Raw genomic sequence first — 114,778 nt, 5'->3', positions numbered from 1 at the left:
TAATATGATGTTAAATGATGGGTACGAAACCTACAAAACTTTAGGGTACTAGATTGTTCACCAAACAAGTAAAACTTGTAGTAAGTTCCAAATTAGTCTCCAACACAAAATATTAGGTTTAGGTCTTTTTTTTTTTTGTTACATATTAGGTCTAGGTCTCTAACAAAGTAAAAATACCAATTTGATTCTGAGAATTTCAAATGTAATTAAAAAATCAATTATATTTTGAGTATATAATACATCAATTTTAAATATAATCAATGGCGAAAATTCAAATATAATACATCAATTTTAAATATAATCAATTTTTTTTGACCGAAAAAATTTGAATTCAAATTTGATATTGAATCAATTAAATAATTTTAAATTTATAAATATCTAAATGAGTAATTAAAATATCAGAAAATAGGAATATTGCAATATCTATTAGATATTTGCATAATAATTCTACAAGTGAAGATACTTTTTCAGAGATAACTTCTATGTCAAAGAAAATGAAAATACAAAGACGCTAAAATATAAATATTCGTGTAAGGAAAACATATATGTCATGTACTTTGAGACAAATATATATATGGATGTCTTCTTAAAAAAAAAAAAAAAACATGGATGTCAATTTGTCCATATAAATGGTCATATATATATGTGGCTATTACTCGATTTGGGATCACACATGTGAAAACTTTATCTTTGGGTGTACGAGGAATTGGAGATAAATCTCCCTTGATGAGGTTTGAGAAAGTATAGAGATCAAGTCCCCTCCCTCGTAGACTACCCTCTTAGCCGGTCCACATATTTTTTTGTGTGTCATGGGCTAGCTAAAATAATAATAATTTTTTAAAAATAAATTCTACAAAAACCTTTAATAACAATAAGAGTAAGTATAATAAAAAAACAATAAGAGAATCATTTTAAAAATCATGCATGACATACATATTTATTATTTAAAAATAAAAGAGAATCATTTTAGATGGTTATCAAACCTTGGTGAATGCATTTTTGTTAATCAAATAAAAACTAAAATTGATATATCATGAACTTTAAATTAAAAAAAATTGAATATTAGATAAACCATGCAAACTTGATTTTGTCACGAAGTCATCAAATAAACACGACTTTGGAGTAATGTATTTCAATCATAAACTACATGCATGAACAACTAATACATCTTACAAAAAAAAAATTCATGTGTCTCATTTCTTCATGTATTAAATATGACTTTTGAGTCATGTATTTCAATTACAAATAACATCACCAACTTCTTGCATGAACCACAAATATATCTTTCAAAGAATCCATATTTTCATCAATCTTCATATATAAAATAAGTCTCTTTGAGTCATGTATGTCATGTGAGAATAAACATTATATATGTTAGAAATACAAAGAGATTCTTAATTTTCACCCTTATTACATTCATGTATTATGTTTCTATTTTTGTCAAATAACTTAATTAATTTTTTTATAAATAGTCGCAAAAGATTTAGTAACGTTTTATTATTTTTTGGAAAAATTATAAATTACATCATTTACACCACTTTGAAACTACACGGAGAAATATCAACAAAGTTAATTATTTATTTGTTTCTTATTTGTTTTCATCTACTCTATTATATTTTTTCTTTTACACAAATGTATAAAATAAAAGAAACTTTTGCAAACGCACGAGCACAAAAAATTGTTACCCTCTAATTATTTGACACATGTAATATTAAAACGAATTAGCCTACATGTAAATATGTAAACTCTATGTATGTATTATTAAATAAAATTGATGCGCTTAGTGTCTTATTGTCTTGATAAGGCTTTCTTGGTGTCTTGCTGTTTTTCTTCCTCTCTAATTTTTGTACCCTTTCGGGTTTTTTGTTTGGGTGGGGCTAACACATATTTCCGGTGCCGTTGTATGGTGTTCTCCTTTAGCCCTCTTGTACATCTTGTGTGAGTCAGTGGCATGTGATAATTAATACTCCATCCGTCCCTATATTTAAGCACTTATTTGACTTTATTTTTGTCCCAAAATGTAAACTCCTTTTCAAATTACTAGATGCATTTATTATTATTTTTCCTAAACATACCCCTAATTAAAACTACTAACTTGTCTTGAAATATGAAAAGTCAAATTTAATACACATACAAACAAAAGACAATTTGGTAATAATAACGTACAAAATAGACACATTAATTGCATTAACAATTTTTCTTAAAAAATGTGCAAAATGTAAAAGGTGCTTAAATATAGAGACAGATGGAGTATGTTGTTTAAAAAAAAATCAAGGATTGGCTAACATTGTTTTTTACTAATAATAATTTTACAAACAAATATATACAAAAACCTTTAAAGAAAATAAATAATAATCTTGTCAAAAAAAAAGGAATAACCAGAATGTAATTGTTTATTACTAATCATAATTTTACAAACAAATATATACATAAACCTTTAAAGAAAAGAAATAATAATCATAATGTATACGAATGTACGCATTAAGCAAAGAAGTAACTTAAATGGTAAAAAAGAATTGAAAGACCATATATAAAAAAGATTGGAGCGAATAACTACCAGTTTGAAGTTTCCTTAAAAAAAAAACTACTAGTTTGAGGTTTTTAATAACATTTTCTCGTTTGAGTTGTTGTTCTTGCAACAGAACAAATGCTTTATCAACCATAAATTGCACACCACACACACAGATTAGTGAGATATTGAAACAAAAAAATAAAGAAAAAAAGAGTGGAGAAGAGTACCGAGAGCAATGACATGGACCTTTGTGTATCCATTGCATCCATTGTGAAAAGTGGTGGCATGGACGGGAATGAAAAATATGGAGGAGGAGAATGCGACTCTTGGTTGACCGTTGTGAAGAAGGGTGGAGGGTAATGAAACGGTGGCAGTGGCGGGAGCGGACACAAAAAATAGGGAGGAGGAGGAGGAGTAGTAGTAGCATGTGAAATGTAGTAGAATCTAGGTTGAAGATAATGGAACGGTTGCGGTAACAGTGGCGGTAGCGGGGGTGGACAAAGAAAATAGGGAGGAGGAGGAGGAGGGTTATTATCCATCAGAGAAGAATAGTGAAGGGTGATGGATGGAAAAAATTGTTAGAAGGAGGAAGAGGAGAATGTTTGTGAAGTTCTTGAGGGTGATGGATGGAAGAAGTTGTTAGGAGGAGGTAGAGGAGAATGTAAAATGTGTTCAAAATGGGCAACATTTGTTTTCTGTTATACTATAGAGCTAAAGTTCTTTTATTTTTTTATTTTTTACAAAATAGTGCTAATTTTAAATATTATATCTCTCCATTTCGCCAACTAAAATAACTGCCACAAAGTTACATTTCTTTTTATTATTTAATTTGAACATTAATGGTTCCTATAAAATTTGAACAATCAAAACCAAGAAATAAACGAAAAAAAAGTAATCACCTGTCACGACGACGAACTCCGCACACATTATTCGACCAGTTGAGAATGAATGAAAACGATGACGATGAACTCCACACGCATTTTTTGACCGGTGGCATCACCGATCCGGCAACCCTTTTGTCCCCTCTTGGCGCTCATAACTTCCCTAGTATGGATTCTTATCCTCTTTCACCTCTTACTCATACTACTCAATCTTCTAATTGTCTTAACCTTGGTCGCTCTTCTTCTCCTTCTTTTCCTTATTACCATAATTGGAAACTTGATTTTGGTGATTCTCTTACTCCAAATGTTTGTTTTTTTGCTTCTTTGATTTGATTTGAGCTGTGGGGTGTGCTTGTTTTTTTGTTGTTTTGTATGATTGTAACTTTCAAGCAAAAGGGGTGGCTTTATGATGATGATGATTTGTGTCACTCTCACACAACACAACAGTCAGCAACACTCGTTGTTGTAGCGTGTGTAACCCAAATCACCACTTCCTTCAAACACCACCATGCCAATCACCAACCACCAGAATCACCACCACACCCTCTCCTTTAACCCTCCTCCACCACCACCTCCTCCTTCAGCTCCAAGATCCTCCTCCTCCTCACTCTCCTCCTTAACTTCCTCGCTACTATAGCTTTCACCCTTCAATGGCATGGCGGCATCACCGATCCGACAACCCTTTTGTCCCCTCATGGCGCTCATAACTTCCCTGGCATGAATTCTTCTCCTCTTTCACCTCTTGCCCATACTACTCATTCTTCTGATTGTCTTAACCCTTTTGTTTTTTAGCTTCTTTAAATTGTGGGGGTGTGCTTGTTTTCCGACAGATTGAGCAGTGGAGAAAAGAGTCTCACACCAGAGAAAGATAGCCAACACTATCTCTAATCTCCAAAGTCTCATCCTTGTTCCTTTCCCTAATTGGATTATCTAAAATTTGGGATAGAAATGAAACCCTAATTGGATTTGAAAGGGGAAAATGAAGTAACAAACAAAAGAAGGTAAAGGGTTGAGTGAAGGGTTGGTTGGAGTGAGTGACAGTGGTGAGAAAAGGAAGAAGAAGGATGCTGGGTCTCCTGAGAAGAATGTGAAGTAGAAGCTAGCTAGGGCGTGTCGGAAGAGGCAAAATGAATATTTTGGCGCCTTATTTTTGGTTTTTAAATTTGCTAGAAAACAAATGTTTTTGTAGACATATATGTTGACTCATCAAATGAGGGTCCAACATGTCATATCACTTAAAATGAGACAATTAGATCCTTGCAATAATACGAAAGAGACAATTTAGTCACTCGTAATAATTAAAAAGAAAAATTTAGTCCCTATCATAAAAAAATTCAAAATCATTTTAGAACTTAAAAAAAGGAAGACTTAATATCCAAATTGAACCACAATACTATCCTAAATTGAACGACTACAAAATGATCCAAAATTTAACCTCCAAAAATAAGTACCAACATGTACCAACACAAAATATCTATAAACTACTCGTTATAGTGTATCATCGGGTACCAAACTTTACGGGAAAAAAAATCAACAATGTGCGAACATGTTACTATAATATACACAAAAGTGGTACCAATGGTATACCTAAAACAAAATTTACTTAGATAGTTGAAATGAAAAAATCCATGTAGATGGTGGTTTCTTGAATCTGGGATTGAGCATCATTTGTCTTGGCTCTGTGAACGGACCATTTTTAGGTAGTTGAATATATATCTGAGGTCTAAATGGATGTGTTTGTGGTCTTATTAATTGCATAACCACATTTGAAGATGGTGTTGCAACTAATTGTTGGGGTTGTGATTGTGATAAAGGCACCTCATCATGAAACACTGACTTTGAATTACTTAATGTAGTATCAAGTTTACCATATTATATTGCAGCTCTTTTGCAAATAAAAGAGTAACACCATTCCAAAAGCCTCTATGATCTCTTGTCTCGCTTTTGTATGTATGTGTGCACCGACGTGAATTCTTTTGAGTCTAACATTTACGGGTGTATATCGGTCGGTTTGGATTGACTTTGGCCAAACCTAAGGCACAAACTATATAAGGTATTTTGGTTTGGATGAGGTAAAATAACCATCCATTATATTATTGGACTGGTTTGTACAAATCCATTAACTTTTCGTTTAAGTTGGGTTGAGTAGTGGATTATCCAAATTATTGTTCTGTTTATCTGTTAATATTAAATGAGTAAATGATGATTCTTCATATTTTTTCATAAAAAATACCCAACTTTTTTATTTTCTAAAAAAAATTGTGTGACTTATTTTCACTATATTTTAATGTATAAAAATAATAAATGATGATATCAAATAATAAATTTCATAATAAAATTGTTTTCTTGGGGGAAAATTTCATCATAAAATAGTTGTAACAAACTAAAATTACATGATATAATTTCATAAAAAAAATGTAGACATTATTGAGTAATTGAGTTTATTGGATTTGAGTCTGGTTATTCCCGAAACCTATTATTTTTATGGGTTTTTCATTTTTAAAATCATACTCACTCAATTACCAAACTCAACCCACTATTTTGAGTTTTTTTTTTTTTTTTTGGGTGGGTTTGACCGGATTTTCCGGATTGACCCAACCCATATACACCCTAATAATATTGGTACCAAAAAGGAACATAAAAAACAGTCAAACAAATCTATGAAAACCACAATAAACAAAGGGAACAAAAGAGACATACCCACCTAAATGAGGATAAAAAATAACCCAAATGAGGAAATTGCATAAAACACATACCCACCTTCAAAGGATAGAAAATCAAAATCGCTATGAACTTTCTCTTTGACAAAATGCAGCCCTGAGTTGTGACTAAGTGTAACTGCACTTTGATTCATCATCACCCATACAACCAATTAACTTCAAACTCATTGCTTAAGGCATAACCAACAATACTCTTAAACCTCCTCTTCCAACATCCAAGCGTTCTTATGAAGATTCCTGATTCCCTGCACTCGGAACCTGGCTCGAAGAAAAATCTTCCAGCCAAGTGGCATGCCTCACATAATATCTATTCAGAGTATTGTCCTCGTATATATGAAATGCCTACATTGCAACACCTATGAAAACTTCAAGAGATCCCTCCTTTGTAAACCGTGAATCTAAGAATGAAATGAAATAAAAGAAATGATGAGTCCCAATAATTCAGTGAGAGCATGATAAACAAAGTGGACATAGAGGATGGGGGGAAATTTCATGGGTCTTTATTCAAACAATTTAAACTAAAAATTTCATCATTTAAAAACAATTACAACATCTAGGACAACACTTTTCAGACAAAAATCCTTAATATGAACCAATGGTCAGTGTTACACAAAGTTCTACAACAATCCTTAATATGAACCTACAAATGATAAAAAAACTCAACGGATATAATGTCATTTATCTCATTCTACTATTTACCACATTATTTAAAATAGCGTGGTGAACGTTACGTTATTCAAAATACTATGAGTGTTTGACCCATATGTTGCATTCTCTCATTGTTGCAGTAAACAATATCTATATCAAAAATACTATGAGTAACACATGATAACAATCCTTGTTGAGTCGTTAATTACCTTTTGAAAGGAACACAAAATCTTACGATCAAAATGTTGGTTCAAGAAATTGTTTGCGAGGCGAGGACACCAAATAGAAGAAATGATACAAATAGTCAGAAAATCTAACGAATGACATTGAGAAGCGGCTTCAAAACGTCAACACCCCACAGAATTCACCAATTTATTCGACAACATTTGGAGCATCCACAATGATAGTAAACTAAACAGGGTCTATAGATATGTCCTACGTGTACATGTAATTTATATATAATTTTTAAATAAAATTACATACTAAGGACTAAATGACTTCAATAGCACTAAACTAAAAAGAGTCTTTAAATAGGTCTACTGATATTAGGGGTGGGAACAGGTCAGACCGTCCGACAGGGGTTTACGGCTTTGCCTATTTAAAGCATAGTTCGACCCAGCTCGTTTATTAACAAAGTCATGTTCAAGCTTTTTATAAAGCCTATTTAATTAAATAGATCAGGCTAGAGCTTTCAAAAAAAGCCTATTAAGCCCGTTAGACCGACCTATTAACCTTTTAATATATAATATATCTTCCATTATTGATATTGTTGAAGTTTTTTTTCCTCATAAACTCAAGCCTTCATATGATTGGTTATTTAGTAGTAGATATATTGGTGTGATTAGACCTTCGTAAGATTTCATTATTCAGTAGCATACATATTCACGTGCTATAGACCTTCATAAGTTTTGGCCTATTTAGTAGTAGACTTACATGTGTTGTTAGGCCTTAGAGTAAAATATGCTTTCATGCTTCATGAGGCCTTTTAAAAAGTCATGCTAGATCTAGAAAATAAGCCTATGACGAGTAATAGGTCAGACTCCGGCCTATAATTTTTTAAGTATGTCAGACTTAGAACTTACAATGTCCAGTCCGACCTAGCCTATTTCCACCCCTATCTGAGATATATGTATTTAGAAAAGGAGTCTTTAAACTATAGATTTTGGAAAAACTATTGGAAATAACTTTTCATTTTAGGGCTAAATTTTTTTTTTTTAATAAAATGGAATTTATAAAAATTTGAAACGATTTTTTGGTTAAAAAAATCCAAAACCAACTGGCCCAATTTACACTCAAGAAAATCACTTTGACTAATTCCTCTCGGAAGAAGACGAAAATCACTTTAAACGTAATTATTTATGTTATAATAATTTGATTTGATATATATGAATATTCATTTCATCAATCTCATAGCGTAGCGAACTTCTTGGAAAGTTGAAACCGTCGCCGTTTACAGGTATCTCTCGGACTTCCTTTGACTGTAAATTTATTGTTTTATCTGATTTTGCATTCACAATTCTACTTTTGTAGAACCTGCAAATGTGATGATAACAGAAATTCTACTTTTGTAGACTTCGTAAGTAAATGGCTGGCAGAGGAGGATGGGGACGGGGACGGGGAAGAGGCGCATATGTCCGACCAGTTCCATTTGTAGTTTTTCCACAGGTAACATCTCTACACTCTGTTTCAAAACCGACACTTCTGATAGAAGGCGTGTCACATGTGTCGCTTCTCGCCATGAAATGTGTTTACATTATTTTAATAATATTTTGGAATCTACGTGGCAGTGTTGTTATTCTTGTTTGTGTCAGTGCTTCATAGATTATATTATGAATGACTCATGTGGAATTCTGGAAAACAAATTAGGAAGAATTCATTTTAATAAATGATTAAAACAATGTTTAATTGAAAATGCTAGATTTGTTTTCAAAAATTATAAAACAAGATAGTGTGGAAAATATTCTCTTACCTTTATTGGTTGACGTAAAAAAGCCTTAAGATTTTTCTAAAACAAATTACAAGTATATTCGAACTGTTCTCATATAAGGTATAAGTTGGTTTTCATAAGCTATCACGTAGTGATTATGGTGATAAGCGGAAAAACAACTTATAGACATGTCTTATGTTGTTTTTATAAGCTCGCACAAACAGTTTGATAAGTGTTTGTAGAAGTAGATGAGTTCAAAGAAGTTAGTCCAAGCAAACACTATGGTCATGTCTGAATAAACAACTTAATTAAGTGTTTATGTATATAAGCTATTTCTATAACAAAAGATAGAATAAAGTCAAAATGTAACATATAAGTTTCTTTTATAAACTATCATGGAGATTTTATAAATAAGTATAAAATAACTTATAGACATACAATAAGATGGGGTGTTGGGTAGCTCCGTTGGTATGAGCTAAGGGATAAGGAGTTGGAGGTCCTGGGTTCAAACTCAAAAGGACAAAAAAAACAAAGAAGACATATAATAAGCTTTCCATAAGCTCTCCCAAACAGTCTCAAAGTGTTATGCAACCAGATAAGCTTAAATAAATCAATCCAAACAAACCTTCTATCCATCCATCAGTATTATAACTCCTTACATTCTCTGTTCTCTGCAACCAAGTCTCTGGTTAAGCCATTGAGGCCACATTGCATGCAATTCTTCATCTAAAATTATAAATGGTCAAGAGTTAAGACGTCATAACTATTTCTATATTTCAGAAGCTTGCAAGCAAGAGGGTTGACTGTTTCTAAGTTTCTTTTCTGAGTATGTATTTATATTAATATTGCTACCTTGTAATTATCTATTTTCTGTTTAATGCTTGTCTTTATCAATCTGATGCTACAGGATATTGATTTACCTGATGTTAAACACGGGAAAATGGATACTTCTATGAGACAGTTGCTTGAATGGGGTTATGATTTTGATAGATATTTTAAAGTGGCTCCTTATTTCTTGAAGGAGAAGGAAGAATTGAAGGGTATGGATTCAATTGCCTTTACATGATATATATTGTGAGATGGTCATTACAAAATCTGATTTCAATATAAAGTGATAAAGAAAACCGCAATTTGGTCCTCTAAAAATTTGAATATGGCTATATAATATATTTCCCACAAAAAATTGTCATCACACTAGTCCCTCAAAGATTAAAACTTGACCATGTTGAGAATTTATCACCAAATTAGAATTAGAGTGGTGACAATGACTTTGGACAAATTTAGTGATAGTTTTGTATCTGGAAGGCATTGATTTGGTGATGTCTTTGGAAGATTATTACGGTGGCGCCCTAATCATTTGAAAGCCACATTTAGGATTTATTCCATGATATATTATTGTGTAACGTATCTAACATGGCTTGACAATACTCATAAGGAACGAAATACTTCCTGGAATATGAGCAGATGTACATAATTAAAAGCTAGGCATACCCATAATCTAGAATATTTTCAATGCTTATATGGAACCATATTTGTCCCTAAATATCTGGCTCCTCCCGCTTTTCTTGCTTAATTGTCAGGGCGCAAAAGGATGCACGTAGAAAGATTTTCTGACAAGAAGAAGACCATTTTTACTCGCGATTCTCTGCCACAGGTTTTAGTTTTCGACGAATGTGTTAAGGAGTTGGTTCCAGGTATGAATAATGGAATAGGATTTACGGGAAATGGTTATGTTTTTTGTGGAAAAATATTTTTACTTTTCTTTATGCATTTGAGGTTTCTGGTAACAAATAATTTAGAACTAAATTGGTAATTTCAGGTAAAACAAAGCAGATGCTGAGCCGGAAAAAACGTCAATGGAACCCAGAATATGGTGATTTCATATGATCTTTTCTTTTTATTTTGTTAATCTATTAGTTTTCTGCAAATATGGGTAAGTTATTCAAATTGAAAGAGCAGGATCTATTTTGGAATTGCACACCTTCCATTCTACTGAGTATTGATCACTCTATGCACATATGGTGTAGTCTATATTGTTATGGGATATTATCCATGTTATGAGTTGGATCTCTGTCTACTAATAAGATGTTTGTGTTGCAGGTGAGAAAAAACTTGCATTGCTAGAGAAGGAGCTCCTGGAAGAGCACGTATGCCTACAATTCTTTCCCTTATTTTTTAACGTTAACAAAACAGGGTTAACACTTCCAGTCATTTTTTGATTCCTTAACTGATTAAGTGTGAGTTGCTGAGTAATATTGTGTTACGAGATATTGATATGGTGACAATGATTTTCTGAATTCTTTTAAATCCTGTGCGGGACTTGGGATTGGATTTTGAATTAATCTGACCAACACATGTATGGTGTATTACATTATAGAGAAACCTTAGTTTAACACTTCGACAACCTATGTTGTTATCCACCTCTTCTGTCTTCACGGTGGCCATTAGCATTGGCACCACCTATGCTGTCAACACATTTTTATTGTTATAACAGGAGGTGCCTGTTACGTTTGTTATTGTCTTCCCACTGTTATCACTTATTATCGATGTTAATTGTAAGATCTTCCACCGCTGCCACTGCCACCAGCACAGCGCTACAATTGACCAAACTATTCATTAGGATCATTACCGTCTCGTCTAGAACAGTAAACTTCACGGAGATTCAAATTATATTGTTTTGTTACCTACATTTTGTCAGGTGAAATCCTATGTTGACGATTCTTCTACCTTTAGAGGAAAGTGTTCGAATTATAGAATGAAGGGAATTTAGAATAGTTAAAAGTAGTTACGAGTTTTTAGAGTAAGTTAGTTTTTTGTTGCGTAAGTTAGTTAGCTAGTTGTTTAAGATTTTTAGTTAGATTTCTATTTGGGTTTCGATTTCTGTTGTATTTTCTGTTATTGGCTAGTTGTTATGGATCCTTACCCATTATCCCTTTCTCTTTGTAACAGAAGGTCTATATATATAACCTTCCTCCCTTAGAAAAGGATCTTTGGCATATATCTTAGTTGTAATTGGTTTTATAACAGAAAGAGGGTAAACATAAAAAGGAGGAAGAAGATGAAGAAAGTGAAGATGAAGAGGAAGATGAAGAGAGTAGCGAGTCCGGCATGATTATGATAAGGTTCCACTCTATCCTCTACTTTTATGTGTTAATTTTACCATTCTTGAACTTGTAAAGAGAATATGTTGCATTTGTAAAGCTCACCTCACAAAATTTTCAAATTGAAGTTCTTAGAACAGTATCTCATAATATATTATGAAGAAGCAAAACCACATTTGGTCTGTTTTGAGATAAAATTAGTGGTTCAATAAACATCTCAAAACCGTCTCTAAATGTTAAAAAACATCTACGGATTGACTATAGACCAATATATTGTAAAAAAATATAGTAAACTTCATCAAATATGGCATAAGCATTGTATTAATAGTACCATGAAAAGTAGATGGGGTTTGTAGCTTCATGAACAATTAACACTGTTAATATCTCTTCTATTCCGTCATAAAAGACAATTCCTCTACATAAAAACTCAGTCCAATATCATTACAAACTGTATAGCTATGCATTCTCTGAAAATTTGAAGTTGAGTCTATACGAAACTTGGTTTTTTTTTCCCTACAAATATTACACATACTGTTTGCCCGTGTGAAGGAAAAGAAATCATATTTCACTTGGCGTTTGTTAATACTTATGCACCACAGATTTGTCCTTCGACTCATGTAAAAAACCTATTTCAGCATTCAATGTAAGTTGTTTGTAAATTTGGATTTTAGAAATGTATTAGGGAGTAATGTGCGGCATCAAGGAATTTATCAGTAATATTTAACAGTTATACTTTTTTCCCTCTGTTTTGTTGTGAGTGTGGTGGTTTGTTTATTATCCGATATGTAGCATACAGTTGCCAAGATTTTTTTTTTTCATTTTCCTATTAAAAGGATGACCAACTAAATTAAAATTTTGCAGAATGATGATGTTGACGACGATGATTTAAATGTTGAAGATTCTGGGGATGGTATTATCACTTCACTAGTTCAATGCATTTTTCATTTATTTTTCTATCAACTTCGTAATTCTCTGGCTTAACTACATATATTTTCGTGTATTTCAGATGAACCTGTACTGTACTAGCTTGGACTATTGATTCTAGGCTTTATGAAATTATTTAATTTAATGACATCAGTGTCTACTTTTTTGTAAATCCTTTGTTAAACTTGCTGCCTGACCAGAAGAATTGTAGTTGATGACAGGTTCTTATTTCATCATGCATCCAAGGAATTTCGTTTGGATTCTTACATTTCCACATTTTCTGCAATATTTACATTTCCACATTTTCTGCAATATGGCACTACTTAGAGTGTCAACTATCCTAACAAGTACCCCATGCCTGTCCAACTATCTTCTTTCATGCCAAATATTCTAACGACATTAATGCTAAATTCTTCTAAAAGTAAAGTTTTTTAACAAGTCTAGTTCTTCACAAGCAACAATTACTTATTGTGATCAACAAGCAAAGTAGTAAGCTCTTAAAAGGTTCCTTTCTTAAATAGCTAACAGAAATGGCTAGTAGTAGAAATAGCTCATCTTATGAAACAGAAATAGAAAAGACTTGTTACCATCAACGACAAAACTTAATTTAAAAGAGAATTGTAAGAGACAGACATCAGTTACGAATCCAGCAAGCTTCCATCAAAATGAACCTTGTTACCATCTCCGCAAAAGTCTGGAAGGCTTTCATCCTCATTGATCTCCCATGAGGTCTCTCTAAAAGACACAAACACCCCCTCTAGTTTTATAGTAGACACTAACCTCTCCTAAATTCTTTTAGAATAGATAAATACCTCCCTTTGAAGCTAGCACCGTTTCCTATCTGTTAAAAGTTAAACCAGATTATTATTTTTTATAGAAAGAAAAACATCTTTGTTTCCATTGATGATGAAAAACATCTTTATGAGTTGTTAAAGTTAGATAGCTAGGTTTAAGGTTGTTAGTTAGATTTCTATTTGGGTTTTGTTTTTGTTGCTTTTTTGTTATTGGCTAGTTGCTATGGATCCTTACCCATTATTCCTTTCTCTTTGTAACAGAAAGTCTATAAACATAACCTTCTTCCCTTAGAAAAGGATCTTTAGCATATATCTTAGAATATAAGAAAATATTATCTCATAATATATATTATGATGAAGCAAAACCACATTTGGTTTGTTTTGAGATAAACTTAGTGGTTCAATAAACATCTCCAAACCGTCTCTAAATGTGAAAAAAACCTCTATGGATTGACTATAGACCAATATATTGCAAAAAAATAGTGAACTTCATCAAAGAAGACAATTCCTCTACATAGGTTACTCAGTCCAATATCATTACAAACTGTATAGCTATGCTTTCTTTGAAATATTTGAAGTTGAGTATTTACAAAACTTGTTCTAATATTACACATACTGCTTGCCCGTGTGAAGGAAAATAAATTTTAAATCAAGTTCTGTTAAGAGTGTAGACTATATTACACTTGGCATTTGTTAATACAATTGCTTGTAAAATTGGATTTTAGAAATGCTTAATTTGACGATGCGTATAAGCGAGTAATGTGCGGCATCAAGGAATTTATCAGCAGTTTGGGGATGATGATGTAGTAGTTTGAAGTTTGAACAGTTACTTCTATTTTGTTGTGTGTGCTGGTTTGTTTATACAGTTTCTAAGATTTGTTTTCATTTTCGTATTTAGAGGATGACCAACTAAATTAAAATTTTGCAGAATGATGATGATGTTGACGACGATGATTTAAATGATGAAGATTCTGGGGATGGTATTATCACTCTACTCATTCAATGCATTTTTCATTCATTTTGCCATTGTATTCCAAATTTCGACTGTGGCATGTTTTAGTGCAATCAACGTCATAACTCTGGAGCTTAACTGTAAGATATCTATATGGAGAGTGATTCTTTACTCATCCCGTGGCTGCTTCTATTCTCCAGCATAGGCTTTTACTTGGCCACTATATCAAACTATATAATTTGATGACAGCACTGTCTGCTTTCTTGTAAATCCTTTGTTAAACTTGCTGATTGAGAAGTTAATATTATGGAAGGAAAAAGAAGGAAAATATTTCAAAGCAAAACTCAATCATGGAGAAGATGAAATGAATGTGAAAATTGCATTACGAATGAATCAGTTAGGAATGTACAAGACTAAAGCTTATATATCATGAATCTGTGTCAGCTCATCATAACTACCCTAACTAACTAAATGAGAGGGAAATTACACTCAAATTACAAATGAAATGTAAACACTTAAATGTAACTTGTAATGCAAGCTAAGTGTCTTGTGCCTCATTTGTTGTGTGTATGTCCTCTTCTTTGGTTATTGCTGATAATCTTAACAAAGACAAAAAGGTTGATGTTTTATTTAAGAATAAGGAAGGAAAAAGAATGATTTTTTATAATGGCAAATGTTAGTAGTCATCAAATGTTATTTGTTAGATTAATATTTACTCTTTCGTCTGGGTTTGAAAGTCGTGACCACCAATTCCTTATCCCTTCATCTGACAGTTATAATATTCATTAAGCAGCGGACATTAACTCTTCAAAGCATCACACTTAGTAGAAATCAGGACAACTGCTAGAGTTAATTTGCAGCAGTTAGGCATTTTTTGACTATAATGATAACACATTATTTGGTCTACCAAAGTTATCAAATTAAAATGGCTTCAAATTCAATGCCAGAATCCCAGTTAACGGAACATGCTGTATGACATTATGCGACATGAAAGGAGCCGTAGTAGAAATAAGAAGAGAGGAATGGAGAATCTAACTGTCTCTTTCTTTGCATTATGTTAGGTAACTCACAAATGTATGCTCACAGAAATAGAACATGTAGAAGGGGAGAATAGATACTAAATTGTGATCAACAAGCAAAGTAGTAAGGTTCCAACATTTGAATGTGATGGAACAATTGAATAAAACAAATAGACACGATAATTTAGTAAATTGCAGGAAAATAAATAAAACTTAAACATTCTAACTAGCTAGGGATATATTTCTTATGGAAAAATTGTTGTTATCATACTGCATCCACGCTTATTCCGATCTCTTGGGAAAACTAATTCACCTCATATAATTCTCTAGATAGTCTCCTCCTCCTCTGCAAAACCCAAATTTAGAGGCAATATATGTTGCAAATCAGATCGAAAGTGAAAGCAGACACCAATAAAAAGGAAATAGAAAGCATGAAATTAGTGAGACTATTTCTTAACTCATCAACTTAACATTTATCAAAAATGATTAAGAAATAAAAAACACAAAGGAGGTACTTAAGCCAAATTAGTCCTAACAAGTTAGACATATGATGAACATTCTATCAAATTTATACTTGCAATTTTGACACAGCTGACATCAAACATAATCATAAAAAAACCGAAAAAAATTCAACTAACATGGTAGGAGTATTAATCACATTACAATGACATTACTCAGTCAATTCTCTTGATTTAAACCTTCATTGCAATAAAAATAAATATTATATTTCGAAATCAAAACCAACATTATCTTCCATTCAATCTTTACTATATGAGCATCAGAGTGACTTGTAATGTATCTACTGACATTTCATAAAAAGAGAGATCAAGGTAAATAAAACAAAAGGCCAAATCAAAAGAGTAAAAAGTTTTACAAAGTTGAATGCATATTTACCTTGACAAATCTATGATCTCAGCCTTTGTTACGCGTGAGTTTTGCAGCAAAAAGTCGACTATTCCCACAGGTATCTCTGAAGGTTCGTGTGTTATTATTTTCAGCGACTTCAAGTTTTGTAAGTAAGGGAAACCAACCTTCCAAAAACCAGGAACTAAGCGAAGAGTCTATGCAATGAGGGAGGGTGAATGATGATCAATTTAACGCAAGTCATGTTTTAAAAAATAAAACGAAATAAAAAAGCATGCATAATGAAAGACAATATTGTAATGAAAAGTGAAAATGCTATGCTTTTCTTTAACCAAATAGTCACTAAAGTACCTCAAGAGTAGATGAAGCGACTGTCAATGATTCGATAAGAGAAAGCTCAACTAGCCAATTGAGAAGAACCAAGGGATACATTATGATATGTGACCAGATTGTTACATCAATCTTTACATGTTTGATTGAAGAGAGATTGCTACAGGGAATAGGATCACCCTCAAAATCAAAGCTATTAAGACTTGGAGTAGATAACTTAATTTTGCAACGGGTATCAGAACTTGTTTTGATCCTTAAATAAACAAGTGTGGCATTTGATATGAAAAGGTTTTGTGCATCAAATATGAAGTGGTTTTGTTTATCAAGACAACTGTGAATGAACAAACTTTTCAAGCTGTTAAATGATGAAAAGGGCTCGGCACTGTTATCATCACCACTAAAACGAAAGGCAAAGTTTTTAAAACACAAGCTGGTTAATGCAGGCAAATATATAGAAGTTGGAAATAATGGTGATTGATTATGAATTCGAATGTTTGCACAAAGGTTAAGAGATGTTAAATCAAGACAACTGTGAATGAACAAACTTTTCAAGCTGTTAAATGATGAAAAGGGCTCGGCACTGTTATCATCACCACTAAAACGAAAGGCAAAGTTTTTAAAACACAAGCTGGTTAATGCAGGCAAATATATAGAAGTTGGAAATAATGGTGATTGATTATGAATTCGAATGTTTGCACAAAGGTTAAGAGATGTTAAAGTGTGTGAAACATAGGGAAGTGGAAAGTATTCAAAACAATAAGTGGAATCTACATATAATTCTTAGAAATGGTGATTGGGCCTAACACAACCCCACAAAACCGGCTTGTGAGGTGAGGATTGCCCCCACTTATAAACAAATTGTCAGGCCAACTCCTAACCGATGTGGGACTCTTAACACACCCCCTCACGCTCAGGATTAGACATCTGAAGCGTGAACATAAATGACGGGTGGCCCGATAACGGAAACCTGATATCAGGTGGCCCAAAGAATCGTGAAGAGGATTCTTAAATATTTACATTCCTCCCTGTGAGTTTCTGAATAGGATTACCCTTAAAATCAAATCTACGGAGACTTGGAGTAGATAACTCAATTTCACAATGTCCGTAAAATGTAATGATTCTTAAATAAATAAGTGTGTCATTTGATATAAAGAGGTTTTGTTTGTCAAGACAACAGTGAATGATCAAACTTTTCAAGCTGTTAAATGACGAAAAGGGCTCGGCACGGTTATCATCACCACTACCACGAAAGGCAAAGTATTTTATACACAAGCTGGTTAATGCAGGCAAATTCAGAGAAGTTGGAAATAATGGTGAATGATGACCAAATTGATCGTTTCTACAACAAAGGGTAAGAGATGTTAAAGTGTGACATGAAACGTAGGGAAGTGGATAGTGTTCAACATAACAAGTGGAATCTACGTCTAATAGCTGGACACCGTGATCAAATGCGTATTTTATAACCCACATAAGGTGGCGAGGCCGGATGACACCTTTGCGGTGAATATTGAGAGTGTGCAGTGCGGTTTTGCTATCACGTCGATACAAAAATTGAGTCATGAATCTGTTGAAACCTTTTCGAGTCTCGAAGTGGAGAGTACTTGCAGAAAGAACAGGAAGATACTTCCAGAGATTCTTCCATCTCGCTGACAGAATGCAAGTTTGAACGGCCTCTTTGGTATTCAAAATCGAAAGTATGAGAAGTAACACACAATCGGGTAAATCACTGATTCGGTCATTATTTTCATCGATATTATGTGTTTTCATTGCTTCAGAAGCAATTGTGCTGCGGCAAAGTTGATACCTCAGAGTGAGCAAATCCCTACTGCTTTGGTTTTGCGAAGATCTCATTATATATCGTGTTTTTTTTTAGAAGATTTCTCTATTTATTTTTCTCATTAAAAAAAAAAAACTTTATCTATATGTGTGTTAGTTAAGTTTTTTTTTTCTACTTACACCCAAAAAAAAAAAATCTTTTACACCCTAATTTCATTAATATTTTTTAATAATATCAAAATGGTCATTGTGCATCTAATTATTCAAAACACCTTTTCCATCTCTCACTCTAAATCTTCATATGCTCACTCACAAACATTCATGGATGTGTGATCAATTTCAACGAAATTCTACTTCAATGATGATTTTATGAGTTTACATGTTTTTTGTTCAATTTCTTTTGGTTGTTTTGTGTTTGGAAATTGTTCTTCGATTCTCTTTGATTTCATGTTTGTCTTTGGTTTTTAGAGGTATACTGTAAACTATTTACATACACTATCGTAAACTTCGTTTACATGCCTTACTTAAACTGAGTTTACATCGACTCCTATTTTTTCTTCGGTTTTGGAGATTTATGTGAATTGAGTTGTAAACGGTAGTATATATAAACTCAGTTTACAATAGCGTATGAAATCTGATTTTTACATACACTCGGTTTACAGATACCTTAAACAAAGTTTACATGAGTTACATAAAAGTGTACACACACTCAATTTATAGGATAATACAATGGAGTAAAATGATGTCTTTACTTAGCTTGAATTTTATCACATCTCATGGTTTATTCTTTCATTTAAATTGTTAGAGTATGGAGGCAAGAGGCAAGAAATTGCGGAAGGGGTTTTTGGTTAGTGTGGCATGAGGTGATTTGGGTGCTTTGGAAATCTCGATATAATAAAATTTTCAATAATCGTTCAAAGGAGATTGAGGAAATGGTTTAGGAGATTAAGATTATATCTTGGAAATGGTGTTTGAGTAGATTGAATTACTCTCCTTATTTATATTATGACTGAAAAATTCAAACCTGATCACAATGAAGCAGAAAATATAAATAAATTATTATGAAAGAAATGAACATTTAAAGTGTACAAGCATAAAACTAAACATAAATTTGAAAACAAAGACAACATGAGTCAGAATGAGGCAAGTCATCTTTTTTTATATTTATTTTCCATGCTACAAAGTCAACCATGTTATTAAAAGTGCAATAGATTTTATCGAAACCAAACCGAATGGTACATTTCATGCTACAAAATGGTAGTCTTGCTTTCAGCAAGCATATCAAAAGAGTCAAACAATGAAAAAACTATACCAAATGAATTCTAATCTTGAGATGGCAATTTTGAAGATGAAACTGAAGCTATAGAGAGAACTCTACACTTAATAATAAATAACGCAACTAAATAACGCAACTCTGTACAAAATAAAGAATTGCGGGTATGCAGAAACCTCAAATTGGGTTTCTCTGAATCAAAACCACATTTAGTCTATTTTAAGATAAAATTTGGTGGTTCAATAAACATCTCAAAACCGTCGCTAACAGTAGCATGAAAAGTGGATGGAACATTCCACATCCCAAATATTATGTTTATCACTTTGAGGGCTGTTAATATCTCTAATATTCCGTCATAAAAGACAGTTCCTCTACGTAGGTTACTGGCCCAATATCATCAAAACAGTATCATCAAAAACTTTTTTTTCTTTCAAATATCACACATACTGCTTGTTCGTTTGAAGGAAAATAAATTATAAATCAAGTTTTGTTAAGTGTTAAGAGTATAGAGAATATTACACTTGGCATTTGTTAATACATATGCACTACAGATTCGTCCTTTTACTCAGGTAACAAACCTATTTCAGCATTCAATGTAAATTGTTTGTAAAATTGGATTTTATAAATGCTTAATTGACGTTGCGTATAAGAGAGTAATGTACGTCATCAAGGAAATTATTAGTAGTTTGGTGATGATGATGTAATAGTTTAAAGTGTGAGTGTGGCGGCTTGTTTATTGTCCGATATGAAGCATACAGTTGCTAAGATTTGTTATCGTTTTCGTAATAAAAGGATAATCAGCTAAAGGATAACACATTATTTGGTCACTTGAAATCAATTAGGTTTGGATCGACCAACTTTATCAAAATGAAATGACTTCAAATTCAATTCCAGAATCCAAATAAACGGGACTATGATGTCAATTATCCTAACAAGTACCCTATGCCAGTGCAAATATTCTAATGACATTAATGCTAAATTATTCTAACAGTAAGTTTTTTAACAAGTCTAATTCTTCACATGCAAACTTCTAAGCATTCAGAACTTTAAAACTTCGTTCTAAGCTTTCAACCCTTTCACTGAAAACACATGTTCTGCAGCTTCCAAGTGGCTGTACCTTCACACAGTATATGAATCTAACTGCCACTTTCATTGCGTTACGGAAGGTAGTAGAGTACAACTGTACAAGTATAGACATAGCTCATCTTATGAAACAGAAATAGAAAAGACATAATAAATTCAAAATTAAATTATAAGAAAATTGTAAGAGACAGCCATCAGTTACGAATCCAGCAAGCTTCAATCAACGTGAACCATCTCCGCCAAAGTCTGGAAGGATTTCATCCTCATTATGATTTCGGAGGTGTGTATGAAGCTGATAATTGCAAATTTGGAGGTAGTTACTGCTTAACCACAACCATTAGTCTTGTTCTAAAAAAATGCACCTCATAATTCTCTAGATTGTATCCTCCACCTAATAAAACAGGATAAGTGAGACTATTCCATAACTCATCAACTTAACATTTTATCAAATAGGATTAAGAAGTAAAAACTGCAAAGGAGTTGGACATATAATCAATAACATTCTATCAAACTTATACCGGGTACTACAAGAAAAATGAATCAAATAAAACAAAAAAAATTGCAATCTTGACACAAACCTGACAAAAAACATAATCATAAAAAAACCGAAAAAATTCAACAAACATGGTACGAGTATGAATCATATTACACCGATATTACTCAGTCAATTCTCTTGATTCAAACCATCATTTCAAAAAAAATAAAGATTATTTTTCGAAACCAACATTATCTTCCATTCAATCCAAGTGCCTGTTAATGTATCTACCGACATTTCATAACAAGAGAGAACAAGGGAAATAAAAGCAGAAAGAACAAATCAGAAAGAGAAAAATAGTTTCTTAAAGTTGAATGCAGATTTACCTTGACAAGTCTATGATCTCAGCCTTTGTTAAGGGTGAGTTTTGCAGCAAAAAGTTGACTATTCCCTTAGGTATCGCTGAAGGTTGGTATGTTATTATTTTCAGCGACTCAAGTTTTGTAAGTAAGGGAAATCAACCTTCCATAAATCAGGAACCAAGTAAAGAATCTATGCGATGAGGGAGGGTGAATCATTTTCAATTTAACGCAAGTCATATTTTAAAAAATAAAATGACATAAAAATGCAAGCATGATAAAAGAAAATATTGTTATAAAAAGTGAAAATGAAAACGCTAAGTTTTTCTTAAACCAAATACTCACTAAAGTACCTCAAGAGTAGATGAAGAGATTGTCAATGATTCGATAAGAGAAAGCTCAGCTAGCCAATTGAGTAGAACCAAGGGATATTCTTTGATACATGACAGGTCTGCTACATCAATCTTTACATGTTTGATAGAAGAGAGATTGCTATTGCTCCCACTGAGTTTCCGAATAGGATTACCCTCAAAATCAAAGCTACAAAGACTTGGAGTAGATAACTCGATTTTGCAACAGTGATGAGAAAATGTTTTGATTCTTAAATAAACAAGCGTGGTGCTTGATATGAAGAGGTATTGTGCAACACAACAATGAATGATCAAACTTTTCAAGCTCTTCAATGTGGAAAACAACTGGAATCTACACAAAGGGTAAGAGATGTTAAAGTGTGATATGAAACATAGGGAAGTGGATAGTGTTCAAGATAACAACTGGAATCTACATCTAATAGCTGGACACTGTGATCAAATGCGTATTTTAAAATCCTTTTGAGCTGGCGAGACTCCATGTTTCCTTCGCGGTGAAAATTGAGAGTGTGCAGTGCGGTTTTGTCATCACGTAGAGACAAAATCTGAGACACGAATCTGTTGAAACTTTTGCACGACTTGAAGTGGAGAGAACTTAAAGAAAGAACAGGAAGATACTTCCAGAGATTCTTCCATCTCGCTGACAGAATGCAAGTTTGAACAGCCTCTTTGCTGTTCAAAATCGACAATATGAGAAGTAACACACAATCTGGTAAATCGCTGATTCTGTCCTTATATTCATCGATATTATGTGTTTTCATTGTTTCAGGAGCAATTGTGCGGTGGCAAAGTCAATACTGAGAGTTAACAAAATCCTGCTGTTTTTTTTTTTTTTGCGAAGAAATCTTGAAACCAGCGATAATCTGTTCTAGGGTTTTTAGGATGAGATAATTCCGCAAAAAATAATATAAATTGATCTCTATTTTTCCTTAAAAAAAAAATATAAATTGATCTCTATTAAACTTTTTATTTTTAGGGAATCTCTATATATCTATCTTTTATTTGTATATTTTTTAAGTGGATATTCTTTATTATTTATGTGTGTTGTTAGTAGTATTTAAGTTTTTTTTTTTTGTTAAGTAGTATAGTGGCTAGAATTCACCTTTTTTTAGCTGAATAAATGGGGTGTCCGGGTTTGAACTTCGGCCCATGTATATAATAATGCATGTCCCTGTCAACTAAGCTATGCTCACGGGGACGTATAGTTTTTTTTCTTTTACTTACACCCAAAAAAAATTGGTTATACCTAAATTTCATTAAAATTTATTATTAATATCAAAATGGTCCTTATGCATTTAACTATTCTAAACACCTTTTCCATCTCTCACTCTAAATCTTCATATGCTCTCTCAGGTGACCATTTTCAATGAAATTTTACTTCAATGATGATTATATCAGTTTTCATGTTTTTTGTTTATATTAGTTTTCATGTTGCTTTGTGTTTGGAAATTGTTCTTCGATTCTCTTTGATATCATGTTTTTCTTTGGTTTTAGAGGTATATTGTAAACTCAATTTACATACACTATCGTAGACTCCGTTTACATTCCTTACTTAAACTGAGTTTACATCAACTCATATTTTTTTTTCTTCGGTTTTAGAGGCTTTTGTGAATTGAGTTGTATATGGTAGTATATAAACTCAGGTGTGTGTAATCTAAGTTTACGTACAAGTACATACACTATGTTTACAGACACTACCGTAAACTAAATTTACATGAGTTACGTAAAATTTATGTACACTCAATTTATTGAATAATACAATGGAGTAAAGTGATGTATTTGCATAGCTTGAATTTTATTTATTGGATAATACAATGGAGTAAGGTGATGTCTTCCCTTAGCTTGAATTTTATCACATCTCATAGTTTATTCTTTCATTTATAATGTTGGAGTATGGAGGCAAGAGGCAAGAAATTGTGGAAGGGGTTTTTGGTTAGCGTCTCATGCGGTAATTTGGTTACTTTGGAAATATCATAATGATAAGATTTTCAATAATCGCTCAAAGGAGATTGATGAAATGGTTTAAGAAGTTAAGATCCAAAATTCACAATCATGACCAGCGCACGAAGTAGAAGATCCTAGTTTGGCAAGCCTATTGACGACACTTGCCAAAGGGTGCGTTTGGCCCTACTTTTTTTAGGTCTAAAAGTCACTTTTAGAATAAAGTTGAAAATTAAAACTTTGAAGTTGAAGTTAAAGTTGTTTGGTATTTGTTGTTTTTTTCAACTTAATTAGTACTTTTAAGTTCAAATCTGTTTGGCAAAATATTTTTAAAAGAGCTTTGAGATTTTATTACAAATTATCATAAATAAAATAAAAGACATTTTTTTTATAAAAAAATAAATTTTGTAAAGACCTGATTTTTTTTTAGACCAAATGAAAATTTATAAATTATTATATAAAACACTATCATAAATTAAATTGAAAGAGTTTTAGAAATAATCCAATATTAGAAACATAACACATCATAAACTTGAACGATTTTTGTTTTCCAACAGCTTAGTGGCTATTTGATTTCTAGCTCTATCCATGTAGCTCCCATCTTGTACTCTTAAATTCTCTGAACTCGAATCTTCATTAATGTTTCTTTCTTCTTCTCGTTCGAGCATATATCCAGTGATTTGGTCCCATTTGTTGAATTCCTCATCTTGAACGCCACATATTCGAATGAAGTTATGAAGTGCTGTTGTTGCAACTATGATCTTTTCTTGTTTGATTAGTGGAAATGGTCTCATATCACATAAAATATGCCACCTTTTCTTCCAAACACCAATTGTTCTTTCAATGACATTTCTAAGTGACGAATGTGCATGATTGAATACTTCACGAATGCCTTGTGCTTGACTGCCATCTCTAAAATCAGGAATGTGATATCTTTCACCTTTGTATGGTGATAGATATCCTTTCATGTTTGGATATCCTGCATCAACCAAGTAATACTTTCCTAGAAATATTTAAAAAAAAAAAATCATTGTTAGTTTATGCATAAAAGTTATTGTTAGAACTATATAAATCACAAATTTTATTTATATATATAAAAAAAAGATTAATCGTACCTTCAGGAGGATGAGGGAACACATTTTTCATTTCTTCAAGGACTGACGTAAGAATACGTGTGTCATGCGCAGTACCAGGCCAGCCAACAACAACAAAAGTGATTAACATGTCTAAGTTACAGATTAACATGACATTGCGTTGGATATCCTTTTCTGCCAATATAACGAATTTGATCTTTAGTAGGAACAATGGCAGGAATATGCGTTCCATCTATAGCACCGATGCATCCTTCAAAATAAGGCCAATACCTTCTATCATCCTTGATTTTGGACGGAATTTCTTTGAAGTTAAAATCAGGCGGCCTCACTATTTCTTTTGCTAGTAAACATAAACTTTCTAAAACTTCACTATACTTCCTACTTACGGTCTCTCCTGATTTCCCAAATTTATTTTGAATATTTCTATTAGTCTCGCTATGCGCACAACTCCAAAGAAACATAACAAGTGCCTCCAAGGATGTCATTTCATTTGATGGGTGCAACCATCCCTTACTCACTAATAACTTTTCAAGTTTTAATACAGCATGAGTTTCCATTCTAAACATATTATAACTTTCACCCGGAGTGTTAAGAGTATCTCGAACCCAAGTCCATCCATGAGAATAAAGAAATCTATTACCTTGCTTCGATAAGTACTTCATGTGATAGTCATAAGCAATCATCGCTGCCCCATAACATATTTTATAAAACATGCATTTTCTTTTTTTAACTTTTCTTGAATGCTCATTGATCTGATTAGAAGACATCTGTAAACAATGACATTACCAAATGAAAATAAATATAAAATAAAGTTGCTCAAATATTGCATAAATATCAATACAAAATTCTCAACCAAAAGCAAAATACCAAATGCCAAATAACAAAAGTACTAAAGATAAAACATAAAGCAAAATCTAAACATAAATTATGAATGCAAATATAACTAGAAAAATGAGATCAATGGTTTCAAAATGAGATCAATGATCGATGGTTTCAAAATATAACTAGCGTAAAGCAATACCTATTCAAAATGATGCAACAAATATATGTTTTCACAGATCAATACCTAATATATTTGATGCAACATTTTTTAGTCTCAGATCATCATATATATGTCATGCAAAATGTTGCATCACTTGTGAGAGCAATGATGAAACGTTTCTTATAGGCCGGGATTTTTGTTTTTTGGCTTTTAACAAGATTAATTTATCACTAAAGAACAAAAAAGACCTAATTTGAATCTGATCATGACAGGACAAAGCAACTAAAGTATAAAAACAATACATATATCATATAAAAGACACAAGGAAAGGAAAGCAACAAAAGGACAAAAAATAAACTAGTAAGATAAGATCTATTTAAATAAAAAGAATAAAATATAGAAATGATGTACCTGCACCAAGCTCAGCGGCGGCAGCAAGAGAGGTGTGGCAGAAAGCACTGAAATGGAACAGATATATATCCCTAGGTTTATGTGGTTTTGGCGGTTTCCTCAAAAGGGAAAAAAGGATTGGCGCTATTTTACCAAAAAAAATAATTAAAAAAAGGAACATGGTGGCCTGTGCGGGAATCGAAGCTGGAGAAGCAAATTACACCTCCGAAAAGTTGTTTCAAAGCTCACTTTCATAACTTATTTTCAAAGTGACTTCTATTGGATTTCCTTCATGGTAAAAAAGTCACTTATTTTATTAAGAGCTTAATTAAAATTGTGTTTGGCCCCACTTCTCCTTAGAAGTAGAAGAGAAGTGGAAAATAAGTAGGGCCAAACATGCTCTATAATTTAAATAATTTTCAAATTGACTTTCACTTAAAATGATATCCACTGAAATTTCGACAGAGTATCCTCTGTGACTGTATTTTGAATACTTTCCAAGATATGAATATTGTCTCTGTATACTTGTATTATCAGCAGAATCTCAAAGTGACATAACTAGGTGTTTGTACAATTCAAAACAAAACATTTCTAGACTACCAATAGTTGCAGATACATCGACCATTCAGTTTATACATATAGGAAACCTACCAAAAGAATGACATTGATAGATCTTTAACTCTGCTACAAGCTTTCTACGCACTTGACTTTGATTCTGAAAAAAAAAAATTAAGAAGAAGGGGTAAGTCACAAAGACTTAGTGAGGAGACAACGACCATCACCAACTAGAAGGGAAACACCCAAGAGCACGATTATTTAATTTTCTCAAATCTAATATTAATTTGCAAAGCTAGTAACCATATAAAAATATAATAAACTCATAATCAAGTGTACCATGAAAATTCAGAAAAACTTTGTAAACTTATCAAACCAAATAAGACTATATCAAAATCCCAATGTCGTAAAAAGGTGACCCAAATCCACAACTTTAAAGAAAATATAGAAATTACGCATAATGAAAAGGAATCGAAATAATCAAATCCAAATAGAATATAGAAATCGGATTTAATGAAATGAAATCAAAATAATCAACTTCAAAGAAGTATAAAAATCCAATTTTAGTAAAAATATCAAAATGGGTGAATCGAGAACTAGCTTCATCTCGTTGATAGCCCTCTCCTCCTATTGGTGGCATTTCCATAGGGGCGACTCCATCTAACGGATAGCTCTTTTCTCTCGATTCAAAACAAAGTGTAAAACATTTTCAATTAGGGAGTTTACCTCCCATTGATAGCCCTCTCCTCCTAATGGCAGCCTTTCCATAGGGGCGGCTCCATCTAACGGAGTAACTTCACCTAATTGAAATCACATACTAGGTACACCTAGGTCGTCGTAAATAATAATGATTTTTCTCAAAACAAAATTCTCAAAATGTCTCTAAAACCATATTTCACAACATATTGAAACTTATGTCAAAATGTGTACCACCAAAACTCAATTGAACATCTATTACTTATAATCAAAAGTAAAACCAAATCCAATCCAAATCGAGTACAAAAAATCTTCGAAAAACACAATTGTCAAAACCATTCTTTAAAACATATCAAAACTAGTTCATGAACATATCAAAACTACAAATTATCATAAGGTATCTTTCCAAAACATATCAAAACTAGTGCACAAAATATGTGCAATCAAATATCCGTTTCAAACACAATAATTTATAAATCATAAGTAGTGTCAAATAGAGTATATATCGATGACTTTGAAATAAATAATGATGACGAGAAAAATGTTCAAAAGGTGCGTTCCCCATTTTTATAAACACTTTAACATAGAAAATCATCAAAATATCAAGAATATTAATAGTGAAAATATGTGATAATGATCGTTATCAACTCATAGTTACGACGAATCAACTAAGTTTGCTCTCTAACCACTCCTGAAGAAGCATGTGAAGCGTTCGGCGTCATATATGAGCATCAATAATATTTTCTCATGAATTAGAAACTCATTCTTTGACCTAAGTGAAAAGAAAAAAAAAACTCATTCTACTACTTTACTACTTCTCTAACTATAGTTAACCATAAAATCCCCATATCATCTACTCTAATCTCAAAAATTAATTTCTAACCACTACTCATGTCTAAATATGCACTAATTGAGTTGTATGTTGATAAATATACCTCCAAAAAGTCTCAATGAGCAACTTTCACAATGTTGGTATTCCTCTTTTTTCCCAAAGCACAAACTCTAATCCCAAAATTCCACCAAATAGAGCTTGTACTATGAAATAGCTTGCTTAGATGCATAATATTTCTTATGGGTAATTGATTTGTGGAAGTAATTTGATGATTCTTCACAGGGAGAGAAGGGACGAGAGTGAAGTAGAATGGGAAAAGAAAATTAATATAAGGAAATATGTGTGTAGAAGCTTCCTGTGTTTCCATTTTATAGTTATTTAATTAATTTAATTTTTTTTTGTTTTGATAATGTTTTAATGAAACGGTGCGTTTCACAAACGATTGAAGCACATAGGACTGTAGTAGTAATGTTGGAGTATGTAGGGATTTAAACCCCAGATTTCCCACTTATTCACCTTAAAAAAGTGAATTTTAACCACCAGGTTATTTGAACAAAAAATAAATAAACATTCGATCTCTGCTCTCAACACTATTAATTTCTTCGAGGAATGAGGGAGAAGACCTGATCTCTAGCGGAAGTGCGTACAAATGACACTGTCAGCGAATCATGTCGAGGAGAGGAGATTGAAGCCGAACATGGGACACCCGATGGGGTGGGGATACCAAAACCCGCGGGGACGGGAATGCGATTCAATTTCTCATCCCATTGGGTATTGATAGGGCAACGGTTATAAGTATATGGGAATCTGGGATGGGGATGAGGAGGGTAAAACTTGTCCACCCCGCCCCATTGACATGCCTAGGGACAACATGCCCTTTACAACTAAAAATTCAGTTCTCCAAGCTAGGACTATGTATGTCATATGCACCTGAGGTCTAGAGTCTTAGCATTATGGAACAACCGTCATCTTTAGCTACCCGAAAGTCAGGACACTCCCGGCCGAGTGAGCCTTTGCAAACATTGAAATGCCAACTTCCATGGCTTCTTTTGGTCTTTCTATGGTACAATCGGTTGAAGCACATAGGATACATTAGCATGCCGCAAGATTCAATAGTGAATGATGCTTATAACCAAGCTAACTTTCAAGTCGGTGAGATACATATAGCAAAAAGGCGACATATTGTTGTAGGACACATATGCTAAGAGCCACCGTTGAAGCAAATGAAAAGACATCATCTTTATCCTTCATCTATACCAACGACAAGGTACAAAGAGTCGTTCCTTTCAGCGGACGAAAAAGGTCTCCAATCATCTTAGTGCTCTTGGAATCCCTAACATATTTGGATGTCAGAATTATCATTGGATAATCAGTTGTTATTGTTGTTGTTCCATCATGCTCAATTATAATTGAATAAATGGATGAAGAGAATAAAATAAAATGAAGAAAGTTAGTTGAATTTAGAGAGAGAGAGAGAGAGAGAGAGAGAGAGAGAGAGAGAGAGAGACCCTAAGAATTGGGGACGTGGTGGCTTTGATCTGATATGGTGAGTGGACTGACGACACAGAAGTAAAATGGAAATAACATGAAATGGGAATGGACTTTAGTGTCGCCAATTCATATGTAAACTACATTCGTAGATGCATAAGAAGCATTATAAGGATAAGTTATAATCAAATAAAACCAAATACAATAATCGTATTTAGAAGTACTAACTGATTACATGTTACAAAAAAGGTAATCCACATGACATAATCCTAGGAAATTAGCTACTAATGTTATTCTAAACATAAACAAAAGAGTTTGTAAAGACACCGTTGGTCGCATCCTCACTTATGGGATGCCTTCGATCACTGGTCGCCTTCACAAAACACTATTTTGCTTTTTCTTTGTCGTTAGAACGTGTTTTTCAAGTGAGTCAAGGCCTTTCTTTTTTTAGTCAAGTAAACCAATAATTTTCTGGAACAACTATTGCACAATGCACACAAGCTCATGTGCATCACATCTTAGACAATAGTGATCCTCCATGCTTTCTTGTTTTATGGCACAATGTGTGGCTCTTAGCATGCATCATGTCATGGGTAGTAGCTATCCATCTCTAGTTTACTTATGATTGTACAACGCATGGCTTCTAGCATGCATCACGCTTATTCCAGAGACTAACTTCTTTGAAATTCTTCAAGCCTTGTCTTATTTCGCTTCACGGAAACGTCCTAGTGACTATACCTTACGAAAATACTTTGATAATATTGTAAAAGGCTTAATATATCCCCAGGTCCCTTAACTTGTTTTTTCTTCTCACTTCAGTCCCTTAACTATTAAATGTGTCGATTTGGACCTGTAAGTCCTCTTCCGTTTACTTAGTTGGTCCTTTCCGTTAACTTTTTGAAAAAAAAAACGTTAACTCTGCACACGTGGCAGTCCAGGTTTGGCCAATCACTTGAGAACATGGCTAAATGACCATTCTACCCCTTCCTTCTTCTTCCCTCTCCAAAACCCAGTTCTATTCTTCCTCTTCCCTTTCTTCTTCTTCCCTGTCCAAAACAACAACAAATCTGGGTTAAATTTCCAGCTAACCTACATCAACAATCATGATTGTAGCTATCCATCTCTAGTTTACTTATGATTGTACAACGCATGGCTTCTAGCATGCATCACGCTTATTCCAGAGACTAACTTCTTTGAAATTCTTCAAGCCTTGTCTTATTTCGCTTCACTGAAACGTCCTAGTGACTATACCTTACGAAAATACTTTGATAATCTTGTAAAAAGTATAGCATGACCAAGAAGTTGTCTGGTTTCGGTGAATTGTCATGTTCTAAGCATATTCTTCTTGATTTTGCTCCTTCATGTGTACCAATCGATTTATTTACAAAAACTCAACTAAAACAAATGATACTATGTTAGATTTATTTACAAAAACTCGACTAAAACAAATGATACTATGCTAAAAAGACTAAAACAGCTCCTAAATAATGTTAAAACTGTTATTTGACAAGCTATCAACATTAACGATGAGTTGTACTTAGTTTAACCCATTTCATTAATATTTTTTAATTTTGAATTTAAAATTTCTTGTGAATTTATCAATGACATTAATTTTAGAACAAATAAAGTAATTAAAAACTTTTTCTTTTCACCGTGCGTAACTTAAAAATTATATTTGTTAGAAAAGGTAAAAAGAACAAAGTTATAAAATAAATCCAATTTGGGCTCTGCCCTCTTTTTTGTACCCAAAAAAAAAATCCGATTTATTTTCTTTTTGACCAGATTTTTTTCTTCAAAAGAAAAGTTATAATATAAGTAAAAAATTTGACTCGAATAAATAAAAGGGTGTAAAATAGAAGGAAAGAAACAAGAATAAAAGAAGAACATCTTGTTATATCATCAGCACTGAGTCCAATTCTTAGGGTTTCTCTCTTTCTATATATTTCTATCTCTGAATTCAACTCATTTTCTTCGATTCTTTAATTCTCTTCGTCCATTCATTCTATTAGAATTAAGTATGATGGAACAACATCAAAAGCAGCAACTGATTAAAAAAATTGTAATTTTGGAAATCAGAGAAGTTAGCATTTCTAAGAACACTCGGTTGATCAAAGTCAATAGTCATGTGGCGGAGAAAAGGAAGTTTGGTCGTCCTCCAAAAGGAACGACTCTTAGTCCTTCTCCGGTGATGCAAACAAAGGATGAAAAAGATCATTGATTCTTGTATTTCAATTGTGGCTCGCTCGTTCTATGCGATCATCGGTGAGTTGACGAATCACAAACAACTTAGTGTTGAGATTTGTTTATGAGAATTCTTCTATACTTAGGTTTACTCATTTGATTTTACTAAAATAATAATCATTTATTTATCTTTCTCTTTCTTGATTGACTTACGGGTTGTCCTAAATCGTATGATCTTGAATTGATTATATTACAACTAATCTATAACTAAGTAATTGATTGCAGTGGGATTGAACCCTTTAGTTAATTAGTCATTCTTGCATCAGATAATAGGTTTTTTTTTTTAATCTATAATTGATTGTTTTTAAATAATTAATCAACCATACTTCTCTTGTTGGAATAGAGTGTGGTATCCTACTATATACTTATAACATCGTTCTTCCTCCGTCTCATTTTAATAGATGTTTAAGGTACCAATTGATTACATGTTACAAAAAAGGTAATCTACATGACATAATCCTAGGAAATTAGCTACTAATGTTATTCTAAACATAAACAAAAGAGTATGTAAAGAGAAACATAAATCGTGACCACCGTTGGTTGCATATTCACTTATGGGATGCCGCCTTCGGTGGTCGCCTTAGAAACTTAAAGGACCTATCTGAAACAAACGTGAAACTTAAGGGACCTAGGGAGGTATTTGACCTATTTTTTAAGACAACTTTATAACATTATAAAAAGTTCCTCCATAAAAAAAAAACTTCAAATTTAATTTTTAGGTCTAGAATTTATTTACTTTTATCATAAACTTTTTATTTGGAGGGTTTGATTCATCATGTTTTTGATAAGCTGAAAGTAATGACTTTGTCGTAGCTCAAAACTAAGTTTTAACATTTCCAAAAACTTAAGGTGCTTACTTCATGTTTTCTTTGGTCTGTTTAAAATAGACTAAAATTGTGTGTCTAGATTTTTTAGGAACTAAAAAATATTATTAAATTAAGCAAGAACTAAACTTAAAAAATCTTCATTTTTTTTTTGAAGAAGCTAAATTAGCCCACCTAAATTAACACCAGTGAGAAAAATATTATTAAATTAAGCAAGAACTAAACTTAAAAAATCTTTTTTTTTTGAAGAAGCTAATAAAAAATCTTCATTTTTTTTTGAAGAAGCTAATATTAAATTAAGCAAGAACTAAACTTAAAAAATCTTCATTTTTTTTTTGAAGAAGCTAAATTAGCCCACCTAAATTAACACCAGTGAGAAAAATATTATTAAATTAAGCAAGAACTAAACTTAAAAAATCTTCATTTTTTTTTGAAGAAGCTAATAAAAAATCTTCATTTTTTTTTTGAAGAAGCTAAATTAGCCCACCTAAATTAACACTAAATTAGCCCACCTAAATTAACACCAGTGAGAATCGAACCTGAGACCTCGAGGAGGAGCACACTCTCAGGTCCCAAGCCATTAAAAAAATCTTCATATTGTATGGACCAAAAATATATTTAACTCTTTTTTCAATTTCTCGTATACCTACGATGAATTTGAATTATATGTATGAATTGTTGTAAATAAAATGTTTTGAAATTACTTGTTCAAAAAATGTTTTGAAATTAATTAAGTACCATATCAAAAACTAAGATTGATCTTCCTCCAATTCATTTTTCTTTAAAATGAAAAATTTATTAGATAAAGAGGACTAAACCTATATATAAGGAGGGGAAAAGTACAAATTACATTCATCATGCAAAAAACAAACACCCTACATCAATAATTTCAACAAAGAAGAGGGTTTGAATATCATTCATAATGTAAACAAGAACCCGGTATTTTCTTAGCAATAAACCATCTCTTCGCGATTACCAACCTCCAATTATTTTATCTTTTGCTCGTATGATATGCTTTCGGTTCTGTTGATGTTTCCAAATCTTCCTTAAAACATCAAAATACAAAGTAATGCAAAAAGGTCGAATCCCAAACAAAATACCAATTATAGAACAATTACGAGAACATCAAAAGAAGTTATTATGAGCCTAATGAGATTGTCTTGGTTGCCTCACCATTCTGACATTTGTATTAGATTAAAATATTTATTTTTGAGATTGTTTTTGTGTAAGTTAAACTTTTGTAACGTCTTATAGTTTTCAGTTTAAATTATTTGAAAGTAAATATGTATGTTTATATTTTGTGTGTAAATTTACATTTTGCATCAATTAGATTTTATTATAATTTTCTTATTTTAATTCGAGAAATGCTAGGGACAGTTGCTTTTACACTCTCTCTTAAACACTTGCTCTTTCATTGGTCCACCTCACCTTCCTTTTCATTAACTTTTTTCAATTACAGGCTCTTTTTTTTTTAGAATTCAATCACGGCTCTTGAAAACAGAAAACATTTAATTGTTTTTTATTTATTTTTTATTGGAACCTCAAACGTTTTGGCGCCTAGCTAAATTGGCGCTAAGTAAACTCTGCTGCAAGTTCAGAGCTGCTACTCCCACCATTTTCCTTTACAAAGTGATTTGTCCATTTATAAAAAATAAAATAAAAAATCATTGGCTTTTTCTTCAATTTCTCAATTATCAGAAAGTGGATATATGTGTTTATCTACAAATTCATCAAGAGGAAGAAGAAGCAGAGAACTACTTTGAAGGAAGTAGAGAGTAAGAAAACTACTTTGAAGGAATTTGTTGAAAAATATAAAGTTGCTCTGGAGGATAGAGAAGTAGCAGAGAAGCAAGCTGATTTTAATACATGGCACAAGCAACCCGTTCTTAAGACTCCATCACCTTTTGAAAAGCAAATGTCAATGGTTTATACACATGAAGTGTTCAAAAAATTTCAAGTTGAAGTGATGGGATTGTCTGGATGTCATCTTATGCAAAGGGATGAAGATAATCATCTCACTTCTTTTACAATATACGACTTTGAGAAGAAAGAAGAGTTCGTTGTAGAGTGGGATGCATCAAAAGCGGAAATTTCTTGTATATGTCGCTTGTTTCAGTATAATGGTTATCTTTGTCGACATTCATTGATGGCCTTCCAATTTATTGGTGTCTTTGCTGTTCCATCAAACTATATACTGAGAAGATGGACAAAGGATATTAGAAGTTTGCACCATAAAAGAAAGACGAATGAAGATATGTGTTCCAATAAGGATAGATATGATATGTTATATGAAAAGGCCATTCAATTGTTGGAAGAAGGATCATTAAGCAAGGAGAGTTGTAACTTTGCATGTCAATCAATGGAGGAGGCCTTGAAACATTGTGCAATCATTAATCAATCGATGAAAAGTAGCAGAGGAAATGTAGGGAAGAAAATTTTACTTGACAAGAAATTACTTGATCCTAAACCAGCAAACACAAAAGGAGCTCCGAAAAGAATCAAGAGTGGGATTGAGAGAGGTCGTAAGAGAACAAGCAGTGGCAAAGTCAAAAAGGTTAGAATTTATTGCTTTGCTGTGATTTTCATTTCACTAAACTTTCTTAAAATATTCATATTTAAGATGATTTCTCATTGTTGTTTTTGTGATGTGGTTATGTGAAAATGAAGTCTGCATTTGTTGAAAAAGAAGCAGTGATATCCTCTGATACTATCAATGATGAAGCAGTTGCTACATCAACAAAAGTGGTATGAGATTTCAATATTGAACTTGATGCATGTTTATTCTAGAGTTGCATTTGAGTAACCAACTAATTATCTCTCTCATTTTTATTTCTCAATTTTCAGGCAAGGAAGTAGAGTCATACAAGTTAAAGGACATGACATTTGTTTAACTTGATTGCTGAATTTGTTGTGTAAAAGGATTGAACTCCTAATTTGATAAATGTTTTTGTATCAGTATCAATTATGTCTCTATGAAACTTTTTAGTTAATTTCATACTTGTTCCATTTGCTTCAAGTGTATGGCAGTATGGTTATAATTTTGATATTCTATAAATCTTATAATTGTTGACTATGTTACTCCCTTTAGCATATCAGTAAGCTTATAATTGTTTTGCAGGATTTGCTTCAGGTGTATGACAGTATGAATTTCCTTTTATACTTGTTCATTTTTTCTGCACTATATAAGCAGCCTTTAAAAATAATTGATAGCATATCTATGAAAGTGAATAAATGATAATTAGTTTTTGTTGGATGCTATCGATTTCAATTATAGTGAAAGTGAGAAGTAAGAGTGTGTGATTTCAATTTTCCTGCAAGTATATACTATATATGAGTATGGAGGATGGTAGGTGTGTTTTGGAGAGATGAAGTATAAATGAGTGTTTTGACTTTTTATGGAAATGCTAGTGTGTTTCGGATAAAATAAATAAATAAAAAATGAGTGTTTTGTCTTATATAAGAAGTAGATCAACAGGTACAGCAGGTAAACAAGTAACAACCGAATTAATAAAGCTTTGTGGACCAATGAAAGAGCAAGTGTTTAAGAGAGAGTGTACAAGCAACTGTCCCTAGCATTTCTCTTTTAATTCACATATCATACACCTCGAATGTAGGACACAAATGTAGATGGTCTACAAACGTGAAAATACAACAAAGTTGATAGTTTTATTATTACCATAGTTTCACATATTCTACTTAAACTCTCATATAATAATAATATTAATATATAGTCTTATTCACATATTCAATTTCAAATTATTACCATAGTTTCAAATTCCCTCCTATATGATTATTGCCATAAACACATCATAATTAAACCAATTCTTTTAGTTTTGCGTTGCAAAACATGATGGACGAAATTCCTCAATGTGCCTTGCCCCATTCGGACATGCTTGTGTTGGAATTAGTGATTGTTGAAGCGCACGATGACGTGCATTTATGTGAAGTGGAGGGAATGATCCCGGTTACTATGGACGCAAGCGTTACACAAGTTCTGGTTGTTTCCGCGACGCTTTGGCATTGGGATGAGCACGTTGACGTGCATGAAGTGGTTAATGTAGATTCCTCGGCCTTGATTACAGATGAAAGTGATGTGCCTATCAATACTATTACAGACATGACAGTAGCTTTAGTAGACCTACCTCAAAATTTTTAAAACAGCCCTTGATGATGATGTCTCGGCCATGGTGCAACAGGTTGGGCACGGTTCAGCAACATGTCCGGCCTTGGATGCAACTGTTAGCTCCTTGATTGCTCGTGTTGCTGGCATGCAACATAGTAACCCACATATTCAACAAGATTTGGATCTCTGACACAGGATCAAAGAGTATGATCGGCACTCAGCAGAAACTCCATTTGTTTTGGTCTTGTCTAAAAAGCAAAAACAGATGTTGAAGAAGCACCAATTCGATGGGAAGTCGCCTTACCGTGCCCGCTCCATGGGTGAATCTTCGCCGCCTGCCCAATGATTATATTTTTCTGGAATGTTCGAGGAATTGGTAACTTCGACACCAGAGTTACTATAATGAATTTATTTTTGCCTCATACACCTTTGTTATTATTTATTGCGGAACCTATGATTGATGTGTCACAAATTTCATCTTGGTTTTGGAAGAGTATTGGTATTTCGAAGTTTTGTGTCAATGAAAGAAGTCCCTTGATTTTGAATTTATGGGCGCTTTGAGTTACCGTCTGAGTTGTGTTTGGATTTCTTTCGGGACAAATGTGGTCTGCCTAATTACATATTTCCTTACTCTGTTGTTTTTATTTCTTGCATTTTGTTTCTGAGGGTTTTGGTCTAGTCCCCCTCTTTGTATATACTTTCATTTTCCCCTTTTTTAATAAAAATTTGAGTTTAGCGGCATAGGATAGAGGTTCCTCGGGATGACAACTTAGTTGGAATGACGGTGTAATTCTATTATCATTTAGTACATTAACTTTCTAATAGTTTCAGAAATTCTATTAAAACTCCACATCCAGCTAATATATCAAATTCAACCATTATGAATTAGGCGAATTCTTTCGTATTAGGCCGGGAGTGCGACGGCCTAGGGCCCATGCCGGTAGGGGGCCCTAAAAAAAATTATCGGTGAGGGTGCATATAGTAATAATTGGTTTCTTGGGGGTTTATATAGTAAAATATACCAACAGGCCCGAAACGTTGACATGAAAAGCTGGCCTTCAGTCTGCTATTGTTTTGGCCTTTTTGATGCAATCTGCTATATATACCCCATATAAAACAAAGCTTTCTATATACACCCTCCCAAAAAAAAATTGGGCCTTTTGTTCCTAATAATGTGTCAAGAAATTTTTTATATTGTTTGGAGCCCTTTGTTCCTAATAATGTGTCTTACTAATATTAAAAATATTTGTGATATTTATTATCCAGAAAATTGGGAGAATATATTTGTGATATTTATTATCCAGAAAATTGGGAGACTTTTTGTAACATCCCAGACTGCTTTCAGGATTGCCGACAAACCCCACAAACCAACATGAGTCTTTTCAGCGTGTTTTGTCCTCACTCGCACGCTTACCGGGAAACTTCCCGGTAGGTCACCCATCCTAGTACTACTCCAAGCCAAGCACGCTTAACTGTGGAGTTCCTATGGAATGAGCTACCGAAAAGAAGATGCATCTTGTTGATATGGGTAGTACCTAACAATTCTTATAAGCCTTCCTTCAACCATGTAGTCCCATACCTACACGGCCTCCGGATCGCTCTCATTCCGATGTGATTCGGTTCCTCCTATTATCGTGGGGTCATCCTTACGGATAGTGCCTGTTCCAACTGGCGGGAACCTTTCGTATCCAACTGGCGGGATATCGAAAGCCACGACGTGGGTGTTGCATGCCCACCAGCTTCTGCCTCGTTCGTCCCCGAACCACACCGTACTGGGAGAGGTCTGCTCTGATACCATATTGTAACATCCCAGACTGCTTTCAGGATTGCCGACTAACCCCACAAACCAACACGAGTCTTTTCAGCGTGTTTTGTCCTCACTCACACGCTTACCGGGAAACTTCCCAGTAGGTCTGATGAAAGTCGTTTTCTAGCATCAAACAAGATAAGTATTTGTATCGTCTCCACAGGGATTAGTGCGATATCAAGGACAGTTTAACATCAATTATCATTCCAAGTATTAAGAGTACTTGTTTGTTTGAATTTAAATGTAAATAGCTAAACTAATTGCAAAAAGTAAAAGATGAGATTAATAAGGCTTGAAACTTGTTAGGAGTTCCTTAACCAAGCATCACACGTAACCTAATGATCCATACGAATTCTAGCTTTGTAAACAACATTATCACAATCAATTCTAAACTATCCTTCGTGTCCAAAGCGATATAATTAACTCTAAGGTATCGTTTAAACATTCGTGTCCAAATCCCTTAAACGATAACAAAGTCGATCAAATAACCTAATCGACCGTGTCCAGCCTGATTAAGTATCCGAAAGCATTTAACTCTTGATTATGGTGATTATCACAAGATTAACAAAGATGTCAAGTAAGTTAACCTAAGATATATTGCTACTCTAGCTCTAGATTCAAGAGTTTGTGTCCAAAGCATCTTGAATCTCATTGAAAGCATTAACACAAGAATAACAACAATATTGAATATAAATTGCTAGAACCATATGTAAGCTTAAATCAAAGGATTACATGTTAGCAAGGATCAAGTACCTCTCATCCCAACAAAGGATATTTAGCTACACATCATCATGGAAGCCTTGCAAGGATGGATTGAAAAGGAAGGAATCATTACACCTTGTGATATCTCACAAAGGAAGAAGAATCCAACTTCCAAAATCACTCTCACTCTATATGCTCTACCCTATTTTCTCTCCTAGCATCTATAAAAATATCTAATGGAATAATATATATCTATGAAAGAGAAGTAAAAGTGTTATTTAAAGGGGCTGAACTTTTGCACCTACGCTAATAGCGAAATCCACGCTATTAGCGAAGTAGGTCGGCCTATTTGGTGGCCAATGATATTCTGCCACGTTGGTCCTTGGGCCCTACTTCGCCCAAATTACGCTAATAGCGTGGTTCTCTGGAGCATTTACGCTAATAGCGTAGATCACGCTAATAGCGTATTTCTTCATGACTTCTTCTTGGCTTCGCTCCAGATACGCTAATAGCGTAGCCCTCTGGACCTTGACACTTCATTGAACACGCTAATAGCGTAGAATACGCTATTAGCACCATTTCTTCAAGCTTGCTGGACAGCTTCTGCCATTTTGCACTTTTTCATGATGAATTGGTCTTTGATCAGTGTCTTGAGGCTTATTCATGGACAAAAGGATAGAGTAATGATAAGTAAAGCGTAATAAGGCATTTAACGCTTATTTCTCGGCTTTTCCTTCAATTACTTGCAAAGTAAGCAACAAAAAGTGCTTAAAATATAACATGAATTTAACACTTTTATGACACTTATCACTCTCCCCAACTTAACTCTTTGTTTGTCCTCAGACAAAGGATTTGAAAATCAAACAAGTTAATGACAAGACACAAGTACAAAAGGCTTTGAAAACTCTTTCAGATGAATGATTTAAAAGTGAATGCGCGGGCAAGTCTAAGTTTCCAACTAATCTCAAATTCTACTAAAAATATGAGATGAGTCCTAAGTACAAAGTTCATGTCAAATATTTCAAGACAATAATATATTTATTAACGAACCACACCTAACACACTTCTATGAAAGTAGATAAACAATTGGAATCATATGAATGAGGATTATGAACACACATCCAGCAATCAAGTTAACATTCCAATCATGTTATGTGTCCATCCAAATATCATTTCAAAAGGCATAAAAACATGGATCAAAAGGTCTTTGAGGGTTATAACTTGGCTTGGCTACAAAAGAAATGTCATATGTGGGGCAATTGAAATCAAAAAGCCTAACAAAGAGGAACATTCCTTGAATCAACTATTAAATTCCACAATCTTCCCTACCAATCATTACAAACCCTTGGTGTTTACACATGAAGCACTTTGATCTTGACAACTTATTCTATGTATCTACAACACCATGTTGTCTTGATCAAAGATAAAATTACACCATTATACTTGACAAAAGATTTACATCTACCTTCTCTCCCCAACTTGAATCAAAATACACCTTATTTGAATGTTCCCTTACTCTAAGGCAAAAGGAAAAATAACAATGAAAATTTAGGGTTCAACAATTAAAAACATATCAGAGTCTTAAAATGCGTCAAAAATGAACTGGATATTGAAAAGTTTAAAGGCAAATTCATCAAGCATTGTACTTATGAATTGACAGTTCATAATTGAGGACTTCGATTCATTTGGCTCAAGTGGGTTAGCAAATACTCGCTCTTCTCACAAGGTAGGCTATTTGTGGTCAAGTATGTTTCACTCATTAACAAAAAATGTGCCTTGATCACTTCCATGCCTTCACACAATTCAAAACAATTATTGGATTTAAAATAACATAATCGAGTTAAACAATGAATCCGGTCTCCTTGCATATGTACAAACACTTGAGGTTTCCTCACTTTTAGGCTAGAACTAAGTGGTCCACAACAAACACATTATTGCGAAGAACTAAATGAAATGAAATTTACACAAAGTACTCGTTCCATATTCGAATAAAAACCTAGAAAAACTGGAAACTTGTACCTTGGCTTTGCGCTTTAATCACAACTATGAATCATTATCAATCATCTGAGATTTGAGATTTAAGCAAGAGCGATATAGAGGAAACTTCCACAATGTTCAAATTAAAACAAAATGAAGTACTTAAAAATTGCTAACACATTATTTTAACAGTAAGAGAACTTACCAAGTTGGGTTGCCTCCCAACAAGCGCTTGTTTAACATCGTTAGCTTGACGCCTTTTTCGTTAGGGTGGCCAAAATGAGACGGACAATACATCATCCTTTGTATTCCTTCTTTTCGGGAGGAATTCCATGAACTTTAGATACAGATGATGTGGAGTCCATGTCCTCCTTAACTTTGTTTTGAACAAGGCGCAAATTTCATCAATGACCCGGTCTATTTCTGCCTTGCTCACTTTCTTCCCCTTTTCTTCCATTAAGTCTTCCTTGCCAAGTAACCGTTCCTGTTTCTCTGTCACCTTCATTGCTTCTCCAATATCAACAGTTTTGTCCTCTTCAGTAAATGACCTTTCTTGAGGAAGTTCAATTTCATGTGGTGCACCACATTCCTCTACGATTGCATCTTCCTCATTTTCATCAACACCTTCTTCAACAGTCTCTCCATTTTCCTCACACAGATTTGATGACTTTTCATGTTCTCCGTGAGTGGATTGAATGTTGGCTTGGTTATCCATGATTTGAGCTTGAATCATCTCCAACTGAATTGATAAATTCCTCAATCTTTGGTTGGTATTTTGCATGTTTATCATGGATTGTTGCATGAAGATATTCAAAGTATTTTCCACATTGGTCATTCGTTCATCTTCAAAAGGATATTGCTGATGCTGTTGATATGGTTCATACTCGGGTGGAGTGTAGAAGTTGTTATAACCATGATCAGCCATGATTTTGTCTAGGTGATGATCCTGAAACGGAAACAACTAACAAGAAACTTTTCTTTGTTTAACAAAGAGGGGTTAGTACAAACAACTATAAAGTAAAGAAAAATATTTATGGATTATGTACGAATGCTTAAAATGATAAATCAATCGTACTATCTATGATATCTAAACACCAGTCACCGGCAACGGCGCCATTTTGATGAAAGTCGTTTTCTAGCATCAAACAAGATAAGTATTTGTATCGTCTCCACAGGGATTAGTGCGATATCAAGGACAGTTTAACATCAATTATCATTCCAAGTATTAAGAGTACTTGTTTGTTTGAATATAAATGTAAATAGCTAAACTAATTGCAAAAAGTAAAAGATGAGATTAATAAGGCTTGAAACTTGTTAGGAGTTCCTTAACCAAGCATCACACGTAACCTAATGATCCATACGAATTCTAGCTTTGTAAACAACATTATCACAATCAATTCTAAACTATCCTTCGTGTCCAAAGCGATATAATTAACTCTAAGGTATCGTTTAAACATTCGTGTCCAAATCCCTTAAACGATAACAAAGTCGATCAAATAACCTAATCGACCGTGTCCAGCCTGATTAAGTATCCGAAAGCATTTAACTCTTGATTATGGTGATTATCACAAGATTAACAAAGATGTCAAGTAAGTTAACCTAAGATATATTGCTACTCTAGCTCTAGATTCAAGAGTTTGTGTCCAAAGCATCTTGAATCTCATTGAAAGCATTAACACAAGAATAACAACAATATTGAATATAAATTGCTAGAACCATATGTAAGCTTAAATCAAAGGATTACATGTTAGCAAGGATCAAGTACCTCTCATCCCAACAAAGGATATTTAGCTACACATCATCATGGAAGCCTTGCAAGGATGGATTGAAAAGGAAGGAATCATTACACCTTGTGATATCTCACAAAGGAAGAAGAATCCAACTTCCAAAATCACTCTCACTCTATATGCTCTACCCTATTTTCTCTCCTAGCATCTATAAAAATATCTAATGGAATAATATATATCTATGAAAGAGAAGTAAAAGTGTTATTTAAAGGGGCTGAACTTTTGCACCTACGTTAATAGCGAAATCCACGCTATTAGCGAAGTAGGTCGGCCTATTTGGTGGCCAATGAGATTCTGCCACGTTGGTCCTTGGGCCCTGCTTCGCCCAAATTACGCTAATAGCGTGGTTCTCTGGAGCATTTACGCTAATAGCGTAGATCACGCTAATAGCGTATTTCTTCATGACTTCTTCTTGGCTTCGCTCCAGATACGCTAATAGCGTAGCTCTCTGGACCTTGACACTTCATTGAACACGCTAATAGCGTAGAATACGCTATTAGCACCATTTCTTCAAGCTTGCTGGACAGCTTCTGCCATTTTGCACTTTTTCATGATGAATTGGTCTTTGATCAGTGTGTTGAGGCTTATTCCTGCACAAAAGGATAGAGTAATGATAAGTAAAGCGTAATAAGGCATTTAACGCTTATTTCTCGGCTTTTCCTTCAATTACTTGCAAAGTAAGCAACAAAAAATGCTTAAAATATAACATGAATTTAACACTTTTATGACACTTATCAAGGTCACCCATCCTAGTACTACTCCAAGCCAAGCACGCTTAACTGTGGAGTTCCTATGGAATGAGCTACCGAAAAGAAGATGCATCTTGTTGATATGGGTAGTACCTAACAATTCTTATAAGCCTTCCTTCAACCATGTAGTCCCATACCTACACGGCCTCCGGATCGCTCTCATTCCGATGTGATTCGGTTCCTCCTATTATCGTGGGGTCATCCTTACGAATAGTGCCTGTTCCAACTGGCGGGAACCTTTCGTATCCAACTGGCGGGATATCGAAAGCCACGACGTGGGTGTTACAATTTTCATAACAAAACATATTATATTTTAGTTGAAAATTGGCCTACTAGAGAAATTAATCTTAATCTTGCTTTTAAAGTATCACAAATAAATTCATTATATCAATATAGTTATATAAACTTGGTACTTGTAGCATATAAAAAGAGGAATGATTTACTTGTAGCATACAAATGAGTTCTTGTATCTTAGATTACTCTAAAAAGTCTAACCCTGATTTTTTATCAAGTATTATTGTTGTTATGGGTTTAACCTTGTAGAATTTTGTATCCAAATGTCTAAAATTTAATTAATTACGTGTTGATATACTTTTATTTTTTTCGTTTTATTATCATTAGATGTCAAAAATTCAGTGTGTACTATTTAGTAGCTAAAATTTCAATCTACTTCACAAGAGCTATTGTTCTCAAATTCTATGGTATTTTGTTTAGTTTTGTTTTCTATGGAGTATTTGATTTATTTGAAGATGTTGCCTAAAAAAACTTTTATCTCGTGGTGAAAAGCGAAGAAAAAAAAGAAAAGAAGCGCTAGTAAAATCATAACAAGAAATTAAAAAAGTTTATGATGTATTATATTGTAAGGGCCCATTTTTTCAAACTATGCCTAAGGCTCCTAAAATGCTAGGAACGGCCCTGCGTATTATGAAGCTTTGAAGTTTTGTAGGAGATTGATACCAGTAAGCAAAATATATCAAAATTTAAATTTACTTTAAAATAATTAAATATAAGAAACGTTAATATGATGTTAAATGATGGGTACGTAACTCGGTCAAAAAAAAATGATGGGTACGTAACCTACAAAACATTTGGGTACTAGAATGTTCCCCAAACAAGAAAAACTTAAAGGAAGTTCCAAATTAGTCCCCAACACAAAATAATAGATCTAGGTCTCTAACAAAATAAATATACCAATTTGATTCTTATAATTTTAAATGTAATTTTTTTTTGAAATATAATTTTAAATGTCATTAAAAAATCAATTATATTTAGAGTATATAATACATCAATTTTAAATATAATAAATGGCGAAAATTCTTTTGCCTGCGCAACACCTATTCTCAATCTAGTTACATCTATTTTCAAGAATAATTAATTTTCTGATCAAAAAATTTTGAATTCAAATTTGATATTGAATCAATTAAATAATTTCAAATTTATATATATCTAAATGAGTAATTAAAATATCAAAAAATAGGAATAATGCGAAATCTATTAGATATTTGCATAATAATTCTACAAGTCGAGATATTTTCATAGGTAAGTTCTATGTCAAGGAAAATGAAAATACAAAGACGATAAATTATAACTATCCGCATATGGAAAACAAATATGTCATGAACTTTGACACAAATATATATATATGGATGTCAATTTGTCCATATAAATGGTCATATATGTGGCTACTACTCCATTTGTGATCACACATGTAGAAACTTTAGCTCTGGGCGTACAAGTGATAAAGCATAATTTATGTGGTTTTTAAGTGTTTATTTCAATAGAATTTTGTATGTTTTTGTCACTTTATAGAAGTAGTTTACTTCAATTGTTTGTGTTTTAATTCCAGGTAAAAATAAATGAAGAACAATGATTATGGACCAAGTCAAGTGTTAAAGGTCAAGAAAAAGCTAAAAAATCATGATCCTAGGCCATTTTCATCGCGCACGGTCGTGCCTCACTTTGCACTGACCGTGCGCCCCTGTCCCTCAGTCCGTGCGAGCAAATGCCGAACAGCAGGCACAAACTGTGCGCTCCACACGCACGAACGCGCGTTCAGAGGCCACTTTTGGCCGTTTCTACTCCAGGCCATTGTGTGCCTCATAGGCACGACCGTACGCGCCTCTCGGCCTATTTTAGCTGTTACAAACTCTTGGAATTTTCCCATTAAAGCCTTGTAATTCATGGTTAATGATTTGTGTGTGGTTTTAGGCTATAAATAGAGCTCTAATGAGACTGAAAAACCACCTTGGATCATTGTGAACTTACTATATTCTTGCAATCAAAGTTTGTCATTTTGTTATAAGCTTTTGCTATTATTCTGCACCTTTACATTTTGTTCTTTACTTTCTTGCTCTTTATATTTCTGCACTTTATAAGATGAAAACATAGGCTTGGATTGTTAGTGATTTTTTATTACGACAAACCAATAACCCATAGACGCTTTTATAATATGAATTTAAACCAAAATCTATTGAACTTCTAAACTCTAATTAATTCAACTAATTAATCATAATTGATAAAGAAATCAGTAATTACAATAACTCTCTGAGGAACAATATTTTTACTACTCGATAAGAACCATACGCTTGCGGTTTCGAGTCAACAAGAATTGGGGATAAATCTTTCAAAATATTGAGGTGATTTTGTAACATAATATTCGTTTTATATAGTTGTATCTAAACAAACTAAATTATTTTTAAAAATAAAAGTGATTTTATTATGTTAAACAAACATAAAATAGATTCTGATTTTTTATAAAATCTATAAAAAAAAATATTTAAACATTTTTTTAATCTGTAACAAACAGACCTTATGTTTATCAAAAAAAAAAAAAACAAACCTTATGAGGAGGTCGATTGTTATAACTTAAAAAAAAATATCAATTTAAAGGGAATTGTATGTGTGTTGTTATAGTTCTTAAAAAAGAAAATCAAGGATCTACAAAAATAAAAATAAAAAGTTTGTCTTAAAAATATATTAAGAGTAGCTTTTAAAAAAAATTGAAAACAAACACCAAAAGATAAAGGTAATTTTGTAAGTCCTCGTGAGCTTAGCTCATTTGGTAGGGATAGTGCATAATATATGTAAGGTCCGAGGTTCAAACTCCGGCCACCACCTAAAAAGAAGGCGATTGTGTAACAAAAAATTCATTTTATAGAGTTGTATCTAAACAAATTAAATTGTTTTCTAAGTTAAGTGATTGTTATTACAATTAACAAACACAAAAATTAAGTCAATGTTAAAAATCATTTTAGAAGGTTATCAAACCTTGGTCAATACATTCCTTGTTAATCAAATAAAAATAAAAATTAACATATCATAAAATTTAAATTAAAAAAATTGAATGTTGGATAAATTATACATAATTGATTTTCTCTCAAAGTTATCAAATAAACATGACTTTGGAGTAATGTATTTCAATCTTAAACTACATGCATGTACAACTAATACATCTTACAAAAAGTACATATATATCTCATTTCTTCATGTTCAAATATGACTTTTAAAGTCATGTATTTCAATTACAAACAACAACACCAACTACAAGCATGAACCACAAATATATTTTTTAAAGAATACATTTTTTCATCAATCTTCATATAAAAAATAAGTCTCTAGTCATGTATGTCATGTGAGAATAAACATTATATATGTTAGAAATACAAAGAGGTTCTTAATTTTAACCTTATTACATTTATGTATTATGTTTCTACTTTTTGTCAAATAACTTAATTAATTTTTTTATAAATAGTCACAAAAGATTTAGTATTGTTTTATTATGTTTTGGAAAAGTTATAAATTACATCAATAACACCTTGTTACCCTCTAATTATTTAGAATATCATTAACACCATTTTTAACTCATATATATATATATATATATATATATATATATATATATATATATATATATATATAGACACACACACACACACACAAATGTATAAAATAAAAGACACTTTTGAAAACATAGGAGCACAAAAATTGTTACCCTCTAATTATTTAGAATATATAATATTAAAACAAATTAGTCTCTATCTAAACTATATGTATGTATTATTAAACCAAATTGATGTGCTTAGTGTCTTATTGTCATGATCTAGCTTTATTGGAGTTTGTTGTTTTTCTTCCTATGTATTTTTTGTCAACTTTCGGGCTTTTTACTTGATTGTTTCTAAATATTAACACGTATTAACTAAAATGAATCCATGAAAATAGTATATTACCTAAAATGACTCATTATAATAATAATAATAATAATAATATACAAAATGACAATTTAATTAGTGACAATGTAAATAATATATTATCTAATATAATTGTATTATTTGTCCCAACAACTTTGGATTGTCTAAATAACCATAACTATATATACGAGGTAGCTATATGTAACCATTTGAGCTACTTACAATGGAATGAAAATGTGAAAAGCGCGATTTGTTCCATCCTTCCCAATCTCCAAGCTCACGGTGATCACGAGTAAAGAGATGAATCTTGATGAAATGTGAATATGTTAAGTATCGAAAATGATGCTCAAATACATTATCCTACGAGAAATTTGGATTCAAAATATCTTTCATGCAGTCAAATTAAAAACGTGAACAAAAAAACATACAAACAAAAGGAAAGAAAATAAGGTTTGTATTAAACAACATAATACCTTTGTCATGTTCTGTTCCTGCATCAACTCACCCTTAATCTTGACAAATGTGCTTCTAGTGATACTTGAAACACAACAATCAAAAGAGCTAATAGGAAGGCAAATAGGCATGCAAAAGGACTTGTCCAACATATTTATACTAGTGGAGCACATTTCTTCCAACAACCTCACTAGTTTAGGCTAGTGCCAAAATGCAAAAAATTTGGAAGAAAAAAAAATCACAATTAGGCAATTTAAGCTGGAAGCAGGGTGTCTTTGACAAACATAAGCTGCTAGGACAACAAAGTGAACTCCTCCTAGAAAATCATATAACTGCAAATGACTCACGAGGAGGACAAAAAACTAAATTGTATGCATTTAAATATGTTATGTAATAAAACATTGCTTGCAATGATAAATTCACATACAACTCCATATACTCCTCTTTGTTTTGCCCATGATTTAAAACATCTTAACGTTGATTGGAAAATCTGAAGAAAAAAAAAACAAGTGGTTTGAATATAAGAGACTACAATATGCTGGAATAATAACGAAACATTTGATAATCATACCTGAACATTTGAAACTAGTTGCAAAGTGCATATATGTGCTCGTATCTTAGACAAGATTTTCCAACTCGCATCATCGATATTTCTTATTTTCTTTTGATAATCATCAAAATTTCATATGAATAGTGGGTCTTGTATGACTATTTCTTGGAGGATATATAATTAACAACATAAGCACTCTTACCTCTCTTTGCTTCAGCTGTGACATTCATAGTCACCGAAAATATAACCACTTGTTAACTTAGGAAAACTTGTCCATATAAAACTATTAATATAAAAAAATATCGTGATGATAAACATCTCTCTAGTTTTATAATAAACAATACCTTAAGGTCTTTGGAATATATACGCACCTCCCTTTCCTAATTATCCCCGTTAACAATTCTGTTAAAAGTAAAAACCAATGCTTTTTATATGTTATAGACAATCTTCATCACAGTATCCACTGAACCGGTGAATGTAATTTTCCCTAAAACCTAATATTGATATGCAACTCAGATGCAATAGTCCAAATTTTGATAACAACATTATATATTTTTACTGAACATAGGGACATATTGTAGATTGAACCGAGCATATGTAAGATCTATCAAAATCTCATCAACACATTGAAGCTCTAAGAGGGATTTTAGCTTTGTTACACATTGAAGCTCTAATACTTCAAGTCTCCTTTTGAGCATATGTTGCAACACATAAAAAAAATCATTTGTTTACATATCATGTTCCATAAGAACTAAGTAAAATAAGACACAAAGGCTTAAAAAAAGTGATATTGAATAAGATTTTATTGACTTACGGTAATAGAGACAAAGTTAGGTGCAACATGCAAAGCATCAATGTCAGACTCTAATGTGTGAATCTTAATAGTGTGACATGTTTAGAAAGAAAGAAAGAAAAAATGTTAGCCTTGTAAGCAAGTTTAACAATCATGAAATGCCAATGCTAGTACATAATTAAACATAAATCCAGACAAATTTTTTAATAAACACTTATTCCAAAGCAATAAGATCCATATGTCAATCTGGTTGCAGATGTAGGAGCAATGTGGTGTTTCTGTGCAACCTCCTTGATCCATGATAACACTATCTAAAAACAAGGTAATTAATTAATAGAATGAGAAAAGTAAATTTTCATAAAGAAATTAATGCAAACAAGGATTGACTAACATTGTGAAACACACAAATTTATATAAATTGTATTGTGATTTAAGTTGAGAAAAGTAAGATTTGTGATACATACAAATACAATTAAGATGAGAAAACTTGTATTATGATACATCAATGATAAATATTACATACAAATTTTGTGATACATAAACAAGTTGAGAAAAAGTAAATTTTAATAAACAAACAAATACAAACAATGATTGACTAACATTGCGATACATAAAAGATTAGAAAAGTTGTATTGTAATGCAAGTTTGAAAAAGTAAGCTTTGTGATACATACAAATACAATTAAGTTGAGAAAATTTGTATTATGATACATAAACAAGTTGAGAAAAAGTTAATTTTGATAAACAAACAAATACAAACAAGGATTGACTAACATTATAATACATAAAAGTTTAGAAAAGTTGTATTGTGATGCAAATTGAGAAAAGTAAGCGTTATGACAGATATACAAATACATTTAACTTGAGAAAATTTTTAATATGATATATCAATGATAAATATGACAAACAAATTTTGCGATACATAAACAAGTTGAGAAAAATAATTTTTTTTGATAAACAAACAAATATAAACAAGGATTGACTAACATTGTGATACATAATAATTTAAAAAAGTTTAATTTTAATGTAAGCTTTGTGATACATACAGATACAATTAAGTTGAGAAAACTTATATTATGATACATCAAATATAAATATTACAAAAAAAAAAATTGTGATACATAAACAAGTTGAGAGAAAGTAAATTTTGATAAACAAATAAATACAAACAAGGATTGACTAACATTGTGATACATAAAAATTAATAAAAGTTGTATTGTAATGCAAGTTGGGAAAAGTAAGCTTTGTGATGCATACAGATACAATTAAGTTGAGAAAACATGTACTATGATACATCAATGATAAAAATGACACACAAATTTTGTGATACATAAACAAGTTGAGAAAAAGTAAATTTTGATAAACAAACAAATACAAACAAGGATTGACTAACATTGTGATACATAAAAGTTTAGAAAAGTTGTATTGTAATGCAAGTTAGGGCAAGTAAGCTTTGTGATACATACCGATACAATTAAGTTGAGAAAAATTGTATTATGATACATCAATGATAAATATGACAGACAAATTTCGTGATACATAAACAAGTTGAGAAAAAGTTAATTTTATAATAAGGATTGACTGACTTTATAATACATAAAAGTTTAGAAAAGTTGTATAGTGATGCAAGTTGAGAAGGCTAGAGATTACTTTTGATGGGAGGTTTTGGGATAGTGGAAGGCTAGAGATTTAAACTCCCTTTATAACATCACAATAAATTATAAGTAAGCCAACAAAGAACTAAAATCATTACTAACAATTGCACCTTACTTTATAATATAATTTTTATAGGGCCTAATTCACCCTTATTCATTTTTGTTATGGCTCAAATTTCGTACTTATTTTTTGGAGTCTAGGACAATCACTCTGCTTTAGATACGGCCCTGGCGATGATGGTATGCCACGAAGGTTGGTTAAAGCGTGAGCAAAGGTTTTGGCTTGTTTTAGGACAGGTTGAGGTGTTGTCTTGGTGGAATGTTTGTGGTATCTTGTAGGCAGATCCATGGTATTTCAAGCGTATTTTTGTAGATATGGCTATGGGTTTAGGGTTAGCATTTTCTTGAATTGTTTGAGCTTATCTCTTAGATAGTTCTGGTCGAAGTTTAACATCTTGAAGATGAAGCCAAAAAATTATAACTTGATTCATGAGGATTTTGTGAAGAAAAATCAGGTTTGTTATGGATACAAAGTTACTTTGGTATGAAGGAAAAGGAAGGTGATGGTGAATGTAACACCCATACTAAACGTATCTAGAAAGTTTAGCACGTGTGTTATTTTTAGTATTGGATACATTAAAATTACAACATAAAAACTTCGAATGAATATTATACATCAATACACGTTCGTATAAAACGATACAACACCTTTTGTCTAAAATAATAACAATTACATTCTTGTAATCCATACCCATTCCTCAGCGTGTACGAACGAGCACTTGATGAGATATCCATCCGGCAACTAACTTGACGTCCGACCTGTTTATCTGAAACAAAATAGGATTGGGATGAGACATAATGTCTCAGTGAGCTCCACCTAATCCTAGGCTATAGGCAACCTCAAGGGAAACATACGGTCACCATGTGTCTACTTTACAACCTAACGGTTGATTATACGTGTGTGGGGACTTGCATGCTTAGACGGATGTGCATACTAGGACCGTCATAATTCATCTTATTTTTTATAGGCTTACTATCATAATATGTGTCATGGCGGTCAAGGGAACCTAAGACCACTATGCCAAGATACGGTAAACGCATCGAGGTCTTCATGTAACATGTTCATGACACAATCCTAAGCCGGACGATTAAGGAAACCTAAGAACGTCTTCGGCATCACATTATTTATTTGTTCTAGTCATAACTTGCACTTAACATATCATACATAAGTTCATTCATGATCATAATCATATAATACATAATCGCGTCTAAGTTCATTATTCATTATGTTAGCGTGGAACAAACATTATTATCTTGGTTCATTTTACGGAGAGCCCTGGGTGGAGTAACCCCGAGTACAATCCCATACATGACCGATGTACGTACATCGGACTCCCTCGGTGTCGTGCGGGTCCCTTGCGGCTTAAACGGTTCCCCTTAGGTCGAGAACCTCCCGTATCCCCCTGGCGTGGATAACAAGAGACACGAACACCGCCATGTGGTTACAATCTTAGTCTTGCGTTTTCGGTGACATGCGGGTCCCTTACGGCTTGAATCGTTCTCATAATGAGAACCCCTTGTATCCATGTGATGTGGAGAGCAAGAGACATGCCACCTACTTATACTTGTCATGATCTTGTCGTTTATCTAGGTTAAACCTAATCATGCTTAAAGCTTACCTCGGAACCTTGATCGATCCGATTAGTGGTAAGTGTTCATACTTGTTCATTCATTAACATGGTGGAGAGATATCTATTCTATCCACAACTTTACGCTTGCTATATCTCTTAAATCATGTGCGAAGATAACATACTTCGCTCCTAATCACCCTAGTGATTCTTGCTAACTTGATAGTTCTCGACAACTATGTCGAGGCTCTAGTTCTTTCCCCTTTCTTATTTCATGCTACCCGGACGTATTGCTTATTATTCTCTCATATGCCATGATTTTCTAACATTTCCAATACTTGCTTTATTCTCAAGAAAACATTTAAAAGCTATGCCTTGGAGTCATGACTTGAGGGGTTTATTACTGTAAAAAGACTGCTCGAAGAAACTGGACCGAACGACGGTGAAAGGGCCTAAAGCGGACAAACAGGGTGCTGCCACCCTGTTACTCGCCGCTGCAAGTTACTTAACTCGCCACTGCGAGTTCGAGGCGAGTAAACACCCCTTCCGGCAGTGTTTGCTTGCCATGGCGAGTAATTGCTCGCCGTTGCGAGTTATGACAGTCCAGGCCTGCAAAAATGGTGTTTTTGACTCAAAAACCTCAAATTCAATTGACCCAAAGCATAACATGACTCTAATGATCATATAAAAACATGTAGAACATATTTCTAGCAAGTACTCGTAGGTTAGAAAGCATGGCATAAATGGGGGTAACTAAACTCTATGCATTAACCCTAAAATCATTACTTTGCTTGCAAGATAAATAACATAATTCCATAGGTAGGTAAGCTATCTAAGGAACTCACTTAATGATTTGCATTTGATTTCCAAAAGCTCCCAAGCATCAACAAGCCAAACCCTAGCTTCTAATTCCCTTTTGCTTTCTTTAATCATACCATTCCATTCTTGTTGTTTTCTTGTTATCCATAGCTTCTTCATCCTTGCTAACTCATCTCAAATTCAACCCAAAGCTTCTTCCAACAAACCCTAATTCTTGATTGTCCAACATCTAAGGCCTTAGCTTACCAATCAATCTTCAATTATCTTCCTCTTTGTTTATTTGACCATGAAGAACCCATTCCTTACACCAAAACATGCTTCAACTTCCAACTTGATCAAAACCCTAACTTTGAATCCATTCTTGAAAGGAAGAAAAGAGGAAACAACAAAACCCCAAGCTTAAGAGATGATGAGAAACACAATCTAGAAGCATGCCATGTGAGAAAGTAGTTTTTAATGAAGGGGTGAGGTGAGGAGAAGGAGGGAGATCGATGGAGAAGAGAAAAGAGAGAGAGCACAAGTTTTCTCCAACTTGGAGAGAGAAAGGAAAGAAGAAAAAAATGAGATATTTTTGGCCCCAAAACAATTAAATACTCCCTTGACACGAAATTACCAAAATACCCTTTGCCTTAAGCGTGTTAAATACGACTTTGAGACTTAGCTCGTATTTGACTGTCATCACTTAATAATATTCTCCATAACTTACTTTCCTTTATATTAATCTTATGACCCGATCGACGGTAATATTCCGACACTGATAGGCGGTATATTACATTCTACCCCCCTAAAAAAAATTCGACCTCGAAATTTAGGGATCACTTAACATGTAACAAGTTCAAACATAGCATCTTAAAATAATCCTTGCATCATCGGAATCATTCTTCTCATAGTCTTAACTTAACCTAAAACATCATGTTCAAACTTATACTTATGGCATATTGGTCCAGATATCTCGGATCCACATCTTACCTGCTTATGGTAAATCATTCATATAGGTAACTTATCATTATATGGAACACAAAGGATTTTCCTTTCAACTGAAGTCTCATCAGAATTCAGGTTTGCCCTACAGTGCTCAATTGCACCATAAACAACTTATTGTGTAAACACTTAGCTCATACATACTTTTCCTTATGTAACTTGAGGCACTTATCTCTTACTTACATTACTTACTAGACGATTCCACGAATCTCTTTTCAAAGCCTTAGGAAAAATTCCCGATCTTATTATGATCTCATGCATTTGAAACCATCGGTAACTCATATAACTTGGTATGGATAGGCGACTTCAAAATTTTTGCCATTATACCTAACATTCAATAGCCGTCTCTTAGTTCACATGCTCTTGTACTTGCCGATTAAAACCATTTGCATTGAATATCCTTACGTATACTTGTACATCTCAAATAAAAGTAACACGTCATTAAGAAATAAACAAATAAAAGAAAAGAGAATGGAGTTGAAAACAATGATTTTTTATGGGAGGAAGATGTAGATGAAAATAATGAAAAACAAATTGTCTCTATATATAGGAAATAAAATCATGTCATTATCAATTTTGATTGGCTCATGAAAAATAATTGAGTCATTGATCCATTTTGATTAGCTAACAAAAAGTAAATGACTCAATATCCATTTTGATTGGTTGACAGAAAAACATTAAATGAGATGAAGAGCAAGAAGATGCCACGTGTACTATCGCTTATAGAGGTATGTTTTTGTATTATATAAAGATGCATACATTGCAACACCTATGAAAACTTCAAGACATCCCTCCTTTGTAAACCATGAATCTAAGAATGAAATGAAATAAAAGACATGGTGAGTCTCAATAATTCAATGAGAGCATGATAAACAAAGTGGACATAGAGGATGGGGGAAATTTCATGGGTCTTTATTCAAACAATTTTTTAAACTAAAAATTTCATCATTTAAAAACAATTACAACATATAGGACAACACTTTTCAGACAAAAATCCTTAATATGAACCAATGGTCAGTGGAACACAAAGATCTACAACCACACCTACAAATGATAATAAACTCAACGTATCTAATGTCATTTATCTCATTCTACTATTTACCACATTATTTAAAATAGAGTGGTGAACGTTACGTTATTCAAAATACTATGAGTGTTTGACCCACATGTTGCATTCTCTCATTGTTGGAGTAAACAATATCTATATCAAAATACTATGAGTAACACATGATAACAATCCTTGTTGAGTCGTTAATTATCTTTTGAAAGGAAAACAAAATCTTACGATCAAAATATTGGTTCAAGAAATTGTTTGCGAGGAGAGGACGCCAATAGAAGCAAAGATAAGATCAAACTACAAATACTCAGAAAATTTAACGAATAACATTGAGAAGCGGCTTCAAAACGTCAACACCCACGGAATTCACCAATTTACTTGTAATATCCCGCCTGTCAGTATCGGTATATTACCAGTCGATCGTGTCAGAGGAATTAAAAATCATGGAAAATAAGTTAATGGAAATATTTTATGAGATGTCAGCTTATTACGGATAAAGTATCAGTGACGTATTAAATACGCCTAAGGCAAGGGCATTTCCGTAATTTCATAAAAAGGAATATTTATATGTTTTGTGTGGGAAAATATCTCATTTCCCTTATCCTTTTCTCTCTCTTGGTTGGGAAAATGTTTTCTTCTCCTTCTCTCTTCTCTTCTCTTCTCTCACGCCAATCTCTCTTCTTCTTCACCAATCATTCCTTAAATCTCACTCTATCATGGCAAGTCTTTAAACTATGTTCCTTTGTGGTCTCGTGAACTTGAGGAAGCTTGGGTTAAGATTGGTTTCTCTACTTCTCCTCTCAAGATTGGATTTGAGAAGTTAGGGTTTGGATTGGGAGTGAATCAATTGAAGATTTATGCATGAAGTTTCATCAATAAGGGATTAGTTCCAACCTCTATCAAGATTGGGTACCTTTGAAAGGAGTTACATGCTCTAGGGTTTGGATTGAACTCTCTCATCACTTTGATCCTTAAGAGATGTGACCATGGGGGCTAGGGCTTTGGTTGTTTGAGCATGGAAGCTTATATTGAGGCATGTATCATGGAGTTGGTAAGCAAGATCAAGAACTAGAGTTAAGGATGTGAGATGATGTTGATGCATGAAAGCTTTTGGGAATCAAGTGCAATCTTTTAGGTGAGTTCCATAGATAGACTTCCCACCCTTTGGGATTATGATTATGTCTTGTATAGAAAGTATGGAATTCTAGGGTTTTATGTATATGGTTAATTTCCCCTTTTTATGCCATGCATGCTATACATGTTAATACTTGCCATATGAATGTTTTACAAGTCTCTTATGATCAAATATGTTCCAAAACACTTAGAGACACTTGGTTTGAGGTTTTTGGGTCAAAAATGCCATTTTTAGGGGTGCTGGACTGTCCTAACTCGCCACGGCGAGTAAATAGCTCGCTAGGCGAGCTAGAAGGTCGAACAGGGGGTTCTGCTCGCCTCCTACTCGCCTAGGCGAGTAAGTAGTGCCATCTGGTGCTGCTTGCTCGTTTCAGGCAGATTCGGTGATTTCCGTTCTGGATCTTTTGTGCAGTCTTTTATAAATGTAAACCCCTCAAACCAAGGTCCTAAATGATGATCAAAGAAAGCATGATTCTTATGATATGAAGCAAGTATTAGCATGTTAGTAAGGCATGGCATACGAGAGAAACATGTTATGAATGGGGTAGCAGGTTATTCATTAAGCAAGGGAGAACTAGAGCCTCGGCATAGTCGTCGAGAACTAGCTAATTAGCATGAATCCTTAGAATGATAAGATGCGAAGTATAATCTCTTCGCACATGATCAAGAATAAGATAGCAAGCATGTTAAGATGTGGTTTGATTAGTTAATCACTCCACCACGATATAGTATGTACATGAACAAGTATAAGTTTACCGCTAATCGGATCGACTCAAGGGTCCGAGGTAATAAGCAAGCAAGTATGAATATGTTTAAGTATACGTACGACAAGACTATGATTATTATTAAGTAGGTGGCATGTCTCTTGCTATCCACATCAGGGGGATACAAGAGATTCTCGATCTAAGGGGAACGATTCAAGCCGTAAGGGACCCGCATGTCACTGAAATTAACAAGACGTAGGTGCTCGTGTCTCTTGTTATCCACGCCAGGGGGATACAGGAGGTTCTCGATCTAAGGGGAACGATTCAAGCCGCAAGGGACCCGCACAACACCGAGGGAGTCCGATGTACGTACATCGGTCATGTATGGGATTGATCTCGGGGTTACTCCACCCGGGACTATCCGTAAAATGAATCAAGATAACACTGTTTTTTCAACGCTAACCTAATGAATGAACTTAGCTACGTTTATGCATGATATGAATATGATTATGTTATGGCATGTAGAATGATTCCATGCAAGACCATATTTAAGAACAAGAGCATTAGATGCTACAAGCAAGTACAAATTAAGTATAGAGTAAGTAAAGAACATGATACCGATGACGATCTTAGGTTTCCCCTAATCGTCCGGTTTAGAATCGTGCCATGATTATGTTATGTTTAGGCATCGATACGTAAAGCGTATCCTTGGCAATGCGGTTTTAGGTTCCCCCTCGACCGCCATGACACGTATAGGAAGTGAAGCCTATAACAAGTAAGATATGATTATGACGGCTCTAGTATGCACTACCGTCTAAGTATGCAAGTCCACACACACGTATAATCAACCGTCAGGTTGTAATGTAGACACGTGGTGACCGTAGGTTTCCCCCTGAGGTTGCCTATAGCCTAGGATTTCACTACTAGAAAAATCAATTTTAGAGAGGGTAGAAATCCGTCACTAAACTACCATAATTCCCTCACTAACGAATTTAGTGAGGGATTTAGTGACGACCGGTAATCCCTTAAGAATATTGGCCTTGCTAAATTTTTGTGAGGGATTTTGGTTTCCGTCCCTAATTGACACGGATAAAATCCCTCACTAATCATATAAATCCGTCACTATATATGCACCAGAAAACTTTGGCAAATCCGTCAGTAATCAGTGAGGGATTCTTGTTCCCTCTCTAATAGTGAGGGACTATTCCATAGTTGTTTACGAATATTTCCGTCTCTAATTAATGACGGATTGCTATTCCCTCTCAAATTGTGAAGGCATATTTCATCACTAATTGTGATGAAACTAAATTCCCTCACTAATTCAAACAGAAATTTAATGACAAATCTCAAACCAGATTTCATTAATTAATTATATTAGTATTGTAAATATATTTACTATATTAAACTTGTTGAAAATTATAAATATACAATAAAAAACAATTGATAAATTGTCTTCATACCCATCACCATAAAAGTCATGAGGAAACTTAATAAGTTTACAACCATTGTTCAACTCTCAAAATACATGAGTCATAAGGAAACTCTCAAAATAAGTTTCATAAGAAACGCATAAACATTTTTAATGGTACTAGAAGTAGCACATTAACTAAGTTTGCAACCAAGCTATCAAAATAACCATATGTTATACATACTATATATCTATATATCAAGTAGATGGAGGTAGAGGTGGGTGTAGATGACCTTGAGAAATCATTTCCATCAATTTAGTCATTTGCTCCCGCGATGCACGAATCAACTTCTCATGAGCCTTCAATTTCTCTTTAAGTGATGTGTTTTCAGCCCTCATTTGTTCAAATTCAGAATGTAAGATGCCATCAGATATGGAAGATCTAAATGGCTTATATTTCCCAGCTTCCGGGCCCAAACCATATATACGACCCTTCTTATTTACTCCTCCAACAACATCTAAGAAGATAATGTTGTCACTTTCATGTCTAGAAACATCATCCCCTAGTGCCTCCTCATGTGAATCCCTCTCAATAATCCTTTTTTCAAACTCATCCTGCAAAATAATAATATTTTACTAACAAGTAATAATTTCATACTTCATTCAGTCAACAAAAACAAACTAACATTCTGATATATCTTCTTGTCAAGACAATTCATTATTTTTCCCACAAGCAACATTATTATACTGTGTTCACTGCTTGCCTATATTACAAAAACTGAAGCATCAAGTGGAGTTAGGATTGGTATGGAATAAAAAAAAAAGAATTGAAATGTCAGTGCTCAGTCTAAGTCATAGGTACATTTATATTATTTCTTAATATCTTTTAAGCTAATTGATTAAACATACACTTGCAGACTGCTACATATGTGCTTAACATTTAGCATCAGTGTAGAACCTCCATAAAAATAACATCAGTGTATAACTAGTTCCCAACAACTAGCATAAATGAACAATTATTTCAGTGCAGATCTATTAAAACAATTAGAAATAGCATCAGTTCTTAACAATAGACTAAATACTAAATATTCATCAAGTTCAATAAGGTCATGAAGTATTAACTTACAGCAATATCCTTTGATTTTGAGGATATTTTATCTAGAGATAGTTTATCACACACAACTTCAAGATAAGAAAGAAAGTTATCTAGCTCCTGAAATTCAAGAACTGTGGTATAGTCCTATCGAAACAAGTAAAGAATGAATTTGGAATGGTACAATAAAGACAACAAAATAAGAGGATATTCGCATGTAATGAGGAAATTAAACAAAAACAGCAACATACCCATTTCTTCTTGAACATGCCAATCTTGAGACACTTTGATTTGGGAACGCCATCTACAACCTTGTAGCCATATACTTTGGGCATATTAGGAAGGTCATCAACAAACATCTTCAGCTTGGATGCATATCTAAAACATATATTTGATTAACACATCAAAATCTGGACATATCTAAAACATATAACACAGATGTCAGAAGAAAGTTCAATGGTTATTTGTAAGAAAAGCTTCTTATCATGTCGGTATGAGTACTTCTTATCCTACCAAATGCAAAAACAGAAAACTACCAAGGGAACAAACATAAAAGGCTGGGACAGCAGGCCAAACTACAATTACAAAGCAGCTGCGCAGGTACCTCAGCACAGAAGAACAGCAGAAGGTGCTGTTAAGGTCAGATAGAATCCACCAAAAGCAACAGAACAGCCAAAAACCAGCAGCTTGTTTTCACCAAAAAAAACTCCCATGCCCCATCAAAAAGTGGGCATATATCAAAAGTTGCATACACAAAAAAAAAACAGATTAGTTCATTCTCTAAAAGAGCACAGTGACCTACTTAAAGTGGCTATATCAAAAGTTGTTGATTTTTTAGGGAAATAACAGGTGTACATACAAAACATAACTCATTTCATCAAGAGGTGGAAGTTGGAAAATGTACACTAATCAATACTGATGCTGCTCTCGATATTCTTCTTTGTCAAAATATATATTATTTGGTTTTTCACTTGTGTTTGTCTAAAAATGAATAGCAAGTAATCTTTGTCAATGATATTTACAAAGAAGTTACATGGAAGGGTTATAGAAAATTCAAAGGAAGTTTCTGACTCTGCAAAGCCAAAAAAAAGCAAGAGGGTCAGTGCTAATAATAACTAATCCATAAAGATTACTAGCTAATTAGTCAACACAATAGAAAACGAGTTATGTTATTCAAATATACAAAAACTGAAGCAGTTTTCATACATAATGTACAATACATACATTTTTATGCGCTGTATGTTCTGTTTTGAGTGTAAATAAATTCAAATAAATATCAAAATGCTATCAAAGTTAAAGCAACAAGTCGTATCTTTATAACTAAGTTTAAAGTCATAAAAGCTTAACCAAGTACAAATTTGACGATTTCTTAAAATTAAATGACCTATATCAGGGACAGCACCCTGCTCTAAATTGTATCAACACCATATCACATATCAACAAAATTCGAACCCAAAATCCAAGTGTCACTTCAAGTAAGGCCATGATGAAAATCACAGTTAATATATATAAATTAAAACAACATCAGTATCACAAACATCAATTTCACTGAAGAAAAAAACTCTGAAAAAAATAAAAATAAAATAAAAATAAATAACAAATAAATTCTGAGATTGAGAGAGTGGTTACCGTGATTCTGAGATTCACTGAAGATTTGAGAAAGGATTTCGGGAGAAGGAAGAAGATTCACTTTTGGGAGTGAGATTCAGTGAAGATCTGTATTGTGAGAGCATGAGCACAGTGAGGAGAAATTCAACATCAAATTCAGAAGAATCTACAAATTAAACACATAAATTAGTAAAGATGAGAATGGGAAGAAATTTAAAATTGAAACCTTGACAAAAGAATCTGAAACTAACCGATTTTGGGACTGAGAAGAGCTTTTGCGATTTCGTGAAGATGAATGCGATTCCGTGAAGATGACAGCGATTCCGTGAAGGTGTGTGCGATTCTGAGAAGATGAGAGCTTGCGATTAGTTTTTGAGAAGAGCTTGCTGTTTGGGATCGATAGATTTGGTTCAGATTTGGAACTTTGGAGCGATTCATTTTTGGATTGAGAAGAGCTTTGGTTTAGATTTGACGTGAATTGGGAAATTTTTTTATCTGAAGAGTGGTTGAGTGTTTGGGAAATTTTTTTGGTTAATTTAGGGTTTGTGAATATTGAGTTCTTGGGTTTGAGTATGAAATTTTGTTGGATAATTATTTTAGGGTGTTTGTGAGCCAAAAAAAAAAAGAAGAGGGGGGATATTTTAGTAGAGAGGAGGGAAAAACCAAAACGTGAAAAGAATTGAGGGGGAAATAATTCAGTTTTGATAGTAGTGAGGGTTTTAGTGAGGGATGCCTTGGATAGAGTTATGTAAGTGATATTAGTGAGGGTTTTAGTGAGGGATCCATTAGAGAGGGATAAAGTCCATGCCAAATTCCGTCACAAACATACAGTTAAAGAATTTAGTGAGGGATTTAGTCACGGAATTTTTGTGACGGAATTTTTGTGACGGGTATTTAAACATTTCCGTTACTAATGCTTGGCAACTCATGTTTTGTGGAAAATACAAAAATCCGTCCCTAAATCCGTCCCTATTAGTGAGGGATTGTCTTCCCTCCCTAAAATCCGTCTCTAAATCGCGTTTTTCTAGTAGTGTTTAGGGGAACTCACTGAGACATTATGTCTCATCCCAATCCTTATTTGTTTCAGATAAGCAGGATGTTTATGCATGTTCCGAGCCGGATGGATAATACTTCAAGGGTTCGCTCGTAAAGCTGCAGGACGATATGGACATCAAGGATGTATTTTTATGTATAGATGAGTTGTATAGTATTATGATTTATACGAACGTGACTTGATGTAAATATTATTCATTCGTAAAAATTTTATGTTGTATATTTTAATGTATCCAGTACTAATATTAACGCACGTGCCAGACTTTCTAGATACGTCTGGTATGGGTGTTACATTACTCGACATCATTTGATGCATCCACAATGATAGTAAACTAAAGAGAGTCCATAGATAAATCCTACGTGTACATGTAATTTATATATAATTTTTAAATAAAATTACTTATTAAGGACTAAATGACTTCAATAACACTAAACTAAAAAGAGTCTTTAAATAGGTTTAGTCATGTATTTAGAAAATAAATAAAAAGAATTTGAAAAGAGAAAAAATCACATCAATTTGAGATGCATTTAAATTTTAATTAAGAGTCATACGAAAAGTACATAATGAAATGCATTTAAATTTTATCCTTCCATAAATCAATTTAACAAATTTTTTATAGGGTTAAATATGTTTTTAGTCCCTACAAAATCATGTGTTTCAAGTTTAACAAAAAAAAAGTTTAATCTTTATAAAATTTTAATGGTAATTTTAGTCCTCCATAATATTGTAGTTTGTAAGAATAATCCCTATTTTAAAAATATTTCACAAAAAATGAATACTTTTAGTCTTAAAAAATAGTCCCTATATAATACAAATAGAGACTAGAAGTGAATAAAGATTTTGTTGAGATTAAACTTGAAAGCTTGTAATAAAGTTTTACACTTAAGGGTTAAATATGTTTTTGGTCCCTATAAATATACCAACTTTTCGTTTTAGTCCCTCTAAAATTTTCCTTCAACTTTTAGTCCATCAAAAATTTTCCATTTTCACTTTTGGTCCCTCTTTTAAAGTAAAATCATACGTAGAATTCATATTTTTGAATAAAAATTTGCAGAAAATTCATAATATTATAATAATCTCTCCCAAAAGAAAAGTTGAATTTTTTAACCTAACATGAATTTAATATGAAATTTTATATTTTTTACGGTTAAAAATTCATATTTAATTCATGTTTTGTTAAAAAATTCTATTTTTTTTGGGAATTTTTTTTTACAATATTCTACACATTTCTGCATAATATCATTAAAAAAATACAAAAATTAACTTAAAAATAAGGACCAAAAGTAGTGATTGAAAATTTGATAGGAACAAAAAGTTGAAGGAAAATTTTAAAGGAATTAAAACGAAAAGTTGGTATATATATATATGGACCAAAAATATATTTAACCCCGCGGAAGAAGAAGAAATCACTTTAACTTAATTATTTATGTAACTTTGATTTGATATATATGAATATTCATTTCATCATTACTCATAGCGTAGCGAACTTCTTCGAAAATTGAAACCGTCGGCGTGCGTTTACAGGTATCTCTCGGACTTCCTTTGACTGTAAATTTATTGTTTTATCTGATTTTGCATTCACAATTCTACTTTTGTAGAACCTGCAAATGTGATGATAACAGAAATTCTACTTTTGTAGACTTCGTAAGTAAATGGCTGGCAGAGGAGGATGGGGACGGGGACGGGGAAGAGGCGCATATGTCCGACCAGTTCCATTTGTAGTTTTTCCACAGGTAACATCTCTACACTCTGTTTCAAAACCGACACTTCTGATAGAAGGCGTGTCACATGTGTCGCTTCTCGCCATGAAATGTGTTTACATTATTTTAATAATATTTTGGAATCTACGTGGCAGTGTTGTTATTCTTGTTTGTGTCAGTGCTTCATAGATTATATTATGAATGACTCATGTGGAATTCTGGAAAACAAATTAGGAAGAATTCATTTTAATAAATGATTAAAACAATGTTTAATTGAAAATGCTAGATTTGTTTTCAAAAATTATAAAACAAGATAGTGTGGAAAATATTCTCTTACCTTTATTGGTTGACGTAAAAAAGCCTTAAGATTTTTCTAAAACAAATTACAAGTATATTCGAACTGTTCTCATATAAGGTATAAGTTGGTTTTCATAAGCTATCACGTAGTGATTATGGTGATAAGCGGAAAAACAACTTATAGACATGTCTTATGTTGTTTTTATAAGCTCGCACAAACAGTTTGGTAAGTGTTTGTACAAGTAGATGAGTTCAAAGAAGTTAGTCCAAGCAAACGCTATGGTCATGTCTGGATAAACAACTTAATTAAGTGTTTATGTATATCAGCTATTTCTATAACAAAAGATAGAATAAAGTCAAAATGTAACATATAAGTTTCTTTTATAAACTATCATGGAGATTTTATAAATAAGTATAAAATAACTTAAAGACATACAATAAGATGGGGTGTTGGGTAGCTCCGTTGGTATGAGCTAAGGGATAAGGAGTTGGAGGTCCTGGGTTCAAACTCAAAAGGACAAAAAAAAAACAAAGAAGACATATAATAAGCTTTCCATAAGCTCTCCCAAACAGTCTCAAAGTGTTATGCAACCAGATAAGCTTAAATAAATCAATCAATCCAAACAAACCTTCTATCCATCCATCAGTATTATAATTCCATACATTCTCTGTTCTCTGCAACCAAGTCTCTGGTTAAGCCATTGAGGCCACATTGCATGCAATTCTTCATCTAAAATTATAAATGGTAAAGAGTTAAGACGTCATAACTATTTCTATATTTCAGAAGCTTGCAAGCAAGAGGGTTGACTGTTTCTAAGTTTCTTTTCTGAGTATGTATTTATATTAATATTGCTACCTTGTAATTATCTATTTTTTGTTTAATGCTTGTCTTTATCAATCTGATGCTACAGGATATTGATTTACCTGATGTTAAACACGGAAAAATGGATACTTCTATGAGACAGTTGCTTGAATGGGGTTATGATTTTGATAGATATTTTAAAGTGGCTCCTTATTTCTTGAAGGAGAAGGAAGAATTGAAGGGTATGGATTCGATTGCCTTTACATGATATATATTGTGAGATGGTCATTACAAAATCTGATTTCAATATAAAGTGATAAAGAAAACCGCAATTTGGTCCTCTAAAAATTTGAATATGGCTATATAATATATTTCCCACAAAAACTTGTCATCACACTAGTCCCTCAAAGATTAAAATTTGACCAAATTAGAATTAGAGTGGTGACAATGACTTTGGACAAATTTAGTGATAGTTTTGTATCTGGAAAGCATTGATTTGGTGATGTCTTTAGAAGATTATTACGGTGGCGCCCTAATCATTTGAAAGCCACATTTAGGATTTATTCCATGATATATTATTGTCTAACGTATCTAACATGACTTGACGATACTCATAAGGAATGAAATACTTCCTGGAATATGAGCAGATGTACATAATTAAAAGCTAAGCATACTGCATCTAGAATATTTTCAATGCTTATATGGAACCATATTTGTCCCTAAATATCTGGCTCCTCCCGCTTTTCTTGCTTAATTGTCAGGGCGCAAAAGGATGCACGTAGAAAGATTTTCTGACAAGAAGACCATTTTTACTTGTGATTCTCTGCCACAGGTTTTAGTTTTCGACGAATGTGTTAAGGAGTTGGTTCCAGGTATGAATAATGGAATAGGATTTACGGGAAATGGTTATTTTTTTTTGTGGAAAAATATTTCGACTTTTCTTTATGCATTTGAGGTTTCTGGTAACAAATAATTTAGAACTAAATTGGTAATAAATTGGTAATTTCAGGTAAAACTAAGCAGATGCTGAGCGGGAAAAAACGTCAATGGAACCCAGAATATGGTGATTTCTTATGATCTTTTTCTTTTTATTTTGTTAATCTATTAGTTTTCTGCAAATATGTGTAAGTTATTCAAATTGAAAGAGCAGGATCTATTTTGGAAATGCACACCTTCCATTCTACTGAGTATTGATCATTCTATGTACATATGGTCATGGGATATTATCCATGTTATGAGTTGGATCTCTGTCTACTAATAAGATGTTTGTGTTGCAGGTGAGAAAAAACTTGCATTGCTAGAGAAGGAGCTCCTGGAAGAGCACGTATGCCTACAATTCTTTCCCTTATTTTTTTTCACATTGACAAAACAAGGTTAACAGTTCCAGTCATTTTTTGATTCCTTAATTGATTAAGTGTGTGCGAGTTACTGAGTAATATTGTGTTACGAGATATGGATGTGGTAACAATGGTTTTCTGATTTTTTTTAGCTCCTGTACGGGACTTTAGATTGGATTTTGAATTAATCAGATCCAGTGTCTGACCAACACATGTATGGTGTAATACGTCATAGAGAAACCTTAGTTTAATACTTCGACAACCATTTTTATTGTTATTAAAGGTGATGCCTATTCAGTTTATTATTGTCTTCCCACTGTTATCACTTCTCACCAATGTTGTTCATTGTAAGAGCTTCCAGCTCTGCCACTACCACCAGCACGACACTACGATTGACACAACTATTCATTAGCATCATACCATAATCTCTGCTACAACAGTAAACTTCACGGAGAATCGAACCCTAGCTCATTAGTTTTTGCAGTAATGTTTACTTGTTTGATTTACATTGTTGTGTTACCTATATTTTGTCCGGTGAAATCCTATGTTGGCGATTCTTCCACCTTTAGGGTAAGTTAGTAGTTACAAGTTGTTAAAGTAAGTCAGTTCTGTAACAGAAGGTCTATAAACATAATCTTCTTCTCTTAGTTGTAATTGGTTTTATAACAGTGATTTATTTGTAAAAAAGTGATTGAATTGCGATTTTCGGTTTGTTACTTTGGCATATATGTAATTGGTTGTAATTGTGTAGGAGAAGCTTGCTCTCTAGTTATTTCTTATTTTTTAATCAAAAGTGTTATTTCTTTGAAATCCAACTCTTGGGTTCCTAACAGAAAGAGGGTAAACATAAAAAGGAGGAAGAAGATGAAGAAAGTGAAGATGAAGAGGAAAATGAAGAGAGTAGTGAGTCCGGCAATGATGATTATGATAAGGTTCCTCTCTATCCTCTACTTTTATGTGTTAATTTTACCATTCTTGAACTTGTGAAAAGAATATGTTGCATTTGTAAAGCTCACCCCACAAAATTTTCAAATTGAAGTTCTTAGAATAGTGTCTCATAATATATATTTTGAAGAAGCAAAACCACATTTGGTTTGTTTCGAGATAAAATTAGTGGTTCAATAAACATCTCAAAACCGTCTCTAAATGTGAAAATACCTCTACGGATTGACTATAGACCAATATATTGTAAAAAAAAAATAGTAAACTTCATCAAATATGGCATAAGCATTGTATTAATAGTACCATGAAAAGTACTTGGGGCATTACACTTCCCAAATGTTTTGTTTATCATTCTGGGGGATCTTCATAAAAGAAAGAAGCAATTGAACAATTAACACTGTTAATATCTCTTCTATTCCATCATAAAAGACAATTAATATCTCTTATATTTCTCTACATAGGTTACTCAGTCCAATATCATCAAAACTGTATAACTATGGTTTCTTTGAAATATTCGAAGTTGAGTATATACAGAACTTGGTTTTTTATCCCTTCAAATATTTTTTTTTTTTTTGAAGAAGCTAAACTAACCCCCTCAAATTGGCACCAGAGGAGGGAATCGAACCTGAGACCTTAAGGAGGAGCACACTCCCAGATCCCAAGCCAATACCACTAGGCCAACCCAAATGGGTTTTATCCCTTCAAATATTACACATACTGCTTGCACGTGTGAAGGAAAACAAACCATAAATCAAATTCTGTTAAGAGTGTAAACTATATTACAATTGGCAATTGTTAACACGTATGCACTATAGATTCGTCCTTTGACTCATGTAATAAACCTATTTCAGCATTCATTGAAAATTGTTAGTTAAATTGGATTTGAGAAATGCTTAATATGACGTGGTGTACAAAGGGATTAATGTGCGGCATCAAGGAATTTATCAGTAGTTTGGGGATGATGATGTAGTAATTTGAAGTTTGAACAGTTACTTCACTTTTTTCCTCTGTTTTGTTGTGTGGTGGTTTGTTTTCAGGTGCTAAGATTTGTTTTCATTTTCGTATTTAAAGGATGACTAACTAAATTAAAATCTTGTAGAATGATGATGTTGACGACGATGATTTAAATGATGAAGATTCTGGGGATGGTATTATCACTTTAACGGTTCAATGCATTTTTCATTCATTTTTCCACCGTATTCCAAATTTAAACCGCAGCCTGTTTTAGTGCAATCAACTTCATAATTTTTCTATTTTCTTTTAAGGAATTCGTAATTCTCCAGCTTAACTACGTATATTTTCATGTATTTCAGATGAAGCTATACTCTCTTATGGAGAGTGATTGTTTACTCATCCTGTGGCTGTTTCTAACTAGCATGGACTACTGCTTCGAGGCTTTTACTTTGCCGATATATCAAATTATTTAATTTACTGACATCAAATTATTCCTTTGTTAAACTTGCTGCTTGACCAGAAGAAATGTAGTTGATTGAGTTTTCTGATTGAGAAGTTAAATAAGGTAATCTTGGGTTAATTTTTACTTGGGACCTCTTGATGACAGTATCTTATTTCATCACACATCCAAGGAATTGGGTGTTTTGCATTTCCACATTTCTTCCAATATGGTGCTAATTGGGCGTGCAACCATTGGCTTTGATGTGTTAGTAGTATGTGTGTAAGAGCATCTCCAACGAGAGTGTCAAGGACGAATCCATAAGATGATGAGTCGTATCTTAATTTTTCAGTCCATTGGAAAAACATGATATGGCAAAGTGGATAGCATAGAAATTGTTGAAGTATCTTAAATAAGATATGGTATCATAGTAATTAATCAATTCATATTTTAATTTGAGATAACATTAAGTAGAAATAAAAACTAAGATACATCTGCATGATGTGATGTTCTTTTCATGACTAATCTGCAGCAGTTAGGAATTTTGTGACCATGATAATAACATATTATTTGGTCACTTGAATTCAATTAGGTTTGGGTCTACCAAAGTTATCAAATTGAAATGACTTCAAATTCAAAAGACACGATAAATTATTGACACAGCTCATCTTATGAAACAGAAATAGAAAAGACATAATAAATTCAAAAGTAACACGACAAACTTAATTTATAATTTTTTTTTAAGAGACAGACATCAGTTACGAATCCAGCAAGCTTCCATCGACGTGAACCTTGTTACCATCGGCAAAGTCTGCAAGGCGTTCATCCTCATTATGATTTTGTAGGTGGTATTGAAACGAATATACAGAACAAAAAATGTGTCTGGTTAGGGAGGAGTGTTTTGAATTGCAAATGTGGGGGGAGGTCACTATTTAACCACAATCATTAATCTTGATCCGAATTCTATTATTTAATCTTCGTATCGTTCACCATTGCTACGAGTCTTAGGCATTGCATGAGCAACTACATCATGAAATTGGTATTAACATATAACCCATAGTTTCTAACCAAATAGTTGGATACAGCAGATGATGTAATCTACATGATACCATGATAAAGAAATGTTGAAATATATAAATTCGCTTAAAGTATAGCAAACGAAACAAAATTGAAAGATAATTCAGTAAGTTGCAGGAAAATAAATAAATCTTAAACGTGCTATCTAGATAGGGAAATATTTCTCTTGGCAAAATTGTTGTTATTTATACTGCATCCACGATTATTCCGATCTCTTGGAAAACTAATGCACCTCATAATTCTCTAGATAGTATCCTCCACCCGACCTTGTCTCTATCTTCAAAACCTAAATTTAGAGGCAATACATATGTTGCAAATCAGACCAAAAATGAAAGGAGATACCAATAAAAAGGAAATAGAAAGCATGAAAATTAGTGAGACTATTCCTTAACTCATCAACATAACATTTTATCAAACAGAATTAAGAAATAAAAAATCCAAAGGAGTTAGACTTATAAACAACATTCTATCAAACTTATACCAGGTACAACAAAAAACAAGGAATCAAATAAAACAAAACTACTCATAATCTTAACATGGTAGGAGTATTAATCATATTACAATGACACACTACTAAGTCAATTCTCTTGATTTAAACCATCATCGCAATAAAAATAAAGATTATGTTTCAAACCAACATTATCTTCCATTCAATCCTTACTATAGGAGCATCAGATCGAGAGAATTGTAATGTATCTACAGACATTTCATAACATGAGAGACCATGGGAAATAAAACAAAAAGTGCAAGCATATCAGAAGGAAAAAAATGTTTTTAAAAGTTGAATGCATATTTACCTTGATAAGTCTATGATCTCAGCCTTTGTAGAGGGTGAGTTTTGCAGCAAAAAGTCAACTACTCCCTCAGGTATCGCTGAAGGTTGGTGTGTTATTATTTTCAGCGACTTTAAATTTTGTAATTAAGGGAAATCAACCTTCCATAAATCAGGAACCAAGCAAAGAATCTATGCAATGAGGGAGGGTGAATCATTTTCAATTTAACGCAAGTCATATCTTAAAAAATAAAATGACATAAAAATGTAAGCATAGTGTCGCGTCATTTTTCGGACGGTCCGAGACCCGTTTTTGATTTCACGACTGAACATTTAATTCTTTTCAAGAGAAAGTGGGAAAAGGTTCAAATACCACATTTTTAGGGATTAAGGGTTCGGGGGTTGGTTATATTTAGGGAAGGTGTTAAGCACCCTAAATATTCGTAGTACTCTACGAGAACCTTTTGATTTTATTTAACTTTTGTGCTATAAACTTGCTTGCTTAAAAAATGGAATTAGTAATGATAAAAGAAAATTAGAGACCTAAATTATCTACGTTTTATTGATTTGGAAGGACGCATGTCCTTTGCCTACGTACCCGTGAGGGATCAAAACCTCGTAGTTCGGGGTAGAAATTGACGTTTGATTGGTTGAGTGTTTTTTATGTTCTTGAAAAAAAGTTTTAAAATGAAAGAAAGCCAAAGTGGCAAATGAGTATTTGTTTGTGTTTTTTAATATTGAAAGAAAGTAGACTCAAAGTAGGATTAAATTGATTGATGATTTGATTAAGAAATAAACTAAAAAAGACGATCACTTGATTGAAAAAAAAATCAAGGTTTGCTTATAAAAATATTTTTGTGATTTTTGATTATTTGCATGTTTTTGTTATTTTGAATAATGATATGAAAATTATATAAGCAGAATGAGAAAAATAATATTAAGCTGAAATATGAGGTTATTTTAACACGGACCAGAATACTCTGGAGAACGATTATACAAGCAGAAAATATAATATTAACAGTTGATTTAGGACCAGAGCACTCTGGATTAATTTAATTGACAAGGACCAGATTGTTCTGGAGAATTAATAGTTAAATTAGGACCAGAGCACTCTGGATTGATGTGCGTATTTAATGACGAAATTGAAATATGCATATGATAATAGTAGACAATAGAATGTAATGCGAAAAAAAATAAAAATGCATGAGAACTAAAGTGGACCAGAGCACTCTGGATTGAGGTGTGTATTTAATGACAAAAATTTTAAATATGCATATGATATAAATAAACATGAAGTAAAAGAATAAAATGCAAAAGAAAATATGAAAATGCAAGAGAATGTTAAAATGCATGCAAAAATAATAAAGTTAGATGCTGGGGGTGTGCAATAAGTGACATGGGGGGTGCAATAATGAGAAAAGTAGAACTGGGCTTAAAAGGAAGCTGGGGCGCGCAGATAGGCCCATGGGTCGGGTTTGGACCGGTTCGTGGGTTACAAAATGGGTCGGGTTAAGAGATATTATAAATAGGTTTTTTGGGTCAAAAAACATTCATTTTTGTTTCTTCTTTCTCTTTCTTCTCTCATTCTAGAGAGAGAGGCTCTGCCTTCTCTCTAGAATTCCGGCGAGGCCAGGGTGGTCGGAGACTGCTCCGACGCGGCGGTTAGCCGCCATGGACGGCGGCGCCGCCGCTACCAAACACTCTTTTTATATTATTTTTTGTTCTTTTTCTCTTCTTTTCTTCTTCTTCTTTCTAAATCCACCCTCAAAATTTTCACAACAATTATATTTTAGCCTAGATCTAAGAAAATAGGGAAGAAAACAAAGAAACTACCTTTGGTTTGTTTTGATAAATCTGGACAGTTTGTGTGTGTTGTTTGTGCGTGCGTGTTGTGTGGGTGTGTGTTTCGGCCGTGTGTGTGTGTGTGTGGGTTTGATGTTGGAAGCGTTGGTTGTTGTTGCAGTCGAACTGTGTGCGTGTATGGTTCTGTGTTGGGTTTTGATTGATTACGTGACTGGGTTTGATGCTGGTTGTATTAGGCTTGCTGCTGTGCGCGTGTGGTTGTATTCGTTTTAGGCCGTGAAACTGTGTTACTGGATTTGTGGTGTATCTTGCAGGTTTTGGTGATGGAGAAAATGCTTATTGGAGGCGTGAAAATCGTCTCTGGTTTTTTGCTTTTTTCTCTTGTTGTGCTGCAGGCTTCTATTTATAGAGAGGAATTGAGACACTGGGTCTGCTAAGACAGCAACAACAAATGGCCTTGTGTGGGATGAAGGGGACAAAGCCAGGCTGGATTGAGTTGCCTTTGGATATTTTCGGACCACATTTTGGACTTAAAATAATAATAATAATAATAATAATAATAATAATAATAATAATAATAATAATAATAATAATAATAATAATAACAATAATAATAAATAATAATAAATAAATAAACTAAAACTAATAATAAATAAAAGTTGAGAGAAGAGGGCCCGACTCGGAACCAAATATGAGGTATTTTAAAATACCTCTCTGCCCAAATTTTCGCTGAAAAGTCAAAGATTAGTCGGGTTTAAAAGACACGTGTCGGTGATATCTTGGGTCAAAAATTGGGGTATGACAGATGCCCCTATTTAAGTTTTCTTCGTCCGGAGATTTGAAGATGGAGTTTTTGATTTGACGGGCCGAAGAGACTTTAATACCGAAAGTGCACCAATTTTGACCTAAGATGTTATGAATGCAATGTTCATGAATATAATGGTATGTATGTATGCGATGCAACTATGAACGCAACAATGATAAACATATTCCGACTGGGGGACAAACAGATAATGATTGTTGGGGAGGAAAGAATGCCAATTACCTTTGAAGTGATAATAACGAACATTACGAGGAAAGAAACCGTCAATTACTTTTGAAGTAGTAAAGACGAACGCCACACTCTCTATTACTTTTGAATTAGTAAAGACGAACGTAACAAGCAATAAAAGTGTCTATTACTTTTGAAGTAGTAAAAGACGATGTCTGTTACCTTTGAAATGGTAAAGACGAACAAAGAATAAATTTGTCAATTACTTTTGAATTAGTAAAGGACACTGTCTGTTACCTTTGAACTGGTCAAGATGAACAAGAAATAAATTTGTCAATTACTTTTGAATAAGTAAAGGACAATGTCTGTTACCTTTGAACTGGTAAAGATGAACATAACAAGAAATGAAACTGTCTATTACTTTTGAATTAGTAAAGACATGTCTGTCACCATGAATTAGGTGAAGACGAACATTACGAAATAAAATTGTCTATTACTTTTGAAGTAGTAAAGACGTGTCTGTCACCGTGAATTAGGTGAAGATGAACATTACGAAATAAAACTGTCTATTACTTTTGAAGTAGTAAAGACGTGTTTGTTACCTTTGAAGTGGTAAAGACGAACAAGAAATAAATTTGTCTATTACTTTTGAATTAGTAAAGGACAATGTATGTTACCTTTGAACTGGTAAAGACGAACAAGAGATAAATTTGTCTATTACTTTTGAATTAGTAAAGGACAATGTTTGTTACCTTTGAACTGGTAAAGACGAACATAACAAGAAATGAAACTGTCTATTACTTTTGAATTAGTAAAGACATGTCTGTCACCGTGAATTAGGTGAAGACGAACAAAATAAAATTGTCTACTACTTTTGAAGTAGTAAAGACGTGTCTGTCACCGTGAATTAGGTGAAGACAAACATTAAGAAATAAAACTGTCCATTACTTTTGAAGTAGTAAAGACGTGTCTGTCACCGTGAATTAGGTGAAGACAAACAATGCAGGAGAGAAACTGTCTATTACTATTGAAGTAGTAAAGACATGTCTGTTACCTTTGAAATGGTAAAGACGAACATAATGAGGAATGAAACTGTCTATTACTTTTGAAGTAGTAAAGACGTGTCTGTTACCTTTGAAATGGTAAAGACGGACATTAAGAAATAAAATTGTCTATTACTTTTGAAGTAGTAAAGACGTGTCTGTTACCTTTGAAATGGTAAAGACAAACATTTAAATAAATTTGTCAATTACTTTTGAATTAGTAAAGGACAATGTCTGTTACCTTTGAACTGGTAAAGACGAACAAGAAATAAATTTGTCAATTACTTTTGAAGTAGTAAAGACAATGTCAGTTACCTTTGAACTGGTAGAGATGGACATGAAATAAATTTGTCAATTACTTTTGAATTAGTAAAGGACAATGTTTGTTACCTTTGAACTGGTAAAGATGATCATAACATTGAAATAAATTTGTCAATTACTTTTGAATTAGTAAAGGACAATGTCTGCTACCTTTGAACTGGTAAAGACGAATATGACCGGAAATAAAATTGTCAATTACTTTTGAATTAGTAAGGGACGTGTCTGTTACCTTTGAAATGGTAATGACGAACAAGAAATAAATTTGTCAATTACTTTTGAATTAGTAAAGGACAATGTCTGTTACCTTTGAACTGGTAAAGACGAACATGACAGGGAATAAAATTGTCAATTACTTTTGAATTAGTAAAGGACACTCGAGATAAGGTTTGAACAATTACTGGGGAAATTTGGATAGACATTGGTAAAGATGAATATTTGGTGGGATCTGCTACTTGAAACTAATCTGATTGGTGACGCTCTTTGAATCAGTCCTATTGGGGATGACACTATTGAAGTTGAATTGTGATTCCAAACTGTTCATTAGTTGGAACTGGCCGTTTGAAACATGATGAAAGTAAACCTGATCGGTCCGTTGGTGGACTGGTAACTTGACACGAAAAGAAAGTGTAAACTCAAGCGTTCGTTGGTGAACTGACAGCTTGACGTGATTGATATGTGAAGTGTTAATCTTTGTTCATTACCATGAGGTGATTTATCTGTGTGTACCGTTCGAGCCTTCCAGCGTCTAAATAAACGGTTATATTCCCCCTTTTAACGGTCATGAATAGTGAAAAGTAACCCCTTTTTCTTTCCCCCTAACGGCTACATTCCTCCCTCCTTCTATAAATACTTCACATTCATCTCTTATTTTTTTTACAACCTTCATCCTCATTCTTTCTTAAAATGACTATATTCCTTCTCATTGTCATCACTTTCCTTGCATTCGTTCTTCTACTCATCGACATCTTCCATTATGAAGAAATAGATGAAGAAATGGCGTTTCTAAGAGAGATTGAAGTCGCAATAGCGGTATTGCTTGGTTTACCGTTACTGATCCTGGCTTGGACTATGGAGATTTGTTCTCGTAGAAATCGCGGTTAGAATAATAATCTCTGCTATGAAATGTATTTTTTTCTTTTCTTTTTTTTTCTGGTGTGGCTGCTGGAATTTGCGAGAATCCACCCGGCTTGGTAAGAGTTCGCCGGAATCCAACGGGCTCATAACGAGTGACATCTCTGGACCAGACACACTGGGGATGACACTTTTGATGACAAGAAGGTAAATGCAAGATGTTCATTTATAGAACCTTGCGGCTTGACACCATGATAAGTAAAGACCGGACTGAGGAGACACGACCGAAATGAGATTCTAGGTGACTGATGTAGTTATGTATGAATGATGTTGTATACGTGTTATGTATGCATGAATAAATGAAATGTGAAAATATTAATGTATGAATATATGATTGTTATGAATGTATGAATGTATGCATGTATGAACTGTATATGACAGGTGACTCGGTGAAACGAGACAAGACAAGTAAGATGGGAGGTGGACTGACGACGCAGTACAAACACTCGGCAAACTTCCTTGAAGATGATACTATTGTGAGCAAATAGAGCCGTTGACGGTGTAAAATCTGGCACAAAGTAGCAACTGATGCCTTTTGGGGATAAAGCCCATTGCTGACGAGAAGTCTGGAAGAAGTTGTCATTTGTAGACCAGCGCAGAGTGTTCCTTCATTGGCATGCTTCAGCAGTCATGCTTTTTGCTTTGAAAATCCCTAACTTTTGCCTGGACCGCCCTTTCGGGTTTTCAGTCCACCGGGACACTCTCTATTGCCTAAGCCGCCTTTTCAGGTTTTCAACTTAGCGAGCTTTGATTTTTTTGTATTCTTTTTTTTTTTTTTTGTATTTTTGGACTGTGACAGCATCTTGCCAAATGTAGAAGTTCTCTCCACAATGCTTAGCCCTGTTTCTCTTTCGGAATGTAACCGTTCTCGAGCTGGATGCTGATGTACGCTTCCCTTACTCACGAGTTCAAAGAGAGTGTGTTTGTTGTTCACGCTTTTCAAAAGATGTAAAAAAAAAAAGTTTTATATTTATTATTTTTTTTTTGAAAATTTTGCTTCAAGTATTGTCATCAAAAATAAGAAGAAATTTTGCAAATAGAATAAATGAGAGTTCCAAATAAATGGGCATAGGCTCAAATTTGATGAATTGAGTGGTGGCCTACCAATGGCGTGGCTCCACGGATCTTTGAAAATTTTGGAAAATGGTAAATATAGGGGGAAGGTACATTGAACACAATAACCGTTATGCTCCCTAACAACTTTGAATTGCCCATGTTCCGAGTCTTTGATCTGCTGATGCTTCGAATCGGAGGTTCTTTGGTAGCAGGTATGCCCCAAGTGGATTGTGCTTGACTGATGCAATTACTTTGTCATGATCCTTTAACTTTTGCATAGATCGCCCTTTTGGGTTTCGACCTATCAGGATAATCATTTTTGTTCATGTCTCTAATTTTTGCGTGGACCGCCCTTTCGGGTTTTCAGTCCACCGAGACGCTCATTTTTGCCTAAGTCACCTTTTCAGGTTTGCGACTTATCGAGTTTTTTTTTTTTTTGACAAAGTATTTCTTGACTGCACCAGCACTTATAGGACGTGTGAGTTGGTCACCATCCATAGTTGTAAGAGTCATTGCACATGAGCCTTCATAGTTTAGGCGGCCACTTGCCCCTGGAGTCTGTTTGGAAAGGTAGTGTCTCTTTGAGCAGAAAGTCTCTTCCTTGAATTTCATGGGGACGAACCTTTTTGTTGGAAGTTTGTTTCGACCTCTCTTGATATAGTTGTACAAGGTCGTCATGCATTTTAAGTTCAATCAAGTTTGGACTTTGGCAAAAACTCCTATCGTAGGGACTTCTACCTCCCCGGGAAGCACGACCTCCATGTTGTATACTGAGGGAAGGAGGGGGTTTGCCCCTGTTGAAATGTGTAATGAAGCAAGATACCCATGCGAGGCAAACGGTAACATCTCACATCAGTCTTTGTAAATGACTGCCATCTTCCGGACAATCTTCTTGATTTTTTGTTTGCAGCTTTGACGGCTAAGATGCCCCAATATGCGAGAGATCTCCTCGGGAGTCTCTTCACTTTCCTCTTCTTCATCTTCGGACACAGAGAACTCAAAGTTGGAAGAGAGTACATGGTTATTGTATTCAACGGGTTTATTAATGCATGATTTGATTATTGATTTTGACAAGTATAAGTTATGATTATGCAGATATTTTGAGAATGATTAAAAAAGATTTTTTTTTTTTTGGTTTTTTTTGTATTACCATTTTTCCAGAAAGAAACACATAATAAAAGCACAGTCGGGATCGAAGCGACTTTTTATTAATGATGGAAAATACATGAAGCAGAAGCTCTACACAAGCTCGCTTTCGTCTTGGGAGGGACGAAAAGATTTTTTTTTTTGAAAAAACATAAAGCAACAAACAAACATATTATTTTGAACAAATGAGTAGTAGAAATAAACACCAGCAAAGACCCAATTGCAGCTAAACATTCCATGTACCACCCGAAGCTTAGGACCTCTTGCTGAAGTTGATCCATCTTTTGTGTTTGTACGAGTGTTTGCATATGCGAGCCGAACTTGGATAAAGACATCAGACCACTTTACTGATGGATTGACTGTTTGTAGATAGAGACACAGTATGAGACACGGACTAGAAACTATGAATGCACATGATGTATGAAATGCTTATGCAAAAAATGTACAATTTTTTTGTTATCGAAGGATTAGTCAAGGTGAATTGTAAACATCGCAGATGAACATGATTTCATTTGAAAATTTGTAAAGATATTGCAATCGGTTCTATTTTCAAAAGGTAAGAATAAAACCAAGGAAGAAGTTCTTAACAAAAGCCAAAAGCTTAGTTAAGATTTTAAAGTTTGTATTTCTTGGTGTTCCTCTTTACAAGGTGGAATATCTCTGATGTTTACAAAAACTTATCTAAGTCCTTCGATGTTTTGATGAGAAAAGTTTTTATGCATGTATGCATGATTATGCTACACAAACAGTGAAAACGTGGTGACGTTTAAGTCCATATGTTGGAGCCAAGGATAACAATGCCATTTGGTAAGGACTATGGTTTAATTTGCACTTGTAACAAGGGTTCTACCAAGTTCCCAAATTACAACTACCCTTATGAATATATCGGTGTATAGGAATGCTCCTAGTCCAATATCATCCATAAGGAAGTCTAGTTTGAGTGTAGTATCGCGTGTCAACTAAAGTCAAGAATGCTCTTGGTTCAGCCACCGCACTACGTCCTAAAAAGGCCAAGATGGGTTAAGGGTTACTAAGGTCCACGGCTTCGACGGACACTCACATTGAAAGTAATAACGTCAACACGAATGCTCATGTTAACAAGACTACTACCTTCCGTGAGGCCTCCACCGAGTAGGGTTATCACTTGTAAACATGGTCCAAGAATGCTCTTGGTATGTCACTATGATTTTACCCCCGTCCTATCTTATGTTTCCCTCAAGTCCGGGTATATGACTTATTTTCTCACCACTCACGTTAAAAGAAAGAAGAATGAAGAAGGGAGAACATATATGCATGTATTTCCATCTTTTATTTAAAATGTTTTTTTTAGCAAGTTTATCGCACAAATTTTAAATAATACCAAGTTAGGCTTAACCCTCTTACTTTCATCCCCAGTGAAGTCGCCATTTCTGTCGCGTCATTTTTCGGACGGTCCGAGACCCGTTTTTGATTTCACGACTGAACATTTAATTCTTTTCAAGAGAAAGTGGGAAAAGGTTCAAATACCACATTTTTAGGGATTAAGGGTTCGAGGGTTGGTTATATTTAGGGAAGGTGTTAAGCACCCTAAATATTCGTAGTACTCTACGAGAACCTTTTGATTTTATTTAACTTTTGTGCTATAAACTTGCTTGCTTAAAAAATGGAATTAGCAATGATAAAAGAAAATTAGAGACCTAAATTATCTACGTTTTATTGATTTGGAAGGACGCATGTCCTTTGCCTACGTACCCATGAGGGATCAAAACCTCGTAGTTCGGGGTAGAAATTGACGTTTGATTGGTTGAGTGTTTTTTATGTTCTTGAAAAAAAGTTTTAAAATGAAAGAAAGCCAAAGTGGCAAATGAGTATTTGTTTGTGTTTTTTAATATTGAAAGAAAGTAGACTCAAAGTAGGATTAAATTGATTGATGATTTGATTAAGAAATAAACTAAAAAAGACGATCACTTGATTGAAAAAAAAAATCAAGGTTTGCTTATAAAAATATTTTTGTGATTTTTGATTATTTGCATGTTTTTGTTATTTTGAATAATGATATGAAAATTATATAAGCAGAATGAGAAAAATAATATTAAGCTGAAATATGAGGTTATTTTAACACGGACCAGAATACTCTGGAGAACGATTATACAAGCAGAAAATATAATATTAACAGTTGATTTAGGACCAGAGCACTCTGGATTAATTTAATTGACAAGGACCAGATTGTTCTGGAGAATTAATAGTTAAATTAGGACCAGAGCACTCTGGATTGATGTGCGTATTTAATGACGAAATTGAAATATGCATATGATAATAGTAGACAATAGAATGTAATGCGAAAAAAAATAAAAATGCATGAGAACTAAAGTGGACCAGAGCACTCTGGATTGAGGTGTGTATTTAATGACAAAAATTTTAAATATGCATATGATATAAATAAACATGAAGTAAAAGAATAAAATGCAAAAGAAAATATGAAAATGCAAGAGAATGTTAAAATGCATGCAAAAATAATAAAGTTAGATGCTGGGGGTGTGCAATAAGTGACATGGGGGGTGCAATAATGAGAAAAGCAGAACTGGGCTTAAAAGGAAGCTAGGGCGCGCAGATAGGCCCATGGGTCGGGTTTGGACCGGTTCGTGGGTTACAAAATGGGTCGGGTTAAGAGATATTATAAATAGGTTTTTTGGGTCAAAAAACATTCATTTTTGTTTCTTCTTTCTCTTTCTTCTCTCATTCTAGAGAGAGAGGCTCTGCCTTCTCTTTAGAATTCCGGCGAGGCCAGGGTGGTCGGAGACTGCTCCGACGCGGCGGTTAGCCGCCATGGACGGCGGCGCCGCCGCTACCAAACACTCTTTTTATATTTTTTTTTTTGTTCTTTTTCTCTTCTTTTCTTCTTCTTCTTTCTAAATCCACCCTCAAAATTTTCACAACAATTATATTTTAGCCTAGATCTAAGAAAATAGGGAAGAAAACAAAGAAACTACCTTTGGTTTGTTTTGATAAATCTGGACAGTTTGTGTGTGTTGTTTGTGCGTGCGTGTTGTGTGGGTGTGTGTTTCGGCCGTGTGTGTGTGTGTGGGTTTGATGTTGGAAGCGTTGGTTGTTGTTGCAGTCGAACTGTGTGCGTGTATGGTTCTGTGTTGGGTTTTGATTGATTACGTGACTGGGTTTGATGCTGGTTGTATTAGGCTTGCTGCTGTGCGCGTGTGGTTGTATTCGTTTTAGGCCGTGAAACTGTGTTACTGGATTTGTGGTGTATCTTGCAGGTTTTGGTGATGGAGAAAATGCTTATTGGAGGCGTGAAAATCGTCTCTGGTTTTTTGCTTTTTTCTCTTGTTGTGCTGTAGGCTTCTATTTATAGAGAGGAATTGAGACACTGGGTCTGCTAAGACAGCAACAACAAATGGCCTTGTGTGGGATGAAGGGGACAAAGCTAGGCTGGATTGAGTTGCCTTTGGATATTTTCGGACCACATTTTGGACTTAAAATAATAATAATAATAATAATAATAATAACAATAATAATAATAATAATAAATAAATAAACTAAAACTAATAATAAATAAAAGTTGAGAGAAGAGGGCCCGACTCGGAACCAAATATGAGGTATTTTAAAATACCTCTCTGCCCAAATTTTCGCTGAAAAGTCAAAGATTAGTCGGGTTTAAAAGACACGTGTCGGTGATATCTTGGGTCAAAAATTGGGTATGACACATAGTAAAAGAAAATATTGTTATAAAAAGTAAAAATGAAAACGCTAAGTTTTTCTTAAACCAAATACTCACTAAAGTACCTCAAGAGTAGATGAAGAGATTGTCAATGATTCGATAAGAGAAAGCTCAACCAGCCAATTGAGTAAAATCAAAGGATAATTTCTGCTATTTGAACAGATTTGTACATCAATCTTTACAGGTTTGATTGAAGAGAGATTTCTCCAGCGAATAGGATCACCCTCAAAATCAAAGCTATAAAGACTTGGAGTAGATAACTCGATTTTGCAACGGGTATCAGAAAGTATTTTGATTCTTAAATAAACAAGTGTGGCATTTGATATGAAGAGGTTTTGTGCATCAAATATGAAGTGGTTTTGTTTATCAAGACGACAGTGAATGATCAAACTTTTCAAGCTGTTAAATGATGAAAAGGGCTCGGCACTGTTATCATCACCACTAAAACGAAAGGCAAAGTATTTTAGACACAAGCTGGTTAATGCAGGCAAATATATAGAAGTTGGAAATAATGGTGATTGATGATGAATTCGATAGTTTGCACAAAGGGTAAGAGATGTTAAAGTGTGACATGAAACGTAGGGAAGTGGATAGTGTTCAACATAACAAGTGGAATCTACGTCTAATAGCTGGACACTGTGATCAATTGCATATTTTAAAATCCTTTTGAGTTTACTAGAGTCGATGTTACCTTTGCGATGAACTTTGAGAGTGTGTAGTGCGGTTTTGCCATCACGTAGAGTCAAAAACTGAGACACGAATCTGTTAAAACCTCTGCGAGTCATGAGGTGTTGGGAACTTATAGAAAGAACAGGAATATACTTCCAGAGATTCGTCCATCTTGTGGACAGAATGCAAGTTTGAACGGCCTCTTTGGTATTCATTGTTTCAGAAGCAATTGTGCGGCAGCAAAGTTGATACTTGAGAGTGACCAAAACCCTACTGCTTTTGTTTTGCGAAGTAATCTTAAAAACCAGCGATAATCTCTTCTAGGCTTTGTTTGCGAGTTGGGTTTTGGAGGGGAGGGGAGGGGAAGGAAAGGCTTATGGAGTGGTAAACCCTTGTTTGCGAGTTTTCAAAAAACAAGGGAAAGGTTTTGGGGGTTTTGAAAAGCTTCATTTGTCCAATTTTAAAGTTTCCCCAAATTGGGGGGTTTTGGGGGTTAAACATACAAATTGACAATTTTGCCCTCATAATAATTCAAAATACCAATTTTAGACATTATTAAATTATTACAATCTTTTTCAAAAACAACTTATTCAAAACAACTTATTTATACAAAACAGCTTATTACGACCTCATTTTCAAAAACAGCTTATTTATGCAAAATAACTTATTACGACCTCTTTTCAAAAAACAACTTATTCAAAACAGCTTATTTATGCAAAATAACTTATTACGACCTCTTTTTCAAAAACAACTTATTCAAAACAGCTTATTTATGCAAAACGGCTTATTACGACCTCTTTTCAAAAAACAGCTTATTCAAAACAGCTTATTTATACAAAACAACTTATTACGACCTCTTTTTCAAATACAGCTTATTCAAAACAGCTTATTTATGCAAAACAGCTTATTACCACCTCATTTTAAAAAACAACTTATTCAAAACAGCTTATTTATGCAAAACAGCTTATTACGACCTCTTTTCAAAAAACAGCTTATTGAAAAACAGCTTATTGAAAATAGCTTATTTGAACTGGCGAGACTCCATGTTACCTTCTGCGTGAAAATTGAGAGTCTGTAGTGCCGTTTTGTCATCGCGTAGAGACAAAAACTGAGACACGAATCTGTTGAAACCTTTGTAAGTCTTGAAGTGGAGACAATGTAAAGAAAGAACAGGAAGATACTTCCAGAGATTCGTCCATCTTGTGGACAGAATGCAAGTTTGAACGACCTCTTTGGTATTCAAAATCGACAATATGATAAGTAAATTTTCTGTTTTTTCATTATTTCAGAAGCAATTACGCGTCGACAAAGTCGATACCTGAGAGTGAGCAAAACCCTACTGCTTTGGTTTTGCGAAGAAATCTCAAAACCAACGATAATCTCTTCTAGGGTTTTTAGGATGAGATAGTTCCGCCATAAAATAAAATACATAGATCTCTATATATCCTTCAGAATTAAAATATTCTTTATTTATGTGTGTTGCTCCTTTGTTGTAAGAACAAATTTTTCCTTTTCTTAGGGTAGTAGTGGTTGATTTTTTTTTTTTTTTTGACAAAAGTAGTGGTTGAGTTTTGTTTTTCTTTTCTACTTGCACCCAAAAAATTTCAACCACACCTAAATTTTATTAAAATTTATTATTAATATCAAAATGGTCCTTGTGCATCTAACTATTCGAAACACCTTTTCCATCTCTCACTCTAAATCTTCATATGCTCTGTCACAAACATTCATGATGTGTGACCAATTTTAATGAAATTCTACTTCAATGATGATTTTGAGTTTTTATGCTTTTTGTTCAATTTCTTTTGGTTGCTTTGTGTTTGGAAATTGTTCTTCGATTCTCTTTCATTTCATGTTTTTCTTTGGTTTTAGAGGCATTTTGTAAACTAAATTAATATCCACTATCGTAAACTCCGTTTAAATGCCTTACTTAAACTGAGTTTACATTGACTCATATTTTTCCTTCAGTTTTAGAGGTTTATGTGAATTCAGTTGTATACGTGAGTATATATAAACTCAGTTTACAGTAGTGTATGTAATATGAGATTACGTACAAGTACATACACTCAATTTATAGACACTACCATAAATTAAGTTTACATGAGTTACGTAAAAGTTTATATCCACTCAATTTGACGTAGTACGGAAGCGTAGGGTTAGCAAGCGCTAAACCTAGATAGAAAAGAACAAGTTTGCAAGCGACAAACTTGTGAAAATATGGTTCAAGTGATAAACCTATCAAAATAAGGGTTTCCAGAATCCACCGGAATTGAGAGAAAAGTCTCGAATATTATTAATGAATAAAAAGTGTCTCTTAGGCTACGCCAAAATAAAATAAAACGTAATAATAATAGAAAGTTACAAGATTTGACTAAAATAAAATACTATAAAATTACTAATAAAACCCTTCTGCATCACAATTTATTGGATAATACAATGGAGTAAAGTGATGTCTTCTCTTAGCTTGAATTTTATCACATCCCATAGTTTATGATTTCATTTAGAATGTTGGAGTATTGAGGCAAGAGGCAAGAGGCAAGAGGCAAGAAATTGCGGAAGGAGTTTTTGGTTGGTGTGGCATGCAAAAATTTGGATGCTTTAGAAATCTCGAAATGATAAGACTTTTAATAATCGCTCAAATGAGATTGAGGAAATGGTTTAGGAAATTAAAATTTTATCTTGGAGATGGTGTTTGAGTGGATTGAATCACTCTCATTGTTTAGTGATGCCAAATTCAAATTAGTAATCAACTCGAAATTTAAAAAAAAAAAAAAAAAAAAGATAAAAAAGTCGTAGACTATGAAGGAATATCCACAAGAAAGTCATACGTATTAGGTTGAAAACAGCAAAACAAATGATAATTTTCTAGCATAATGTTTGAAAGAATGACAAAGAGTTTGTGTTATTTTTCTAGCATAATTTTCTATCATACGTAATTAATGTCCTATTAACATGACAATGTCTCTTTTAAAATCAGAAGCATATCAAAATTCAGCCAAACTGTGCTGAGAAACACAAGTTTGTGTTATTTTTCATCACCGAAAATTCAAACCTGATCACAGTGAAGCATTAAATATAAATAAATTATTTTAAAAGAAATGAACATTCAAAGTTTACAAACATGAAACTAAACATAAATTTGAAAACAAAGACAACATGAGTCAGATGAGGCAAGTCAGCATTTTTTATATTTATTTTCCAATACAATTTTCATCAAAGTCAACCAAGTTTATTAAAAGTGCGATAAATTTTATCGAAACCAAACCGAATGGTACATTTCATGCTACAAAATGGCAGTCTTGCTTTCAGCAAGCATATCAAAATAGTCATTGAGAGAACTGAAGCTATAGAGAGAACTCTACACTTAATAATAAATATCGCAACTCTGTAGACATAGCTCATCTTATGAAACAGTAATAGAAAAGACATAATAAATTCAAAAGTAACACTACAAACTTAATTTATAAGAAAATTGTAAGAGACAACCATCAGTTACGAATCCAGCAAGCTTCAATCAACGTGAACATTGTTACCATCTCTGCCAAAGTCTGGAAGGATTTCATCCTCATTATGATTTCGGAGGTGGTATTGAAACAAATTAATAGACAGAACAACAAGGTGTGTATGAAGCTGAGAATTGCAAATTTGGAGGTAGTTACTGCTTAACCACAACCATTAGTCTTGTTCTAAAAAAATGCACCTCATAATTCTCTAGATTGTATCCTCCACCTAATAAAACAGGATTAGTGAGACTATTCCATAACTCATCAACTTAACATTTTATCAAATAGGATTAAGAAGTAAAAACTGCAAAGGAGCATCCAAATGCCTGTTAATGTATCTACCGACATTTCATAACAAGAGAGAACAAGGGAAATAAAAGCAAAAAGAACAAATCAGAAAGAGAAAAATAGTTTCTTAAAGTTGAATGCAGATTTACCTTGACAAGTCTATGATCTCAGCCTTTGTTAAGGGTGAGTTTTGCAGCAAAAAGTTGACTATTCCCTTAGGTATCGCTGAAGGTTGGTATGTTATTATTTTCAGCGACTTCAAGTTTTGTAAGTAAGGGAAATCAACCTTCCATAAATCAGGAACTAAGCAAAGAATCTATGCAATGAGGGAGGGTGAAACATGATCAATTTAATGCAAGTCATATTTTAAAAAATAAAATGAAACAAATGCAAGCATAATAAAAGAAAATATTGTAATAAAAAGTGAAAATGAAAACACTAAGTTTTTCTTAAACCAAATATTTACTAAAGTACCTTAAGAGTTGATGAAGAGATTGTCAATGATTCGATAAGAGAAAGCTCAGCTAGCCAATTGAGTAGAACCAAGGGATATTCTTTGATACATGACAGGTCTGCTACATCAATCTTTACATGTTTGATAGAAGAGAGATTGTTATTGCTCCCACTGAGTTTCCGAATAGGATTACCCTCAAAATCAAAGCTATAAAGACTTGGAGTAGATAACTCTATTTTGCAACAGTGATGAGAAAATGTTTTGATTCGTAAATAAACAAGTGTGGAGCTTGATATTAAGAGGTATTGTGCAACACAACAATGAATGATCAAACTTTTCAAGCTCTTCAATGTGGAAAAGGGCTCAGCACGGTTATAATCACCACTTCCACGAAAAGAAAAGTATTTAAGACACAAGCTGGTTAATGCAGGAAAATTCAAAGAAGTTGGAAATAATGGTGAATATTGACTACGGATCATATCATTGTTTGCACAAAGGGTAAGAGATGTTAAAGTGTGATATGAAACGTAGGGAAGTGGATAGTGTTCAAGATAACAACTGGAATCTACATCTAATAGCTGGACACTGTGATCAAATGCGTATTTTATAATCCTTTTAAGCTGGCGAGACTCCATGTTTCCTGCGCGGTGAAAATTGAGAGTGTGCAGTGTGGTTTTGTCATCACGTAGAGACAGAATCTGAGACACGAATCTGTTGAAACTTTTGCACGACTTGAAGTGGAGAGAACTTAAAGAAAGAACAGGAAGATACTTCCAGAGATTCTTCCATCTCGCTGACAGAATGCAAGTTTGAACAGCCTCTTTGGTGTTCAAAATCGATAGTATGAGAAGTAACACACAATCTGGTAAATCGCTGATTCTGTCCTTATTTTCATCGATATTATGTGTTTTCATTGTTTCAGAAGCAATTGTGCGGTGGCAAAGTCAATACCTGAGAGGCTGAGACTTAGCAAAACCCTACTTCTTTGGTTTTGCGAAGAAATCTTAAAACCAGCGATAATCTCTTCTAGGGTTTTTAGGATGAGATAATTCCGCAAAGAATAATCTCTTCTAGGGTTTTTAGGATGAGATAATTCCGCAAAGTATAATATAAATTGATCTCTATTTTTCCTTAAAAAAATAAATATAAATTGATCTCTATTGATCTTTTTTTTTAGGGAATCTCTATATATCTATCTTTTATTTGTATATTCTTTTAGTGGATATTCTTTATTTATGTGTGTTGTTCCTTTGTTGTACGAACAAATTCTTTTTCTTTTCTTGGGTAGTATAGTAGTTAAGTTTTTTTTTTTTAGTAGTCTAGTGACTAGAATTCACCCTTTTTCAGGTGAATAAGTAGGGTGTCCGGAGTTTGAACCCCAGCCCAGGCATATAATAATGCATGTCCCTGTCAACTGATCTATTCTCACAGGGACGTTAAGTGTTTTTTTCTACTTACACCCCAAAAAAATTGGTTGTACGTAAATTTCATTAAAATTTATTATTAATATCAAAATGGTCCTTGTGCATTTAAATATTCCAAACACCTTTTCCATCTCTCACTCTAAATCTTCATATGCTCTCTCAGGTGACCAATTTCAATGAAATTCTACTTCAATGATGATTATATCAGTTTTCATGTTTTTTGTTTAATTTCTTTTGGCTCTTTGTGTTTGGAAATTGTTCTTCGATTCTCTTTGATATCATGTTTTTCTTTGGTTTTAGAGGTATATTGTAAACTCAATTTACATACACTATCGTAGACTCTGTTTACATTCCTTACTTAAACTGGGTTTACATCAACTCATATTTTTTTTTTCTTCGGTTTTAGAAGTTTTTGTGAATTGAGTTGTATACGGTAGTATGTATAAAATCAGGTGTATGTAATCTAAGTTTACGTACAAGTACATACACATACACTATGTTTACAGACACTATTGTAAACTAAATATACATGAGTTACGTAAAATTTATGTACACACAATTTATTTATTGGATAATACAATGGAGTAAAGTGATGTCTTTGCATAGCTTGAATTTTATTTATTGGATAATACAATGGAGTAAAGTGATGTCTTCCCTTAGCTTGAATTTTATCACATCTCATAGTTTATTCTTTCATTTATAATGTTGGAGTATGGACGCAAGAGGCAAGAGATTGTGGAAGGGGTTTTTGGTTAGCGTCTCATGTGGTAATTTGGTTACTTTGGAAATCTCATAATGATAAGATTTTCAATAATCGCTCAAAGGAGATTGATGAAATGGTTTAAGAAGTTAAGATCCAAAATTCACAATCGTGACCGGCGCACGAAGTAGAAGATCCTAGTCTGGCAAGCCTATTGACGATACTTGCCAAACTATAGTTTAAATAATTTTCAAATTGACTTTCACTTAAAATGATATCCACTGAAATTTCGACAGAGTATCCTCTGTGACTGTATTTTGAATACTTTCCAAGATATGAATATTGTCTCTGTATACTTGTATTTCAGCAGAATCTCAAAGTGACATAACTAGGTGTTTGTACAATTCAAAACAAAACATTTCTAGATTACCAATAGTTGCAGATACATCGACCATTCAGTTTATACATATAGGAAACCTACCAAAAGAATGACATTGATAGATCTTTAACTCTGCTACAAGCTTTCTACGTACTTGACTTTGATTCTGAAAAAAAAAATTAAGAAGAAGGGGTGAGTCACTAAGACTTAGTGAGGAGACAACAACCACCACCACCAACTAGAAGGGAAACACCCAAGAGCATGATTATTTAATTTTCTCAAATCTAATTTTAATTTGCAAAGCTAGTAACCATATAAAAATATAATAAACTCATAATCAAGTGTAGCATGAAAATTCAGAAAAACTTTGTAAACTTATCAAACCAAATAAGACTATATCAAAATCCCAATGTCGTAAAAAGGTGTCCCAAATCCACAACTTTAAAGAAAATATAGAAATCATGCATAATGAAAAGGAATCGAAATAATCAAATCCAAATAGAATATAGAAATTGGATTTAATGAAATGAAATCAAAATAATCAACTTCAAAGAAGTATAAAAATCCAATTTTAGTGAAAATATCAAAATGGGTGAATCGAGAACTTGCTCCATCTCGTTGATAGCCCTCTCCTCCTATTGGTGGCATTTCCATAGGGGCGACTCCATCTAATGGGTAGCTCTTTTCTCTCGATTCAAAACAAAGTGTAAAACATTTTCAATTAAGGAGTTTACTTCCCATTGATAGCCCTCTCCTCCTAATGGCAGCCTTTCCATAGGGGCGGCTCCATCTAATGGAGTAACTCCACCTAATTGAAATCACATACTAGGTACACCTAGGTCGTCGCAAATAATAATGGTTTTTCTCAAAACAAAATTCTCAAAATATCTCTAAAACCATATTTCACAACATATTTAAACTTATGTCAAAATGTGTACCACCAAAACTCAATTGAACATATATTACTTATAATCATAAGTAAAACCAAATCCAATCCAAATCGAGTTCAAAAAATCTTCGAAAAACACAATTGTCAAAACCATTCTTTAAAACATATCAAAACTAGTTCATGAACATATCAAAACTAGAAATTATCATAAGGTATCTTTCCAAAACATATAAAAACTAGTGCACAAAATATGTGCAATCAAATATCCGTTTCAAACACAATAATTTATAAATCATAAGTAGTGTCAAATAGAGTATATATCGATGACTTTGAAATAAATAATGATGACGAGAAAAATGTTCAAAAGGTGCATTCCCCATTTTTATAAACACTTTAACATAGCAAATCATCAAAATATCAAGAATATTAATAGTGAAAATATGTGATAATGATCGTTATCAACTCATAGTTACGACAAATCAACTAAGTTTGCTCTCTAACCACTCCTGAAGAAGCGTGTGAAGTGTCCGGCGTCATATATGAGCATCAATAATATTTTCTCATGAATTAGAAACTCATTCTACTACTTTACTACTTCTCTAACTATAGTTAACCATAAAATCCCCATATCATCTACTCTAATCTCAAAAATTAATTTCTAACCACTAATCATGTCTAAATATGCACTAATTGAGTTGTATGTTGATAAATATACCTCCAAAAAGTCTCAATGAGCAACTTTCACAATGTTGGTATTCCTCTTTTTTCCCAAAGCACAAACTCTAATCCCAAAATTCCACCAAATAGAGCTTGTACTATGAAATAGTTTCCTTAGATGCATAATATTTCTTATGGGTAATTGATTTGTGGAAGTAATTTGATGATTTGAAGAAAAAATGGGAAATATGAGGAACAGAGAGAAGGGACGAGAGTGAAGTAGAATGGGAAAAGAAAATTAATATAAGGAAATATGTGTGTAGAAGCTTCATGTGTTTCCATTTTATATTTATTTAATTAATTTAAATTTTTTTTTTGTTTTGATAATGTTTTAATGAAACGGTGCATTTCACAAACGGTTGAAGCACATATGACTGTTGTAGTAATGTTGGAGTATGTAGGGATTTAAACCCCAGATTTCCCACTTATTCACCTTATAACCAAGCTAACTTTCAAGTCGGTGAGATACATATATGGCAAGAAGGCGACATATTGTTGTAGGACACATATGCTAAGAGCCACCATTGAAGCAAATGAAAAGACATCATCTTTATCCTTCATCTATACCAACGACAAGGTACAAAGCTCTCGGAATCCCTAACATATTTGGATGTCAGAATTATCATTGGATAATCAGTTGTTATTGTTGTTGTTCCATCATGCTCAATTATAAATGAATAAATTGTTGTTTTTGGATTTTCAAACTGTTGAATTTGGATTTCCAAATTCTATTATCTACCGAAGTTGTTACTAGGTTGAGTCACGACCAGGTCACTCTCTTTAAGACGTTTCGTGGCACTACCCAAAGTTGTGCAAGGTAGACTATCAACCACGCCGCCTCCAGGATAAAACAAGCTCAGCTACAACTGTTCGATTAACTACTGCACTGTAGAAAATCGTTCGAGAATTACACCCTCAAATATGGTACTAAGACCACTCTTTAATACTGAAACCACTTTAATATGGTGTTGTTACCACTCTATAATGGTGCTATGACCACTCAAATATGGTGTTACCACCATTCTAACCTTAATTTCTCCAAAGTATCAATATGACACTACGACCACTCAAATATGGTGATACCACCATTTCTCCTCAAATAGAAAATATTGAAATAATTTTTTTTATATACCGTTAAGATCATTCTTAATTCCAACGGGACATTGTTGATTCCAAATAGGGACTATGATCTTAAAAGTACTCTTTATTCCGAAGGGACATATATTATCGAAGGGACTATGAACTTAAGACCATTCTTAATTCCGAAGGGACATTAAATGGACGAAGAGAATTTGTGTTTAGTCTTTTTACTCAATTTCCACACATGTTCCAACATAAATGGACGAAGAGAATAAAATAAAATGAATAAAGTTAGTTGATTTTAGAGAGAGAGAGAGAGAGAGAGAGAGAGAGAGACCCTAGGAATTGGGGACGTGGTGGCTTTGATCTGATATGGTGAGTGGACTGACGACACGGAAGTAAAACGGAAATAACATGAAATGGGAATGGACTTTAGTGTAGTTGATATTACAAGACGTTCTTTTTTTATTTTTAGTATCGCCAATTCATATGTAAACTACATTCGTAGAGGCATAAGAAGCATTAAGGATAAGTTATAATCAAATAAAACCAAATACAATAATCGTATTCAGAAGTACTAACTGATTACATGTTACAAAAAAGGTAATCCACATGACATAATCCTAGGAAATTAGCTACTAATGTTATTCTAAACATAAACAAAAGAGTATGTAAAGACACCGTTGGTCGCATCCTCACTTATGGGATGCCTTCGATCACCGGTCGCCTTCACAAAACACTATTTTGCTTTTTCTTTGTCGTTAGAACGTGTTTTTCAAGTGTGGCAAGGCCTTTCTTTTTTAGTCAAGTAAAACAATAATTTTCTGGAACAACTATTGCACAATGCACACAAGCTCATGTGCATCACATCTTAGACAATAGTGATCCTCCATGCTTTCTTGTTTTATGGCACAATGTGTGGCTCTTAGCATGCATCATGTCATGGGTAGTAGCTATCCATCTCTAGTTTACTTATGATTGTACAACGCATGGCTTCTAGCATGCATCACGCTTATTCCAGAGACTAACTTCTTTGAAATTCTTCAAGCCTTGTCTTATTTCGCTTCACGGAAACGTCCTAGTGACTATACCTTACGAAAATACTTTGATAATATTGTAAAAGGCTTAATATATCCCCAGGTCCCTTAACTTGTTTTTTCTTCTCACTTCAGTCCCTTAACTATTAAATGTGTCGATTTGGACCTGTAAGTCCTCTTCCGTTTACTTAGTTGGTCCTTTCCGTTAACTTTTTGAAAAAAAAAACGTTAACTCTGCACACGTGGCAGTCCAGGTTTGGCCAATCACTTGAGAACATGGCTAAATGACCATTCTACCCCTTCCTTCTTCTTCCCTCTCCAAAACCCAGTTCTATTCTTCCTCTTCCCTTTCTTCTTCTTCCCTGTCCAAAACAACAACAAATCTGGGTTAAATTTCCAGCTAACCTACATCAACAATCATCACACCAACAGTTATGCAAACTACAATTCCAATTGAAACTTCCTTCAAACATCAAATCGGTTCAAAGTTCACCATTCCAAATCCATTTTCATGAAAATCAAATCCATCATCCAAACAAAATCGAAAGCTCATAAACACACCACTACTAACAGTTGGCTGAGCTGAACTTCAAGCAAATCAAACCGTCAACAGTAAGCTGAATCCAACACAGGGAATCTAGCATCAACAGAACTGGATCGGTACAAACAGCAAGAATCAATACTGCGTCAACACAATTCATCATCACCGAATTCATACAAATGGAAATAGAACCGGATTGTTGAAGAAACAAGGACGTTTTGGCAACAACAAGCATCCAGACCAATTGCAGAGAAGAAAAGGAAGGAGATAGAGCCGAGCCTACTAGCACAGATATGGGTTTTATGAAATTTTATTGATGAATTTGAGGATCTTGATGAATCTAAGAGATGGGTTCTTTTTTCTTTTTTGTTCTTTTCTCAAATTTTCAAATGAAGAAATTGAAAAAGGAATGTGTGGAATATTTGTGTATGGTTTTTTTCATTTAAAAATGGAAGTAATAAATAAGATGACAGAGAAAAGAAGAGGTTCTTACGAGGAAAGAAGAGAGGGAAGAGGGAAGAAGAAAGCCAAGGGTATTTTGGACATTTCACATGTGTCTTGGGTCATTAAGTGCCACCTGTTCAGAGTTAACGTTTTTTTTTTCAAAAAGTTAACGGAAAGGACCAACTAAGTAAACGGAAGAGGACTTACAGGACCAAATTGACACATTTAATAGTTAAGGGACTGAAGTGAGAAGAAAAAATAAGTTAAGGGACCTGGGGATATATTAAGCCTATTGTAAAAAGTATAGCATGACCAAGAAGTTGTCTGGTTTCGGTGAATTGTCATGTTCTAAGCATATTGTTCATGATTTTGCTCCTTCATGTGTACCAATCGATTTATTTACAAAAACTCAACTAAAACAAATGATACTATGTTAGATTTATTTACAAAAACTCGACTAAAAAAATGATACGATGCTAAAAAGACTAAAACAGCTCCTAAATAATGTTAAAACTGTTATTTGACAAGCTATCAACATTAACGATGAGTTGTACTTAATTTAACCGATTTCATTAATATTTTTAATTTTGAATTTAAAATTTCTTGTGAATTTATCAATGACATTAATTTTAGAACGAATAAAGTAATTAAAAACTTTTTCTTTTCACCGTGCATAACTTAAAAATTATATTTGTTAGAAAAGGTAAAAAGAACAAAGTCATAAAATAAATCCAATTTGGGCTCTGCCCTCTTTTTTGTACCAAAAAAAAAACCGATTTATTTTCTTTTTGACCGGATTTTTTTCCTTCAAAAAAAAGTTATAATATAAGTAAAAAATTTGACTGGAATAAATAAAAGGGTGTAAAATAGAAGGAAAGAAACAAGAATAAAAGAAGAACATCTTGTTATATCATCAGCACTGAGACCAATTCTTAGGGTTTCTCTCTTTCTATATATTTCTATCTCTGAATTCAACTCTTTTATTCTCTTCGCCCATTCATTCTATTAGAATTAAGTATGATGGAACAACATCAACAACAACAACTGATTAAAAAATTTGTAATTTTGGAAATCAGAGAAGTTAGTATTTCTAAGAACACTCTAATGATCAAAGTCAATAGTCATGTGGCGGAGAAAAGGAAGTTTGGTCGTCCCCCAAAAGGAACGACTCTTAGTCCTTCTCCGGTGATGCAAACAAAGGATGAAAAAGATCATTTATTCTTGAGATTTGTTTATGTGAATTCTTCTATACTTAGGTTTACTCATTTGATTTTACTAAAATAATAATCATTTTTTTGAACAATAAAAAATGGAATATATTAGAAACGAAAGAGGATTCTCAAGCACAAGGTGTGCTTAGAGAACACTCAGAAGTACACAGATACAAGGTCCAAGAACAAAGAAAGAAAAAAAAAAAAAAAAGGGTTAGCCAACGCCCAAACAAACAAAAAGGCTTGACCACCACAAATGAAAATTAGGCCGAATAGAAATATTAAACGTCTTCATCCACCAAAAAGAGTGTAATTTGACTTTCTCTACCAAATGATGGATGGTATTCTCTTTATTTTTGAAGACCTTGCTATTTCTTTCAGGGGACAACCAAGGTCTCCAATCATCATAGTGCTCTCCAATCATCATATGTTGTTGTTCCATCATGCTCATTTCAAATTGAATAAATGGAAGACGAGAATTAGAGAGAGAGAGAGAGAGAGAGAGAGAAAAAGAGAGAGAGAGAGAGAGAGAGAGAGAGAGAGAGAGAGAGAGAGAGAGAGAGAGACCCTGGTAGTTGGGGATATGGTGGCTTTGAACTGATACAGTGAGTGGACTGACGACACGGAAACAAAATACAGTAGAAACTCTTTAATTTATTACTCGGTAAATTAATAAACTCTCTAAAATAATAAATTTGTCCGGTCCCGACTTGGGCCAATGTAAAAAATTGAAAAACTCGATAAAATAATAAGATAATAATTTTTCGGGAGATCGCTTTATAATTTTCGGTCCAAAGAAAATCATAAATTAATAATTCATAGAAACTGAAAAAAATATATTAAGAATACATTGAACACATTTGTTCCTCTTGCTTACATTTACTTTACTTTAAAAGTCATTATTGATTTCCAATGCATATGAACACAGTAGTTACTAATTTACGTTGAGTCCCAAGGTTCGCTGCAACGTAATTCTAAGAGGCATAGAATAATTTGCCTTTTTGTTTGGTATGTACAGTATAATTACTTAAAAACTCTTTAAATTAATAATTATTAATTTATCAATAAATTAATAACTCTCTAAATTAATAAATTTTTCCGGTCCTGACATTATTAATTTATAGAGTTTTAACTGTAGAAAAGGAAATAACATGAAATGGGAATGGACTTTAGTGTAGTTGATGTTACACGGCATTCTTCATTTATTTTTAGTATCGCTAATTCATATGTAAACTACATTCGTAGATGCATAAAAAGCATTAAGGATAAGTTATAATCAAATAAAACCAAATAGAGTAATGGACCAAAAAAAAAAAAAAACCAAATAGAGTAATTGTATTCAGGAGTACCAATTGATTACATGTTACAAAAAAGGTAATCTACATGACATAATCCTAGGAATTAGCTACTAATGTTATTCTAAACATAAACAAAAGAGTATGTAAAGAGAAACATAAATCGTGACCACCGTTGGTTGCATATTCACTTATGGGATGCCGCCTTCAGTGGTCGCCTTAAAAACTTAAAGGACCTATCTGAAACAAACGTGAAACTTAAAGGACCTAGGGAGGTATTTGGCCTATTTTTTAAGACAACTTTATAACATTATAAAAAGTTCCTCCATAAAAAATAAACTTCAAATTTAATTTTTAGGTCTAGAATTTATTTACTTTTATCATAAACTTTTTATTTGGAGGGTTTGATTCATCATGTTTTTGATAAGCTGAAAGTAATGACTTTGTCGTAGCTCAAAACTAAGTTTTAACATTTCCAAAAACTTAGGGTGCTTACTTCATGTTTTCTATGGTCTGTTTAAAATTAAATAGACTAAAATTGTGTGTCTAAATTTTTTAGGAACTAAAAAATATTATTAAATTAAGCAAGAAATAAACTTAAAAAATCTTCATATTTTTTTTAAGAAGTTTTTTTTTGAAGAAGTTAAATTAGCCCACCTAAATTGACACCAGTGAGAATTGAACATGAGACCACGAGGAGGAGCACACTCCCCGGTCCCAAGCCATTAAAAAAATCTTCATATTGTATGGACCAAAAATATATTTAACTCTTTTTTCAATTTCTAGTATACCTATGATGAATTTGAATTATATGTATGAATTGTTGTAAATAAAATGCTTTGAAATTACTTGTTCAAAAAATGTTTTGAAATTAATTAAGTACCATATCAAAAACTAAGATTGATCTTCCTCCAATTCATTTTTCTTTAAGATGAAAAAATTATTAGATAAAGAGAGAAGTACAAAGAGGACTAAACCTATATATAAGGAGGGGAAAAGTACAAAGTGCATTCATCATGCAAAAAACAAACACCCTACATCAATAATTTCAACAAAGAAGAGGGTTTGAATATCATTCATAATGTAAACAAGGACCCCGTATTTTCTTAGCAATAAACCATCTCTTCGCGATTACCAACCTCCAATTCTTTTATCTTCTGCTCGTATGATGTGCTTTCGGTTCTGTTCATGTTTTCAAATCTTCCTTAAAACATCAAAATACAAAGTAATGCAAAAAGGTCGAATCCTAAACAAAATACTCCCTCCTTCTCAAATTGTATGACGTTTTGGCCATTTCACACATATTAAGAAATACAATTAATATTGTGTGGAAAAGAGGTATTATGAGTTGTTTTACAAAATTTTCCTTAATAAATAATATGGGAAGATAAATGAAAGAATTGAAAGAAGAGAAAGTAATAAATAGTTAAGGTTATAATAGGAAAAGTAACATTAATGTTGCATTGGTATTGTAAAGCGACATATAATTTGGGACAAATTGTTTTCCCTAAAGCGACATACAATTTGAGACGGAGGGAGTACCAATTATAGAACATTTACGAGAACATCAAAAGAAGTTATTATGAGCCTAATGAGATTGTCTTGGTTGCCTCACCATTCTGACATTTGTATTATATTAAAGGGAAATGTTAACTTGTGCCCTTAGGGCACAAGTTTAGAAACTAAATATAGAAACTTTTCATTGGAAATTGTGCATTCAATATATTAACATTTTGGAATTTTGTCTTTTCAATACAAAAGTTAGTTTTTAATTCCATTTTTAGTTTCTTAACTTGTGCCCTTAGGGCACAAGTTAACATGACCCTATATTAAAATATTTACTCCCTCCGTCCCTTAATGTAACCTCTCTTTGCTTTTTTCAAATTTCTTAAAGAAAAGTTGTCAGTGTAATTATTATGTCTGTTTTGTGTGTTAATATTACCATATTATCCTTTGATTGTACATGCATTAAATTTGACTTTTTTAAATTTCAAGATAAGTTAGTAGTATTAATTAGGGGTATGTTTAGGAAAAAAATAATAAATACATCTAGTAATTTGAAAAGGGGTTTAGATTTAGGGACAAAAATAAAGTCAAATGGATGGTTAGATATAGGGATGGAGGGAGTATTTTTGAGATTGTTTTTGCGTAAGTTAAACTTTTATAACGTGTTATAGTTTTCAGTTTAAATTCATAGCAATTTGAAAGTAAATATGTATGTTTATATTTTGTGTGTAAATTTACATTTTGTATCTATTAGATTTTCTTATTTTAATTCCCTTATCATACACCTCGAATGTAGGACACAAATGTAGATGGTCTACAAACGTGCAAATACAACAAAGTTTATAGTTTATTATAGTTTATTATTACCATAGTTTTACATATTCTATTTAAACTCTCCTATAATAATAATATTAATATATAGTCTTATTCACATATTCAATTTCAAATTATTACCATAGTTTCAAATTCCCTCCTATATGATTATTGCCATAAACACATCATAATTAAACCAATTCTTTTAGTTTTGCGTTGCAAAACGTGATGGATGAAATTCCTCAATGTGCCTTGCCCCATTCGGACATGCATGTGTTGGAATTGGTGACTGTTGAAGCGCACGATGACGTGCGTTTATGTGAAGTGGAGGGAATGATCCCGGTTACTACGGACGCAAGCGTTACACAGGTTCTGGTTGTTTCCACGACGCTTTGACATTCGGATGAGCACATTGACGTGCATGAAGTGGTTAATGTAGATTCCTCGGCCTTTATTACAGATGAAAGTGATGTGCCTATCAATACTATTACAGACATGACAGTAGCTTCAGTAGACCTACCTCAAAGTTTTAAAACGGCCCTTGATGATGATGTCTCGGCCATGGTGCAACAGGTTGGGCCCGGTTCAACCACATGTCCGGCCTTGGATGCAATTGTTAGCTCCTTGAATGCACGTGTTGCTGGCATGCAACATAGTAACCCACGTATTCAACAAGATTTGGATCTCTGACAGAGGATCAAAGAGTATGATCGGCACTCAGCAGAAACTCCATTTGTTTTGGTCTTGTCTAAAAAGCAAAATCAGATGTTGAAGAAGCGCAATTCGATGGGAAGTCGCCTTACCGTACCCGCTCCATGGGCGAATCTTCGCCGCCTGCCCAATGATTATATTTTTCTAGAATGTTCGAGGAATTGGTAACTTCGACAATAGAGTTACTATAACGAATTTATTTTTGTCTCATACACCTTTGTTATTATTTATTGCGGAACCTATGATTACTGTGTCACAAATTTCATCTTGGTTTTGGAAGAGTATTGGTATTTCGAAGTTTTGTGTCAATGAAAGAAGTCCCTTGATTTTGAATTTATTGGCGCTTTGAGTTACCGTCTGAGTTGTGTTTGGATTTCTTTCGGGACAAATGTGGTCTGCCTAATTACATATTTCCTTACTCTGTTGTTTTTATTTCTTGCATTTTGTTTCTGAGGGTTTTGGTCTAGTCCCCCTCTTTGTATATACTTTCATTTTCCCCTTTTTTTAATAAAAATTTGAGTTTAGCGGCATAGGATAGAGGTTCCTCGGGATGACAACTTAGTTGGAATGTCGGTGTAATTCTATTATCATTTAGTACATTAACTTTCTAATAGTTTCAGAAATTCTATTAAAACTCCACATCCAGCTAATATATCAAATTCAACCATTATGAATTAGGCGAATTCTTTCGTATTATGAAGCTTTGAAGTTTTGTAGGAGATTGATACCAGTAAGCAAAATATATCAAAATTTAAATTTACTTTAAAATAATTAAATATAAGAAACGTTAATATGATGTTAAATGATGGGTACGTAACTCGGTCCAAAAAAAAATGATGGGTACGTAACCTACAAAACATTAGGGTACTAGAATGTTCACCAAACAAGAAAAACTTAAAAGGAAGTTCCAAATTAGTCCCCAACACAAAATAATAGGTCTAGGTCTCTAACAAAATAAATATACCAATTTGATTCTTATAATTTTAAATGTAATTTTTTTTTTTGAAATATAATTGTAAATGTCATTAAAAAATCAATTATATTTAGAGTATATAATACATCAATTTTAAATATAATAAATGGCGAAAATTCTTTTGCCTGCGCAACACCGATTCTCAATCTAGTTACATCTATTTTCAAGAATAATTAATTTTCTGATCAAAAAATTTTGAATTCAAATTTGATATTGAATCAATTAAATAATTTCAAATTTATATATATCTAAATGAGTAATTAAAATATCAAAAAATAGGAATAATGCGAAATCTATTAGATATTTGCATAATAATTCTACAAGTCGAGATATTTTCATAGGTAAGTTCTATGTCAAGGAAAATGAAAATACAAAGACTATAAATTATAACTATCCGCATATGGAAAACAAATATGTCATGAACCTTGACACAAATATAAATAAATATATATATATATATATATATATATATATATGGATGTCAATTTGTCCATATAAATGGTCGTATATGTGGCTACTACTCCATTTGTGATCACACATGTAGAAATTTTAGCTTTGGGCGTACAAGTGATATGGCATAATTTATGTGGTTTTTAAGTGTTTATTTCAATAGAATTTTGTATGTTTTTGTCACTTTATAGAAGTAGTTTACTTCAATTGTTTGTGTTTTAATTCCAGGTAAAAATAAATGAAGAACAATGATTATGGACCAAGTCAAGTGTTAAAGGTCAAGAAAAAGCTAAAAAAATCATGATCCTAGGCCATTTTCATAGCGCACGGTCGTGCCTCACTTTGCACTGACCGTGCGCCCCTGTCCCTCAGACCGTGCGAGCAAATGCCGAACAGCAGGCACAAACTGTGCGCGCCACACGCACGAACGCGCGTTCAGAGGCCACTTTTGGCCGTTTCTACTCCAGGCCATTGTGTGCCTGATAGGCACGACCGTACGCGCCTCTCGGCCTATTTTAGCTGTTACAAACTCTTGGAATTTTCCCATTAAAGCCTTGTAATTCATGGTTAATGATTTGTGTGTGGTTTTAGGCTATAAATAGGGCTCTAATGAGACTGAGAAACCACCTTGGATCATTGTGAACTTACTATATTCTTGCAATCAAAGTTTGTCATTTTGTTATAAGCTTTTGCTATTATTTTGCACCTTTACATTTTGTTCTTTACTTTCTTGCTCTTTATATTTCTGCACTTTATAAGATGAAAACATAGGCTTGGATTGTTAGTGATTTTTTATTATGACAAACCAATAACCTCTAGACGCTTTTATAATATGAATTTAAACCAAAATCTATTGAACTTCTAAACTCTAATTAATTCAACTAATTAATCATAATTGAAAAAGAAATCAGTAATTACAATAACTCTTTGAGGAACAATATTTTTACTACTCGATAAGAACTATACGCTTGCGGTTTCGAGTCAACAAGAATTGGGGATAAATCTTTCAAAATATTGAGGTGATTTTGTAACATAATATTCGTTTTATATAGTTGTATCTAAAGAAACTAAATTATTTTTAAAAATAAAAGTGATTTTATTATGTTAAACAAACATAAAATAGATTCTGATTTTTTATAAAATCTATAAAAAAAATATTTAAACATTTTTTTAATCTGCAACAAACAGACCTTATGTTTGTCAAAAAAAAAAAAACAGACCTTATGAGGAGGTCGATTGTTATAACTTAAAAAAAATATCAATTTAAAGGGAATTGTATGTGTGTTGTTATAGTTCTTAAAAAAGAAAATCGAGGATCTACAAAAATAAAAATAAAAAGTTTGTCTTAAAAATATATTAAGAGTAGCTTTTAAAAAAAATTGATAATAAACATCAAAAGATAAAGGTAATTTTGTAAGTCCTCGTGAGCTTAGCTCATTTGGTAGGGATAGTGCATAATATATGTAAGGTCCGAGGTTCAAACTCCGGCCACCGCCTAAAAAGAAGGTAATTGTGTAACAAAAAATTCATTTTATAGAGTTGTATCTAAACAAATTAAATTGTTTTCTAAGTTAAGTGATTGTTATTACAATTAACAAACCCAAAAATTAAGTCAATGTTAAAAATTATTTTAGAAGGTTATCAAACCTTTGGTCAATACATTCCTTGTTAATCAAATAAAAATAAAAATTAACATATCATAAAATTTAAATTAAAAAAATTGAATGTTGGATAAATTATACATAATTGATTTTCTCTCAAAGTTATCAAAATAAACATGACTTTGGAGTAATGTATTTCAATCTTAAACTACATGCATGTACAACTAATACATCTTACAAAAAGTACATATATATCTCATTTCTTCATGTTCAAATATGACTTTTAAAGTCATGTATTTCAATTACAAACAACAACACCAACTACAAGCATGAACCACAAATATATTTTTTAAAGAATACATTTTTTCATCAATCTTCATATAAAAAATAAGTCTCTAGTCATGTATGTCATGTGAGAATAAACATTATATATGTTAGAAATACAAAGAGGTTCTTAATTTTAACCTTATTACATTTGTGTATTATGTTTCTACTTTTTGTCAAATAACTTAATTAATTTTTTTATAAATAGTCACAAAAGATTTAGTATTGTTTTATTATGTTTTGGAAAAGTTATAAATTACATCAATAACACCATTTTGAAACTAGACAGAAAATATCAACAAAATTGTTACCCTCTAATTATTTAGAATATCATTAACACCATTTTTAACCCATATATATATATATATATATATATATATATATATATATATATATATATATATATATATATTTACACAAATGTATAAAATAACAGACACTTTTGAAAACATAAGAGCACAAAAATTGTTACCCTCTAATTATTTAGAATATATAATATTAAAACAAATTAGTCTCTATCTAACCTATATGTATGTATTATTAAACCAAATTGATGTGCTTAGTGTCTTATTGTCATGATCTAGCTTTATTGGAGTCCTGTTGTTTTTCTTCCTATGTATTTTTTGTCAACTTTCGGGCTTTTTACTTGATTGTTTCTAAATATTAACACGTATTAACTAAAATGAATCCATGAAAATAGTATATTACCTAAAATGACTCATTATAATAATAATAATAATAATAATAATAATAATAATAATAATAATAATAATAATAATAATAATAATAATAATGATAATAATAATAATAATAATAATAATAATAATAATAATAATAATAATAATAATAATAATAATAATAATAATAATAATAATATACAAAATGACAATTTAATTAGTGACAATGTAAATAATATATTATCTAATATAATTGTATTATTTGTCCCAACAACTTTCGATTGTCTAAATAACCATAACTATATATACGAGGTAGCTATATGTAACCATTTGAGCTACTTACAATGGAATGAAAACGTGAAAAGCGCGATTTGATCCATCCTTCCCAATCTCCAAGCTCACGGTGATCACAAGTAAAGAGATGAATCTTGATGAAATGTGAATATGTTTTTAAGTATCGAAAATGATGCTCAAATACATTATCCTACGAGAAATTTGGATTCAAAATATCTTTCATGCAGTCAAATTAAGAACATGAACAAAAAAACATACAAACAAAAGGAAAGAAAATAAGGTTTGTATTAAACAACATAATACCTTTGTCATGTTCTGTTCCTGCATCAACTCACCCTTAATCTTGACAAAGGTGCTTCTAGTGATACTTGAAACACAACAATCAAAAGGGCTAATAGGAAGGTAAATAGGCATGCAAAATGACTTGTCCAACATATTTAAACTAGTTGAGCACATTTCTTCCAACAACCTCACTAGTTTAGGCTAGTGCCAAAATGCAAAAATTTGGAAGAAAAAAAAAATCACAATTAGGCAATTTAAGCTGGAAGCAGGGTGTCTTTGGCAAACATAAGCTGCTAGGACAACAAAGTGAATTCCTCCTAGAAAATCATATAACTGCAAATGACACACGAGGAGGACAAAAAACTAAATTGTATGCATTTAAATATGTTATGTAATAAAACATTGCTTGTAATGATAAATTCACATACAACTCCATATACTCCTCTTTGTTTTGCCCATGATTTAAAACATCTTAACGTTGATTGGAAAATTTGAAGAAAAAAAACAAGTGGTTTGAATATAAGAGACTACAATGTGCTGGAATAATAACGAAACATTTGATAATCATACCTGAACATTTGGAACTAGTTGCAAAGTGCATATATGTGCTCGTATCTTAGACAAGATTTTCCAACTCGCATCATCGATATTCCTTATTTTCTTTTGATAATCATCAAAATTTCATATGAATAGTGGGTCTTGTATGACTATTTCTTGGAGTATATATAATTAACAACATAAGCACTCTTACCTCTCTTTGCTTCAGCTTTGACATTCATAGTCACCGAAAATATAACCACTTGTTAACTTAGGAAAACTTGTCCATAAAACTATTAATATAAAAAAAATATCATGATGATAAACATCTCTCTAGTTTTATAATAAACATTACCTTAAGGTCTTTGGAATATATACGCACCTCCCTTTCCTAATTATCCCCGTTAACAATTCTGTTAAAAGTAAAAACCAATGCTTTTTATATGTTATAGACAATCTTCATCACAGTATCCACTGAACCGGTGAATGTAATTTTCCCTAAAACCTAATATTGATATGTAACTCAGATGCAATAGTCCAATTTTTGAGAACAACATTATATATTTTTACTGAACATAGGGACATATTGTAGATTGAACCGAGCATATGTAAGATCTATCAAAATCTCATCAACACATTGAAGCTCTAAGAGAGATTTTAGCATTGTTAACACATTGAAGCTCTAATACTTCAAGTCTCCTTTTGAGCATGTGCTGCAACACATAAAAAAATCATTTGTTTACATATCACGTTCCATAAGAACTAAGTAAAATAAGACACAAAGGCTTAAAAAAAGTGATATTGAATAAGATTTTATTGACTTACGGTAATAGAGACAAAGTTAGGTGCAACATGCAAAGCATCAATGTCAGACTCTAATGTGTGAATCTTAATAGTGTGACATGTTTAGAAAGAAAGAAAAAATGTTAAACATGTAAGCAAGTTTAACAATCATGAAATGGCAATGCTAGTACATAATTAAACATAAATCCAGACAAATTTTTTAATAAACACTTATTCCAAAGCAATAAGATCCATATGTCAATCTGGTTGTAGATGTAGGACCAATGTGGTGTTTCTGTGCAACCTCCTTGATCCATGATAACACTATCTGAAAACAAGGTAATTAACTAATAGAATAAGAAAAGTTAATTTTGATAAAGAAACTAATGCAAACAAGGATTGACTAACATTGTGAAACACACAAATTTATATAAATTGTATTGTGATTTAAGTTGAGAAAAGTAAGATTTGTGATACATACAAATACAATTAAGATGAGAAAACTTGTATTATGATACATCAATGATAAATATTACAAACAAATTTTGTGATACATAAACAAGTTGAGAAAAAGTAAATTTTAATAAACAAACAAATACAAACAATGATTGACTAACATTGCGATACATAAAAGATTAGAAAAGTTGTATTGTAATGCAAGTTAGGAAAAGTAAGCTTTGTGATACATACAAATACAATTAAGTTGAGAAAATTTGTATTATGATACATAAACAAGTTGAGAAAAAGTTAATTTTGATAAACAAACAAATACAAACAAGGATTGACTAACATTATAATACATAAAAGTTTAGAAAAGTTGTATTGTGATGCAAGTTGAGAAAAGTAAGCTTTATGACACATATACAAATACATTTAACTTGAGAAAAATTTTAATATGATATATCAATGATAAATATGACAAACAAATTTTGCGATACATAAACAAGTTGAGAAAAATAATTTCTTTTTGGTAAACAAACAAATATAAACAAGGATTGACTAACATTGTGATACATAATAATTTAAAAAAGTTTAATTTTAATGTAAGCTTTGTGATACATACAGATACAGTTAAGTTGAGAAAACTTATATTATGATACATCAAATATAAATATTACAAAAAAAAAATTGTGATACATAAACAAGTTGAGAGAAAGTAAATTTCGATAAACAAATAAATACAAACAAGGATTGACTAACATTGTGATACATAAAAATTAAGAAAAGTTGTATTGTAATGCAAGTTGGGAAAAGTAAGCTTTATGATGCATACAGATACAATTAAGTTGAGAAAACATGTACTATGATACATCAATGATAAAAATGACACACAAATTTTGTGATACATAAACAAGTTAAGAAAAAGTAAATTTTGATAAACAAACAAATACAAACAAGGATTGACTAACATTGTGATACATAAAAGTTTAGAAAAGTTGTATTGTAATGCAAGTTAGGGCAAGTAAGCTTTGTGATACATACCGATACAATTAAGTTGAGAAAAATTGGATTATGATACATCAATGATAAATATGACAGACAAATTTCGTGATACATAAACAAGTTGAGAAAAAGTTAATTTTATAATAAGGATTGACTAACTTTATAATACATAAAAGTTTAGAAAAGTTGTATAGTGATGCAAGTTGAGAAGGCTAGAGATTACTTTTGATGGGAGGTTTTGGGATAGTGGAAGGCTAGAGATTTAAACTCCCTTTCAAATTGACTTTCACTTAAAATGATATCCACTGAAGTTTCGACAGAGTATCCTCTGTGACTGTATTTTGAATACTTTCCAAGATATGAATATTGTCTCTGTATACTTGTATTATCAGCAGAATCTCAAAGTGACATAACTAGGTGTTTGTACAATTCAAAACAAAACATTTCTAGACTACCAATAGTTGCAGATACATCGACCATTCAGTTTATACATATAGGAAACCTACCAAAAGAATGACATTGATAGATCTTTAACTCTGCTACAAGCTTTCTACGCACTTGACTTTGATTCTGAAAAAAAAAATTAAGAAGAAGGGGTAAGTCACAAAGACTTAGTGAGGAGACAACAACCACCACCAACTAGAAGGGACACACCCAAGAGCACGATTATTTAATTTTCTCAAATCTAATATTAATTTGCAAAGCTAGTAACCATATAAAAATATAATAAACTCATAATCAAGTGTACCATGAAAATTCAGAAAAACTTTGTAAACTTATCAAACCAAATAAGACTATATCAAAATCCCAATGTCGTAAAAAGGTGACCCAAATCCACAACTTTAAAGAAAATATAGAAATCACGCATAATGAAAAGGAATCGAAATAATCAAATCCAAATAGAATATAGAAATCGGATTTAATGAAATGAAATCAAAATAATCAACTTCAAAGAAGTATAAAAATCCAATTTTAGTGAAAATATCAAAATGGGTGAATCGAGAACTAACTCCATCTCGTTGATAGCCCTCTCCTCCTAATGGTGGCATTTCCATAGGGGCGACTTCATCTAACGGATAGCTCTTTTCTCTCGATTCAAAACAAAGTGTAAAACATTTTCAATTAGGGAGTTTACCTCCCATTGATAGCCCTCTCCTCCTAATGGCAGCCTTTCCATAGGGGCAGCTCCATCTAACGGAGTAATTTCACCTAATTGAAATCACATACTAGGTACACCTAGGTCTTCGCAAATAATAATGGTTTTTCTCAAAACAAAATTCTCAAAATGTCTCTAAAACCATATTTCACAACATATTGAAACTTATGTCAAAATGTGTACCACCAAAACTCAATTGAACATCTATTACTTATAATCAAAAGTAAAACCAAATCCAATCCAAATCGAGTACAAAAAATCTTCGAAAAACACAATTGTCAAAACCATTCTTTAAAACATATCAAAACTAGTTCATGAACATATCAAAACTAGAAATTATCATAAGGTATCTTTCCAAAACATATCAAAACTAGTGCACAAAATATGTGCAATCAAATATCCGTTTCAAACACAATAATTTATAAATCATAAGTAGTGTCAAATAGAGTATATATCGATGACTTTGAAATAAATAATGATGACGAGAAAAATGTTCAAAAGGTGCGTTCCCCATTTTTATAAACACTTTAACATAGAAAATCATCAAAATATCAAGAATATTAATAGTGAAAATATGTGATAATGATCGTTATCAACTCATAGTTACGACGAATCAACTAAGTTTGCTCTCTAACCACTCCTGAAGAAGCATGTGAAGCGTTCGGCGTCATATATGAGCATCAATAATATTTTCTCATGAATTAGAAACTCATTCTTTGACCTAAGTGAAAAGAAAAAAAAAAACTCATTCTACTACTTTACTACTTCTCTAACTATAGTTAACCATAAAATCCCCATATCATCTACTCTAATCTCAAAAATTAATTTCTAACCACTACTCATGTCTAAATATGCACTAATTGAGTTGTATGTTGATAAATATACCTCCAAAAAGTCTCAATGAGCAACTTTCACAATGTTGGTATTCCTCTTTTTTCCCAAAGCACAAACTCTAATCCCAAAATTCCACCAAATAGAGCTTGTACTATGAAATAGCTTGCTTAGATGCATAATATTTCTTATGGGTAATTGATTTGTGGAAGTAATTTGATGATTCTTCACAGGGAGAGAAGGGATGAGAGTGAAGTAGAATGGGAAAAGAAAATTAATATAAGGAAATATGTGTGTAGAAGCTTCCTGTGTTTCCATTTTATAGTTATTTAATTAATTTAATTTTTTTTTGTTTTGATAATGTTTTAATGAAACGGTGCGTTTCACAAACGATTGAAGCACATAGGACTGTAGTAGTAATGTTGGAGTATGTAGGGATTTAAACCCCAGATTTCCCACTTATTCACCTTAAAAAAGTGAATTTTAACCACCAGGTTATTTGAACAAAAAATAAATAAACATTCGATCTCTGCTCTCAACACTATTAATTTCTTCGAGGAATGAGGGAGAAGACCTGATCTCTAGCGGAAGTGCGTACAAATGACACTGTCAGCGAATCATGTCGAGGAGAGGAGATTGAAGCCGAACATGGGACACCCGATGGGGTGGGGATACCAAAACCCGCGGGGACGGGAATGCGATTCAATTTCTCATCCCATTGGGTATTGATAGGGCAACGGTTATAAGTATATGGGAATCTGGGATGGGGATGAGGAGGGTAAAACTTGTCCACCCCGCCCCATTGACATGCATAGGGACAACATGCCCTTTACAACTAAAAATTCAGTTCTCCAAGCTAGGACTATGTATGTCATATGCACCTGAGGTCTAGAGTCTTAGCATTATGGAACAACCGTCATCTTTAGCTACCCGAAAGTCAGGACACTCCCGGCCGAGTGAGCCTTTGCAAACATTGAAATGCCAACTTCCATGGCTTCTTTTGGTCTTTCTATGGTACAATCGGTTGAAGCACATAGGACACATTAGCATGCCGCAAGATTCAATAGTGAATGATGCTTATAACCAAGCTAACTTTTAAGTCGGTAAGATACATATGGCAAGAAGGCGACATATTGTTGTAGGACACATATGCTAAGAGCCACCATTGAAGCAAATGAAAAGACATCATCTTTATCCTTCATCTATACCAACGACAAGGTACAAAGAGTCGTTCCTTTCAGCGGACGAAAAAGGTCTCCAATCATCTTAGTGCTCTCGGAATCCCTAACATATTTGGATGTCAGAATTATCGTTGGATAATCAGTTGTTATTGTTGTTGTTCCATCATGCTCAATTATAATTGAATAAATGGACGAAGAGAATAAAATAAAATGAAGAAAGTTAGTTGAATTTAGAGAGAGAGAGAGAGAGAGTGAGAGAGAGAGAGAGAGAGACCCTAGGAATTGGGGACGTGTTGGCTTTGATCTGATATGGTGAGTGGACTGACAACACGGAAGTAAAATGGAAATAACATGAAATGGGAATGGACTTTAGTGTAGTTGATATTACAAGACGTTTGATAGGATAATTAAAATAATGAGCACTAATTTGGTGACTCACCTAGTTCTAGAAGCAAAGATGACTCACCTTGATCTAGAAGGATCTAATATAGGGAGTAATATTGAGTATGTTAGGGTGCACTTGTCTTATTGTGGGTGTGTATTTACCTATTTAAGCATTGTATGACCTTTTAATGAATCAATGAAGAATTTCAGTATTATTTTACACCCTCCGGTCACTAATATAAGCAAAAATCTAATTTCTAGGTTCATTCAATAAATGATGTATGTAGCCTATAATAAAGACTACATACATCATTAATTGAATGAACCTAGAAGTTGAAGTTTTGCTTATATTAGTGACCGGAGGGTGTAGTTTCTTAGATAGGAGTAGATAGAATAATTTAGTACTAGGTGATATTCATCACCTAACAATTGGTGCTTTCATTGTCATGAATTCCCCTCCCTACCATTACTTCCACCACCATCAAAACTATGTCTCGGCAGATTTAACTCACACCCATACCTTACAACAACAAAACTATGTCTCGGCCTCACCTTTCTATCACCATCAACCAACATTACACCATTCCATTCACAAACCCTTCACCCAACCTCCACCAAACTACAGCTCAAACATTTACCAGGAACCGTTAAACATCATTACTGCTAGCTCACCGCCACCAATTTGCAACCCTAATTTTTACCAAGATCCCAGTTTCAAATACCACCAATCAGTCATCTCTTCTAACCCTTACACACCATATGCAACTGTTTCTCATCCATATAATTATGTTTATGGGTATTCAACTTATCATAACAACTATCCGAATCAGTCTCATAATCCATATTCACAATCTATTGGAGCATCTCAACATACAGAGGTTACCCAAAATTCTGTGAATGAATTCTTTCAATCTTCAAAAGATTCTGTAAATGAAGTGAGAGAGCTAAACCAAGCTTCACATCAATCTCTTCAAAACTCAGTTCATGAAATTTCGGAGTTACTAAACAAGTTGAAAGAACTTTTAATTGAAGAGTCTGTTGAGAAGAATAAACAAAGTTCAGAGAAATCAACAGAAGTAATTGAGACAGTTGTAGTCCAAGCACCACCGGATCTTACCATAGCCTCGTCTCCAGATCTATCTTCGGCGTCATCGCAGCCACTGCCACCATGGAAGCCACCGATTCTGAAATCTCATCTGTATTCTATTGTACCTTCATCGTCGATGCAACCGTTGTTGTCAACAACGCCGTCCATCAGTTCACCACTGCGACCACCGACGAAACCGCCGGATGTGCAATCACAACTGTCAGGTTTTTTGTTCCTTAGAGAAATTTTCGTGAATTTGTTTCATGACCCAGTTTTTTGGTCTAAGGGGATTCAAATTAATGAATTAATTTTTGCTTCAAATATGGGTATTGAAATCCCTCTATTCAGCATGATTTTATGTCCACTCCAATTCCAACACGCCTCTTGTTTCACGAATATGGTCATGTATGAATTGCATTTTTGCCCCTTTGTTTGCTTTAATGGTTATCAAGGCACTATCAATTTGGTTAATGTCTTGTTATGTGGTATCTCTACACCTATTGATTATCCTACACATTTATTTAAAGAATTCAGATTGGCCACTTGGCATATTGCAATTTGCCTAACATATGCAATTTATTTTGCTAATGTTTTTCAATCCAATAGTCGGGCCATGTCAGTTCATATTTGTGATTCTTTGTTGAGAGTTCAAGACTCAGCTTATTTGCTGCATGAAACCCCTAACAACAAAGGTGTCAATGTTGTTGAATCTTTAAACATCAAGGCATGTCAGTTTATTTCATATGGGAGAAGTGGGAATAGCATTTTCAGTGTGCTCCGGTATAAGTATCATCAAGAGCTATTCATCGTTGTTCATTATTACAAGTATTATTTTGATGAGAATAACCACCTCTTGTGGTACCATCTTGTGCAGCTCCTCTATTTTGAATATGTCAGGCTTATTACACTTGCCAACCAATGCATATGTGTATTTGTTTTTGATGTTATTGATAAGCCACTTGACATTGATGAGTCCACCACTAATACTTCCTATTGGGTTACTTGTAATATTGCTTGCATTAAATGTGGCAGTAATAGTTGCAATGTGAGTTCCTTGTCCCTTAAACCTTCCATGAATTGTTCTGTAATACTGATTTCTTTGACAGTTGGAGATTTTTTCAAACATGGTTCTAGTAATTGGGTACTTTGTCTAGTTAATTGTGTTAGTTCTCTATTTTGCCTTGAAGCTAAACCCCCTGATTGGAAGCTATGGTGTGGTAATCTTGTGCTAATTTTCTATGAGAAGTTTGTGAATTTCGGACCATGGTTTGATTTAATGGCTGTCATGAGTAGAAATGCTACTGTTGAGTATATGTTGACATATATATTGTTACATTTTGATCTTGAGGACAAGATCACTTTTAGAGGGGTTGGTAATGATATGGTTAGTGTATGCAATACTTTTCTCTCAAAAGCTTATTCAAGGCAACATGGACGCTCTTGTGTTCTCGTTCTTTTGGAAATTATTAATGATTTGTGGCAAAATGAAAATGGTAGTTTATCCCCTGCTTATCAAATTGCAGCCATAAAAGAGATTCTAGGGATTGGTACAACCTCTCATGTTCTAATGGAGCTATTTAAAGTCAACACTTTGAATTTTCATAGTTCTTTCACTCATTATAGCAACAACTCCACAAGTGTTGAGATTGTACAATGGTATCAGGATGCATTGTGGAAAACAAAAGCTAGAATTGATTGTGTACAAGTCTTATTATATATGCTTCAGTTTCTGGAGATACTTGTCTTTGGTGTAATGAGGCTTGCACAAGTTGCTCATTGGTTCTCTGTTTATCTTGGGTTTACACATATGGATGGAGATAACAAGGATAGTGAATTGGATGATATTTACACAAAGTCCATCATGTTAAATGAGATGAGGCAGGAAACCATCAATGAGTTTCTTATTCATTGTGTCTACTTCAAACAACAGGATCCTGGTCAACATTTGTGTATGTCTTCAACAGAAAGGTCCTCTAAGAGCAAGCAGTGGGATCGGGGAAAATTAATCCAGTCAACCAATTTTTACAACCTTGAGGACAAGGTTGATCTTGAAGGGGTAGATATTGATAGGATAATTAAAATAATGAGCACTAATTTGGTGACTCACCTAGTTCTAGAAGCAAAGATGACTCACCTTGATCTAGAAGGATCTAATATAGGGAGTAATATTGAGTATGTTAGGGTGCACTTGTCTTATTGTGGGTGTGTATTTACCTATTTAAGCATTGTATGACCTTTTAATGAATCAATGAAGAATTTCAGTATTATTTTAGT

At 33.1% G+C, this 114,778-nt stretch overlaps 6 protein-coding genes and 2 pseudogenes across 11 annotated transcripts; 2 read left to right on the top strand and 6 right to left on the bottom strand.

Annotated features, from left to right (window-relative positions):
- Nucleotides 1-8,086: 8,086 nt before the first annotated feature.
- On the top strand, nucleotides 8,087-69,935 carry LOC146936019 (uncharacterized). Of its 2 annotated transcripts, XM_085751053.1 has the most exons (13): nucleotides 8,087-8,217; nucleotides 8,333-8,426; nucleotides 9,596-9,728; nucleotides 10,269-10,382; nucleotides 10,508-10,561; nucleotides 10,789-10,835; nucleotides 66,226-66,358; nucleotides 66,878-66,988; nucleotides 67,126-67,179; nucleotides 67,394-67,440; nucleotides 68,287-68,385; nucleotides 69,495-69,543; nucleotides 69,709-69,935. In XM_085751053.1, the coding sequence occupies exons 2-13, from the start codon at nucleotides 8,346-8,348 to the stop codon at nucleotides 69,735-69,737; spliced, it is 951 nt and encodes a 316-aa protein (XP_085607179.1). In that variant the 5' UTR covers nucleotides 8,087-8,217; nucleotides 8,333-8,345; the 3' UTR covers nucleotides 69,738-69,935. The 2 variants fall into 2 exon arrangements, with proteins under 2 accessions (XP_085607179.1, XP_085607178.1); XM_085751052.1 differs by lacking the exon at nucleotides 69,495-69,543.
- Nucleotides 16,157-18,527, bottom strand: LOC146936024 (F-box/LRR-repeat protein At3g26922-like). The gene is made up of 4 exons (XM_085757360.1): nucleotides 17,690-18,527; nucleotides 16,694-16,852; nucleotides 16,373-16,539; nucleotides 16,157-16,277 (listed from the first exon to the last, which is right to left on the bottom strand). The coding sequence occupies exons 1-4, from the start codon at nucleotides 18,521-18,523 to the stop codon at nucleotides 16,157-16,159; spliced, it is 1,281 nt and encodes a 426-aa protein (XP_085613486.1). The 5' UTR covers nucleotides 18,524-18,527.
- On the bottom strand, nucleotides 21,662-22,767 carry LOC146936023 (putative F-box/FBD/LRR-repeat protein At1g78760; annotated as a pseudogene).
- Nucleotides 29,296-36,039, top strand: LOC146936022 (protein FAR1-RELATED SEQUENCE 4-like). The gene is made up of 4 exons (XM_085757359.1): nucleotides 29,296-29,411; nucleotides 34,748-35,603; nucleotides 35,717-35,794; nucleotides 35,894-36,039. Exons 1-4 carry the CDS (start codon nucleotides 29,296-29,298, stop codon nucleotides 35,903-35,905), a joined length of 1,062 nt encoding a protein of 353 aa, XP_085613485.1. The 3' UTR covers nucleotides 35,906-36,039.
- LOC146936021 (uncharacterized) lies at nucleotides 41,920-42,596 on the bottom strand. Its single transcript, XM_085757663.1, has one exon. The coding sequence runs from the start codon at nucleotides 42,581-42,583 to the stop codon at nucleotides 41,924-41,926; it is 660 nt and encodes a 219-aa protein (XP_085613789.1). The 5' UTR covers nucleotides 42,584-42,596; the 3' UTR covers nucleotides 41,920-41,923.
- Nucleotides 59,580-63,295, bottom strand: LOC146936020 (uncharacterized). Of its 5 annotated transcripts, none has more exons than XM_085751041.1 (6): nucleotides 62,515-63,295; nucleotides 62,285-62,429; nucleotides 61,260-61,727; nucleotides 60,907-61,033; nucleotides 60,689-60,802; nucleotides 59,580-60,177 (listed from the first exon to the last, which is right to left on the bottom strand). In XM_085751041.1, exons 4-6 carry the CDS (start codon nucleotides 61,012-61,014, stop codon nucleotides 59,821-59,823), a joined length of 579 nt encoding a protein of 192 aa, XP_085607167.1. In that variant the 5' UTR covers nucleotides 61,015-61,033; nucleotides 61,260-61,727; nucleotides 62,285-62,429; nucleotides 62,515-63,295; the 3' UTR covers nucleotides 59,580-59,820. The 5 variants fall into 5 exon arrangements, with proteins under 5 accessions (XP_085607167.1, XP_085607168.1, XP_085607169.1 ...); XM_085751042.1 differs by having other exon boundaries at nucleotides 61,260-61,636; XM_085751043.1 differs by having other exon boundaries at nucleotides 62,285-62,371.
- Nucleotides 69,936-71,658: 1,723 nt separating the features above from the next.
- LOC146936018 (putative F-box/FBD/LRR-repeat protein At1g78760) lies at nucleotides 71,659-84,926 on the bottom strand (annotated as a pseudogene).
- Nucleotides 84,927-86,903: 1,977 nt separating this feature from the next.
- On the bottom strand, nucleotides 86,904-88,668 carry LOC146936017 (putative F-box/FBD/LRR-repeat protein At1g78760). The gene is made up of 3 exons (XM_085757662.1): nucleotides 87,775-88,668; nucleotides 87,450-87,616; nucleotides 86,904-87,238 (listed from the first exon to the last, which is right to left on the bottom strand). Exons 1-3 carry the CDS (start codon nucleotides 88,666-88,668, stop codon nucleotides 87,211-87,213), a joined length of 1,089 nt encoding a protein of 362 aa, XP_085613788.1. The 3' UTR covers nucleotides 86,904-87,210.
- Nucleotides 88,669-114,778: the final 26,110 nt, after the last annotated feature.

This window comes from Medicago sativa, chromosome 3, assembly GCF_051527215.1.
Source record: "Medicago sativa cultivar Bolivia chromosome 3, Bolivia_mono, whole genome shotgun sequence".
Lineage (NCBI taxonomy): Eukaryota > Viridiplantae > Streptophyta > Magnoliopsida > Fabales > Fabaceae > Medicago > Medicago sativa.
The sequence above is the reverse complement of the archived record's forward strand: the minus strand, read 5'-3'. Positions and strand labels throughout refer to the sequence as shown.

What these genes read in the sequence shown, in the direction of transcription:
- LOC146936019 (XM_085751052.1), top strand. Translation starts at nt 8,346, where the DNA reads ATGGCTGGCAGAGGAGGATGGGGACGGGGACGGGGAAGAGGCGCATAT. An exon ending in TCAATGGAACCCAGAATATG is followed by an intron (nt 10,562 to 10,788) that starts GTGATTTCATAT and finishes TTTGTGTTGCAG; the next exon opens with GTGAGAAAAAACTTGCATTG. An exon ending in TCAATGGAACCCAGAATATG is followed by an intron (nt 67,180 to 67,393) that starts GTGATTTCTTAT and finishes TTTGTGTTGCAG; the next exon opens with GTGAGAAAAAACTTGCATTG.
- LOC146936024 (XM_085757360.1), bottom strand. Translation starts at nt 18,523, where the DNA reads ATGAGATCTTCGCAAAACCAAAGCAGTAGGGATTTGCTCACTCTGAGG. An exon ending in TCGCTTCATCTACTCTTGAG is followed by an intron (nt 16,540 to 16,693) that starts GTACTTTAGTGA and finishes CTCATTGCATAG; the next exon opens with ACTCTTCGCTTAGTTCCTGG. An exon ending in GAGATCATAGATTTGTCAAG is followed by an intron (nt 16,278 to 16,372) that starts GTAAATATGCAT and finishes AAATGTCAGTAG; the next exon opens with ATACATTACAAGTCACTCTG.
- LOC146936022 (XM_085757359.1), top strand. Translation starts at nt 29,296, where the DNA reads ATGGGAATCTGGGATGGGGATGAGGAGGGTAAAACTTGTCCACCCCGC. An exon ending in GTTCTCCAAGCTAGGACTAT is followed by an intron (nt 29,412 to 34,747) that starts GTATGTCATATG and finishes CTCAATTATCAG; the next exon opens with AAAGTGGATATATGTGTTTA. An exon ending in GCAGTGGCAAAGTCAAAAAG is followed by an intron (nt 35,604 to 35,716) that starts GTTAGAATTTAT and finishes GTGAAAATGAAG; the next exon opens with TCTGCATTTGTTGAAAAAGA.
- LOC146936021 (XM_085757663.1), bottom strand. Translation starts at nt 42,583, where the DNA reads ATGGCTGATCATGGTTATAACAACTTCTACACTCCACCCGAGTATGAA.
- LOC146936020 (XM_085751041.1), bottom strand. Translation starts at nt 61,014, where the DNA reads ATGTTTGTTGATGACCTTCCTAATATGCCCAAAGTATATGGCTACAAG. An exon ending in GCATGTTCAAGAAGAAATGG is followed by an intron (nt 60,803 to 60,906) that starts GTATGTTGCTGT and finishes TTGTTTCGATAG; the next exon opens with GACTATACCACAGTTCTTGA. An exon ending in CAAAATCAAAGGATATTGCT is followed by an intron (nt 60,178 to 60,688) that starts GTAAGTTAATAC and finishes ATTATTTTGCAG; the next exon opens with GATGAGTTTGAAAAAAGGAT.
- LOC146936017 (XM_085757662.1), bottom strand. Translation starts at nt 88,668, where the DNA reads ATGAAAACACATAATATCGATGAAAATAAGGACAGAATCAGCGATTTA. An exon ending in TCTCTTCATCAACTCTTAAG is followed by an intron (nt 87,617 to 87,774) that starts GTACTTTAGTAA and finishes CTCATTGCATAG; the next exon opens with ATTCTTTGCTTAGTTCCTGA. An exon ending in GAGATCATAGACTTGTCAAG is followed by an intron (nt 87,239 to 87,449) that starts GTAAATCTGCAT and finishes CTGTTTTATTAG; the next exon opens with GTGGAGGATACAATCTAGAG.